At 46.7% G+C, this 144179-nt stretch overlaps 2 protein-coding genes and 1 long non-coding RNA gene across 4 annotated transcripts in view; 2 read left to right on the top strand and 1 right to left on the bottom strand.

Annotated features, from left to right (window-relative positions):
• LOC144172253 (uncharacterized) overlaps nucleotides 1-14176 on the top strand; it is a 227772-nt gene extending 213596 nt beyond the window's left edge. The window contains exons 2-3 of the long non-coding RNA XR_013322975.1: nucleotides 5575-5784; nucleotides 13600-14176. This is a non-coding gene — a long non-coding RNA (uncharacterized LOC144172253). The remainder of the gene's footprint in view (nucleotides 1-5574; nucleotides 5785-13599) is intronic.
• Nucleotides 14177-42523: 28347 nt separating this feature from the next.
• Nucleotides 42524-46637, bottom strand: LOC144155307 (transmembrane protein 70 homolog, mitochondrial). Its single transcript, XM_077686655.1, has 3 exons — nucleotides 46383-46637; nucleotides 45854-46152; nucleotides 42524-43005 (listed from the first exon to the last, which is right to left on the bottom strand). Exons 1-3 carry the CDS (start codon nucleotides 46497-46499, stop codon nucleotides 42708-42710), a joined length of 714 nt encoding a protein of 237 aa, XP_077542781.1. The 5' UTR covers nucleotides 46500-46637; the 3' UTR covers nucleotides 42524-42707.
• Nucleotides 46638-46986: 349 nt separating this feature from the next.
• Nucleotides 46987-92014, top strand: Cog4 (conserved oligomeric Golgi complex subunit 4). 2 transcript variants are annotated; one of them, XM_077686654.1, is made up of 22 exons: nucleotides 46987-47134; nucleotides 47674-47756; nucleotides 51791-51905; nucleotides 53134-53235; nucleotides 53328-53403; nucleotides 54740-54933; nucleotides 55200-55356; nucleotides 56479-56585; nucleotides 57633-57679; nucleotides 60670-60766; nucleotides 62154-62196; nucleotides 62782-62900; nucleotides 63257-63342; nucleotides 67846-68074; nucleotides 69059-69121; nucleotides 77452-77508; nucleotides 78147-78293; nucleotides 78372-78464; nucleotides 83025-83126; nucleotides 84593-84721; nucleotides 85972-86063; nucleotides 91478-92014. In XM_077686654.1, the coding sequence occupies exons 1-22, from the start codon at nucleotides 47015-47017 to the stop codon at nucleotides 91518-91520; spliced, it is 2301 nt and encodes a 766-aa protein (XP_077542780.1). In that variant the 5' UTR covers nucleotides 46987-47014; the 3' UTR covers nucleotides 91521-92014. The 2 variants fall into 2 exon arrangements, with proteins under 2 accessions (XP_077542780.1, XP_077542778.1); XM_077686652.1 differs by having other exon boundaries at nucleotides 46999-47134; nucleotides 47602-47756.
• Nucleotides 92015-144179: the final 52165 nt, after the last annotated feature.

Below are 144179 nucleotides of genomic sequence, written 5' to 3'. Positions count from 1 at the left end.
CAAGCAAAGCGAGAGAGCCGAAGCGAGTTTCGACCATTTCGGCAACCTTATAGACATAGTAATGCATAGTGAAAAAAGCAAACCCAATAAAACTCTTAACAATCCGATAGACATGCCAAGCCAGAAGAACTGATCTTCCCATAACCCCTCACACCGACGCGGATTCCCAGGCGATGTTTCTTCTATAGTCTTGCTGCTTAATCAGCCCGGCTTACCAACAAGAACGGGAACCAGCACAGTGAGGGACACTTCTCCAGACCTCTCTTTCCTCAAGGGCACCTTGGATGTACTATGGTCATCAACTCAGGAGAACTTTGGATCTGACCATGACATTATCCAACTCACCATTCGTAATCATAATTACAATGTCAAGACAGGGGTCATCCGCCTCACCAACTGGGATGCTTTTCGCAAGGCCAATTCGTCGCGCCCCATAGACCCGGACCAACCTTTGGCCGACTGGATTGATGACATAATTCAAACAGTCCGACTGAACACAAAAACCACAGCCATTTCTTTCCAGACCCCTAGCGTGGATTCTAAACTTTTACATCTCTGGGAGGCCCGTCGAAGCTTAACAAAACGATGGAAATGGCAAAGACATAACCGCAAACTCCGCCTCAGAATTGCAGCACTTAACAAAGAAGCCACTGAATACGCCAAATACCTCTCCAAAGAGAATTGGCTTCAGTTATGCGACAGCCTCCAAGGTACCCTCACCACTCGCCGAACATGGCATTTGCTAACGTATCTTATGGACCCGCTTTCCAGCAAGAATGAAACTCAGCGCTCTATTACCCGCACCCTACACTCATTCAACGGATCGGCCCACGACCTCATACAAGCGCTCACGGCTAAATACCTCAACACCTCCCGCCACTTCACCCTACCCCCCTACACGGGGTCGACAAACAATGACCTGGATAAGGACTTCCAACTGTACGAACTAGAAGCAGCTCTTTTCGAGTGCAACAAAAATAGCGCTCCCGGTCCAGACCAAGCCACTTACCGGCTTCTTGCCAATCTGGATGGCGACTCTCTCGACCATCTGCTCCACCACATCAATTTATGCTGGGGCTCAGGCCAACTCCCTCCCCAGTGGAAGACAGCTGAGATCCGGTTCGTACCCAAGCCTAATAAGTCCCCTCACCTAGATAACCTTCGGCCCATTTCTCTAACCTCCTGTGTGGGTAAATTGGTTGAACGATTATTATTGAAGCGCCTTCAAACCTTCCTTGAAAACAAGGGTCTCATTCCCAACATCATGTATGGGTTCAGGAAGCATCTGAGTACCCAGGATATTCTCCTTCGAATTAAAGAAGAGGTCCTTGCCCCGGCTACCCGTCACTCCCCGCGAGCCATTCTTGCCTTAGATTTGAAAGGCGCATTCGACAATGTGTCACATTCATCCATACTATCCCGTCTAAATCAAACAGGCTGCGGCCACCGCACGTACTCATACATTGCTGACTTCTTAACTCAACGCCACGCTATTATACGGGTAGGAGACGTTCAATCTCAGCCTATTGCACTTGGTGATCGGGGCACGCCTCAAGGTTCCGTCCTCTCTCCACTACTTTTCAATCTGGCCCTCCTGGACTTACCCCATCAACTCGACGCCATCCCGCACATTCATCACGCGCTTTACGCTGATGACATCACAATATGGACAGACACTGACTCCATAGGAAAAATTCAAGACTCCCATCAACAGGCTACGGATGTCGTTAACAAATATGCCTCATCAGTCGGGCTTCAATGCTCGCCACAAAAATCGGAACTTATCGTCGTACGCAAACATCCCCCTGCTTCACACATTGAACCGATTTGTATCCACCTTGACGGCCATACCATACGACCCAGCTCCTCACTTAGAATTTTAGGCCTTATCATCCAGGCCAACACGCGTAATGATCAAACTTTATTAAAGCTCTCCAAGGCGTTTCAGCAAGTCTCCAACATGCTTCGACGCGTTTCGAACCGCTGCCGGGGCATGAAGGAGAAAGATCTCATTCGACTGGTTCAAGCTCTCCTGATTTCGCGAGTAACCTATGTAACACCTTACCTTACCCTCACCAAAAGTGACACAGAAAGCATTGATCGATTAATCCGCAAAGCTTTTAAGCAAGTATTAAATCTACCTATGAACACTTCGACGGCCCGGCTCCTACAACTTGGCCTCCACAATGCGGTATCCGAGCTTATTGAAGGCCACCTATCAAGCCAACGGCTCCGTTTAACACAAACACCTGCAGGGCTAGCCCTCCTAAACAGCCTTCATATCCCATGCCCGCAATCTACTGTCTGTCAGCCCCTCCCTGACCATTGCAGAAGTAGTAACATCCAAATTCGCCCTTTACCCAAAAATATGCACCCTGACCTCCATCCCGGCCGCCGACAAGCCCGAAGCCAAGCACATGAGAATATTTATGGAAAAAGAACTGATGTCGCCTATACGGATGCTAGTACCTACCCTAATGGTCAACTCAAAGTAGCCGCAGTCACCACAAAGGGCGCCCTCATTACCTGTGCATCAATCAAGACATCATCAACCTGGGTTGCCGAGGAGCTAGCTATCGCCTTAGCCCTCATACACACGAAGTACCCAATCATTATCACGGATTCCCAAGCTGCCTGCCGAAGCTTCTTAGCCGGGAGGGTGGCCCCTTCTACTTTAAAGCTACTTTTACCACACCAACCCAGCCGGAAAGTTAATATCATCTGGACTCCTGGCCATTCCTCCCTGACGGGCAACAACTTTGCTCATCAGCAAGCCTGCGCCCTTTCTCTCCAGGCTTCCGAGGAGACCACATCGTCAATCCCGCTCGTAACGTATCAGGACATCACGCAATATTACCGGTCCGACAGACAACACTTCCCTCCTCCTCACCCTGCACTATCCAAGGAAGAAGAATCGCTGCTCCGCAGACTACAAACCAATACCTTTCCTCACCCAGTTCGCCTGCATCGTATATTTCCAACTCAATACTCTGCTGTATGCCAGTTTTGTTCACAACCCGGAACTCTAGCTCATATTATAATACAGTGTGTGTGCGATCCCAAACTTCCACCTCTCCGATCCCCTCTTCCCACTCCTGAAATGTGGGATAACCTGGTGACCAGCGACCATCTGGCCGTCCAGCAGCTCCTGGCATCCAGAGCGAAGGCTCTCTGCTCACTTGATGGATTCCCGGACTAGGGAACCACTCCCACTTTAGAAAGCTCAAATAAACGTTTTCTCTCTCTCTCTCTCTCTCTCTCTCTCTCTCTCTCTCTCTCTCTCTCTCTCTCTCTCTCTCTCTCTCTCTCTCTCTCTCTCTCTACTTAACTCTATGGCCGGAGGGTCGTCGCAATTCATTTTTTTTTTTTTAGTTGAAACTAAGCCACGACACCATTTGCGCCCGGAAGAATGTGCCTTTCGTTTGTCAGTTGCTAGACTGTATCAAGCTGAGTAAAGCTTACGAAGTCAAAGTAGCTCCACCCAAGCGCACATGCAACGCTCCGCTGACTCGTATACAAAAGGAGAAAATCTAAGGCCAATTAAAGGTGGGAGAATAGCTAGCGAAGTCAATATAGGTAATAAGGAATTAAAATCAACTGAAATATCTATCGAAAAACGTAAAACCAAGGTATGGGGAAGCACTTTAATCGCCAGAATTTTGGATTCAAAGAACGTAAGCAGACTTAAGTGCCCCAGAACTTGTTTTCTTCCTGACACCACTTTTACACTGTAACGTTTTTCTGTTGTTCTTTTATTGCATTATTATCATTAAAACTAAGCTAAGTAGCAACCTAATTTTTTGAAGGCAGCTTCTTGGCCAGTCGTCGGCGTGGGTATGTGCCATGCTCTGAGGAAACCAACCAACGAAAGAGTCACTTCATGGTTCCTCCCCACTTAAGAGAAATCCGCCTGATATGGGTGCCTGGTCATAAGGGATTATGGATGAACGAAGAAGCATATTCTTTAGCGCGGTCATCGTTGGACGGCCCTCCGATTGACGTCTGCCCGTTTCCATGTATACTGGCCGGAGAACGGATACGTCAATATCAACGTATGGCGAGGTTGGAGGAGGGTGCTGTAACCTCCTTTGACGAATATGCCCATTTGGAATATACGCGGAACTCCCGCTTTTGTGAATCTCGCCAAGCGAGATTACTTGAACTAGCTTACATTGTAGAATTCAACAGCTCAACTTCTATATGCACCGGTTTGGCCTCACCCCCTCCGGTAGTTGTGCTCTTTGTCATGAACTTGAGACCATAGAGCCTTGTTTTCTTACAATGTCGCGGTTTTTCATTAATGAGAAGAAGGTAACTCGCTGAGCCAATTCACCGACTTGGACTTACCATTTCAACGTCGGTCTTACTTTCGTTTGTTGCCATTTCGCTTGGGTTCACTCACAAGTATTTGATTGCAGCCTTCCACGCATACGTCTCGGAGACCAGGCGCACCGCTCCTCCCGAGTTACTTCGCGCTGTCCACACAGAAAAGAAGAGCTTCTTCTTCCAACTTTCTCGCATAGTGGGCACTTTTATTCTACCAATTCCCATATGTGTTGTGCGCTTATTCCGCGTCCAAAATTTTTCTACAGACATTAGTTTCCTAAAGCGGGCACAGTAGCCCCAAAAAAGCTGCCGATCCTGGCAGTTCCCCCAAGTGGGTATGCGCCATATATAAAGGAACAACAATCTCTCACGTGATCACCGGCTCCAGCGACGCGTGGGATCTTGTGTTCTCGCACGCCATCGGCGTGGCGATGGAGATGGCTCGGGATTTTTTTGCCTGCTCTTAACAGTGGCGGCCATTTTCTTCACCGGACAACTATAACAACGATAATCTTTCGCCCTATGGGACATTTAGGTTTTCGTCTTAAAATATCACACGACCAAAGGGAGGCCACAGGCGAACCAAAGCATGCCAGCCTTGTATAAAAGATGATTAATGATTGCCAAATTTAACAGTGATTGATTAGTGATTCATAGTAATGAATATTAAGGCGGATTGAGATGAATTATTACGTATTAGGTTGATAAAATTTATTATTGAATAGTGATTTATAGTAATGATTATTAAAGTGGGATTAAGGCGGATTAAACGTACTGCTGCTATATTGACAGGCAGACGTGCATATAAAGGGTACTCGTCACAACAGTACAGCCATAACCGGAACCGTCCCGTGGACGACGGGACGGAATAATTACCGCCAGAATTTCACATTCAAAGCACGTTAGCAGACTTAAGTGCCCCGAAAATTTGTTTTCTTCCTGACACCACTTTTACACTGTAAAGTTTTCCTTATGGTTATGTTTTTTTTTTCCTTATTTCGTTATCATCTAAAGTAACCTACGTAACAAGCTATTTTTGGAGGCAGCTTCTTGTCCAATCTTCGGAGTGGGTATGCGCCACGCTTTGAGGAAACCAACCAACCAACGAAAACGACTTCTCGCACGTGGTCACCGACTGCACGGCGGCGCGTGGGATCTTGTGCTCTCGCACGGCGCCGGCGTGGCAGAACATTATTCGAGCGGCGCCTCCGAAGTTATTTCTTTTTTTTATTTATTTACTCTCAACAGTCCATATAGCTCTCCCTTCGAGCGCAATCTTCGCAAGCACCGCTGACGGCGTCGTTCTCAAGGCGCCGAGTATAGGCCTAGCAAAGACCACGCCAACCGTGGAACACTGACGGCCTGCTCGAGCACCCGCCGGTGCCCTCACCGGGCACTTTCAAGAGCCACGGCCGGGAGGAGAACGGCAGGGACCACTAAGGACGGCGACAGGAACGGGTGAGATGCTAGCTCACGAACTTTTTTGAAACCACAGGGTTTGGGGAAAACACCAGCACGGTGAATGTCTTTCCAATAACACGCTTTGAAACCTGCCCTGATTTTGTTGCTTCGAAGTACCCTACCCGAAACCAGGTCACAATGACTCGCCTGGAATGAGAGATGTGCAGCAGGGAAAAGCCACGTTGTTTCTTGTTAACTGCATGGTGCCCTTTACAAGCTTAATTTTGAGAAGGATCCAGAAGCCTTGACTCAATTTTAAATTATTCAATTTTTTAATTCTATGATTTGCTTTTGTTGCGATATTTTAAAAGACGATAGTCTTTCTTGGGGTACTTAAACGCAGAAATTTTGATCTGTCTGTCTGTCTGTCTGTCTGTCTGTCTGTCTGTCTGTCTGTCTGTCTGTCTGTCGGTCTGTCTGTCTGTCTGTCTGTCTGTCTGTCTGTCTGTCTGTCTGTCTGTGACTCGATTCAGCCACCCGGCCAAAGTGAAACAGGAGCTGAAACAGCCTGAAACAGTCAAATTTGGCTGAAACAGCCAAATCTAAACGTCTAAGTCCGGTGTCAATGTTCATACCTGTCAACACTTGTGAACAAGAACAAGACATTACGCGAATATAAAGCAGGAAATAGAAATTTGCAGTGTTCCTTCATTTAAAAAATCATGTATGCTTGGTTTTTGCGATAGCGAATGAAATACTACAACTGCAGAAAACGTCGCCTGCTGTTGCCAGCGCTACTATAGCTTCTGGCGGCGTTAGAAAAACAAACGGCAAACGCAACGAAAGGTTCCACTAGATAGCCTCCACATTCCGCTTGCACGCTCGTGGAGTAGGACAACGTGGTTCTATAAAAGTTGTAGTAGGGTGACTCGATTCACGCGCGTCTCCGCCGTACGACAGCGCTGGCATCGAGGCACCCGACTTGGGGCAGTGGAACACGGTAAATTTAAATTGACTTGAGCATACCTATAGCGTGTTATCTTGGGAGTAACGAGCCGGGAGACGAACAGCATGAGAAGTGAGCGGGAAAGAGAAGGAAGGCATTTACTTGGCAAAGGCGCGAGTCGCCTATCTTCTTTCGTCGACATTTGCAACAAGAGGAGCAGATACGCGGCCATTTTTTTTAACAAAAAGAATATCGAATGCTTTTAGAGCCACAACTGAAAGGAAGCTGGTCGGTAGGGGTGGTATTACTCGTGCAACGTCAAATTAGCTTGATTTCATGATTGTGGGGTGTAACGCACCGACGCAACGAGGGCGATGAGGCGCGCCGTAGTGGAGGGCTCCGGATTAATTTCGACCACCTGGGTATCTTTAACGTGCGCCGAAGTCTCGAACAGACGGGCGCTTTCACTGTTCGCCTCCTTGAGAAGAGCGGCGGCCGCGGCAGGGAATCGTAGCCGCATCGTTGGGTAACGTGAAGTTAGCTCTTAAAGAAGGTTAAGGAGTTGAAGAACGCGGGAAAAATAGAAAAAGAATCTTTTTTGGCGGTTGTCTAATTTGCCTATTGTTCGCAGAGGAGTAATATTGGTCTCGTGTAATTTCTTACCAACTAATCTAAGAACTGGACGTGCTTACTGACCATGTTCTATAAGCATTTGAAAGGTTGAAAAAGTGTTCCAGGGCAACTTTAGGTATAAGGCTTCTCTCATCTTCCTCACGGCTGCGAAGCGCTTATGCTATTTTTGCGCGCAATACATATTTGCTGGTTTTGCGCTCGTAGCTTTGTGTGCTTTATACCCCCGCCCCCAAAATTGGGTGTTTTACGCGGCGAAGCTACACTTGGACTATGTAAAAGCGCACCGTATTAGAAAGTTCCGGGTTCATTTCGTCCACCTGAGCATCTTTAATGTGCTCTTAAGCTACGGCACACGGGCGTTTTCATTTTTCTCCTCCATTAGTAGAACGGCCGCCGCGGCCGTGTTCAAACACACACCCATGGGCTTTGCAGCACAAGAGCTTAATACCCAGCCCGAGCGAATGAATGAGCAACTATAGTCAAGAGTACGCGAGATCGGGACAGAAAGAACTTCGATCAGCGGGAGCAATCAGCAGTCCCGGGTGCCCGTACGTGTTGGAAACACGTAATGATTACACTCCTTTTGAGTAGAACACAGAATCCTGGGCAGTGGCGCCGCTAAGGGGGGACCGGGTGGGCCCTGGGCCCCGGGTACCAGCCCCTCGGTAAAGGGGGAGGGGGGGGGGGGGTGCCACTTGTTCCCCTACAATGTGTAATGCCGACGTGGAAAACTGAAAGACGAGTGTAACGAGACCACAGTTTTGACCTGTTCAATTTACGTCCGCACCAGTCTATTCAAATTTGTTTCCTGGTACAATGGAAGAAAGCGAGTAGAATTTTGGCATCCAGGCATGCGGCAGTAGAGGATGGGCGCGGCTTGAGGAGTTAATTGGCTGCAGGGTGAGCGGAGGCGAACAAGGAACGATTCCTGGAGAGGGGGTGCTGTCGCTATGACTACGACGCTCGGAGGGGTGTAGCGAGCGAGCTTGTTTTTCAATGGTACGACAGGGGGCTAACAAAGCCAGGACCCCCGTTGGTGAGGCCGATGGGGGAGGTGAGAAGTGAAGGGGGAGGCATCAGCGCCAACGAGACTTTGGTCATGTGTCCTCGGCGATTTTCCACGTGGCTTTTTTTACCCATATGAGATCTTGTGTACGGGCTCATGGTGAATGTTTGGCATTTTTTGGAGTCTTCGCGGTGACGCGTCGGAGACCGTGTACCCCGGTCCGCTTGTCATATTTCCAGAAGGAAACCAAGGTGAAAATGACTTGGGAAGATTGCATCTTGAGGAAGCTGGGACGACGAATTAAAACGAAATGAAAGTAAGTGTGAAAAATGCAGTGAAGGTTGGTACGGAGGAGCTAACTGTACAAATTAAGCCTGTGTTGGGAGGAGGGGCGCAAGTGGAAGGGGGGGGGGGGGGGGAGCTCAGGTGTCCGACGTTGGGCGAGACAAATGGGTTGTCGCAATTTCCCTTGGTTGCACCAGATTCCTTCAGTGCTTGCACTAACCAGCCAATTTGCCATTCAAGCAATCGCGAAGGATCTGAAATCGGGTGCTGATAGCTCATATTTATTAAGTCGTTGACTTTCCTTCATCGTGTCAAGCGACGCAGCCAGCACATGGCGATTGCACGAAGATGGCGATATATGGAAAGGGCCTATCCGATGCGGCCCTGTGTAATTAAACTAAAAGAACAGCGGAAGAGTAGCTTGTCGAACAAATTATGCAAGAAATATAACAGTTATTTAGGCATTTATTTTATTTACCCAACTGTTAATCAGGTAAATCTACGTTTTTTTATTTCATTCTCGTGTAAGTTAAAAACAATATAAATGAGTATTTGCGTTGCGCACATAAATAAAGCCGATAGTCTTGTGTTCATTTTCTTTCTATTTTATCATGGTTTTCGTGTGGACGTCCCACGGAGTTCTAAGTAAAAAAAAAATATTTGAAGCTGATGACCTAAATATTTTGCTTTGGTTGGTTCATCTTTCAAGGTGGTGGATGAGTTAAATAAAGGACAGGGCAACAAAATTAACTGCATAACAAAAAGATAAACACCAGGTACGTCATCCACTTTCTATCATTAGGCATTCGATCCGCTTAGTGCGTTCATTTCGGAAGATGGTCTGGGGACCATACGATAATTGAGGTGAGAGAGAGGGGCAGTTTCTGTGCAAGTGAAAGTGTTCTGCTGAGTGCTTTGTGAACATTGCGACAAAGTAGATAACGCCCGCTGTCGTATACAAGATTTTTGAGCTGAGTGCCCCTCCCCATGCATTTGGGTGAGGAAAAATCTACTGGAATGAGTCAGGCAGCGCAACAACGACGCCCGGCTGCGAAACCGTCGCCCAGTAGTGCGAAGCATTAGACCGCAAAAGAGACTACGGTGAAGCGTTCCCGAAGCGTGACCATCTGGAGAAAGAGATGCAAAGAATATAAACCCTTCCCTCCGAACCCTCCCACATCTGTACACGCGGACACATCGCTCCACAGCGAGGCGCTTTGTGAGTGACCGGCGCTACAACTTGATGATTGATTGATTGATTGATTGTAGGGTTTAACGCGCCGACGCAACGCAGACGATGAGGCGCGCCGTAGTGGAGGGCTCCGGATTAATTTTGACCACCTGGGGATCTTTATCGTGCGCCGAAATCTCGTACACACGGGCGTTTTTGCTTTTCGCCTCCATCAGAAAAGCGGCCGCCGCGGCCGGGAATCGAACCCGCGACCTCGTGCTCAGCAGCGCAACGCCTTAGCCACTGAGCCACCGCGGCGGGTCGCTACAACTTGACCCCAGTCACCCCTGAACAGGGAATCGAGCTGGTTCCCTCGGCTGCTAACGGTGTTTTCGTGCTCACAACCGACACACCACGATGCTCCTTACTGTTAGGATTTTCATCGATGCCTAATTCACTGAAAAGGTCGGTGTATTCTAGATCTGCACCCGAGTCGGCGTCTGGGGTTCTCTTAACCAATCTCTGTGATGTATTGTCAGTTCTTTATAAATAACTACACATCAGTTATGCTGTGGCTTCATTTCGCATCGAATGTTGCATATTATGCATGCTTTCATTGACATTTCGAAGCCCACGCATTCAGTATCTGTGAAAAGTTTTTTTACATTGGTATCTCAATGAAAGCTACAAAATTTGTCGAGACCAATCGCTCTTGTCGCGCGACGTGAGCGATGCCGAGCCCTTTTGGTAGCTCCAGTCGCAAGTGTGAAACAGCCTTAATATGGTAACAATGGATGACATTAAAATTTTGATAATAACAATAACACTAGTTTTATTATTAATAATTGTTTCGTATATGTGAGGGGGGTGACAATTTTTCTGGGCCCCGGGTGCAAGTTTACCCAGCAACGCCACTGATCCTGGGTCAGTCACTGGTCCCGTCATGGTGACAGGTTCCGAGTGTGCTCCTTCCTCACGCCAGCAGGACTGCGTAGCTTTCCTTCACTCCGGGCACAACCCTCTATATATAGATTACCAGGCTCACTCACCTCCTTACAGGAGAGCCTGGGAAGCTTTGACAGAAGAGACTGCAAAACAACAGCTAATGAAAGAAACTGGAGGTTAGGAAACGTTGGTGCGACCATATTGCGGCGTCGCCATGGGGTAATGTGCTTCGCAATAGCGCTGTCGCAAGGCTGAAAAGATATTTCGCCATGGCGTTTGAGGTTCAGATGTCCTAAACCCGGCATCATGTCTCAGCGGCGACAGGGGCTCAAGGGTCCCGTTCTCTATGCACCTGTTGTTAGCAAGAGCATTAGCTAGTGCGGGAATCTATTTACGCGCCACGCATACAAGTAAGAACGGTTCCCTTAATAGCAAAAAAAAAAAAAAAAGAAAGCTGATAAGAGAGGTGGCAAGTTTACATTGCGTCATACAGCTTCTGATACCCCGCGGCGGTACGAAAAAAGCTTTCACTTATCGCATTAGTCAACGCGCGTTCTCCAACTCGATACACGAAAGAGAAAATCAACACCAGTCGTGGGGGTCGCGACCGGGGCGCAGCTGGGCCATTTCTACGACGTCAATATCGACGATCTCAAATAGGATCCGCGTGAACCTTCTTTTCACATCATTAATCCCCAGGCAGCACAGCCTCGCAACGCGTGGGTTCGGAAGATCTGCGTCTCTGGATGAATGCAAAAGTTGCACCATGTCCCGCGTTGGGTTTCAGGCTGCGGGTGGACGTATTTCGGATGAAAAGCGAAATATAAAACCGGCATCCCATACGTTCCTGTGGCTAGCGAAGCTCTAAGCCGTATCTTTGCAAGGTATGACCTCCGCGTTGCGCACATGCCGTCCAACAAGCTAATCAGCTTGTGAACGTAAAAAAATCGTTGGACAGCAAGAGATACCCCGGCGTTGTCTACAAGATACCATGCGCAGACTGTAGCTGCAGTTACATTGGCGAAACTTGCAACTTCATCAGGAAATAAAAGGAACATTTAAAGGACGTGGGCAGCAACAAGAAAGCGTTGAACGCCCTGGCTGAGCACGCCGATAATCACGGTCATTCCATCGATTGGGATAACGCCGCTATAATTGCCAAGGAAAAGAATTCAACCACGAGATTACTTTTGGAATCCGTGTTTATTCAGACGACCGAGGACACTATCGATAGGACAGATGGCAATCTGCCGGCAAGCTACTTACGTTCGTTACGTCACATTTTAGAATAAGAAGCGGCTTACGGCTCTTGCCTGCCTAGTGTGATCAAGGAACCCGTACGGGTTCCAAAACGTTTGTGTATTCACCTTGACTTGGTCAGTGACCGCATCTTCGTCCTCATCATGATACCTGACCAGACGAACTTTCGTCGAACTCTTGATTACATGAAATACAAAACCCCCGTGTACACGAGAATGCGGATTGATGTGAAGGGTTCCGTAGTCTACATATTTTTACAGCCCTCAGGTATAAAAAACCATGGTTTACTTGTTTCGCTAAGTCCCGAACTTCAGCATTGGCCATTAAGAAACTAATTGATAAATACGACGATATTTTTTTTAACCTTCAGATTGTTCGGGACGGGTGGGAGGGGAGGGGCCTGTTTAGACTTTTAAAATTTACAGACTCCATTACCGGTATCCATGGAAGCCATGGCACTCCGAATTGCCATGGAAGCCATGTCACTAAGGAAGAATAATAGTAAGCTGCATTTATTTTTACTTGATTATGTAATTAATCGGATTCGATGAACGGCCACTAGAATGCGAATGGGTGTCATTCAAAAGCAAGATCATTGACCTGGCACAGGGCTTCATACCCACTCGGGAAACCTCATGTAGTCCAAGTGCTCCCTGGCATAACCCTAACCCAAACCTTTATCAATCTGCAGGGGAAAAAAACGGTTCTACCGTCTAGCCAAACATTTAGCAGTATTTACGGGTGGTTCTTCTACCGATCAGAAGCAGTGAATATAATGCCACTGTAACAACTGTCAAGTAAAACTTTCTGAAAAATAAATACGTTGCGTAACTTTTTGCGTAACCCCTGGACATTCTGGCGCATTGTTAACACCGCTGAAGGCCCCAGGAAGATGCTGACACAAACGGCGAGCCAATACCCGATAATGAATTTGCTAGTGCGCTAAAGCGGGAGTTTGCGGATCCATCCTTTAACATTTCCTCTTCTCGTGTACTCAACTTTAAAGGGTGCGGCTTTTTACCCGTGTATCCTGCGCAGATTTACCTTATGGATTAGTTAAGATGATTGCCATATGGGGTATCAAGCTCCGCCGTCTGTGGGGCTAACCTGTTCAATATTGATTAAAGCTTTCCCCGTCTCCCTCAATTAAAATATCTTCATCTGTGGCGCTCGTTTACCCGCTGTTCTACAATAAACGTTATTTTAGCGTCATCATCATCTGCTGGCGTTGACAGCATTAATCTGAAATTCCCAAACAGCACTAAACGAAGATACCGTGTCATCCTTAGCGAACATTTTCAGCAATCTTTACAACAAAGCAACATCCCTGCCGACTGGAGAAAAGGAAAAGTGATACCAGTCTTTCAATCTGGAGATAAAGTCACCTCCTAATTACAGCCCAACATCTATTACTAGCATCCCGTGCAAAATATTAGAACATATCATTTACTCTTATGTTGCCAACTCTCTCAAATCCAATTCACTTTTAACCCCGCACAGCACGGTTTTCAGGAGTATTTTTTTTCTTTTGTGAAACACAGTTAAAACTGTTTACTTATAAGCTTCACACCATTCTTGACAACCGTTCATTCTCTGACCACATTTTTTTCGATGCTCACCCAACAGAACAAGACCCTGGCCCTCCAACCAGCGCGGAATAAGGAGCGTACGGAGGTCGTACGAGCCTAGACCTTTACAGAGGGGGTACAGCAGTTCCCCGGACGTGTCGCCGCCGCCGCCGACACCTCGGCATGTCCTGCAGCCTACCGAGGCTACATGCAGCCGCAGCGCAACCCGCTGCCCTTTCTGGGGGACGCCGAGTGGGACGGTGCGCGCCGTTCCCTGCTCGCGCTCTTCCGGCCCTACAACATGCACATGGCGGCCGACAGCGATCTCGGTGACGATGAGAATGGGCTACCGCTCAGGGTCTACAGAAAGGACACCTACAAGACACGCGAAGAGCACGATGGGGAGGTGCAACGCACTCTCCTCCCTCCCTTGACCGGACCTGCGTCATCCGCATCTCTTCCCTAGTTACCAGCATGAACGCCAGCAGCACATGCAACTGCGCATCCAGCTGCATCTACAGCTGCATAGCCTGTCACAACTGTCGCTGCCCAACCACAGCAGAAGCAGCAGACTCTCACGAATAATCACCATCACCATCACCACCACCATTGCCACCACCCCCAGCACCAGCTTTAAGGAGGATATATTTAATTGAATGTTTCATATTAATAAATTAGCATGATTGTTTTTCCAAAGTTGTGTTTCCTATTCTTTCTTTCAGACTGAGTGAGTGAGTGAGAGTGAGTGAGTGAGTGAGTGAGTGAGTGAGTGAGTGAGTGAGTGAGTGAGTGAGTGAGTGAGTGAGTGAGTGAGTGAGAGTGAGTGAGTGAGTGAGTGAGTGAGTGAGTGAGTGAGTGAGTGAGTGAGTGAGTGAGTGAGTGAGTGAGTGAGTGAGTGAGTGAGTGAGTGAGTGAGTGAGTGAGTGAGTGAGTGAGTGAGTGAGTGAGTGAGTGAGTGAGTGAGTGAGTGAGTGAGTGAGTGAGTGAGCCATGCGTCCATTGGATGGACCTAGCCTTCAAATATTTGCATGCCGGCCCCTTATTCGTAATTAGCTAACCCTGTTCCATTCGACGTAGGGTGCTGTTCGGAGATCCTATGCTGCTCCGATAGCTGAGCTTTGGAGCCATTTTCAGGTACCTCTGTAACCAAGCGCACCGTCGGTATATACAGAGGACGATCAGCTAACATGGGCTTCCGTAGACAGATAAACATGTGCTATGCGTGTGCCAGTTTTACGCCAAATGGCGAAAAGGACTAGCTGTTATTTTTTTCTGTTTTAACAAGCGTGCTTTCTGTGGGGCGGTCACCTTGGGTCCATATCCAGACTCGGACTGAGTAAAGTTCGGGCAAGGGTGCCCATTACGCCTCACCGAAGTATGGCAGCAAGTGTATGCACACTCCAACGCTCTCCTCCTTCTTCGGTAGCCATCACGCTCCTTGAACATCAGGAGCTTTGAACATCTTGAACATCAGGAGTTTTGGACATCAGTTTTGAACATCAGGAGTTTTGAACATCAGGTGAAGCGACTTTTGTCGGCTGGCTACCCTCTGTCGGTCGTGAATGCGGTGGCCGAAACCCTCCTTCAAAAAGTGATGGGTAGTAAGCCAAGAACGAAAGCGCAGCTAAGAAATGACAAGCGGCCTGAAGTGGTTCCGTACCTACACAAGCTGTCGCATAACCTAAAAAAGGTTGCGACGTGGTACGGCGTCCCTGTCGTTTTTTCTGCTCCGAGTAAGCTCGGCCAACTTTGCTCTCGCATTGCTACTACTAGCAAAAAGAGAGCCTGCGAAAAACGACATGAGAAGCCGTTCGTTGATTGCGCTGTAGGGGTGGTTTACGAAATCCCCCTCACCTGTGGAAAGTCCTACATCGGCCAAACTGAAAGATGTTTGAACGACCACCAAAGGGAGCATGCGCAAAATTTAAAATCTAATAATGGCGCACATTTAACAGCGCATTGTGATTCCTGCACAAAGTGTGAGCCACGATTTTCTGAGGCAAAGATACTGGGAAAGAGCAGATATCAGAAGGCCCGAGAATTGCTCAAGGCGCATCGTGTTAGATTGAAGGGAAGTGACTGCGTCAGTGACACTTCGGTGGTATTGTACAAAGCCGAGGGGCGGTTTTTAGATAAATTCTTGCGTTGACGCTGTGGGCATCTCTATTGCGCATGTCGGGATGTGTGTATATATGTACGTTGCGGTCGTTGCTATTAAACTGTTGGAAGTGTAGCGCCTGTCCGTGTCTTCTTTCTTGTGTGTTGTGTATTTGCGCCACTCAATATGTTTGTAGACCTCAACCAACACGCCCAGCAACACGTTCTCTTGACGCTCCTTTCGCTACACCTCGCTTCCAGTTTCTCAGCCCCTTATTCTCACCCATGTTGCATGAAGTCGCTGTGGCGACCGAGCTTTTTGCAGCAGACATACCTTATTCCCCACCTCCACCTCTTTCATCTCTCTCTCTCTCTCTCTCTCTCTCTCTCTCTCTCTCTCTCTCTCTCTCTCTCTCTCTCTCTCTCTCTCTCTCTCTCTCTCTCTCTCTCTCTCTCTCTCTCTCTCGTATTCCTTTGTCACCGAAGTTAGGACATGAATCTCAAACAGATTTTTTAAATGGCAATCTGAGCTTCAAGAAGTGTTAACTTTGGCACTAAATTGCAGCCAAACATCCAAGTGTTCGGGCAGGCTTTTCCTTGTAAGGGTATACAACAGCACTTGGGAATTTTTACTTAGGCTCACCTGGGAAAGCTAAGAAATCTGTGCACGGAATGATCTTGCTTTATTTAATTTCAACTTGAATTATCTCCGCTCGAGCCGGTGTGCTTTGTTTGTATTTAATTTTAGAGGAACAATTGCGACAATTATCAAGCAATATATTTTCATCCGTGTTGGTTTTCATTACGCCTTATTCACCAACGAGCGAAGTTCGGCCGTCAATTTTCAATTCGGAAATAAAACTGAACAATGGTAAGCTCATTGCAAGAAAAAACGACATTTTACAAATGTACAAACAGTACGCGCTCACTTTTATGCATTCGATATAATTTAACACAATAGTGCGCATCACTCGGAGAAACCCGACGGGTTTGCTTTGCCGTGATGCAGCTGAATGAATGACCAAACAGTTCGAGTGACGCAGCAAGTTTGGTGAATGACGAATCTCGCTGCAATTCTACAAAGGACTGTGGCCTCGCTGAGGTAGAACATCACACAATGGCAGCACGACGTGTTGTGCCGAGTAATGTCACAGCGCAATCCAACCATTCTTAAGTGAAGTTGTCCCGATATCTGCAATGATTGGTCATTTGGAGGTGGTGTTCACCGCAAGGCAACCAAATACATTTCTAAATATATCCATCTAGGTTCCCATGCACCACTTTGCACAAAACAGGTGAAGAAACGACTGTTTGTATAAGCAAAGAACTTCTTAAATGGTACGAATAATAGACTTATTTAACTAATTTTTGTGGGCGTCATAGAACCGGTTCTATATTTTAAACCGTGTATCTCAAACCGTTTGTGTATGTCGGGTGCTTTGTCCGCACGCTTTGTCTCAACTTTCCGAATTATGCTGCATCTGAAATTGTGTTTTTGTGCTACCAGATAACGACCCAGCTTTACACTAATGAAGGCTCAATCCAACCAAGTGCCTACATTCTAAGGAAGTATTAGCCTTAGGTTGGATCAGCTCTTCGCTAAACTTCCCGCGGGTTTTGAGATATGTCACACACCCGATTTAGCATTTCTGGTTTGTCAAACGAACGACATTGTTTTAACAACTTTTCTTTCTCTTTACCCTCTCTTTTTGCCCTTAGATTTTTGTCTTAAATGATGGGTGGGCGATTGATCGATTAACTTTCCGATTAATCGAATAATGCTTTAGTGGCGATTAATTTTTTTAACCAGTTGATCGGTTGAAATCATGTGAGCAAACTAAAACAAGAGTACCGTGTTGAAATTGTGCGCAAGCATGTCGTGGATCATAATCTGGTTCAAATAACCCTCGCGTCGCAACAGAAAACGATGCAAGCATGCTCAGAGATGATAGTGAATAAAATCGAAAGCCTATAGCTAAGACAGAGAAGGTAACGGCTACCGTTAATACTACTTTACAAGGTACAAAAATTGGCGAGTGGATATTCGCACCGTTTGGCCGTTCTGTAAACTATCTATGGCGTATGTAAACCACGATTAGTCAGTGTCCCCTGCAATTGCGGCGAGTGCATATGATCGTGATTCAATAAACAGTGTGAATGGCGAACGCGATACAAAGCGCCTCGCCCGCATCAGCGCCATAATGAAGGTCTGCCCACCTCACTTGAAATATGTGGGACCAGGCCAACGAGCATACTGATCTTATTTTTGATATTATATCCTTATGAATGTTAATAAACGATTATCGTTAGTCATTTTCATCCTAAACAAACGCAACCGATTAATCTACCAATTAACCGATTACATCCAGCCGGTTAGTAGGATTAAAATTTTTAACCGACGCCCAACCCAACTTAAAATGCAAGTGTACCTCCGCATCCTTCGCGCCATTGTCCTCAAAGTAGAGAGATGGGTAACAGCGCCTCCGTGTACGTAAGTAAACAGGCATTTAGGCGCCATTTTGCTATCGAATCACCGCGGTTGCGGTCGAGGACCAAGTAACGATCTCGTGATGGGCTGCATATCGACTTGCCGTTATTTTTTTGACCCAAGCGCGAGGGAGCGTGTGGAAGGTTTTTGTTCAGATAAAGCGCGACGGCGTTCTGGAAGCCAACCGAGTAAGTTTCTACGAGAACGATGCCAACATTACGACACATAGTCGTTAATTAAAGCAATTTCTTTCATAAAAAAATTTAACAAGGACAAACACCGTCCCACGCGGGGTTAATTATGGGTGGAAGCAAAGGTGAATAAAAATCATTTTGCACACAGACTTCTTCGCAGCTTTCCCACGTGAGCCTACGAAACAACTCACATAAGCTGTTTAGTGGCACGACGAGGAAGCGTTGGCGCCAACATCTGGACGGCTCGCCGCAACTTAATGCCAAAGATTGGTACTCCTTCAAGCTGAGAACACATCTCAAAATAACTGCAGAGAACCATGTCCTAACTTCGGTGGGTGTGTGTGCGTGTGTTAGAGAGAGAGAGAGAGAAAGATCAAAGAGGGGAAGGGCTTGAAGAGGTCGGTTTGAAATCAAAGGCTCTACCGCCCAGAGACTTTATCCAAAAAGGGTGACGGTGTAAGGCGGAGGAACTGGAAACCAAGTTAAAAAAAAAAAAAACAGCGTGGGGGGATGCCGCAGGTGGAAGAGAGTGAGGCGATGTGTATGCGCTTATAATTCAATGGGGCGGAATAGGCCCCATTGCGCACACTTCACTTATATGTCGGCTTACACAGAAGCCTCATCGCCGAGTCGCTATTCCGCAAGAGCACGAGTGAGCCCTTTAACGCGCATGGAACCCGCTGCGAGTCTAGATGACCTCAACACATAAAGCACGCTCGGCAAAACGGCCCAAGAAAACGGCTAGTGTCTTTCCTCCGCTATCGTAACACTCACGGCTGATTACGAATTCAAGTACAAAAGACCGCGTAATTTACATCCAGCTGATCGACCGCTACATGCACCGGAGGTATGCTTGATTAAATCGGTGCCTAGAAACGAGAAACAAACCAGCGACCGGCAAGCCGTTGCAAGGCTCACTCATGTACTCACTTTGAGACAATCAGAGTGGGTACTGGGTAAAATAAAATAAGAGCAGTGCCCAGAAACACTCATATTTACTTGATTCGACTTTAATTACGATTTAATTATAATTTATTTTAAGGATATAGTTTCCTGAGTGAATCATATTGATATCACTTAAACTCGAGCACCTAACCTAAAACTCAACCTAGAACCACCCAGTGTGAATTCTGCTGAAACAGCGGAGGTATGGGTTGTCTTTTCGTAGATTCCGTTTAGCTTCGGCTCCTTTCTTGTGCGTAGTATTAGGGTCGTCTTAGCGGCTAATTGTCATATAACTTGTTTCCAGATACATCCGGTAAAACAACAGTTACAGCCGTTTTCTGTAACCTCACTCCCTCCGGAAATGGCCATGTACTGACAGCAGACAGTAATCCTGTAACGTTTACAACTTCACTGTGAACTAACTAATTATAACAACTAAATGAAACTCGGCACAATGGTACATCGTCCTAGCGGTTAATCCTCATATAATTTGTGTCTGTATACTTTTGATAGCACAGGAGTTGGAGCCGTTTTGTTTTTTTGTAATCATACTCCCCCTGTAGGTGGCCATGCTTCACTGCGTAACGGAAAATGTGGGAAAGCCAGCTGACAAAAACCAAGCTTACGCCGACTTTTTTGAAGTCGGCTTCACCTCTGAACACAAATGCATTGCTGAGAAAACATTTTTTATTGGCAGTATAAGCCGTCTGATATCATAATATGAAGGCCACAGGATCTTTTTTTTTATTTTTATGATTTTCTTTTCTCTACCGGAAACGGGCGTGTGCGCGGCGAAGAAACCTGCTCCGGAGAGAGCGCGACACGATACCAGCAGAGACTGTCCTCAAGGCCAACCCTAGAACAGCTCGTCTGTTAAAACTTTCTCACTCACGTACTTGCGACCCAACGTTAACACAATAACGTCCCCCACATCCTAGACAACCAATTTCCTCAGATATCGCCAACTCCCCACCAGCCTTTACAGTAGTAACATTGCGAAGTAAGCCACACAAGCGATCATGCGGACGTACACGTGATCTGAAAGTTTACCCTTTTCGGTGCGCCTCATCGCTGTGAACCAGCATATATAGAAAGAACGCTACTCTCGACAATATTTTTTTTTCGTTTTAAACATTATAAGCCAGTCGCTCGTAGGCGTTACCGAAAAAAGTAACTAAATACGTTACTCGTTACTTGCAAATGAAAGTAACGCGTTACCGACCTACGTTACCTCAAAATAGAGAGTTATAGCAGAGCGGAGAACCGGTCCCGGTACGGTACCCGGTAAACCTGCGCATGCGCACAACCAGTTTTTCCGCCTCTGCGCACGCGCAGTAGCGCCGGTCACCTACCGGGTAACGTACCGGGACCGGTTCTCCGCTCTGCTATAACTCTCTAATAAAAGGAACGCGTTACCGTTACCGTTAGTGATAAAAAGTAACGCACGTTACTGTTGCGTTACTTTTCATTCACGAACTAAAACATTTGCTGTTTCCTGTTTCGACGTTTGATATGTGCGCAAGCGCCATAGCTAAAATATGTCCATGCGGAAACTTAATTACCCTCTCTTTTTTAGGGTTTCACCCGAATAGTTACAAGAAAAAACGCGGAAGTATATATGAAGCTGATTTATAACATGTTGGCACGGAACTTAACAGAAGAACCGGCCTCCCTCATTAGCACGAAATTAAGACCAGCCCAGATTGAAACTTTGAATATATTTTATTCACAACATGTCGAAGTACAAATAGTTGCTGTGAACAAGTTCCTCCATTACCCGAAGCACACTCCGCTGTTGTACTTCAGCAACAGCTGAATTTCGAAGTTCGCATCTGACATTCTACCTCGCTTCTTGGTAAACACGTCCGCGCCTACGCTCAATAGGCGTTCAACGGATGCGCTCGATGGTACTGCCGTGTTTACTTTGAGAAACAGCTTGTGCACCAGAGGGAAGCTGTTTTTTTAGCTCCGTCAGTGCAAAGCTGCGCGGCACCAGAAAGTACCGCGAAAGCTCATCATCCCCGGACACGGAGGTGCATTCATTTCCAAACGGGTTTGCAAAGAAATCTTCTTCTGCTGCGTTCGCTTTTAGTGGGGAAGCAGGGCTCTCGACAAGCCGCGAAGAGACTGTCAGCTCGCTCTTGACGGCCGCGAGGGCCGCGTTTCGCTTGACTTCATCCGAAATCCACGACAGCTTGAATCTCGGGAGCAGTGTAGCGGCAACCAGCAGGTCCTTCTGATTCATCACATTGTCGAACCTGCAGCAGCGAAATGTATACTGTGCACGAGGTCGCGGGTTCGATTCCACTCCGCGGCGGCCGCTTTTCTGATGGAGGCGGAAAGCAAAAACGCCCGTGTGTACGAGATTTCGACGCACGTTAAAGATCGTTAAAGAACCTGTACTATCATGCCGCTTTTTTTTAAAAAAAGCGACACGATAGTACAGATAATTATAGAGCAAAGGGAACAGAATTTGCTTACTTAACGAAGTTCGAAATAAGAAGTGTATTGGCAAAAATATATTAATTAAGACACGCTTATATAGATATAAATGAAACCTTTCCAACTCGCCGTGGTGGCTAAGGCGTTGCGACACTGAGTACGGTTTCACGGGATCAAGCCCTGGCCGCGCCAGCTGCTTCTCAGGTAGGGGCCCGTGTGTACGACGTTTTGGCGCACATTGAAGATCCCCAGGATGTCCAAATCACCCCGCAGCCCCCCACTATACGGTGTGCCTCATTGTCCAGGTGTGTAGCTTCGGAGCGACCCCAACGAGAAGAAAACATGTCGACCTATCGGATCAATAAATGCGTGTTACCACCACCATGAAATTTATTACCCAGCAGTGGGAAGTGCAAAAAATTGAGGCGTACCGCACACCATGCTAAAAAAATGCCCTTTTAACCGTAATTAGTGCTACAAGTGAAGTACGTTTCACATATATTTTCCGCGACGTTGATTTTGCATACCTAGGTGATACCAGCATTCCAGCGTGAGAGCGCTATGAGCGGCCCGCCTCCTAAAATTTTCGTCTGTGACAGAGCGAAAGAATGCCGAGCGAAGAAGAAAGCGAAAGAAGAAGAAAAAAAATGCTGTAGCGGGTGAATCAGTGACAATTCTATAGACACAGCAAGCCTGTGGTATGTGCCGATGGAGAGAGCGCATTAGATACACAGGATGCACTGAGGACGATAGTATGGAAGCTTGAAGCTAGCGTAGCCGCATTCCGACTTACCAGACGTCGTATTCTCGTTTTTGCACAGGGTATCGCCTCTATCGTCTCGCAATAGTTTCAGGGAACGAACCTGCTGCAGGCACTTCGACCAATATCGATGCTCAGGGTCGCACTCGTCGAGGTGAACAACCGTGTAAACGACGCCGAGCGCAACGTGCGTCTGTTGACCCCGAAGTGCACGTGCATGGCTAAACCGACCCCGCTCGAGCGCTACCACTCGCATCCACCTTAGTGAAACGGCTTTAATTTTTTTTTTCTGCAGCAGACAGCGAAAAAACTTTATTGACGAAAAGACCTCGTGGTTGTAAAACACTTTCGGAGATTCCTTGTGGGTACAGACCACAGCAGCCGCCTGCCACAGCCCCCGCGACACTGCGACTACTGAAGCAACATCCGCCAGCCCACCGGGTTGACATCGCGTGGACTCTCGCCCACTCTGCATTGACGGGCGATAATTTTGCTCATCAACGGGCTCGAGGTCTCTCTCGCCCAGCCGCTGAGACCGGGAGCGTTTCCGCATCTCTCCTCACCTGCCAAGAAATCACTTTCCAACCCCAAGACGGACTTTTCCCAGTCCTCACACATCTCTAAATAAAAGCCGCGAAGTCATACTCAGACAGACTCAAAGAGACACTTTTTCCCACCAAATTCTTATGCATTTACTCCTCCCCACACATTATTCAGCTAAAAGTAAATTCTACCAGGAACTTGTAACCCTGAAACACACAGTATTCGTCTGCGCAGAAAGCCCAGACCTTCCGCCCCCCAACAGATTATTTCCCCAGTTGTGGGAGATGCTGCCGCCCAGCTGCCGACCTGAGGACGAAATTCCGCTTGTGGCCAGGACTGAGGAAGCATGACGACACATGGGTCACTGAGAATGGGGAACCACTTACTTTTTTTAACACGAAAGTGTTTTATTCCTGGATGCACCAAGATTTCACCAAGATTTCACCGAATAGTTTCCCTAATACAACAGTAACAGACGTTTTCTGTAACCATACTCCCTCCGTAGAGTGCCACGTATTGACAGCAGACAGTAATTCTGCAACTTTTACAACTACACTGTGAACTAGCTAATTATGGCAAGTAAATGAAACTCGGCATAATGGTACAGTCGTCTTAGCGGCTAATTGTTATATAATTTGTTTTGGGACACTTTCGATAACACAAGAGTTGCAGCCGTTTTACAGCGCAGCTGTTAGCCTGGAGTTGGTCGGAAAATTTTCTGTCGTAAACAAAAACCCAGGCACGACCCAGCAGTTCTCACAAGACACCGAGCGAATGCGTCCGGCTAATAAAGCATACAGCATACAGCTACTATTCCTTAAAAAAACACACACAAAGCAATCATCGAAACCAACCGCATTATGGATGATAAGGTGCCTCTGAACAATGGGCCCCCTTCCCCACCCGCCACCATGTGTTCCTGGTAAATATTATGTTTTCAGATTATGTTTGAAGCGTAGACAGGAGAAGTGTCACTAAATAGAGCAGTTCTTGCCCAAGACGCCTATCGCATGCGTCAGGCTAGGTAGTACCCAGCATTTGCCGCCAGTGAAACCGAGCGAAAGCTACAAGCTCGTCGAGACGACGAGAAACATTTCATGCCCTCCCCCATGGGCATTTGTAGTGGTTTACGACAGCTTCGCTAGACATGCACTTCTGCAGTGCGGGATGGCGATCATTTTTAACACGAAAGTGGCTTATTCCGGGATTCACGAAGATTTTACTTACGTCATATCCGTCACGGAAGTGACGCCAGTACAACGAATCAAGCGGCCTGTAAAAAGTGCACCCCTGCACACAAGGTGTTCTTGCGGGGAAGCAACCTTTCGTACTAAAGAGTACGTTGTACTTAGGGTTGTTCGTTTTCGAAAGTGTTTTATGCCGGGATACACCAAGATTTCATTGACATCGTATCCGTCACGGAAAGGGCGGCAGTACACCTTTGCCGAAGCGACCCGCCAGCAGGACGTCGCTCGCCAAGCACACCCACAAGACAGCCGCCGACCCGGTGGCATATTTCACTTTCGTGTTTTACCGATTCCTATGAGAGAGGAATCAACCACAGCGTTTTCTCTCTCTCCCTCTCCGTTGCTGGGCTGCGCCTGTTCTCCTCGCGTGCCGTCACGTGCACCTTATACCCATTGCCTTCGCTGTCGCGTGCCGAATCGCGCACGCACCACGCACACGTTTATAAGTCAGAACCGCGGGGAAGCCGTGCCGTCGGGGTGGCGTGCTCTTCTCGCACTTAGGAGGCCCGTGTTCTATTCCCAACCTGACCGAAATGTACGAAGTTTTCTTTTGAAAGCCAGTACATTTCAATTAGTTTCCATGTACCTCCATGTAACTTTTTTTGACCTTTTTTCACTTTTTGCGCCTTCTGACAACAACGACACCATATTTTTCCACTCATGAGCCATAAAATGCTACTGCATTATACATTTCCTGCTGCGTACAGCTCCACAGCAAGCGAACATACATACACGTAGCCAGTAAAAGATGCTGATGTATATTCCTTCAAGAGGTGGCTTCAGCATCATGTTTTCATTTTCTATTCCATTCAAATTGGGGTCTTACTCCACGAAGCTAAACCTGGTTTAGATGCGCGCCATCCTGGAGGGCTACGGATTAATTCAGACCACTATTATATGTTCAACATGCTGTGAAATCGTTAGCCGTGGCTGTTTTCGTTTTCGGCGTCCACCTGAATAACGTCTGCCGCGGCCAGGATCGGCGTGTTTATAGTGAGTAAGCATGAGTTAACGCAGTAGGTTCAAAATCCGCTGTAGTGGTCAAAAATGATAGACAAGGGCAATAAATAGCCCACAAAATGATCGACGGCTCAAAAAGTGAAAAAGGAAAAGGTCAAAGAATAGGATTGGCCGCCTAATTCCGCAGGGTAGCTGCAGTAAGCTACGTTGTTATTCAACGAAGTTCAGAATCAAGTATATTTACAGAAAATACATTACAATAGATGTGTTTTTCGATATTAAAAACCCTTTCCAACTCGCCGTGGTCGCTCAGAGGCTAACGTGTCGCTGTACTCAGCACGGGTAAGCGGGATCGATCCTACCCTGTCGCTACGGCAGCTCTTCCGCAGGTGGAGGGATTCGAGCCCAGGGCCAACACTACCACAGCTCAACTGCTTTAACCGACTAAAGGTGGACTCGTGAACGCGTTGTGGCCTTCGACATCTAAACGTCTATTAAAGACACGTACTTGCCACCAGAGTAATTTAAACACGCTAAGTACAGATGCAGCACTCAATCAAGTAACAAAGTTCGCTCCCACTAAACATTCTCTCTGCTTGGCGATGCGAATGCGGGTATACGCCCAGTCATAGCGGCGGGAAATATATTAAAAAAAATCAGTGCCCTTCTACTCTGTGAAGAAGGATGAACAGCGCAGCAGGACGCAGACCAAGGAGTGCACGAAACAAAACTCGTTTGTTTGGGATTTGCAATTGAGCATGCTTCCTAGATAATTAGCTGAATGAAACTCGAAAGGGCTAAAGTTTTATTCTAGCCGACAAACATGAGGCTGACCGCTTCCATCCCACGTCATAGGCACATCTTACTGCCCATTTAGTTCACTGTACCCAAATGCTCTACCACGGAGGACAGCAGTCAGGCCGCATCGGGCCGTGATATGTCCACGTTGAAATCTCCCCCCAGCTGAACAGGCATGCCATCGGCGAGCGCATAAAGCCTGGCTCTCCCCCCCCCCCCCCTCCCCCCCTCCACCCGTGCACGCATAACCGGTAACCAGTAATGTGCTCCTGCTTAGACGTGGAAGACACTGGCCAAAGTGTCGCTCCAGAAGCCCTTCAAGCTGAAAGCGGAAAACACCAGCCAAATCGTCACACCAGGAGCACTTCAAGAAGGAAACACAGCACTAGCTTTTAGGTACGAAAAATTTCCGGTCTACGCCGATCTATCCACGCACGCTGTATGTAAAGACCGAGGCATATACAGCTTCGCTGTAAAAGACACAAGGGAAAAGGATGATGATAATAACGAGAGGACACGTTCGGCAATTGAACACTAACGCTTTCTCAATCATTACATCGTATACGGAGTGCTTAGCTGCCCTCGTAGTTCTTTTATTTTTCCCGCAAGATACAGGCGAAGAATTTCTCCCCATCATTACTGACTTCCAAGCCGTCTGCAGAAACGCCCTAAATGAACGCACATCGCAGCCCGCCTTGACGATGCTACAACAAGCGAAACCGCTCCCAGAACTCCAACTAATTTGGCCTTCAGGCCACGAATCCTTTAACGAGGCGGCAAACACCGCTGCCCGCGCTCATTCACACCGGACTGTTACCCACGAGGGGAAGGAGCCCCCATGGGCCCCATCTGAAGCATTTAAGCCCACTCCAGTTCAAACATACGCCGAAATTCTGGCACACTTCTCCCGAGACGAAGCCACCGCCTTCCGGAAACTCCGAACTAATTCTTACCCACATAAAACCGTACAACCCGCCACATTAGTTCTGCCCCCAACCAGGCACCATGCTCTACCTGGTATAGGAGTACCAGAGTACCAGCAATCCCCAACCATCACCCATAAGCAGTGGGTGGAGCTGCTGACCAGCGCCCACCTCTCAAACCAGCGACGACTGGGCGAGGGGGCACGGATGGCCAGCACGATCCAAGGCATCCCGGACTAAGGACGCCTCCCCCCGGGCGGGTGCCCCAATACCATCACGTCGACTCCGGCCAATAAAGTTTATTCATCATCATCATCGTCATCATCATCATCATCATCCCGTACGATAATTAGCAGCCTCCCTCACTGTCCTTCAAATAAAACAATTACTCATATTACAGCATAGCCCTTTCTATACCAACCTTATCTGCGATCTTTGCTGTACGCAATCATTATCAGCAGCAGCAGCAGCAGAAGCATGTCTACGCCCACTGCAGGACAATGGCCTCTCCCATAGATCTTCAGTTATACGGGTCATCTGCTAACTGCGACAAATTAGCACAGCAATTTTTTAAATGCAGAGCATTTCTTTAACTCAAATGTAGCGTCCGCCGTGCGTCCGCAACAGCTCAGCGCGCAGGTGCGCCCTCTCCCCCACTCCTCCTCTCCCGCATCACGCTACCCTCCTCGCTCTCAACAACAGGTCCGCACCCCTCCCCCTACACTATATAAAAAAAATAATACTTACCGGCGCCTGGTTTCGATCCCACGACCCTGCGGGCGGAACGCAAGGTACATGGTGCTCTTCCCACTGCGCCACAAAGCCGACACAGAATCTAAGGCTACGAACGCGCCTTATATCCTTGACTCATTCAAACTACGTCAAGAAGCTGCTGATACAACGCATTCACTACCTGTGGGCGGAATGCGAGGTACATGGTGCTCTTCCCACTGCGCCACAAAACCGACACAGAATCAAAGGCTACGAATGCGCCTTATATCCTTGACTCATTCAAACTACGTCAAGAAGCTGCTGATACAACGCATTCACTACCACCAACTCCCCAAACACTAAACGTTAACACAATACACCCACCCCCTATGCGACGCATTTACTCGAGTACCCCTCGCGGGGAGATGGGCCCTTTTTTTCTCATCTGTCCACCTAACTTTCCGCCGCCCCCTGCCACTATTTTCTTCTCTCGGGGTCCGCTCTGTTAGCCTTAATGACCAACGGTCATCTTGCCTTCGCATTACATGTTCTGCCCACGCCCATTTCTTCTTCTTAATTTCAACTAATATATCCTTAACACGCGTTTTAGATGCGACTGCATCTCATTCACTCGCCTTGTCTCTCCATACGGCGTTGTCCGCACCTCCCCCTACACTATAAAAAAAATAATAGTTAGCGGCGCCCGGTTTCGATCCCACGACCCCGTGGGCGGAACGCGAGGTACGTGGTGCACTTCCCACTGCGCCACAAAACCGAGACAGAATCAAATGCTACGAACGCGCCTTATATGCTTGACTCATTCAAACTACGTCAAGATGCTACTGATACAACGCACGATGGGGCAATGATTAACACTTTCAATAAAAGAAAAGAAGCTCCCACTTAGAGCAACAATGATGGAGTAAAGGTCGTTGCGACAGCGAAGCCCCAAGCATACCACTTAGAGAGATTGACCAAGATTGGCCAATAAAACATAATAATAATCATAAAACATAATAATCATACGCGTTCCCGACACGTTTCACGCGATTTCAGAATCAATCCGACGGAAACACCAAGTGAACCCCACGATGCGTCGCATCTACACAGGGTTCCCCTCTTGGGGAGGCGGGCGCAATTTTCTCCCTGACCCCCTCTGCTCTCTTCTTGTCCCTTAACGTTACATCTATCATCTTCCGTCCCATTGCTCACTGAGTCGTCCTTACTGAGTCGCCCTCAACCTTTTCAGTGAGCCTCCAAGTTTCTGCCCCGTATGTGAGCCTCTGTCATGCACTTTCTTCTACAGGGACAATGGTAGGCTGCCATTCATTATCTGAGAATGCCTGCCGAACGCATTTCACTCCATTCTTATCCTTCTAATTATCTCTGCATCATAGTTGAAATCTGGGGTCACTACTTGACTTAAGTAGATATATTCGCTTACCACTTCCACTGCCTCGCCACCTATCTCAAACCGCTCTGCTCTCCCGAGGCTATTGAGCATTACTTTATTTTTCTGCATATTAATTTTAACGCCCACGATTCTACTCTGCTTGTCCAGTGCGGTAATCGTGCTTTGAAACCGTCCCCCAAGTTACTTAGCAAGGCAACGCCATCAGCAAATCTGAGGTAACTCAGGTATTCTCCCGTAACCCTTACGCCCACCTGTTCCCAATCCAATGTTCTGAATGCCTCTTGTAAACATGCTGTGAATAACATTGGATAGTTTGTGTTTACTTGTCTGACGCACTTCCTTATGGGTATTTTACTGCTCTCCTTATGGAGGACTATGGTAGCTGTGCACCCATTGTAGATATCTAGTATTCTCACGTAATGCTCGTCTACCCTGATTCCGCAATGCCTGCATGACTGCTGAGGTTTTGACCGAATCAAATGCTGTCTCATTATCTCTGAAGGCTATATATAGAGGTTGAGTATACTCCGCGAATTTCTCTATCACCTGATTGATCGTGTGAACATGGTCTTTTGTTGAATAGCCTTTACGAAACCCTGCTTGTTCATTAGGTTCACTGAAATCTAAGATGGCAGAAATTCTGTTAGTGATTACCTTGGTAAGTACCTTGTAGACGATTGATAGTAAGCTGATCGGCCTGTAATTTTTCAAGTCCTTCATGGCACCTTCCTTAGAGATTAGGATGATGTTCACGTTCTTCCAAGATTCCGGTACACTCGCGGCCATTAGGCATTGCGTATACAGGCTTGCCAGTTTTTATAGTACAATTTGCCCGCCATCCTTCAAGAGGTCTGCTATTTTCTGATCCTCGCCAGGTGCTTTGCCTCCTTGAATTTTTTTCGAGGCCTTTTATACTTATGTTGTTACTGGTGAGATGCCTACCTCCTCTGAACTACCTAGTTCGGTATTATCCTGGATGTCGCGGCTACTGTACAGATCTCTATAGAACTCCCCGGCTACTACATAACTATTTTATCCCTAGTTGTGATGACATTGTCTTGCTTGTCTTTAAGTGCATAAATCTGATTTTTCTTTATGCCTAGACGCCTGAATTCACTGCTTTTAAACTGCCTCTGTTCTTTACACCATGCTCAATCATCTCCATATTGTGCTTCGTGTGTCAGTTGTCTTACGCTTATTGATTAACTTCGAAAGCTCCGCTAGTTCTATTCTGTCAGCTGGGGTGGAGACGCTCATGTTTTGCGGTTTCCTAATTAAATCTTTCGCCTCCTGGAAAAGTTTACCAGTATCCTGTCTAGCGATCTCACCTCCGACTTCTATTGCACACTCCGTGATAATGCGTGTAAGGTTGTCGCTCGCTGCCTGTGTCGGAAACTCTGCTTCCTCGGTTAGAGCTGAATATCGGTTCTGCAGAGCGATTCTGAATTCTGCAACTTTCCGTCTTGCTGTTTCGTACTAGCTTGTTACGGCTCCTCCTCAAATCTAGCCTAATTCGAAAAGCTTACCATCCTGTGGTCACTACACCACAGCACGATTAGGCATTGAAATTTGCGATCAGGAACGCGCCGAAGGTTACACCTCGCCTACGAAGTTTACAAGGTAACAGGGCAATAAGCTATTGAGAAGAGGGGTGGAATGGTGGCTAACAGCAGAACTGTTTAGGCCGACACAAATCCGTCTGGCGTAGACAGAACACCCCGAGCTGACGTGAGCGCGTGCCTCGCGGGGGACGCTCTGTCCGGCCAACAACAGATCGAGGTCGTGACGTCACAGTTGAAAGTCACGTGGCAAAGGCGTTTTCGTCACTTCCTGGGCCGTGGGCTTTTTTTGTTTTTACTTTTATCACAAAGGCATGTGCATAGCATCAAGAAGCCATGCACCGCGGTCAGAAGTTTCACCCAAGGCTTCAGCCAAAGCATTTGGAGGCGATTGCCAAAGGCACTGTGTGTGAGCTACGGTCGCTTCGCCGCTTTTTTTATTGTTGTTATTGCGTCATTTTGCCCCTGGGAATTAGTTCCGTGCCCGAGTTGGCTTCTTTCCACGTAGATGATACCCGCGTGATACGTTGTCATGGCCGGTTACTTAAATCAAGTAAGTATCGTCGAAGTGTCCCTCGACATCGCGTTGTCTGTTTCTCTGAGCCAGTTCACGAATGAAGCCGTCACCTTGAGCCTTCGCCGGTGAAACGGCGACAACACGACGACACCGATCTTTTCCCTAACACTCGAGGACAAAATGTGACACCACTAATTGTGCGCCCCCATATCCTACAAGAAAACAAGTCACGTTGCCGTCAGCAACAACATGCAGCAAAAGAGTTCACCAAGCGAGGATATGCCGTGCTGTGATGCAGCGAATTCAGTGATGTGGAAATGATTGTGTGCATTGGGGTGCCACGCTGGACGTACCACATTCGGCTTGTTATTGCGGTGACAGGTAAATGCGCAAACGAGGCGTGGTCGAGCTCACCGTGTTCCGGTACATCTATGAATTCCACGGTGACAGAGAGAGAGAGAGAAAGCCTTTAATGAAAGCTGAAGAGGTCAGTCCCATTAACGGAGAATTTGTTTTATGGTAAAGGCGAGATTAGCCATTGCACTTAGCTTGCTATCGCCCTTGATGTCTGCGCTCTTGATGGCTGAGTGCGATGCTTGCACGGGCAGAAATTTTTTGCAGGCAGCTGTATGATGCGGGCTTCCAAATACAAGTGCCTTACATACATGTTATTACATATTGCATGCATACTATTTTACATTGCCTAAATAGTGAAAAGAGCAACCTTTAAATCGTAAATCAGCGGGAAGCTGAAGGCATGTAAAGTTTGATAACTGCACGTCCCAGGCCTTATAGCTACAGCAAGTGGTGAGCCTGTCTTATGCACCTCCTGCAGTTGTAACTGCCCTAATTGCACCCAGTGATGGTACAGGACGAGAATATTGACAGATAAGCCATTTGCAGTGTTGTGGTATTTTATTGTCCCTCTGTTTTCTTAGAACACACCCAGCTCAGTATCATCACAAACTTAATCAGAGCAAAGCGAAGTTCATCCAGCTGTGAGTGGTCATAGCGCTGTATTCTTATTTTTATGGCGAGCCTTCCCTGACCAGAACACCTGTTCCCATGGCGTTATACACCCATGACTACTATTTCCGATACCCACTTTGGGTTGCCCATAGAAGCAGCCATTCCACTGAGAGAAGGAAGAGTCACCTATGCAAGCCTTCCCCATCGAGATGTCAATAGTCACCTGTACTCATGCTATTGTCACTCCAATTGCCTTTGAAACTCTCAGCTGTGCATTATACTGTCAAAGCTGCAAATGCTCAATGCAGGAACACACATGTACACTAGCTTAATCAGCGCAGTAAAGCACTGGGACAGGAAGATGCTTTGAGTCCTCCAGCATATTCATGGTCACTATTCAATATTTCTATCCGGTGATTGCAAAGACACAGCCTGAATGCTTCTAACCACTTTGCCGACCACATTTTCCCCTCACCATACCAAACTCGTTGCCAAATTACTGCCTCCAGGTCCTTCTGCTTTCTTAAGACTAAAAAATCTCTGCCCTCAAAGTTGCCTCTACATCTGCTCCCTGCCTTGCACTGTTTCCGATAGGAGGAAGTTTCTCTCCAAAGACTTCTAGTTGGAGTGGCCCTCACACTTTTTCAATCTGGACACATGTAATCCCCTGTCCACTGAAATCCATATGCATGAGTCACTAAGTTGTGAATTTTTAATGTCCTTGCACATTGATAGCAGGTATAGGTTCTGAAGAGTTGACTCTGTTGGTATGTTTTGGGGCAACACGTTACGTAAAATGGACTCAGCAAGCCTAAAAAGGCATTTTTAGGGCAACAAAAAGCCAATATAGACACGAATCTAAAAATAGGCCCTTATAGGCACTATCAACAGTTGATTAATTTAATTCCTGTAGTTCGTGCTTATATGTTGAACAAAGTTTACAGGGACTCCAGGAAAAAAATGGGAATTTTGCCTAAAGTTCCGATCTAAAGTGAGAATTTTATTGCGTTGTACATCGGATACGTTCGTATTTTCTTTATGGATAATTAGCGCGTATATAGAAGTTGTATTACGTTGCCATGGTACGATTTACCACTACGTCAAATTAATATTGCTATGTATACTGTTTATTTCTCTTGCTTATTATTGTTCCATGTGCCCATGACTTTTGTTTGCATGACTATGTATAATGTATTAACTGCTATTTTTGGATTGTTATTTTGTATACTGCATATTGAAAAGTTGATTTCGTTTTATTTTTTTTTGTTATTGTTGTTGTTGTCAGTGCTATGCCAATCGCTGTAGCCAGGAGGGGGGATAGGGCTTGTCAAGCTGTTCGCACGGCTTTTTCCTTCCCTCTCCTCCTCCATCGCCGATGGAAATTGACCCAATAAAAAAAAATCTCGTTATACTTTGTACATCAGGGCATGAGCTGCGTCATAAATATTATTATGTGCCGGTGCATAACTGTTTTGTGTGCTGGAATTTGCTTTTTTTGGTGATGTTCGCACGGTTTCTGTATATACACGATTGTACTTTACCAGTAATACTTAGTTGCCCTTGTTCCGGTCATCCCTTGTCTCTTGTCAAAATTTTGCCTGTATATATGCGAGTGTATCTTACCAATAAATCCTAGTTGGAAGTAGCACTTGGTCATGTCATCCTTCTTTGTCTCATCCAAATTTTGCACTTTACACGTGTGAAGCCGCCCAAAAGTTCCCGTCGGTTAGCTACATGAGACATCCAGTACATCACCCACTAAAAGTCTGCATGGCTTCACCTAATAATTAGTCCGTAAGCTACAAGTGAGACTAACACTATCCATCAAGAGTTAACATCTATGGAGAAAAAGCAAGTAGTATAATGCACAAAAGAAATTGGAAAAGATACGAGGCTGTTTGGGCACAGCTTTTTATTGCAATTGAATTTCCTGGAAAAAAGTCGGTGTTAGGTGCAACAGGGCCTCAGAACACAAGTTGGCTTCAATGCTTGTTTCAGTGAAGTTTCTTCTGAGCCGACGTCACAAGCACAGAGTTAGGTAACGGCACTGTAATCAAAACTATCATGCATGGTGGTGTGGCTCCTATACTCAATAAAGTGCACAGGATTCATTAGAAGAGAAAAACCACATGCAGTGCTCTTAGAAAAAGTAAATATCTTCATTCAATGGCTTGATTGATTGATTGTAGGGTTTAACGCGCCGACGCAACGCAGGCGATGAGGCGCGCCGTAGTGGAGGGCTCCGGATTAATTTCGACCACCTGGGGATCTTTTACGTGCACCGAAATCTCGTACACACGGGCGTTTTTGCTTTTCGCCTCCATCAGAAAAGCGGCCGCCGCGGCCGGGAATCGAACCCGCGACCTCGTGCTCAGCAGCGCAACGCCTTACCCACTGAGCCACCGCGGCGGGTTCATTCAATGGCTTCTGCTTCACCTAATGGGAATGCACTGTCCCCTTATAACTGCTGAAGGTGGTGCAAAAACGGTTCAGCTATTACCAACACACCCACTGAAAAGAAAGTGCTGGTGATCCCTTTTACATTCCTATGTCTGAGGTGTTTGCAGCACATTGTGGCAAATTTTAATTTTTGTCCCCAGTGCAAATTACAAAAGGCACAAATTGCGGCTCGGTAAACGTTATGTGGTGCTTTTGAATGGACTATGTATTAGGGGTGGGCAATTGATCGATCAACTTTCCGATTAATGCTTTAGTTGCGATTTATTTTTTAGTCGGTCGAAGTCATGTGAGCAAACCGAAACAGGAGTACCGCGTTGAAATTGTGTGCATGCCGAGGACCATATTTGTGTTCAAATAGCCTGCGTGACGTTACAACAGAAAACAATGCAAGTATGCTCAGAGATGATAGCAATTAAAACTGTTGGGACGGAGAAGCATTTTATTATTATCATCGGTGTATGGATTCCATTAAATATTATTTTTGGTCATTTTTCTTTCAAAACCAACACTACCGATTAATTGATTAATTACCAGATTAAAGCTAATCGGATTAAAACGGTCAGACAGATTAATCGGATTAAAACTTTTAACCGACACCCAGCCCTACAATGTATGCAACCTACATCTTGGCTTTATTCAAAAGGTGAGACAGTGTACATCATTACTACAACATTGTTCTATGAGGAACAACACTACCACCACACAGGAATTAGAATACCCACGGGTAGATTTCACAAACAGGCAGCCAGAATGCAAAGGAAGCCAAGTAAACCAGAAGAGGCCACCCACTTATTAAACAGCCATCGCTTCCGTTCTTGTGCAAGATGGATAAAGCCTGCCACTTGACCTTACTTCAACTGTGGTATCAAAACAGCTTGTCCGGGTTACTGCTGCTGCTTCCTTTTTTTTCTGCCATGCTATAGGTACTCGGTACGAGATGAAATATTTGCTACCACTACAAAATGTCTTAACTAAAAGCCCGCAACCCTTCTAGTTATATATCTTATAGGAGCTTCTGTAGAGACCAGGGCTGCGAGGATATGAAATTCTGCTTTTAAAGCTGTTTTATTGAACTAGCTTTTAATAGGAACAAATATTTTCGAATTAAAGTGCTCTCCTAAAGCACCTTTCTCTTCGAAACGTGTTTTGGTTGAATTGGTCTATGATATTGACAAAATAAAATAAAAAAAATTATGAGCGCTAAATACCAGCGTATGAAAAGAACGGACGACAATACGACAGCTGCTTGCCTTTCTCGTCCGTTGTTCTTGTAGCGCTCGTATTTTTCAACTCCTTCCGCCTGTCCTTTAGCCGCACGTCACAGGTGCATTGCGGTAAAGCCTGTCGGCGCTAGCGGTGAAAGCGGCGCTAGTTAGCGGTGGCCGATCGGTCATCCAAACTTTTTATGGGCCTGGTACTGGTACTACAGCGGAGTTATGGTGGAGTCAGTGACTCGAACAGGCAACATGAACAGCACGCTTAAAGCAGATACGCGGCGCGTTCATCAACCAACAGCTGGACGACGCTACACTTGACAATCATGTAAGCAACCGTCCACGACGTTGACCCGCGGCTACGTTGACACAAACTCGGGCATCAAACAAACACCAAAGCGAACCTACCGCTGCAGAAGGGCGTATGTACCTGCGCAATAGTGATAAAAAAACACCTTACCGCAGTGCATAGCTTCTTGATGCTATGCGCAGTGCCTTTGCGATAAAAGTAAAAAAAAAAGAAAAGCCCACGGTCCAGGAAGTGACGAAAATGCCTTTATCACGTGACTTTTGGCTGTGACGTCACGACCTCGATCTGTTGTTGGCCGGACAGAGCGTCCCCCGGCGACCGCCCGGCGTCGATCAGGCTTGCGCGTCGGCTTACGCCACATGAGCAGCCCCCGCTTTCGTCGCCGTCATCGTGTAACGACCAACGAATCTGTTAAGCCACCCCTTCACAATCCACACATCGAGACAGCCACCGGACGAGCTGGCGAAGAAGTATAGGTCTACAGAGGCGAGGACGCGCTACAAGAGGATTTGCCCTACGCGGCTGTGCCGTCGGAAGATGACGATGAAAGGGATTACGACGATTGCTACTGTATAAAAGACTCTATATACTTTAATGGTCTTTGCTTTACAGTGACGTACAAAACGGTTTTGCACTGCTGGGGTCCGGCTATTCCCTCTTTCCTGGGATCCGCTGTCAGTGTGGGGAGAAGCTATAGGTCGACTCCCAAATCTGCGGTTTCTCCAGCCTTGCACCACTGGTGCAAGCTGCTCAATTTTTTTTATGAAAGAATTGTGCAGATCTACGTTTCCGCTCTCTCCTCTCCCACGAAGAAAAAGCTATCGAAGCAGACAATCTAACCCAGTAACTTACGTCGTCCCTGCTGCCTCCCGCTAGAGACCTTCAATGCTTTTCCTCTGCTACCGCGCAACCGCATCGGCATGACGTCAAACTTCGCCGTACATTCCTACAACCGCCGCCGACCTCATAATATTCCCGCAATGCACGGCAGCAGCCATTTAAAATCGCAACACCATAACCATGGGTTCATCATCCTATGAATGTTTTTTTTTTTTTTTTCGATTTCGCTACCAAAATGGCATGCGCAAAGCTGAGACAACCAATCCCGCCCTTCGCGCGCATCACGGGACTGAACGCCACGCCTTCGTGCGGAACTTGTCGGACTGTCAGCATTAGAGGCCGCAGCGTAGTGAGAACGGGGAGTGGCACTTAATTGACAAACATTTGGCTGTCCATTTTCCTCCCCCGTCGTAGGCATTTGTGTAACACCCCAACCCATACCCAAACCGCTCCCCAAGCAACCGCGGATGTTCGTGGAACGTCCGTAAACCAGCCGAACAACCAATGCCAAGTTTGGACGTCCACTGTACGTCCAGTGTACGTCCATGTCTGGATGTACATTTGCGGATGTACAGTGGACATCAAGCAACGGATGTACAAGGGATATACAATTCCGTACGTCCGAAAGACATCTGCCCGTGGACGTACAAGGTTACAACGAAGCATCAAAAAAGGGCGTAAACTGAACATAAAAGCAAAAACGGGAAAGCTACTCTGCTTTTCAATTAAAAAGATTTTCTAATTTTGTAACTTCTTTGGAGCACCTCACCGACTCCAACGATGACCTCTTTGGGGAAGAGATAAGAATTGAGACCGCTAACAACGCGTGTGAAGCAAGTTTACCGTACGTGTTCGTGTATACTTGTCCGTCCGGCAGTGCGTTGGTGTTGTGCGGTGTGGAATTCTCAGGAACATGTTTCTCGTTGATGAACCATTTGTGATTCTCTAAATATTTTTACTGAACATCCAAAATACATCCAATTTCGGACGTCCGAATGGCCGTACGCAAGTGTTAAATCCGGACGTCTAACAGACGTACATGGGACGTCCATGGAATGGACGTATGTTGGACGACCGACGGAGGTCCGGTGGCTGCTTGGGTCGGTTATGGAGGATAGCTGATACAGCGAATTGAGCCGACTTCCACATTTAAATCTCCCACCAGCACAACGGGCATGCCAACGGTAGCGGCATGACGTCCAGCTCTGCGTGCCTGGATTGAGCGTGTCTAAGAATATAAGCTGCTTGGTCGTCTATTACTGCGAAGCAGTATATGTCTAAACCCCTCCCCCCTAAACTCTAAACTCCACCGCCAACCTGTGCACGCATAAACCGGCAACCGGTGATGGGCACATACTTAGGCGTGAAAGTATACACCGCGAAAATGTCGCTCGGAAAGCCTTTCAAGCTGAAGAATTATTGGCTCACGCCGGCGTTCCAACCGGGATGGATTCGCACCTACTCGGTGAGGAAGAATTTGAGGCGGCCACGGCGGCGGTTTTCGGTTGTTTCTACGCCCATTCGCGCTTCTGTTGATTCTCCGCAATTATCTGATAACGGCGCTACCGGCGTTGTCAGCCGATTGCACTTATGAAAGAGGCTTCGATGGTGGCGAGGGGAATAAGTTGTGAAAAAATTACACCATCTCCCCGAAGGGAACCATGTGGTGATGCAAAGCATCTTGGAGTTCCCTTTATTTTCACTTGTGTTGGTTACCCACATCGCGTGAACGTTGTTGGAACTCCGAGATGTTTTGCATCACCACATAGTTACTTTCGGCGAGATGGTGTAATTTATTTGGTTGTTAAAGACGTGTAGTAGCGTGTTAAATGTCTTCTTTATTTATTACGTAGTGGGTAGCGTTTTGCCTTCAGTATAACGGCTTTATGGTCAGTAAAGTGCAGCGTCAATGGCTGTCGTATTAACTGTTCAATCTTGAAATTACTGAACACGAGGTCTATGCACGTTCCCCGTATAGTCGTCGGTTCTTCGAAGGACATGCAGTGTAGCAAGCCAGTTAGCTGACAGAATTGTTGGCGTCCATTCAGCTCATCGGACGGCGCAGCGTCTCTCAACCGAAGCAGCAACGGAGGGAAAGGCGCGCGGACCGGGTTTATTATATAGATCAGATGGAGTGGAGAGGAGGAGATGAGAGAGGAGACGCGCATGCGCGCTTATCACGCAGCTGGCCTGGAGAGGGGGAGAGGAGGAGCAGCGCGCGCGCTATCGCACAGCTGGTGGGAAGAGGGGGAGAGGTGCGGACAACGGACGGACGCAGGACATAGCCCCGAGCAAGAAGAGATGCTTTGCATCTAAAAAGGGTCGGCGGTGACGAGGAGGAGCCCCGCAGCGGCGCCGAGTAGAGCGGCTTCACCGGAAATTGAAAGCTGGGGTGGTTTGGACATATACTGCTTCGCAATAATAGTAGACGAAGCAGTTGAGTGCAGACATGTCTGCACAAAAAAATCAGACGAGGTTGGCCAGCATTTGTATGCACGTAAATTCCCCCAACCCTGCAGAGGCGTTGTGGCTTTCGTCGAGTCTGAGCGGCGTTCGTTGAGTCTGAGAGAGGGGAAGAGGTCTCGGCTGCGGCGACGGCGCCGCGCCGGGGAGAGGTCTCTACATAAAGATACGGTGGCTGTCGCTGCAACGGCGTGAGTCACCGACAGCGAGGCGCCCACGCGCCGGCCGTTCACCGGAAAGCTGCAACTTGTCCAAGGAGGCTTTCTTGCACAGCACCGGAGCGCTGCGCAACTTGCAGCACGCGCGAAAATAGTAGCGGCGCGCTGAATCAAAGCTCAACACGCCGGACGGCCGTGCAGAGTGTGCGCACCGCACCGGTGCTTCTATGTTTACATGTGCGTTCGTAATTTCCATTGTTTAACACACCATGATTACTGTTATAACAAGAATATGCATTAAATTTAAGCGCAAATAGCTCATTCTGCAGGCTTATAACCCCTGTTCAATTTGTGTTGGGGTTTGTTGCCGGCGACAGCCAATCACACAGCTGCCTACAATACGTCATAGGTTCTACGGCGGGAAATGAGCTAAAGGGTCACATTGGCCATTCTCATTTTCTTAATTATATAGCTTAGTTGAGTGATGTCTTCGTTAAAAGTGGTGCCAGTCTTATTCTAACCAGGCTAACTTCCGAATGAACCAAACTTGGATGTTGCCTACATGGCCCCTTCAGGAGGCAGATTGTTGCACAAGTTGCTTGAGAATTACACACAACATAGGCCTGAGAGTTTCTTTTTTGTCATACTCATTACATTCTGTCATCTAATTGTGATGCAAATATCTTTTATTCAGCTGAACAAATATGAAACGTGCATACTGAAACGGCCAGCACGACGCAAACAAAAAAACCCCCAAAAGATAAGCTTTTTGTCTCAACCCAATTTGATTTCTTGCGTATTCCCTTACACTTATAAAATAATGCAACATGCATTATACAGAAAACCTCCTCTCACAGAGATAAAAAGTACTTCGGAGATAGTGGCTTGCCGTGTGGGCCCTTATATATCCGTGTGCAAGTTCGGCATCTTTTTGCACAACCCTAGCAGCTGCTGTTATGCAGCGACACATGTACTTTCTCATATCATCCACAGTTTATCATTTTCTTGACTGGACATAAATCTGGTGTTGTTTTTCCTGCTGATAAATTCCAAAACACATTAGTACCTGGATGTTACGTATCCAGTAGCTCTGCGAGACACGAGGATTGAATGAGAGGGAAGCAGCAATCTTGGTTATCGTTTCTGGTGCACTGCTCTGTCCTCCCTTCAATCAATCAACTGTTTGCTACATGATGAGAATAATGCACCGTAATGAGTGAAACAATTTAAAATTTATTATGCTACAATCAGTTGTCACCAGAAATCGATTTCGTCTTTGCTGCAAAGCTGCTACACAATGCAAATGTTTGGTAGTTTCATCTAGTCTTTATTCAAACTTTGCAACACGATGCCCCTACCACCTCACACCATTAACCCGCAAATCTTAATGAAGTGATGTTCCCTGTCTCTCTCTCTCCCTTCCTGACAGCTCAATATCAAATGACACCAAGTACCTGTAAAGCCAAATTCCACGAGTTTCATTAGTAAACTACCAAAAATAGCCCCCTAACTAAACTTGCGAATAAACAAGCCATTGCATAGAAAGAGCAAGGCACGTACAGAACCAACTGTAGCTTTATTTGCCCGTGCACGTGGAAGCTCTCATTTGTTACCTTTTGCACTGTACTCGCTGCAGCTGTACTTGTGGCAAACAGCTGGTTTCTACTGCTACCTTGCACTTGAACCTACACTAGAACTTGCATAAAGCTCAGCCACAACACACGCGAAGTTCTGGGCAGTGGCAATGTTTCAGTTGCATCATCTGCTAGTGACCAGAACAGCAACAGAGCCTTGTGCCTCACCTGAACACAACGAGACTGCAAAGTCTAACTTTTCACAAGTTTACTGACCAACTAGTCAACTTTCATTGCCTTTTGCCTACATCTGCATCCTTTGAAACATACACATCATGAAATTACAAAATTTTATTCAACATACACACTAATGCACTTCCACTGGCCAACATGCTTTACAAATGCATTATTAAAAGTGAAATACTATTTTTCAAATGGATCAGGAAGGTGAGAGTATAACAACAAACAAGGGAAACGCCGCATTGCGGGCAGCCAAAGCCTACACAAAGCAGTAAACAAGCCGATCACCATGTTTCTGCCATATTATAAGAATAACAAACATGGTTCAGTTATTGCCCTGTTTAAGATCCGCCACTTCTATCGCAATGCGGGTCACAGAAACGCTTCTCTTTGTATCCGGGATCCACATGGAGTGGCGAAGGTTCCACTACAGCTGGTAGGGCAGGCGGAGCAAACAAAAGTCGGGAGGACCAAACAGCATGGTTAAGCCAGTGTCGTATGTCTCATTTTTGGCCCAAATACACAATTTTTCATCAAAGTTTGCCATAGATGGTCAACTGCTTATCTATCAAAGTGCTGCACAACACCCCAAGCATGGGGTGCAACTTTGGATGAATTTCTTCCTTCCTACTATACATTCGAAATTCTGCTTAGTGCACCTGCTTGCGTTACAGGTTTAACAAAGCCCTTCCTGCAGAATAAAGGAAGGAAAGAACTTTTTCCATAAGCTGTGGGGCTGCAAAAAGTGCAACAGGGAGGATACAGTGATGACCTGCTTTCTTCCACACAACACTACTGACATACGAGTTCCAAAAACATCACACTTGTCTTGCTAAACAGCTCAGGTTAAGCATCATGCACTGGTTAGAACACAACAAATGCTTACTTGTAAACATGACCTCAGAACTTCTACGAAAGAAGGAAATATCATGTAAAATGTGCATCATTGCTCTTTCTAAAAAGGTAAAACCATTTGCAATGCCTTCTAGACAGAATATCTTGAGCCTTTTTCACAAGTTATTCACACAGAAATCTACAGACACGCAACTATAAATGTAAATATCTTGTCACGAACTTTGTAGACCTGAGAACACTTAAGATCTAAACAATGTAATCAAATGGTACAGTTACCCCCAAAATTAACAAGACAGACGTCACATACATTACGTATGTAAAAAAGCACTAACTTTTTGTCTGGTATAAAGCACTGCCTCTCCCTGCGTTACATGCGAAAGGTCACACTAACAGAAGAATTGGTAATAACTCTTTCAGCTTTGAACATCTATGAAATAAGATATGTTACTATCTAATTGACATGTTTGATTAGGGTTACACTGGGTTCACTGTTTTTTTTGTGACGATTCCTGTGCACATTCTTGAGTCTGCGGCTCCTTCATTTGCCAGTCAATAGGCTTGTCATATCCCATCAAGTGTTCCAAGGCATCAGCATCTTCAAAGTTTTGTACTTCTACAAACAATGGGCGGCCTTTAGCCAGAAGGGTTGTGAAAGGACCGGGGACTGTAGGCACTTTCACATCATCAGCAACAAAGCTAATGTTCTTCTTGCGATTCAACAGGCTCAGCGTCGTCGCACTAAACTCCTTGGTATCCCGGTCATATGTGAGTTCAGTCACGTATCTGCCGGGGAAAAAAAAGGAAGAAGAACCATTTTGCAATGTCGCTCAACTTCACCAAGCACAACTTGCATTGTTTTGTAATTTATAATGAAGCTTTTCAATCCCAGATATATCATCCACATAAACAGTACCAATAAGCTCTTTCAGTGCATCAACCTGGTATGTTAGGTTTATTGGCAGTATGTAAGACATTGGTTTTGCAAGCATGACTCTAATTACAAAATATTTGCAAGTACCTTTAGCTACCTTGTGCATACATATTATTTAAATATACAGAATCTGTGTGGTATTCTGGCGTAGAATCACTCACCACTGTACTGGAGGCAGGTTAAAATCACTCATATTGCTTCACACTTCTGAATTTCTTTGAATGTCAATTGTCACCGCAATAAAGACAACTTTATCTTTACTACTACTCGAACATTGCAGGCAAATATCCCATTAGTGCTTATTTCCAAAAATATACCAACAATTTCATTCTTAAGGATAGGTTTCTAACCAGTCCATCGTGCATGGCAGCACGCTGACCACTGACTAAGTAGGCATTCCACTGTGTCATACAGTGTTTTCATGGTTCATTCATACCCAGCACCTCTCTCTGTTAGCTGGAATCAATTTCCACTTCCTGTAACAAAAAACCTTGGATTTTTCAGTCTAGTGTCTCTGTGTGAAGAGGTGCTCAAAATTATATTCTTGTTTGCTCTATAAAGTGTATTCCTATTAAGGCGAACTCGGTTAAGAACAACAACATTTTTGCTCCCTTGTAACGTCCCCAATGCAAAAAACCTCCACTTAAGACGAATTTCTGATAACACGAACAAATTTTTACAGTCCCTTCGAGTTGGTCTTAACGGGAGTCTACTGTATTTTCAAATAATGCTTTGTAACCACCCACCTCCCTCCGTCACTGCCCTTGGACTCTGATGGTATGTAAGCAAATATATATTTACAAAGAATTGATTGATTGTAGGGTTTAACACGCCGACGCAACGCAGGCAATGAGGCGCGCCGTAGTGGAGGGCTCCGGATTAATTTTGAACACCTGGGGATCTTTAATGCGCGCCGAAACCTTGTACACACGGGCGTTTTTGCTTTTCGCCTCCATCACAAAAGCGGCCACCGCAGCCGGGAATCGCACCCCCGTCCTCGTGCTCAGCAGCACAACGCCTTAGCCACTGAGCCACCACGGCGGGTATCTTTACAAAGAACCTGTAGCTAAATAGGGACAAGAATGATATGATAGCAGGCTTTTAACACGTACTGCAACGTTCAGCAATGATGCATGAACAGCGCTGTAGGCATCATATCATGAACACTGCTACCATTCTACAATTTTAACTGCAGTGCAACGAGAATCATAATACAACAAGCACAGAACAGCAATAATAAATGCGAGAATGAAACCACATTTCAAAAAAGTACACCTTGCACTACAATGACAAGGTCATTATCGTGAACAAGTGCATCAAGGACGTCGAGGTGGCTTTCAAAAGCAGCAGCACCAATTTGACACTCTAAAGATGCACTTGCTAAATGACTATACACGTTAAAATTGGGGTTTAACATGCTAAAGCTGCACCTGGGCAATAAGGAGCAGTATAGTGAAGGGCTGCGGAATAAATTAGATCCCCTGAAAATCTTTAAAGGGTGCCTAAATCTTGACACACAGGCCTACTTGTTTTATCCTTCTCAAGAAAATGGACGCCACAAGAGGGAATTGAACCCGTGATCTCATGCTAAGTATAGCACAACGCCTTAGCCACTGAGCCCCGTGCTGGCTGTCAATATGCATGGAACCATATTAAAATGGAACGATAAAGGTAAGTACTAAAAGACTAATTACAGTAAAAGCTCGTTAATTCGACACCCGTTAATTCGGAAATTCGGACGGCTCTATTGGTCCCGGCCAAAGCGCATGTTAGTCTATAAGACCAAACCTTCGTTAATTCGTCAGAATTCGGCCCCACACCGCTTAATTCGGACAAATGCTGGTCTCCTGAACAATGAAGAAATTACTAATGATGTCACGGGCGCCCAGGAAGACCACGATTCTGACGAAGAGTCATGCGAGGAGGTGCAGCCGCGACTTCATCGCACTTCACGAGAAGTCTGTGAGGCGCTTTTGATATTGGAGGACGTTTGCCTGAGCCGTTCAGACAGTTTGCGTGCTGTTGTCACTTGAAAGAGTTAAGAAAAATTGTAATGTCAGCCGGAATAGGCGCGAAAAAGTAGACGGCTATTACAAAATACTTCAGCAAATAAAGTTATGCTTCTCCAACGTGATTTTAGCGTTTTTTCCTGTTCATTCATTAATTCGGCATTCGGATAATTCGGAAATTTTTCCCGGTCCCGTGAGATCCGAATTAACGAGCTTTTACTGTAAATGGTGTTTTTCTGACTGTCTAAGTTAAAACCAATAGGTTGAAGGAATTGTGCGAAAGGGGGCAGACAAATAAGGAAGAAGACAAAAGCTGTTCCGCTGTTGGGCCTATTTTCATCATAAAAGAGTCGCGTCGCAGTCTAGTTCGTAGCCTTACTAGCTGTGCAAAGCAGTTTAAACAAGAAACGAGTCATACCTTAATGATAAAATGTAACTGAACACAAAGGTCAGAAACCAAAGTGTCTGGCTTTCCTGATGTCATGACAATAGCTGCACGTTTATATTAGACTCCGAAGGGTAAATTGTGCTCATGGCCAAGATGAGAGACGGGAAGTGACTTGAAAAAGCTCGCATTGGAAAATATTCGCAGAGAGCATCACAGAATGGAATCCTTCACAAACACAGGTAGCAGGAAGCAAGCATGCACGAACACGACACGGGTGAGTCGGTATAAAAACGCAGACCATACCTCCTGGTGATTAGATGCAGCATCAGAGGGGTGACAAAGATGAAGAACGACGCAAACGAGACCACAACCACAGTGGCTGCCAATGACGACCCACTTAGCTTCTGAAGCAGGATTGGCTGTGCCAGTATGCCAAGAAAGCTGGTGGTTAAGGACAGGCCTTTCACCATTTTTACTGTGGAACGAATTGAGCCGAGGTAGACCAACGTTTTGCTCGGACTTCTTTCATCGTCATTGTTTCGCTTCCTCGCTGCTGATGCTGATAGGCACCTTCTTTGCAATACGCTCACGTCGAATGGTTGCTGGAAACAAGAAAAAAACATACGGCATGCACGTGAATTGATTTGCAGCTTTGTAAGCTTCATAAGAAATTCAACTTGCTGTACGTCCACCTCCTACTAGGGAGTGTACGGCACGCTCAGCAACACATACCAGGAGTTGGTGAGCACAAATACGAAACATAATTATTTACAGATATCACAACTACTTATCAAGGGTGATGCCAAAACCAATGCCGCTATTAGAAACTTACATGCTTGCAGCGTATTCGGTCACATCTGAGGTTACGTAGTATCGCGGGTCCCGCAAGACAATTCTTGGACGAAAGCTTTCGAAGTATTTGCACAATGGCCATTGCGTTCACAGACATTAATTCACTATTTATACGCAAACGTAGTCCAGACGATACCAGCCTAAACCTTAATGTTTTAACGCTTTTTCGCTGTGCAAACCACAAGAGCACAGTTTTACACTAGGTTCATAGGTGTACGGTGTACCATGGGTGAAACCGGCGAAACCATAGAGAAATAAAAAAATTGGCGAAACTGAAACAGCTGGTTAGTTACTAGCCGCAGTAGAATATGAGCATAAGATGACTGAAAATGTAATTCAGTAGTTTGCCAGGGCTGTGTAAAAACTATTAATAAATAATAACATAAAAGAAACAATATTATGAACTAACACGGCTTTCTGTTAAAACTTTATTTGTGACAATCCAAACCTAAACCTCAATATTTTAAACGTAATAATAAAACAGGAAAAACTAACTTCCCTAAATACACAATTTTTACATTTTGTGTAGTTACAAAGTATTTTTATGGCAATTTATTCATTTATGTAGGCTGTTGACGTGAACTTGGATATCCATTGGCAACAGCGCGTGGCATGTCACGTGTCGCTATGGCGATTTCTGTGGATGGATTAGGAATGAGCGGTGATCGCATTTACAATGTATCGTCCGTTGAAGAAGCGGAAACTATGTACAAACAACTTTCCCTTGAAGAGGTAAATATAAATCGATGCTTCGGGTCTTTTCTTGATATAGGTGTCTGCATGTTCTATAAACGTTGCTCTGGTCTTCACAGGAATTCGCGTATGTAAACACCCTTTACGCGGTTTCGTTGTCCGAACTTGTTTTCAGACCCAAGTCTTGTCTCATAATTTTCGTCTCTTAGTTTCATCCTTCGATTGACGCGAGTTTTTCTTTTTTTTTTATGTGGGTTTTGTTGCACTGGATCTTCTTTTCGCTGGGAAAATAGGTGTCAAGGTAGTGTTGAATCGCGGTGCCTCAATTTTATTGTTTCAACTGTATAATCATATATTGGGGGGCGCAAAATGTAAGCTCTTTGAGCGGAGTGTAATCATATATTGGGATGGTAGCGGACTGTAAACGCCGTGAGCAAAGCATTAATGCTCTCGTTATAAAAATCTCCATGCATTTTTTTGTTTATAGACTTCTCTTCGAACCATAGGTCGCTGCTTTAATTTTGCCTGAGCACCGGTGTCGTTTCATTCGTCATGCGGAAGAGAATTTTCTGTCACAGGAACAAGCAACCAAGGCTCTGGATGGCTTGGTTTCTCGAGGGACCGAGTTGGAAGCAAAGATCACCAACATTCACAAGATCTTGTAAGCCACCTTACGATCATTTATAGCAGGTTGTCATACGGGGTCTCCATGCTAGGGTTGCAGGGTTCAAGACCAAAAAATTATCTACAACTGTCATCACTCAGCTGAGTTGTCGTCTGCTTAAATCTAAGAGCTTCATGTGCCCCGCCCCCTTCGAACGCCTGCTATATTTTGGTTGCCAAGCGGACGTATGTTGTTATTTTATTTCCAATTTCTTGTGAATTTGAACATTGGGTATGCTGATACATCCGATGGGGATAAAACGTGTTAAATAAATAAAACCAAAAGCATGAATATTTAAATTACGCAAGCATCACCACATTGCTTTTGCTGAAGTCCTAGAGATACAATTGAGTTTCCGCTCTAGATGGTGTTCCCATAAGAGTTTAACGGACGATTTGTTCTCTTGGCAATACCGAAAACCGCCATGACAGTGCCCACCGTGTCTGCACATGCGTCTGCATCTCGCAGAAAAAAAAAAAAAGCTAGTCGTGGCGTTCGTCGTATGTGCTGTTACCCACCGATTCTCAGCTGTGGTGTCAGCAGACATGAATAATAGCAGTGGCATTGTGTGGTGATGCTCGACTTGCCCTAGAGAACTCCGCATCGTCACCAGAGAATGGAGCCGCGGTTGCAAATACAGGCGCGGCACATGAAATTCCTACGGTGCAGCAAGTACGGATATAGACACAGGTGTGCCCGCACCTTGGCCATGGCAGAATCACTCGGTACAAAAGCCAAATAATGTTTCGGAAGAAATTGTGAGGTTCACGCGCGTGCCGATTAAATACAGCAAGAACAAAAGCTTGATTACTCGGCGCTAAAACAGGGATGAAGAAGAAACACAAACACAAAAGTTACTCACAAAAAGAAGAAACACAAAAATTACTTGGCGCTAAAACAGGGATAAAGAAGCAGTGCGTGCATAGTAAGCTGGAAGACTAGCGACATCTATCTGCAAGTGGCCGAACGGCCGAAGTGGAAGTGTTCGCCGAGAGCTGAGCAATCCGTAGCCGATACCAAAACACGGCAGCTGGCAATCAGCTAATCTGTGCCGACGACTTCACTCGTGTCTTGACAGGTAGGCTAAGGACCCTGTGCGAAACAGCAGTTAACTTTGAGGCAGTGCTTTTGAGCTCATTGGGACGGCTTCATGCATGCGCTGCCATACTGGAGCCTGCGCGTCCCCGTTGCTAAGGCGACACACATGGTTGCCGGCATGCACGCCCCGCCAGTGAATACAACTTATAAGATATTTGTGTTCATATGGCACTTTACCTGTGTTATGATATCAATGATTTTCGCATTTACACTGGTTTTCACATTTCGCACTTAGCCTGAATGTTTGCAGGTGCCTGCTAGCAGGGAACAGAATGCGATTTGAACCAACCTGTCTTATCTACTTGTAATGGGCTTGTAAGCACAGCAGTAGAACCATGAAATGCTGAAAACTTAACGGCCTTTTAAATATGTTTTATAATGCTATGCACTCATGTTGTCATTTAAAACTGTGAGTGTACCGGCTAGTCGGTATACTGGAATGCTCACCGTACAAAAAGACTGACCACGGACAGAGAGAGGGACAACAAACAAGCACTTGTTCATTGCCCCTCTCTTTTCCCATGCTCCTTACTTATCCAAAATTCAGGTGAACCAAAGAGACCAAAATATTTTGATGTGTGGTTTTAGGTTTACTTTTGTAAATAAAAAAAAAGTCTTAGATAGTTTCACGGTGGAGCAATATTTAAAAAAGATATTTATTGGGATTGTTAAAGAAATAAAAATTAAAAAAAAAAACTTCCTTTTTTAAATGTGCCACAAGTGAAGAAAATCATTCATTGTGTTCTTCCCAATTCTGATACATCAGTTGACACTGCTGTAATGTCTGAGAAAGTATTTCGCATGTCTAGTACCAATTCTTGCACAGTATGTGTAACACTCGCCATGGCCAGCCTATGTGGGCACCATTAACTCAAAATTCCTTCGTGATCAGAAAAATTAAAAGTTTACCTGCAGTCAGTTTATCTGGCTAACAATCTCTCTCCATATGCCACCTGTAGAGGTATGCAGCTTCACATTCTGCAGCTCTTTTTGTTTTAGTTATATGCAGGTTTTCATGACAGCACTGAAATTTGTGTTAACCCTAAAATGGGAAATTTTCTGTTGGGTAATGAACCGGGCCTTGTGAAGTTTTATTTTTTCCCCTTTATCTGTCTGAAAATGACAAAATTATGTCTATTACCGGCAATTTAACGGCAGAAACATTGTTAACACCATGTGTGCTCTCCAGTGATGTCCAGACTGACATTTACATGTGCCGTCAAAATTAAGTGGAACACTGGAGCTGTGGCTGAACCACATAGGAGCGCCGTGTAGCTGCACCGGCGGTAAACGAAAGGAGCTGAACACGCATGCGCGCCTGTCGATGGTGATAAGCCATCTATACCTCTCAATCCACTTCTTTTAACACGGCCAAGGGAATTCTTCGCAGCGTAATGGTATGAGCAATGGCGCTGATAGCAGAGATGCACCTGGCAGCGTCTCTCGCACACTACCAGCTCGTGTGAGCTGCTGCAGAAGCAGTGCAATCACATGGATCTGGAGTGACAGTTCTTCTTTTCTAATATTTTTAGGTGTGTCTGCTGTCGGCACCATTGCCGAGACCAATACGGTACGGACAGTTCTCTTGGCCTCGTTGAAAGAAGTGGGTTTTAAAGGTACAGATGGAGTATCATCGTCGGCAGGCTCGCATGCTTGTTCTGCTACTTTCATTTCTGCCGGTGCAGCTATATGGTGCTCCTGTGCGGTTCGGCCACAGCTCCCATGTTGATTCGTAGCAATGTGTGGAAACAAATGCACTGGTGAACCTCTTTGCACCTGCTGAATAGCAGGGCCTTAGCGTCACAAGCACGAGTAAACCTGTCTCCTCAGGTAAAGCTTGGTGTCGAGCTAGTTGGTGCAACATAATTGAGTGTGTGCTTGGGACGTATTACGGAAACGGATACAAAAAATGTACACTTTGTGAACACAGCTCACATGAAAGTGTGTTTTTTAGGGCCTGTTTCTGTAATATGTCGTAGTGCAACCCCTCAAGGATCTCTCTTCCTTAAGCCTTCAGTTGTCTTCACAAGCTGCCAAGAGAACCAAATGCCTACACAGAGAAAGTATGTAGCCTCTTGTAAGAAGGAGCACTATGCAACTTTTCACTTCCTGGAGCTCAAAGTTTGACATTTGAATGATGTATGGGCTGCTGTCCTGCTGGGTGCATATTCCTCCTTCAAAATTACTCTAAAAATTGGATCGTTTCATATTATGTACAATCATAGTTAATCAGTTCGACACTGCTCAAATGGCTCAGTGGCTAAGGCGCAGTGCTGCTGATCCCAAGGATGCAGGCTTGATTCCCGGCCTCGGTGGCCACTTTTCTGAAGGAAGCAAAAAGCAAAAATGCCAATGTGTCGAGATTTCGGCGCGCGTTAAAGATCCCCAGGTGGTCCAAATTAATCCGGAACCCTCCACTACGGCGTGTCTCATAGACCAGGTGTTTCTTCGGGTCACTAAACCCCATAACCTGAATCTGAAAGTTGAATTTGAATACAGTGTCAAATTGATAGACTATAAAATCTGTTGGGAAACTTGGACCAAATATCAGATTGTTCAAGCCATTACAAACCACAATGGCAGTAAGGAAAAATGTAGGGGGAAGGGGGCTATCAAAGAAAACACTGTGCTCATGAAAGGAAGAGTTTTTTATTGTGTTTTTATGGAAACAACTGATGTCCAGGTGGCATGTTCAGCGTACCCGAGAATTTGGCATTATTCAGTTTGTCTTAGCAGTAGTTTACTGTAACAGTGCCTCTTTCAGCTCGTAATTAATTTTGCCTGTTGTGATGTTTCTTGTTCGGATGTCAGCAGTAAACCACGTAATTTATTGTTTTTGCACTGTGTGTAAATTTCAGTGTCCCCTCTCTTGGAACAAAGCTGGCGTGCAACTCTGAATGGTCTTGTTTTTTCTTTCTTTTTTTTTTTGCCAGACCAACATTTCAGCTAGTCTACGGAGATGCAGAGCAGCTTGCCAACATGATATCGTTTACTTCCACACTGGCTGAAAACATCAGCAGTAAGGTTCGACAGTTAGATGTGGCAAAGGTGAGAAGCTTTGGCATCTAGTAACATAATCTGTGAGCTCTCGGGGAAAGGACTCCGCTCATAACTGATGGCAGTTTTTGGACCACTGCTGTAGTGCAAGTTGCCTTAATAAGAATCGCAAAATTTGGTGTGAAGGTTAGTTATGCAGGGTCTATAAAGGTTAGTTGTGCAGGGTTAGTTATGCATGAAGGTTAGTTATGCAGGGTCTGCAGGGTCTGTTTATGACCACTTAGGCTGTAAATCAATGCTTTTTCGCGGTCTTTTTTAGCGCTGCAGAGAGTTGTTTCGTGATTTATTTGTTTTATCCATTCCCCTCGGTTATGCCTTGGTCCTTTAGGGCAAATAAGTAAATGTTGCCCTCCCTTCAGACTCACTCATTGGACATCTAGTCTCTGTGAGCAATGATGTCCACTAGCTGTGTACTGAAGGTTCATAATAAAAATAGTGTTATTTGACTATCTTGAATGAAATGGAAATCAAATATTTCTTGTAAATGTTTATGCAATTCTAAAAGCTGGTTTCTATGAATTATTGCCTGTCATGTTCATTTCGCTCTGATGGGTCCCTTCTTGCTCATAAACTACAACGCAAAAATTAAGACAGGTCAACGGGCTGCTGATTATGGATTATAAGGCAATTCATGGCATCAATTGTTATTCAGCAGCTGAGAGCCTATGGGAGCAGGTGTGGGGTGGTTTAAGGCAAGTTGTCATCACGTTTTTTCTGCCCAAGCAAGCTGCCAGCCTTGTTGTTGGCTTCAAAAGCAACCAAGGCATCCCACTTCTTCCCCAGATCAAATTAAAATTAGTCCCTCTACATTCAGCTGATTGAAACTGCCCCTGTTTTGGGCCGGCCAACAGGGCGAAATGGGACAAAAGAAAAGATGCCACAAACCAACCAGATTTTTGCTTAGTGCTGTTATTTTTGCCATGCATGCACTTGTCGACTTCTTTTTGTGACTAAAAAGGAGGTCGCTGAGAGGAAAGGGACAGAGTCTGACCGGCTGGAAGCTTCCATCTCACACACCTCCCTAAGTTAGTTTGATGTCACAGAGCGGCTTAGCCAGGCCGTTTCTGGGCCTTTAAACACTGTGGCAGTAATATTGGTTTAAAATTGGTTATAAGCAACACTTGGAAGTGAACAATGTCAGTTTTTAGAAACCAAACTTTTGTGTCGGTGCTTTTTCAAGTTGTGCACTGATTTCATTTACTACTTGCCGTATGCATAGAGCCGAGTGACGGAATGTGTCCAAAGAGTTGAAGATATTTTAGACTTGAAGTTCTGCACTGACGGTGTCCAGACTGCATTACAGAATGAAGACTATGAACAGGTATGCCACTCAAATTTAGTCAGTGAAGCTCCTGGCTGCTTTTGTAGCTTTAGTTTTGTTTTGTCACTGTCTTGTGTTTATGCTAACTGCAGGCAGCAGCACACATTCATCGATTTCTGAGCCTGGATGAGTCTGTCCTGAAAAGATCAACAGCTGACATCCAAGAAGGTTTGTGCACACTTTTCAAGCTCAAATTTCATAGACAGTTTTTTTTTTCTCCTGGGCCACTCTGGCTGGGCCACTTCATAGCACGACGGCGGCTTGGTGAAAGCTTGCTGGGCACGATTCTAGCGCATTGTACCTTATTCCTGCAAGCAGGGCTATCATAGTGAGTCAGAACATGATAATAAACCGCAAAATAAAGTTCTGACTGATAAGTGATGTTCAGAATGTCAATAAGCATCCACCACAGAGTTTGGTTTTCAACTCCAAGCGGATTTTTTCGCATCACTTGCTTGCCTTCAATATTGTGCTGGTCATAATCATTGACAAGGTGTTTTTTACATCACGTGGAGGCTAACTGGGGCTTTTAATGATGTCAAACCACCAGATTTATTCCAGAGAACCATCCAAAACAGCAAAATTTGAAATAGAGGTTGGGCTTCACCGCAAGACCCGGGCACCACGCATGCTAAAATTTTCTTTTATATCTGACAAATTGTATCGCGCAACTCAATTTTTTTTCTAGGACAGGTTTTTGAAATGTTTCCTACAAAATGTGTATTCTAAATTTTTTCTACTGCTGGTGGGTTATTATACAGAACTTCTTATTTTTTATTTTCTCCGACGCCTGAACAAAAATTTCGAATTTGATAATTTTTTTTGCAATCGTAATTTATGAAAACATTATTAAAACTGGTGTTGTTTGAAAGCGCATGGAATCATCTGCATTTAATATCACTGCAATGTGTGCCTAACCAGTATGTATTGCACAGAAAAAATGTTTTGTTAGACCCCTCAAAATTGGCCAATTTCCTGTGGTAATGAAAGAGTTAAATACCAACCTGTTTCTGTTGTAATTAAATTTTGAAAAATGACCGGCATACTTTCTTTTTCTTTCAGTTTTGTTTCTTAGTAGTTGACAAGACGGAACTCTTGTTATAGCAGACCCCATCCATGATTCTATCAAAGTTTGTAGTAACATTATTTGAATTGTTCATACTTCTTTTACGGAAGACTGAAATCGTGATCACTTTCCTGGTCTGTTGTAACGAGGTAATACTGTAACCCAACGGGTCGCAGCTACGATGGCACCCTGCACATTTTGTCCTCATTGCACAAACATGCTTCAGCTTTCACTGTTGACACTTCGCACAGCAAGAGCTAAAAGTCCACAGTTTTTTAATGGCTTGTTACAAAGCGTAACATCGTTTCTTATAGGAAGTATTTCTATAACGTAAATGCGTTGGAAGGAATTTTGTTTGCAATCAAAGCATTTGTATGAATGTCTGTGTGGCCATAACAATCATATTTGCTAAGGTTATGTGGCTTATCTTCCTCCTAGGAAGCAGCTTGGAAGAGGCCTTTTCTTCCCTCCGCGAAGCTGAGAATCGGCTGCGTCACATAGTCATGAAAAAGTTCAAGGAGGCTGTCAATGAAGGGGACATTGCTTCTGTGGAGCGCTTCTTTAAAATTTTCCCACTGCTCAACCAACATGACGAAGGCCTGCACAAGTTTTCCCTCTACTTGAGCTCGCAGGTAATCCCCTTTCAGTAGATGCTGCGCTACCTGGGATTGTGTTTCAGTGAAACCAGCCTTGACTGATTGCAACACACCTTAGTCCAACATTGGAGCCACATCATGAAAAGTGACAAAATGATACAGGAAAAAAGAAGCGAGTATCCTAAATGTCCCATATTATTTTTCAATCTAGCGCTTCACCCATTTTGATTGACACCAAAATTTCCGAGGTGTAAATTTCGAGGCAGTCGTCAACATTACAGTTCTGTTTGTCCTTCCTGCAGATCTCTGAAGCAGCGCACAAGAACCTGAAGCAAGCTCAGGCAACAAGTTCCACGGACAAGAGGGCCAATATTATTTATGCCGACACGGTCACACTGCTTTTCGAAGGGATTGCCAGGACCATCGAAATTCATCAGCCTTTAGTAGAAACTTACTATGGTAATTATTTTTCTCATCATGTTACTTTTAATGTGGGAGTGTTGAGTTACGTAAAAGCCTATTTCTCAATGAGTGTTCTTAAAAATTTTTTTCGTACACCACAATTCTGTACCTAGCTAACATGCCTGTCAGTGTACTCGACATGCACTAGCATAGGTTTGTTAAAGGGGCTCTGAAGACAAAATGCAAGTTTGGCTCATTTGAAAGATTGCCTTGAAAGATTTGAAATAACACCGCCTTTAACGCAAACTTCACTCAAATAAGCTGTATAATAAGGAAAACAGAGGATAGGTATGCGGCACCCTCGGGCAGCTTGTTGTGATTGGCTGAGGCCAACAAAATCTGACGCAAATTAAGCAGGGATTATAAGCTTGCAGAATGAGCTATTTCGGCTTAAATTTACTGCACATATTTTTAGTTTTAAGAGTCGGGGAGTAAGCAATGCAAGTTACGTACGAACATGTACACTTGAAAGCACCGGGACGTGCTGCTCACATTATGCTATCATAGCTGCACAGCTGTCTGGAGCATTGGACTTGTGTGACTTGACACTGGCCAGTTGGTGTAAGCGACGTTTCCTTACGTGACCCTGTTTGTCGAACATACCCAATGCATCACAAAATGATTACTACCAACCATAACAAAAACAAGCCAGGTACAAATCCGGTGAAAAGCGAAAGGAATGCCAACAGTGGTCCTGAGCAGTATTGTAGTGCCACCTCGAAGTACGGACGGTAAACAAGGCAGCAAAGGATGTTTCGCTGTTTGCTGCAGCCTTAGTTAACATACTAACATTCATTTTAAATACTTTCCCTGGATATGGTATTGCTGATGTCACTAAACACACGATGCAGCAGGAGAGAGAGAGAGAGACGAAACATTTAATAGAGCAGAATTAAAATTTTGGCTTACATTGTTTTATTTCTCAGTGGATAAAGCATCGTTGGCTGCTGGACAAGCGCTGGGTACACTGTAAAACACCAAATTGTTCGAATTTTGTCTTTATGGCTTCTTTAAATGCGCGTGCACAATTTTAATATTTTACATGTTTCTGAATGTGAAGCCACCTGTGCTGTCATGCTGGGCTACTACTAATGTATTTCATATCTTCTCGCATGGAAGGTCACGGCAGGCTCCACACCATTGTAGAAATGTTGCAAAAGGAATGTGACTGTCAAGTGAAGAAAATCTTGGAAGATTTCAAGAAAAATAAGCAGTTCAAGAAGAAGGTAAGGGCACCATGCAGCATTCTTTTTGTACAGTTGTGGGCAAATGAAAAGGGGAACACAAAAATAGGAACCAGGACACACAATCGAAGAATATGATTTATGGAGATCATATGACGCGGTTGCGGTATATATTCGAAAAGTCACATTTCTAAGCTTTCTCACTGTTATGGAGCTATGCCACAATTTGGCTTGCACGGAAAGAAATTGTGCTATTTGTGTGTTCATCTTCCTATTTGTGCGTTCTCATTTCATTTGTCCATGGCTGTACATCCTGTAATTGTGATAGGAGAAAATCATTGGGAAAGCATGTTGCATCACCATGTTTCTTGCATTTGGGGAAGAACAAGCAGCTTGTTGCTTCCAGTCATGAAATGGGGTGGTCTTCTTTTTCTTTTTACCTGGCCCTAGCCAGAAAGCATGTTAGCAGCAGCCTTCAAAGAATTCAGATTAGAGATGGTGTGCTTGGTAAAATTAGAAGCTACTGTATTTGCACGATTCGAAGGCACACCTTTTCCCGCTATAAGGAGCCTTGAAATTTTCGTGCACGTTACAATGGGACTCAAAACCGAAATTGGCTTTTAGTGTTGCCGCTTTAGTTTTAATGTCACCAGGAGCAGGATAAGCAATTTTATGATTCACAAGGGATTTTGCTACCACAGTTGCGTGCATCAAATAAAATGTCTTCTTCCAGGTACGTAGTGTTGTCTTTTAGTGTGTGCACGGTAGAACCGGCTTCAAATTATTTTCTCGAACTGCCACAGGCAACTTACCTGTGCGGTTTACAATCGGGGGCGCGTTAGAATCGTGCACATAGGGTAAGTCATCTTTTATGTTAGTGTTTTTATCACCACTGTTACAAACAGGAATTTCATGCAAAGATTGCTCAGTGCTGGTTGCATGCTGTGATCAGCATTGGTTGCTGTGAGTTTCCAGGGCATGCTGTGGTACAAAAGAAGACCGAGCTGTCCGAGCTGTTAAATCCTTAATGTTGCATGTTGAGTAATGGGATTGCGGAGAAATATTATTGAGCGCTATTGTTTCCACCAGGCGCAGCAAGTGCAAACTCTCCTACGGAGTTCTAAGCAAGTTGACAAGTAAGTTGTATTTTTTCATTTGGCTGTCATCAGTTTAGAGAGCTGGTGCTGGAATTTCGGGGTGCAGAAACTGGCCACTGTCAGCTTTCCCTGAATCTGGTCAGGCTGCAAGAGGTACTGTCTCTGAGGGTAATGAAGCGCAGAAAAGAGCCTATTAATTTTTGCGAGTGCAATAGATGAAACTACAGAACGAAACTATGAGACTACTACTGATAGTGCCATTTCAGGGGCATTTTGGGGTTTAACTTTTGAACTGACCATCGTGGAAGGGGAGGAGTGAATATAAAGGGAACAATTCCTCGAGGCATGGCAAGGAATGACATGCACTGCAGGCTTGATAGGGCTTGTTCAGCAGGTGTTTTGGCTGTGGCAGGTGATTCAATCAATTCAACACCCCCACTGTTCCTTTTGAGCTCATGCTCTTAGGACAAAAAGCAGTATTGCATCAAGATTTCACTTTGACTGACTATTTATATATTGACTGCTACTAGGGAAGAGAAACTTTCGGTTTCAGAAAATTGTAGAGGCATTTTTTTTTTTTTATGCGTCTAAACTTACATTTTCCGTTTTTTCTACAAACTTGTGTGCCCGTTTCTTCTTGACTATATGTTGTATAAGAGCGCTGGTTCAGGCTTGTAAGGAGCATCCTTGGTTAAAATTTTAACATTCTAACTTTGCACGTTATTTGCCTGCAAAGTTCGAAAAAGGATTCATCTCTGAGCAAGATTTGGCCTTTTATTACAAAGAATGTATAATTTTTTCTAAGCAGCACAATTATTTTAGAGAAATGTATGCCATGTGTAGGCTAAGGATAAAAATTACCAACCACTCACTCTTGTGAATATATTCTTAAATCAGGGGTGAGACAGCTGCGCATATTGCGCACTTTTGATACAAATCTGCTTTCCTGCGCCAGGCTGCTCCAAAAGCTCGAAAATTGCAAAAATTGCGCCAAACTGCTCCAAAACAGTCTGACAGCCAAGGATTTTAACACTCCCGCCAGTTTCAGTGGGGAAAAATGCTTACTGACGGCATAATTTTCCAGCACCGCCAAGGTGATCCTATTGGTAAAGGTTTAATCGATTGATCATTCAATAAAACCCGCATAAAATTGTCCCCAAGATAGTTTTTTCGAAGGTCACCATGTCGGGTTGCACATGTTATAATTCTGGGAGATTTTTAAAGTTTTCCCATGGAAAACAATTGCAAAGTCCTGTAGAAAAAATACGTATGTGTACTCAGGCGACAAACTACTGGTGAAAATTGATGAAAAGACGGCAATTTTCGGAGCGCCGTATCTCCGGAATGACATTACTGGGTGCCGCCGTCTTGGTGTGTTGAATATTGGAAAACATGGCCGTCGGGCGAAGGAGTTGCTCGTGGTTCAGGCAGAGTAGAGTGCTCTTCTCTGATTTCTACTGTGGTTTTGGTTATGGGGGTGGTTGGGTTTATTTAGTCGTTTGATCTGTTGAGGGAAGTTGCGCGACTCGAAGAACGGGAGTTCATCAAAAACAACGTGGGGCCCGTGAATTCGCCGTGTTTCGGCCTCGAGTGACAGGCGCGGTGTGTGCTTGAAGTGAAATTTCGGACTCATTGCGGTGTTATAATAAAACGCTGAATTATTGCTGCCTTTGACAGCGAACTTGCGAGTGGCGGAAATGGGACGATCGACACTGCAGAAGTGGCGGCCAAGGCTACATCGCCGCAAAACGTTCAAGTAGTGGCCGATAGCGGGACGGGCTATTATTGCACGCTAGTAATAATGGTTTATCTATCTGAAGTTAAATTTAATGCCAAGAGGGAGGTGGATAAACATACGGACGTTATTCAAATTGCGATCGTAGTGAATGCGCACCTTGGGGATTGAAATGGCAGGGCTGGTGGGGTGCGAAAATTTTCAGCTCGCTTTGCGCAACTTTTGCCATGCCTCTACAATTGTGTGTAAAGCCAAGTCAGATTACAAAAATAATAATTTCAGCATTCACATGACAATGAAAATGCCTTAGGATTGCTTAGTTTTTCGATTCAATGTTTTCAACGGCACTCCATGTTATCTATGCATAGCGCCTAAGAATTTATAAATGGCATGTAAAAAGGTATGCAGTTTGTGCCTTGTAATACTCTAGTTGAAAAAACTTCATTGAATGGCTGTTTATGTGTTGTGTACGTTGAAAACCCATTGAAAATTGCACTCCCCCCTTCCCCCCGAGTTGCCAAAAATTTGATTTTTAGGCTTCTAAGGTGACATAATAAATCTCAACACCTGCTCCAAATCAAGGTCCTTCTGCTCCAAAATCGAGATTTCGCTGCTCCGAAAACTGCTCCCAAATCTGGTTCAGCTGTCTCACCCCTGTTAAATAGATGTCACTAAAGTTGGCTGAGGCACGGTCAAGTAGCTGCTTGGGCCTGCCTTGTTGCATTCTGAGATTTTTTACAGCTGGACAACGTATTTTCTTGCTAAAATATTTCTGCATCTATAAATAACATTTATGAGGGAATGATATAAAAAAATTCAAGCAAATTAAAAATGTTGACCAGCCACACTTTGTTTGATCTTATCTGAAATCACTATTGAAGTGAGCACCACACATACAAAAAGAAAATCGCTGTAAAGTATTAATTCTTTGTATATCAGGGTGGATGTTCTTAAACAACCTTTTTTGGTAAGCCACTGTTTTTTTGCGCATTGAATTCTTTACGTCTCACATAATGTGTTTTTACAGGAGAAAGCGTACGAAAGGCAGTACCATCACGAACAATGGAGTATGTGAACTGTTATGCTCTCTTTTGCTCTGGCAGCTCAGCTGGGCAGGTTTCATTTCGAAACTGTTTGACCCGGCCCCTAGCTTCTGTGCCCAGTTCTGCCCTAGTGGCCGGACCACGCAGTAGGCATTTTGTCCTGGTTCTCAAGCCTCATTTTAGCCACCTCTGTTTGAACTGCTTGCTTTTTTTTTTTCTGTTAATTGTTGCTTTTTACTTTGTTTTTGCAGGCTGGACCCGCGAGATTTGGACGTTCTGCTCGCTGAAGTGGCCCTGTTGAACAGTCGAGCAGAACTCTACATCCGATTTATTCGGAGGAGAGTGGCAGTAAGTCTACTGAGTGTGTTGGGATACCCTGATGTGGTATATTTTAAAACTGCAAATTCTGCATTGCTGATCTGCGTTAACTCATGTGATGTCTTTCTTTTCTTTCTTTAATTTCATTGTGTTGCCTTTTCACTACTGCAAATTCTGCATTTCTGATGTTCATTTACTCATGTGATGTTTTTCTTTTCTTTCTTTAATTTCATTGTGTTGCCTTTTCACTACTCATTTTTGATTGGGCTTTCTAAAATTTTGTAATTTTAAAGTCTAGTACCTTGAAGACTCATTCCATTGGGCATACTTCGGTTGTTTATTCAAAAGTTCATTCTGCACCTAGCTTTTCTCAACCGCGCCTTTTTAGCATGCATGGCTTGCATTGTAAGTGCCACAAGCTTGCTTCGTAAAGGTAATAAAAAGCTTCAGTGCGCTGACGCACCCAGCAGTGAAGGATTTCCAGTAGATTGTTCTGTGCTGAGTTTACTCCTGCCAGCGTGCACACTATGGGACCATCAGTGTATACCCCCGGTCCAGGCAACATAATACTATCATTCTTGCTGTGTGTTTATTTATGCAAGATGTTTACAAAGTGCGAGTGGTAAAAAATAATTTGTGGTTTGCACTGGCACTCATTGGCCTTTGCTGCCCTTGCACTACAAAACAAGCACATATAGTAGATAATTTGTGAATGGCAGAAACAAGTTCAGGTGGCTTCGGCAACCACATCGGTGGCAGTTACTAGTCATCACTTTTTTAACCCTGAAAGGCATCCAGTAACAGGAATACCGTATTCAAAGCAACAAAAGTGCTAAGCTCGCACCAAAAAGTTTAGATAAATGTATCTGCCAAAACTGCTTTCAGAACAAGAAAAGGGGAAGAAAAAAAAAAACAGGCGAAAACAAGGACAGATAAAAGCGTCGCAACACCATGTGTGTGCAGCCAAAATGCAACTGAAAATGAGTGTAAAAGACATGCAGTATACTCAGCATTATTCTACAAACACAGCTGGCACGATTTTACATCTCACTGTTCATTGCACTGGTAGTTCTGCCTGTTGGAGTTTATTGTCTGAACCGCTGAGAGTAATATGACTTAATTGTATTATGGACAGTAAAACAACCAGTGAAATGAGGAAAACGGAAGTAATTGAGCCATAAAGATGAGAAATTTATTACAGGACATTTTCAAGAATAAGCATTAACAGAAATAATTAAGGCACTGTTGTGCAAGGCCTTGCAATATTTGCATTCACTAATGCACTGAAAGCATTATTGCTTAAGTTGTTTAGCTGCTGACACTGTTCATTGTTGGCTGTACAATTATTCAGCATTTAATTTCTCTGCAGTATGGGTGTAATTTCATTCTAACGCTTTCTTTTTTATCTCTTCATTAGAGCGACTTTGATGTTGCGTACCAAGATCCCACTGTGAAATCTGGTATGTGGTTTTTTGTGCTGTTTTGGCCTGCTTGAGGGTGAACTTTAGTAGATGAGCAAGCTCGTGGGCTGCCTGTTCCAGTAGCTAACAGTACTGTCAGCAACATCATGTACACATGCCTTTTAGTTCTTCTACAAACAATATATTAAGAGCATATTTTACTGTCATGCTTCTGTGGCACAGTCACTCGAAAAAGATGTACTAACAACTAGCAGCACACTTTTTATTCAGTTCTTTCTGACACCGGGGGAAGTACACTTCCCAAGCCCTCGCTCCTGAATCCACAGGAAGCAAGGAGGTATTGCCATGTCATGAAACCCTTCAGACACAAAGAGGGTGGGGGAGGCTTCTATCAAAAGCTTTCCAAAACTAAACTTGCGGGGAGTGGGAGTTAAGATTTTAGTGCGGGTAGTAGTTTCACTTTCTAGGGGCTAAAATTTTGTAGAATCAAACCAGTTCGAGTCCGTGTAAGAAGACATTCTTTTGTGTATTACTCTCTGGTCTTTAAGATCTTTAGAAGCTGTATTTGCAAGAACGTTTTGCAAAAACTCATCAGGTGCAATGCTTTCTCATGTCTACTTACAGAAAAAATCCAGCAGTTTGACAGAAAGATCAAAGACAGTGAACTGTCTAAATGTATGCAAGAAATTGTGAGCACGTACATTATAATGGAAGAATATTTTCTTATCGAATCCGTTAGAAAGGTGAGAATGAGTTCATGTTATCTGTTTGTATGTTTTTTTATGATGTGGCAGTGCCTTCTCTGTTTTTTAGCATCCTGCAATAGTATTTTTACCTGCAGGACATGGAATGGAAATAAATCCGGAATTTCTAAAAAATTTAAGCATAAGCCAAGAATAGGCTGAAAATGTATTTCAGGGCTTTTTTGCTCCGTGAAAAATATGGAGTTTCTCACGCATTTATCAAGTTTAACTAAAGCTGCTTTGCCCCCTAGCCCCTCCCCTTTCCCCCTGCAGCTGCCCATATATCTTTGTCTCCTGTTCCTACGTCCCTCATTTTGCAAAAAATAAACAGCGTGACTTTACTTTTATTTCAACAGGCCATTGAAGTTGACACCATAGAAGAAAATTCCCAGTGTTCGAGCATGCTGGATGACGTCTTCTTCATACTGAAAAAGTGTCTCAAGTAAGTCCTGCTTGTTGCGTTGGCTCCTGGTGCACTTGTATATTGCATCAACTACTTGATTATTAAAGTCGCACAGTAAAACGTCAGAGGTGCATTAAGCCATAGTTTGATTTGAAAAGTAGGCATGTTGATTTGCTGCACCTCTGAGGGGTGTTTGCATTTTTAATGTAGTTGGTAGAGCAGACTACCATACCATGCATATATTTCTGACTTCTGGCAAGGTACTGCTAGGCGGGTCGACTGATAAACTTTGATGATCCAGCAGGGCTGGTCCCCATCTTTAGTCTTTCATTTTTGTTTCTTAAAATGCCTGTCTGGAGAGTTTCCCTGTGACCAACTTCTGGTCAGTATATGGTATTGTAAACCGTGGACAGAAACAGAAGCGTTTGGTGTAACCAGAGTTCTTCAATGCTTTTGTGGTCATGAAACTCCCGCCCAAGTTTCGTTTGGGGACAAAGGCTACTGCGAGGGGTGCCACCGCAGATCGGAGGGCATCGGGCGGCCGCCACTGCTCCATGCATGTAGCCGCGCGGCAGCGCCTTTGGCGGCACTTTCTCAATACAAACGCGGTGTTGGTAATTATACCCTCCATTGTTGCTACAAAATAAAGCCGACAGGAAAGTCTTGTAATTGCAACCCTTACCGGAATCTGCTTCAGGCAGAACACTCGCTCAAAACTGTCGACTGATGTCTGGGTTTGATTCTGAGAAATTTCTAAGTGCCCAGGGGTGGTAGACTTTAGGGGGAGTTGGGTTCCGAGATGGTCAAAATTCTTTCCCTACTTTTGACAGCGCTCCTCGTAGCCCTTCCCAGCTGCAGCACTCAACCGTGAAAATCGATTTCACAGCATGGCGATGGAACCTCTGGAAATGCTGCTGTTCGCTTCTAGGGAAAATTCGCGTGCATGGAAATCCTAAATAGCTTGGCCATGGTGCTCTGTGCTTGCATGCCGTCGGCACTGAGTTTCGAGTTATTTTCTTTTAACTCGCAATGAGGTGGATAAATTGAGTGGCATGCAAAACTAATTTCTGACACCTCCTAGGACTGAAGCCTATGCAGAAAGCAGGGGAGACATATTGACGTGGTGCGAAAGAAACAGTTTGCACGGATAGATATTTATTTCCAGCTCCCTTCGGACTCAGCTTCTTCAATGTTTTCCCTTGACGTATCCTTAAAGTGCAGTGTGGTGTCATAGTGTGCTTTTGCGCACGAAGCTCTCCATAGCGTTACAGCGGAATTGCACGACCAGAAAAGCATTGAAGGGCTCAGGTGTAACCTATGGCCGCAGCCATTACTTTCATTCTTAGCATAAACAGGTTATGCATGATTATTAAGGCCAGGTTGCACGCGACAAATTTGTTGAGTGCATTGGCCTGATATGCAAGCTTCGTAAATGTGTAGCATGCTGAGCAACTCGCTAGGGCTTGCTTGTACAGGGCTATAACTTCTGGCTGTGAATGCAGAAGAGGGCAGTGCAATAGTTGGCTGAATTGGCAATAATTGGCTTAATTGACAAAGATCTTGTACGTAAAGTACGGAATTACATTTAGCAGCGAGTTTTAATGAAGGGAATGAAGCCAGCTGCAAATCTGGACAAGTTAAATTGTTTTTAGAAAATAGTGTAAGTTAAACTATACGTAATATTCGATCCTCCAGGTGCGGAAAACACGACAAGAAATTAAGCGCTTGCTTACCACACTCTCGACTTATTGCGCAATAATGAAGCACAGTGGCGGCAGCAAGGTTATAAGTGTAGACCATTTATAACGTAACCGCTTATAGTGCGGGACCGGATATAACGCGGGTTTTCGTGACCACCGGTTTGCCTCCCATAGAACTCAATGCATAAGCATACCGCTTAAGATGCGGTTGGCCGAAGCACAATACCGTTTATAGTGCGGTTTTTCGGCGGGTCTGCTCATCGACCGACGCAGCTGGGGCATCGTTTTAGGGTAGCAAAAGAAAAAAAGAAATGATGAAATCGGCCATCTGACGCAGCGCGCACCCCTTGCTCTCCTCTAACTTCGACACAGAAGCAAAAAATAGGCACCCTTTAGTTCGCGCGTACGTGATAACCACAGCTGCCCTTGCTTGATGCACCTCGGAAGATAGCGACCGGCTCCCCGTCCGCGCGTGGCAAGTTGTTTCTATTAATCGTGAACCGCATGGCCCGTTTTCGCACACGAATTGTGCACGTCGGCGTTGCGCGTGCGTTTTTTTCATGCTCGCGTCTACGATTCCGCGCTCGCGGTGGCTTCTTCGCGTGGCAGTGGGAGGAGCCTGACGACTTGCACCAATGGAAAGACGCGCACCTAATGGCGGGAGATTCGAAGCGCTCCGAGCCGGCTAGCCGCGCCAGAGGTGTTTAGGCTAAAGTCCCTCGATCAGATGAAGGGACTTTAGTTTAGGCTTACCGCCGCGGTATTTTTTGATGGGCGCTTTCACAAGCAGCATGGATGGCAGTTTATATTCCACTTTGCGGTCACATTATCAGCTCTTTTCTTGCATGAGCATCTTCGCTTGCGCCTCGTGCGGCATTTCAGCGAGCGGTTGGATGTGGTCTCTGGAGCTGCCTGCACCGCTTCACGGCCAGTGCCGACGCCATGTTGCCGCCTCTTACCGCGCCGTACACATTACGTCAGTTGTATCCACGCCGGCGTCGCCGCGCCTGCGGCGTGCGCTGCACGTTTTCGCGAGAAATCGCTCCATGCGGTTCACGCTTTAGAACGTTGTGCAGATAAGCCACCGCTCTCCCCAAACGAGCGAGCCGCGCGAAGATTTCCACCACTAGTACGTTGCGCTGATAAGCAGCCGCCTTCCGCATCGTGAACGCAAGGTGGGGTAAAAAAAAAATCCCACTGGCCTTTCTTATCATGTCCTGCGGTACCTTCATAGACGCAAAAAACGCAGCCATGGTCTTTCAAAACACAAACACAACGGAAGTTAAAGCCGCACTCGCCGTTTGTAAGACCGCGCTTTTGCAATATGTGAGACCCGGCAGCAGCGGCTGATGTTAAAAATAATACGAAATAAAGACCCTTCCTTCGTTTTTAGGCGCTGTGCGTTTGGGTGATAAAAAATTTAGGATGACTTGAGAGGTACGTGGTGATTTGGTTGAACCATTACTAAACAGCGCAACAAAAACACGGACTATAGCTGAGGTACACAGGACGAGCTGCTCGTCCTGTGTACCTCACAGGACGAGCAGCGTACCTCAGCTATAGTCCGTGTTTTTGTTGCGCTGTTTAGTAATGATGGATAACCAACTCGCCCAATACTGCACTTTGATTTGGTTGAATTCGCGTACGTTTTGGTTATAGTGCGGTACCGCTTATAGTGCGGATTTTCGCGGCTCCCGCGACATACGTTATAAGCGGTCTACACTAATAATAATAATAATAATGAGTGATAAGGCCTCACTACCGGCAAACAGTTGTGCAAAGTTTCTCCCGGCCGAGTGAGGGAGCACTTAGTTCACATCTCTCGTGCTGTGAAAACTTGGAACTGGCGGAGCCTTAGCTCTAAAGATTTTTTTTATTTTGCAATCCATGGGAGTTGTCTACATTAAGAGATGATCTTCATCCCTTCAATGAACGTGTTATAGTCATGGTAATTAAAGGCCAGCGAGTACACCTTAGCTGTTATTTCAGCATGCTGTCTAGGTGGCTGAGGCATTCTGCTACCTGAGCATACGGTTGTAGTTGTGACCTGCCACAGTGGCTCAGAGGCTAAAGCGTTGTGCTGCTGAGCATGGGTACACAGGTTTGATGGAGGCTGTTTTTCTGATGGAGGCGAAAAACAGAAATACCCATAGACGAAGATATTGAGGGTGGTTAATGATCCCCGGGTGGTCTAAATTAATCTGTAGCCCTCCACTAGAGTGCGCCTCTTAGCCAGTGTACAGTTTTGACACGTAAAATGCCAAATTTTTTTTTTTTTTGAGTTTGTAGCTTTGATTCCTGGCAGGGGTGGCTGTTTTTCTTGTGGCGGCAAAGAGTAACATTGTTGCGCACTTTAAATGATGCTAGTTGGCATAAATTCCCCTTTACTACAATATGCCTTATAGGCCAGGGGTTTGATGTTGCTACACCAAGTCCCAAATTCAGATGTTGACATGTCACGCTACCTGCAGGCAGAAACTGTGATTGGACGGGGTTGTTTTGCACATTTGTTTTAGGCAGAGTGCATTCCCTGCAAAGGCACCTTCTCTTATTGGCTTGAAGTTAGGCTTGAGGCAGATTGCAATAAATAGTTGCAGTACTGACTATTGCTGAGTACCCCCTCCCGAACCATATACAGTAACACATTGAGTCAGTGTTTGTTTGATCAGACATTCAGGTAACTCGAATGGTCTCCACAATCCCTGTAGACTGTTTTCATTTGTCTCTTCATTTAATTCATTGTATGGGCAACTCAAATGAAGTTGGAAATGTTTTTAGTGCAAATTGTTTTAAACAACTCACGTGTATTTTCTTCAACGTGTGTTTTTTGTTTCTTTTCCAGGCGGGCCTTTTCGAGTGGTAGCGTGGATGGCGCATGTGCCATGCTGAACCACAGTTGTGCCCTGTTGGAAACGGACTTTGCAGATGAGCTCTCGGAGCGCCTAAAGATGGGCTTTCCCCCATCAGGAATCTTGGACCTGAGTCAGGCATACTCAATGATTCAGAGCAGCTTTCAGCAAGGAAGGCTGCAGCCAGCGGAAACTGTGGAAAAAGCCAGGGCTGTCTTTGTGGTAAGTGGGGTGGCAACCTGTTTCTACTTTCCATCTCCTCGCCCCAGTGAAGCTAGAATGTTTTGAGTAGCGCAAGCTGTGCCCACACTCGTGGGAGTTTTCACACTTCTTTCCTGCGGAGTTCTCGTGCCCTCAGTGTGTGGGCCCAGTTAAAGTTGCGCTCTTGCTGCTTTCAAGAACAAGCTACATATGTAGCAACTGTAGTGCAGGTGCTGCACATTGCAAGAGAGCGTGAAGTTAGCATCAGTTCGTAGCCAGTTGCTGCCTAAAAAGTGAGATTTTTATTACAATGTGTTTTGATAAATGTGCGCTGCGAACATGAGGGGGCAGAGCAAGCCATCACCTGCATGGTGGTGAGCGGCACAAAAAGACTACTTTGCAAATAGTGTTTGCTGTTCAGTTAAATGTGGAACTTAACCTTACGGTTAACTGGTGAATATAACTTAATGCACAAAAACTTTGCACATGAAAAGCGGGTGTGTGCTAATTCTGGCGTGCTTGCTTAGGTGCAATGCGGTTTGCACGTAACATTCAGGAACAAAAAAATGTCTGCAATCAAGGAGTGGTGTGATGAGGAGCCATGAATTAGAATAACCTGTTGGTTAGACCTGCAGTGTGATAGCTGGTCATACCAGCGACTAGCTTTCCCAGGAAGCTCCCCTGTTACAGTATCTGGAGGGGTTGCAGCTGACAGCTTTGCAAAGACATGTTAGAGAAACTTGCATTTCTTTGGGACAATGTCTCCGAAATTTTTTTATTCAACTGACTTGCTATCGTGCCATAACCTTATATTTCTAACCTAATTTTTTGTGCCTTTTTTAATTGAGCAGAACGGATTGTAAATTCTGGACCATACAAATTTTCTTTTCTTTTGCATTCGTAGCAGTTGCATTTAACTTGTATTTAGGGATTTGTGTTTAGCAATTTTGTGTTTAATTGAGTGCTAAAGCTTTCTCTCCCTCTTTTTGTTTTTATTTGCCTTAGACAACCTTGAACAATGTAGAAATGGCCCGGGAATATACAAAGACACTTGCCAGCTCTCTCCAGGTAAGTGTGGTTTTTTAGGCCATTTATTGACAGCATCCAATTTTTAAGTAATGTGCAAGTGCTTGAAAGGACATTGAGTTGGAAGATTTCAAATAATTTTGTTTTCAAGTAAAATTTGCAGTTCTTGGCTTCTCATAAATTTGGCGTTTGGCTATGAAAACGCCAAGTTTTTGAGCACGTGAAATGCACGTCAGTTTTTGCTATGCTAACTAAAACAGGGTGCACAACTCCTAACAAATAATTATGGAATACCATTTTGGTCTCATCAAGAACTCCAAGGAGGGCATTGGCATTTTTCATAGGAAATTCAATTTTGAAATAGTATCTTTAAACAACAACAACAACAACAAACAGGAGAAAAACATGTGCCCCATGTGGGACCCGAACTTGACTGCTGGCTTTTCTTTCTGTGTCCATTTAGTGTGCCCCACATTCCCAATTCTGATAAGTAGGTGCATATCAAGGGCTTCAGTTCTTCCTGCATGGGGTACCTTGAGTAATTATGGGGACGATGAGTGGCAACACCGCAGATTCCGAGCCCCTACTCTCAAGCTGTGACCAACCATGGCTAGGAGTTTTAAGGGGAAGAGACAAAGCCTCAAACAATTGCCCGCGGAGCCTTGGCTGAGCTCCTGTTGATGGAATTCCTTGTCTGACTGTACAAGTCAGGGGGCTTTGGGGCCGTACTTGGTGAAAACCCCAATAGATTCTGCACTACCCATTCCCCTTTTTTTTGGGTTCTATATGGTATGTTCTGAGCACTCTCTTGTGGGCCCCAAAAAGGGCTCACGCCAATGTCATCATCCAACCCTTGCTTAACGTAAACTTCAGTAGCTCTGATAACTTCCCCCTTTTCCTTGTCATAGAATCATGCAAGAAAGAATTGCCAATGACCATCATATCTGTATTTGTAATGGTGAAGTTTATTAGTAGTGTTGTTGGTCCAAATTACAAAGCAAAGGAGCAAAGTTTTCACAAGCAAACAATCCACCAGCCTACTGAACCTGACCTGCAGGACTTTAAAATATCCATGACACCACACCACAGCCTCTACAGATCACAGGGCATGTTTTGGAAACAGACATGACAACAATATGGACTGTGACCTCCTTGATAGCATGCGTCACCAGGGCATAGCCACTATCAAGAGAATAACAATCAAGCGCAATATTCAAAAACTAGAAATGCAACACTATCAAACTTTTGACTGAAGCACTCTACCTAAGTCTGTCGCTGCTGATGTGCTTCACTGCAATGTTCAACCATACATTCCGAAATCACGCCGCTGCTTCAAATGTCAGTGCTATGGACACAGTACTGCTACCTGCTGGGGAAATGTGCCAAGGGCACAGGACATTACCACCCATCCGAAAGCTGTTCTTCTAGCCAATTGTAATGTGCAAACTGTGAACAACCTTATCTTGCATACTCCTGGTCACGGGAAAAATTCAAAACAGAAAAACAGATTGTCAATCTAAAGGCCACACAAACTATCACCCATCAACCTATCAAGAAGTGAGGCAAGTGCAGTCTACGTTTTCACAAAGGTATGCTGGCGCAGCTCACCAGGCTGGCGTCTGGTCTCAGTGGTGACCAAGGTCGGTGAACTGATTTTGTCCCACGCCTGCCTCTGAAAGAGCTGCCAGCAGCAGCTCAAACAGCCGTCGCACCACCTAAAGTGGTCGCAGGCGCTTAGTCGCAACATTGGAACGTGTTGATATGTGTGTCTTCTGCCAATACACTTTTTGCAACTGCCGGAACCACGGTGGCAATACATAGACCACTTGCACATCTAGCACACCACAAAAGATGGCCACCACTTCAAATATGGTGTGGGGTGGGGGCCTTAACTCTTTCGTTACCACGCCTATTCAAATCGATCACCGGTGATTGATGATTTATATTGCCTATTTCAACATGTTGTAGTTGTTTCTCGTACACTTAATGCGGCCTGTGGTTAGTCTGGGCACTGCCCTTTTAGAATCAGTTTAAATTTTCCCGCTCCGGCGACATTGGGATTTTTGACGGCGTTTTTTGCGAGCTTAGCTGCGTGCGTTTTTGAGGAAGGGGGCGTGGCTGCTGCACTTGAGAAAAAAGGATGCAGATCGTGGTTAGGCTGCATTACCATAATATTTTTTTTGTCAAAAGGCTCCTGGCAAGTCAAATACCAAATAATGCGGTCAACTTTGTAATCCGACAGTGTTGAGAGGTGATAATTACTTGAAAATAGCCCCAGCTATTCACTTATGATCTTTGGTTCGGTCAAAGGGCAGCTTTATTCTCCCAAAGCTTATTTCTGATGGTCCCCCGCATGTCTAGCAAGTGTGCCTGCCATTTTCAACCAGTTTCCAGCAGTTTCGGTTTCGTTTTTACATTGCGAAATTCATATTTGGCGCTACTACGCAGTTACCCAACTACAAGCTCATTTGCCATGGCGCCTCCGTTCCCCGCTACTGCTCCTCAAAACAAGCATGCCGCTCGCGCTTCCACTTTATCTACGCCTTGCTTTTGCGATAAGAGCTTCCGCTGAAAGTCAAACGATAACACCAAGTCGTCGGGTATCAGTTCAGACGAGGAGAACGCTTCCAATTGGCCTTGAACACCACCAGCTGTTCACCGGCCAGTTTCGGTTTCATATGAGGTATTTCCGGAGGTCTAGTGTCGCTTCTTAGTAGTACTATCTATTCTGACGAAGTCTCCAACAGCCTTGTATTTGTTTCTTTTCAAAATTGTTAGGTGGCGCTGCAATGTAGTAGGCTCTAAAGCCCCTCTATTTTTGAAAGTAGCGACACTCTCCTCCCTTCGGCCGCTTTCCTCCTCGGATTTCACTCTCGCACCGGCCGGCGCGCTGCACACGGCACGCTTTGTCGCCCTGCGCTCTCGAGACGCTGCGGTAGGGTCAATGGGATCGCGTGTTGCTCCGGCGTTTTTACGTGTTGTTATTAAAACTGTCGCATGCAGACGTCACGATGGCTATGCAAAGGCCAGACGATTGTGATGTACAGGTTTTAACCTCTTCACGAAGAAGTGGCGACGAGAAAAGCGACGACAAACACAGAATCCTGTTATTTTATTGCCAGGTACATTGCCACTCCGTTTGTTGCGTTTGTTTTTGTTTCGCTCTAGCTAACATTTTATACACTGAATCATGCTTAAAGTGCTTTTATTTACTATGAAGTTTCTTAGCGAACAATACATAATTAGGAATCACTATCTTCAGCAGCCTTTTGGTACTTTTTTATGTTTCTGTACCCACTCCCCTCTGTAATGTCAATTCGCCCGTGACGGTATTATTTATAAAAACAAATAAATACACGCTGATTAGAGCACTCTACGAAAACTCTTTATTTGTACTTCGTCTGTAATATAATTAGGACACCGTGCTGCATCCCCAAAATACTGGACATATAAATACATTTTTCGAAGACATATGCTCACGCGAAAGAAAGGCGCGTACATTACATTTTAGGATATATACATGCAGTTCAAGAAGACAATCAGAAAAGAACACGAACAAGAATGAACATATCTCTCTAACAAATTATGCACAAAATAACTTCACCGCACTGTCACCGAACCTCGCAACAGCCGCACGCATGCCAACACTTTTACTGCCGCATTTGCTACTTTTCATCGTAGCTACTTTTGCATCTTCATTCGTGACAAGCATTTGAACTCGAACCTTTAACAACACACGCAAAATGTCTTTCAGGGCCTTGCTGCAAGTGTGTGCGAATTTCGCATCTTTTGGCGGGAGGTTTTCGTTTCTTTGGAGCCGGCCGGTGGGAAAGCAAAGTTGGAACGGCGTTTGGTTTTAGCCTCTTTTTCCCATACTTCTTCAGTATGAATGGTTCGAATTGATCTTCAATAAAATGGAGGTGCAAAACAATAATACGATTATTGGAAACTGTGGCATCACCAACACTTCTCTGGTATTGGTTTTAAAACCTTCCGATCGGCGAAAAAGAAGAAAGGAACTGAATCATAGCCTCAATGTCCTCCTGTTGTGATGTGGAAGTTCATATATGAGCTCTAACCAGTACCTCACGAATGGACAACCCGTGTAAATATACAAAATACAAATTTAAATACCGAAATTCAAATATTGAAAAAAAATACGTGTTGCTGAACATGACTAACATATTAAAGTAAGCGGCTTTTTGTTTACTATCAAAAACAATTAACTTCTTTACAGCATGTCTAAAACAAAATACAGCTGTACAGCAATTTTTAAAGACACGTGGGAAAAATTCTACCGAAATAGCACATCGTTACAGACCAATAGAGAGGGGACAATAAATGCATACATTTTTAATAAAAGTATCGTAAATCCGCTTTAGAGTTTCAATCGATGCAGAGGCGCGCATTTTACTGGACCTCACTTTGCGGTGTCCCGACCCGCTTCTCCATAAAAAAAGGGAAGCCTTGTTTAGCAAAAATTAAGAATAGCTGTGAAAGTGAAAGAGTGAGTTCACCAGATTCTGTCAACTCCTCGTGCACGCGCGGAAATACCGAAAATCGTAGCTACGTCGCACAAAGAAGTCCTTCTGGTATGCGCAAAGTCTTTCCTTCCGATGTTGTGCAGCCACTGCTTCTTGCGCTGGACACCTCTTTTGACACTCAGAATGGTAAACAGCGAGATTCCTTTTTCACTTTTACTATTATATTTGTAGGCGCAGCAGAACGGCATTGCGATTATGAACAAGCGCGAAGAAGCGCAAGCGCTCTGAAAGTCGCCGTGGCCACAGGGCGGCAAATGGCGTCTGGCGGAAAAAAAATAAAAATGTAAACAAGTTCGACACCCGCTTGACGGGCTGCGGAGATGTCACGGTGACGTTTGTTGACGTTTCCGCTCCCCGCAGCCAATTACGGCCCACGGAAGCCCCGTCGTCTCCCCTCCTGAGAGGGTGTGCGAGGAGGGCAGTGGCGGGTAAGGGAAACGGCGGCAAAGATCCAAGAAAGTCGCTACTTTCCCAAATAAAGGGGCTTTAGTAGGCTCGAGGTGCTGAACTTGCTTCACAGCCTGACGGCGGCTTGGTGAAAGCTTGCTGGGCATGATTCTAGCGCATCGTGCCTTATTCCTGCAAGCAGGGCTACCATAGTGAGTCAGAACATGACAATAAACCGCAAATGAAAGTTCTGACTTATAAGTGATCATCAGAACGTCAACAAGCATCCACCAAAGAGTTTGGTTCTCAACTCCAAGCCGATTTTTTTCACATCGCTTGCTTGCCTTCAATATTGTGCCGGTCATAATCATTGACAAGGTGTTTTTACATCACGTGGAGGCTAATTTGGGCCTTTAATAATGTCAAACTACCAAATTTCTTCCAGAGAACCATCTAAAATAGGAAAATTTGAAATAGTGGTTGGGCTTCACCACATGGCACGGGCACCACGCGGGCTAACATTTTTTTTTTATATCTCACAAATTGCACTGCGCAACTCAATTTTTCTTCTAGGACGGGTTTTTGAAATGTCTACCTACAAAATGTATATTCTAAATTTTTTATAGTACTGGTCGTTTATTACACACAACTTACTTTTTCCTATTTTCTTCGACGCGTGGACAAAATTTTCGAATTCGATATTTTTTTTCGCAATCATTATTTAGGAAAACATTATTAAAACTGGTATCATTGGAAAGCGCGTGGAATAATCTGCATTTTATGTCACTGCAATGTGTGCCTAACCAATATGTATAGCACAAAAAAAATGTTTTGTTAGACCCTTCAAAATTGGTGAATTTTGCGCGGTAACGAAAGAGTTAAGGCCTCCATCTCGGGCGTGCATGCTTGCAGAAATAACAGATGCAGCATGCTTTTATTGCAATTAGGCATGGGGAACACCTTTTGAGTGTTTAGCCAGTAGCAGGTTCCTCTGCTTCTTCTACATGCCAAGGCACATCCCAAACAACAGTCTATCCACTTCCTGTAGCAAGTACAGGGGCCTTTGTTCACTGGCCAACATAGCAGTTTCCCTCAGAGCAGACAAGAAGCAACAAGCGAGTTAACTATATAATGACTATCGGAGGTGAGCTGAGCTACATGCATCTTGGGTCTTGCGGGATTGATGCTGATGGGCGGTAACTTAGGCTATAACATAGTTCACTTCACTGAGATGAGACAGCATGACCAAGGGACTGGATTAGGTGGGAAAAAATTGCTGATACTGGCTCCGCTGGTAAAACCAGGGTTCACAACTAAATGAGTTCACTCTTTTTGTGGGTGGCTGGTGAATGACAGTGATCAAACTGTGTTTCGGATCAAACTTAGAAGCTTAGTAGGCGCAGTTGAGCCAGTCATCAGACCTGCTTGGCAAGGCGTTAGGTGTTAGTGAGCAACCAATCTTGATGGGAGGACGAGGGAAGTGTGCTGTGCTGGAGGCTTAGCAAAAGGCAGATGTAGAAAAAGAAGAACCCAGAATAGCCAGTGACGTCATGCTTTGCGGTGTTGTAATTGCTGGTGACGAAAGGTGGCACTATGCGCCAGTTTGTTTGATCTGATGCAAGGTACATTAACAGGAAGTTGCTTAGCATGCGATTTGTACGTTCTGTGGGCCCATCAGTTTGAGAGTAGTTGAAGGTGTAATCCTGATATTGGGGGCCACAAGGCCAAAGCTCTTCTACATTGGCCATAAATTGGCAACCCCCAGTCACTGATAGCAGCTTTAGGAGCTCCGGGGAGAATAACATGATGCAACAGGAAGAATGCGACATCTGCGGCTGTTGCCGTACAAAAAAGAGCAGTTTTGACTTATTGTGTCAAAAAATTTTATAGAAATAATAAAGAAATGGAAGAGGTGAAAGATAGAAAAAAAGCGGGGAGAGATGAGGTGTGTGAATGGAGAGCCCACCTGCTGTGAGAAAAAAAAAAATGTTCTTTTGAAAGGAAACGGGAACAAATGTGCCTTGAGCTATTCAAAATGGCCATGAAACAGATCGGTGTTCCCAAGACATGGAGTGTTAAGAAAAAAGGAAGCCATTTTTCGTCGCCGGTAATATTGTGGCGGGCCAATAGCGCTAACCACATGGAGCGATTTTGCAAGCGACTTGGGGAGCGACGCGACTATACTCAGTTACAACTCAAGAACGGCACCACCTCATGTAGGGTATCACTCCGCCAAAGCGCCGGACCCGTGACGTCAGTGCGCGCGCGTTTTGAACGGGGTTTGCTATGAATGCGTGATATCGTCTGCTTTGTCTCACGCAGTTTGTTTGTCGTCACTGGAGTCGTTTATAAGCATATTAAGTCCAAAAAATTACAGGAACGGCTCACGCTATGTTCAAAATAGTCCCAGTAACGCCCTACTTGCGCTGCGCGGAGAAACATCCGGCTACGGTGATAAGGCACAGCGGCAACTTCCGGTGCCGTTCTTAAGTTGTCACCGAGTATAGCGACGAACTACTTTTCGCCGCGGACCAAGTCGCTCATCGAATCGCTCGGTTCTGGGTCGCCAGAAACAGTCGCTCGCCTCCCGGAAGTGGCCTCAGCGACTAGCCAATAGGAGAGCCGCTCCGTAAGCACGCAACCTCCGGTTTTCGAAGAGAACGGGAGGGAGATTTGGCGCGCGCGCAAAATCCGCACAGACTGCGTTTGCGATGCAGCGGCGAAGAAAGCTTTGCATGGCAAAGCTTGTGTACATGCTGAAACAGAAGCAAGAAGGCTCCCGCACACACTGGGTGAGACCCGTGTGGCAAAAACGACGTCAAGAAAGCGAATTCTTCACGCCGTTCTGTTGGAGCCGAGACACGAGGCGCAGAAGGAAAAGCGCGCGCTATCGCTAACCCAAACCAGTTTTAGAGATGCAATGAAGTGCAAAAAGCAAGGTAGAAGGGCGTAATACTTTTTAGTCATGCTTTTTATGACAAATGAACAAAAAATGTTTGTAAACAACCAGCGTACCAAGCGCGTTACTATGCGGCAGCATTGAAATCGCCGTCCACAGTCGCTCGAGCGGTCGCTGTCATGTGGTTGCCTCGGCGAGCGACTTCGGATCAGCGACTGCGGATCCTAGTCGCGTCGCTCGTTGCGGCGCTGTAAAAATCGCTTCATGTGGTTAGCGCTAATGGGAAAAAAAGAAAAAAAGAAAAAAGGAAAGCCGATTACAAAGAACGTTCAGCAATACCTCTTTGCGGGAAAATGTAGAAATATTTTTGCTTATTACTGGTTGGGGTGTTCTTGGTATTAAATTCAATATTCAATTTAATATTCATTTGTGAACTACTATTCATTATCTGCACACCCTTAAAAAAATGTTGTGTGATGCTACTTATTATTATTGCCTTTGAAAAACAGCAGTTAAATGCCCTTGTTTTGTCTTTAATACAGGAAGACCTATCCAAATCTTTTTCTTCAGCCACTGAACAAGAGACAGCAAAACTAGAGGTGAGCTTTAATTGTATTACTAAAGACCTTTCTTTTTGTTTGCAGTTACTGCAATACAAATTCGTATTTTTGTGTGACTCCAGCCTTAACTTTGTTTTCTGGAGATTTGCATCTAATGTAGAAAGTCCCTGTTGTCAGAATTCTAGGTTAAGCGCGTTTCTTTTTACCGCGGTTGCATATGCAGTGACGTCTTCGTTCTTAAGACTGCTTCTTTGGTTTATTTGTCAAATAATGGGTTGGGAATAATAGCCACACTAGAATGAGCATTTGGTGCCTGTAATCAGGCATCTAAACATTTGCAAAAAAGCATTTTTACATCAATATTTTATTCAACATTCTGTTTAGTGCATTGCCCGTATGCCTTAAGCAAGGTGGAGACTGGCAGATGTCGCACTAATTTTGCGAACGTTGGGGCCAGATTTGGCCGCGCATCCTTGTTTGGCTTTCAGCCTTATGCTTGTGTCTGGAGAGGGTCTAGGAAGTAAAATAATACACAGTATAACTCTTATCTGGCTGCAGGAAGGGGTCAGCAGCATACTTATACGCAAAAGCTGAAAGTTACAATTTCTTCTTACTAACACCCAAATTGTTCCATTCATTTTTGCACTATTTTGCACCGACACCGTTCATTTTTGCAGAGCTGCCTGACTGACCTGAGCAACTCGTCAATGAAGTTTCAGTCCCTCCTAAGCCACGGCGTGGCAGAGCTTTGCAATGCGGCAATCAAGCCACACATCAAGTCATGGGCCGATACATTCCAGTCAACTGACCACTCACTGACAGAGGTGAGGGCGTTCAAGATTGGGGGAGGCACGATGTCTGGCTTTGGACATCGGAGCATGACTGCACACTCTTACTTCTAGGACGACTTTACCTCGTACGAAGCCAATGATGGAATTAGGCCATTTTTACAAACATTCATTGTTACACTTGATGGAGCTCTGAAGACGTTCAAGGTACGTTCACTACTACATTGACTCATGTTTTACATATCGGGGCATAAAAAAACCAGGCAATTAAACTAGAAAGTACTGCTCTGTGTAGGTGTTTTCATTATTCATTAGTCATTAGTTGAGTCATTAGTATTAATCAACAGCCATTAGTTGAGCCACCAAATGGTATCCTGTGGGCACTCTGACAGTGAAGACTGCCTCCTGTACACAAGCCAGCAGTGCATTTTACCAGATGTATTAATTGTGCTATTCGTAGCGGTGCTGCTATTATACTATCGAGACCATTGGTGCACTTGCTCTGGCATTAACACTGACGTTAACGCGGAAGTATGTGAAAATGTGGGCCAATTACGGGAAGTCACGTGGCTTGATAGATGGAGCTTTCATCAAAAACAATGTGGTGCCTGCGATTTTGCTGTGGTTCGTCCTTGAGTGTGAAACGCGGCGTGTGTGTTTATGACCGCGGTCTGTAAGAAAACTTTTAAATTAAATTAAAAACTCATTGTCATCTTATAAAACTCATTGGGATGTTATAAAACTCTTAGTATATCTATGGTTGACAGCGGGCTCGTGAGCCTCAGGAATGGGATAGTAGACTTGCCAAAAGCAGTGGCGTGCGCTGCATCGCTGCGATTGTTCAGGCAGTGCCCGATAATAGGACTGGTTACTGTTGCATGTGAGTAATAATAAGTAATGTATGTGAAGTGAAATTAAATGTCAGAGGGGAGGTGACTAAGCATAGAAACATTACTCAAACTACAATCGTAGTGAAAGTGCGCCTTGGGGGTTGAAAGGGAGGGCTGGTAAGGTGAAAGGAGCAGTCACCTTGCTTTGCGCAACTTTTGCCGTGGCCCTATACTTGTTCGTATAACGCAGCCTGGGATTTTTTTAGTGTTCAAATGGTAAAACACACCTTGTAATTGCAGCGTTTTTCAATGTGATCTTTTTAATGGCACTTTAGGTTGATGCATACAACCCCAATACAATATGAGAAGGTAGTGCAGTTCATATCTTGTCATATTCTGTCAAAATACTTTCTCCAAAGGCTATTTCAGTAATTTGTGAAGCTCTTAAGAAGACACATTAAATGCCGTTAACTGCTCCAAATCAAGGTTTTTCTGCTCCAAAATTAGGATTTTGCTGCTCCAGAAACTGCTCCCAATTCTGTTTCAGCCATCTCACCCTGGTGTCCCCAAAGGCATCAGTTATTCAGGGGAGTAGAAATATAAAAAATGCACAGACGAGTGTTCTGCCCAAAAATGTAAAGTCAGTGGTTACCATAGCATGAGATCATTAGAGTGTAAACTGTGCCCCTCTAAAACATACAGAATATGAAAGTGACATTTCTTAATTGATATTGAAGAATGTACAGCCAGCACAGACAAGGTTGCTTATTTTTATGTCCTGCAAGACACAATTTTGACAAATGCTTGTCTTGAGAAAAAAGATTGTTAATCATGCATTCTGCAACTTCGACTTGGAAGGATATTTTTGGGGGAACAAAGGGGGTGAAGACTCGTGTTGATGTTAGATATAATGGCAACTATGCACATGCCGTTAACTGCTTACCTGTTTACCCATTCATCTCAACTTAAATTCATCGATTAACACTTGTTCCTCACATCAACTTGTTATATATTAGCTCTCATGCTAATGTCTAGCCTCCTGGTCAGCCGAGTTGGTAGAGTGACTTCCCTATACTCGAGTACAAGTTAGGTAGGCAATAGCTCATGTAGTGTATCACTCCACCAAGTGACGGACCCGGATTTAAAACGAGATTGCGCTTTATGTGTAATGTCATCGTCTTTTTCACACTTAGTCTTTCTGCAGTCACTGCAGGAATTTAAATGCAGATTAAATGTGAGAAAGCACGGAGACTACTCGTGTAACGTTAAAAATACTCGCAGTAAGGCACTTATGCACCGCGCGGAGTAACAGCCGGCTGCGGTGATGAGGCACAGGGGCAACTTCCGTTGCCGTTCTTAAGTTGTCTCCGAGTATACATAAGTGGTGGTCCGGGTTCGAATCCTAGAGCGGGACAAATATTTTGCACGCTGCAATGTTTTTGAGAAAGCTGCACGGCGTTCCTTTGTAGCCGTACAGCTGTGTTTTAAACAGTGGATGTCAAATTTTCCTTTTGCAGTAGTTTGATTGTAAGCACAGTGCTGTCAAATAAGCAGTAGAAGCTTCTTGAATTATTATGAGGTTATAAAATGTGCACACTGCACTTGTACGCCTTAACTCTTTCGTTACCGCGGGAAATTGACCAATTTTGGGGGGTCTAACCAAACATTTTTTCTGTGCTATACATATTAGTTAGGCACACATTGCAGTGACATAAAATGCAGATGATTCCACGCGTTTTCCAACGACACCAGTTTTAATAATGTTCTCATGAATAATGATTCCGAAAAAAATGATCGAATTCGTAATTTTTGTCCAGGCGTCGAAGCAAATGAAAAATAGTAAGTTGTGTATAATAAACCACCGGTAGTAGAAAAAATTTAGAATAGACATTTTCTAGGTAAACATTTTAAAAACCTGTCCTAGAAAGAAAATTGAGTTGCACGGTACAATTTGTCAGATATAAAAAAAATGTTAGCCCACGTGGTGCCCGTGCCTTGTGGTGAAGCCCAACCACTATTTCAAATTTTGCTGTTTTGGATAGTTTTCTAGAAGAAATCTGGTGGTTTGACATTATTAAATCCCCCAATTAGCCTCCAAATGATGTAAAAACGCCTTGTCAATGATTATGACCAGCACAATATTGAAGGAAATCAAGTGATGCGAAAAAAATCTGCTTGGAGTTGAAAATTAAACTGTTTGGTGGGAGCTTGTTGATGTTCTGATGATCACTTATCAGTCAGAACTTTCATTTGCAGTTTATTATCATGTTCTGACTCGCTATGGTAGCCCTGCTTGCAGGAATAAGATACAATGCGCTAGAATCGTGCCCACCAAGCTTTCACCAAGCTGCCGTCCTGCTATGAAACGAGTTCAGAACTACGAGCCTACTGCGTTGCAGCGCCACCTAACAATTTCGGAAAGAAACAAATACAAGGCTGTTGGAGATTTCGTCAGAATAGACAGTTCTAAGCAGCAACACTAGAACTCCGGAAATACCCTCGTATGAAACCAAAATTGGCCGGTGAACAGCTGACGGTGTTCAAGGCCAATTGGAAGCGTTCTCCTCGTCTGAACTAATACCTGATGACTTGGCGTTATCTTTTGACGTTCAGCGGGAGCTGTTATCGCAGAAGTAAGACGTAAATAAAGTGGAAGCATGATCGGCATGCTTGGTGCGAGGAACAGCAGCGGGCAACGAAGGCACCATGGCAAATGAGCTCGTAGTTGTGTAACTGCGTAGTAGCGCCAAATAAGATTTTCGCAACGCAAAAACAAAACCGAAACTGCTGGAAACTGGCTGAAAATGCCAGGCACACTTGCTAGATATGCGGGGGACCATCAGAAATAAGCTTTGGCAGAATAAAGCTGCCCTTTTTCCGAAGCAAAGATCACTATAGTGAATCGCTGGTGTCATTTTGAAGTAATTATCACCTCTCAACGCTGTCGGATTACAAAGCTGACCACATTATTAGGTACTTGACTTGCCAGGAACCTGTGGACAAAAAACTATTATGGTAATGCAGCGTAACCACGATCTGCATCTTTTGTTTTGTCAAGTGCAGCAGCCATGCCCCCTTCCTCAAAAACACACGCACCTCAACTCGCAAAAAATGTCGTCAAAAATCCCAATGTCGCCGGGGCGGGAAAATTTAAATGGATTCTAAAAGTGCAAAGCCTAGACTAACACTGGCCGCAATAGGTGTACGAGAAACGACTACACCATGTCAAAATAGGCAATATAAATCATCAATCACCGGTGATCGATTTGAATAGGCGTAGTAACGAAAGAGTTGACATAGCGAGGACACGGTTGTGCATCTGACCCGTAAGTGTCAGTCGGAGTCATGTAGTGGCGCTTCTGTCAAATTAAGGGAAACAGCATGCATGAAGTGACCATTGAGTGGTAAAGCTTTTACATTTTTTCCCAAGTTTAACGTGACTTTTTCTTTGCCAAACTCACAACAGCAAAGTTTCCACAAGAATGAAGTTTCTACACGCTCTACAAACTTTGTTGTAGTGGGGTTGAACTGTAATGTCTTGCATGTGTGCCTGTAAAGTTGATAAATGGGGATGTCTATTGAGCAAATGATTGTAATGCTGTACAGTGCTGTATTGTGGTCACTGTTTGTTAATGTTTTAGTACGACCTAAAAATAGAAAGGGGATTGGCACATTAGCTGAAAGCAATGGGATGTGCCCTGGCACGGCACATCTTTGCCTTCGTCACACGCCATTGTTCCCATCTTTCCTTTCTTTTTTTTCCCTTCTTTCTGCTAGTCAGATATGGCAGGCAGACGTTTCATTTCTTTGTTGTACTTTTGTTTTCTAGCTGTGCTGAGTTCTACTTCATGAACTATGGCTGTGGGTTAAGCAGGCTTAGAACAAGCAACCACAACTTCTTTCCTTGTGTGTTCTTATTTTTTGTTTTTGATTGAAGGCTGACCTCATTCCTGCCAACTATGACAGCTTGGTGAACCTCACAGCAGCAGAGACTACATTTCAACTTGAGAAAGCGATTTTCAAGTGTTCCTTTAACAGGGTGAGAGTAACTCTAAATACCATCTGTTTAATGTTATAAGCTTGTATTTTTTTTTTTTTCATGAGGTTGAAAGTTAAGCATGCAGCTCAAACTGTTCGCTAGACTCTGTTAACACACTCAACTTATCTGTAATGCCAGCTAAGTGCTATGAAAATATAATTATATTGCTACATTGTGAGCTTCGTTAGGTAACTGCACTCTAGTTCATCACCAAATATTCTCCAAAGCACCCAGTAACTTTGAACATAACCAGCAAAACCTGGCAGAATAAATGTTAATTTTTTGAACTATGCAAGAAGGAACCCTGGGGTCGAATGTACAATCCACAGCTATGCCCCTGAAATGACATCTGCCAATGTTATTTCTGATCAAGGAGAAGACACGAATGGGTGCCCCTCTTATGCCATAGAATTGCTCTTAACTGCATCACACAGGAAAACCAATTCTTGTACTAAAGCACAGCCATAGTGTAAAGAAGACGTCACCCATGAGCAAAAGAAAATAGCGTAGATGTTCTTGTTTTATGACATGGCATTTTAATCTTTGGTACAATGTAGACTGCTTATAGCATATGTCTCAAGAGCCACGAAGATCCGTTTCCATAAGCAGCATCGCACTGTAACCAAGACGTAAGCAAGGCAAACCAATTCACATCTGCAACCTACCTTTCAGACATTCTTTATTGTTCTTTACTCAAACAAACACCATGTAAAAGCAGAGCGCTGATGTTTATTTCATCTTTTATTTTTACACCTGCTGCTGCTGCACTGGTTTTCAATGTTGTGGATGCTGCTTGAACCATATTGTTTTGTTTTGAGGTAGCGCATTTGCGATTTCTTGGTGTTTGGAAGAACGAATGCCGTAGCAGTTGAAGTCCAGCCAATATTGCCACTGTAATGGGATAAGAACGCAAGCCTTTATTACTGTTTTCCACGCAACCTCATTTTCTGGCGATGTGAAAGGCAGTTGTTTATTGGTGCAACATTCCGGTAGTGACACGTCGCGGCACAGCAACTTTGCCGCCTTTACTGGTGTAGAAAGGAATAGGGTGGTTGTTAATGGGCAGAGCTTTATGGTAGACACAACTTGTGGCAGTGGTTCTCCAAAGGTACCAAGCGAAATGGCATCTGTAGTTGGGGTATCTAACGGCCAAACAAAAGGGCACTTTTTTTTTTTTTTCCCCGCAGCTTAGTTGAAGTGGGACGGTGATTCCATTATTTTTTTTATTCTGACCCTGAAACACGCCAGCTGCTCTGGTCGATCAGCGGGTCCCCGAGAAACTGTTTTATAGTCGATATTGAGCTTTGGTCATCCACGTCTTAAGCGGTACTCCCGTGCGTCGAGTTCTATTGGAGATGAACCCTGCATTATATCCGGTTTCACACTGAAAACAGGTGCTTTGCTATTAATGGTCTGTGGTACAGTGCGATGCAAACTAATGTTCCCATGTTCCCAACTGTTTGCAGCTTGGTGGCCTTCAGTTTGATAAGGAACTGCGGTACCTTATCAGCTATGTGACCTCGGTCACGACATGGTCCATTAGAGACAAGTTTTCCAGGGTGTCGCAAATTTCCACTCTTCTCAACATGGAAATGGTAAGTGACGACTTCCTGAATGGTTTCTTCCTTGTTCCAAAAGCGTAATTTTCTGCTTAAACTTTTTTTGTTACTCTAAACTTTGCATTATTCTTAGTAAAATTAAACACAGTACTGGTCGTTAGAAACACGTTTCAAAAAGAATTCAACAGTGCAGAAGGGACGAAGTCAATATGATACTTTTCACGGCTGGTGGTGACTGTGGACTGTGCACCTTCCAGATTGTCAGGCTTATTTTATCAAAAGCCACCTCTGTAGGGCACCGCTACCTTTCTGTGTGCTGCGGTGGCCAGTATTTTGGCCATCATGGCATACAGAAAGGCAAGCGTCTGGCTGAAATTTTGGTGTCTGTATACAGAATTTGAAGATGGCAGTGGACAACTAATGCGTACTATTGACACAAATGAGAAAATATTTTCTTCAACTTGCAGATACTCAGCAAGCACCCACCTAAAAGTTAGGGTACAGTCAAACCACGCCTCTACTGCTACGAAGCACTGCTACAAAAGCGCTGGTGTCGGCCGGGGTCGCAAACTGTAGTTTTCTAAATGAGTTATTGCTACTGGCTTCTGCAAATGGCTGAAGAAGAATTAGCCCCCAGTAACCTATAAATATATGCACAACTAATGCTAGGAAAGTGTTGGAAAATTTAATTATTATGTATTAGTGGAAATTATTTGAAAGCATTAAGAGAGATCAATAACCACAGTTATTGGCATGCATGTGTAATGCATAGGCCGAAATGTGTTTAACGTTATTTACACTTTAACTTCAATTTAGTAAACTAATGTTTAAAGTCTATGGGGTACAAATGATGTCTTTTCCTGCTGAGCCCAAAGACGTGGGTTTGATCTCAGTTGCGGCAACTGTTTTTCTGATGGAGGAAACGCCAATGTGTCAAGATCTCTGCTCATACTCGGCATGAGGTATGCTAAGGCTGTCAAGATTAATCCAGCGCCCTCCACTACGGTACGCCTAACAGCCCAAGTGTAGTTTTGGCATATAAAACTCCAAGAATTTTAATGTATTACTTTTTTCACACTCCTCGCTGGCTTACCTAGATTCACACTACAGGGAGCAGTGTTTTTAGTTTCCCATAACAAGACTAAAAAGTAAGCTGAATTTTTAATTCAGTTTATGTAAAAAGTCAGGACAACCTTTTTACATCCTTTAATGTAAATGCAAAATTAATATGCAAAGATCTTATCGGTTGCATGTTTTTTGGGGGCGGGGGTTTTACATGCACCCAGGTCTCTGAGATTCTTGACATCTGGGGAACCAATGCTGGACCCATGACCTGGAGACTTACGCCCACAGAAGTGAGACAAGTCTTAAGCTTGAGGTAAGTAGAGCACCTTTCCAGAGTAATATGGAATAAAATTAGCATGAAACAAAACTTGGCCAGCACCACAGGTTATCACCACATTGTTGAGGTTCTGTGGGTGGACTATGCCTACAGGAAACAGCCGTGATGTACTTTCTAGTAATATTAGTGCGAAAATTGAATAAGGTTTGTCCACTAAGCCAAATTTAGAACCATGTAAGATTTTATTGGGTTAGTATCATAGCAGTTCCTCACATCAAAGTTTGAAATATGGGAAAAAGTTTTATTCGAACAACCATCTTCGCAGCAGGCTGCACCCTAACGCACAATAATCGCTTCAGCTGTCGTAATTAGTTCTACCGCTTCTTGCTTCCTTTGTCTCTCTACACCTATATTGGATAACATGTTACCCAAGATTGGTTGGGGCCTGTAGCAAGAGCAAAACCTTGTTATGTGTGTCATAACAAGGTCAAAACATAACGAGACCGACAATGTGACGCTGCATGTTGTGTGGTAGCAGGCAACAACTCCAATTCTGGAAGGTAGGAAACTATGGGCATTCAAGCAGCAAATGCCTCTTCTACAGTGGAACCCTGGTAATACGACTTTCAAGGGACTACGCGGAAGCGTTGTATAAGCGGGGTGTCGTATGATCGGAGTTTGGGTAAATGCCGGCCTATAAGATGGTCTGACAGGTGGGCTAAGAACTTATTTAAACGACTATATTGAGCGTGTTCTCAAGTAATTTGCAAACCTTCAGGTAAAATCCCAAGTTAAAAAAAAATGAAACGCCTATTTTGTGCCCCCCTCCCTCCACGGTGTCTGCGCTAACCCGCCAGCCATTTGTCGCATGCCACACGACCCCCATGCCGTCTGGCACTAGCCCTCCTCTCTGTGCTTGGCGTGTGTGAGATAAGGTGGGAAAGCTGGCACGGCCGAGCAAATTGAGAGGAGAAAGGGCGAGTGTGAAACTGCTGGGGCTAACTGAAACAAATGATAGTACGAGGTGGCAATGGAGAAAAGGCATCAAAGAAAGGAACGGAGCGACAACACGGCTTTGAAAGACACTGTAAGCAGAGAGCAGAGAGAGGGGGAGAGGGAGGGGTGTCGTGAAAGGAAAAAAGCTTGGACCAAGCGAGCGAGAAAAGCGGGTGTTCAGTCATCACAGTGGGGTTGCGTCATATCGGTTTTCGCATTCATCGGCTGGATGGGAGCTTAAAATTCAGGGTCCACTGGCCGCTTGGACTTTGGGTTCATTCGATTCACCTGCACCACGTGAACCAGTTCAAGCGGTGCAACGCTTCACCATTCATTTCAGTTGTGTGCTCGGGGCACGTGAACTGCGCCGTTCGATTCACCAGTGGTGTGGACGGGTGCAGGATGAGTTCATGGCTTCACCTGCACTCCCTGCCAAGGAGGTGCAGAAGTAGATGAAAAGAGTGCAGTTCTGATTCTGCTGTATGTACTGGATGGCGGACTGCACTGCTGTGAACCAGTTCAAGAGGTGCAGGGTGAATCGAACAGACCCCTTGACTTCACACGGTTGGCACGTTGGCGTTCTGCTGCCACATGGGGCCGTTGAAGGTTAACTCCCACCCGCCAATACCTGCCTGCTTGCTTGCGTCTGTCCAGCAAGTGGTCTGGTCCATCTACAGTCCTTTGCTCATCGAGCAGCATCATACGGGGTTACAAATAAAGAAAGGCCAGGATGAGGCATTCAAGCACTGTAAAAGATTGGAAAAATGCTGGTTTATCCCCGCCAGGGTCCGTCGTATGAAGCGGACCACATGCACCTGAGCATTGTATAATTGGGGATTTTAATGCATTGTTTCTATGGGGAGTTTGCCGGTGCTTTGACCATCCATTGCAAGACCGGGGGGCATATCATCGGGGTTCCACTGTACCCAATCTGCAGGCACAAGGTAGGCCTGTGAAACAGTAGCCACTGCCTCGCATCGTTCTCCCTCTGTTTGCTGCCACAAGAGCCTCACTTCAGATGGCTCCAATTATAGCTACCCAAGGAAAACAAGGGGGCAAATATTTCTGGCCCATCAGGTTTATGCAGTCCTCATCTTTTGTGGCGATTGAGTAGGGCAAACAAAATATTGGGAGATCCTGAACGACTTCTGTTCAGGTGAAACCACTTCGGGGCACAATTTTCCTCATTTAGTGTGATGCAGGATCAATATGCTTCACACATTTGAGCCTTTCTTTTCTTAGGTTGGGGTCATGAAAGTTATGCAGTAGATATTACGCTTTGAGGTGTTAGGCACAGTGGTGCCACAAGGGGGCAGCAGGTGTAAATTTGAGCATGCTATCTGAGTGATGACGTGCAACATTAGTGACTTAGGTGTTCACTGCCGATTCCATTTTCTAGTGGCTTCCATTTTTTGCTTAATTTTACTCCATTCCAATACTTCGTGCTCATTCTACATCGGGCTTACTTTTGCTTAATAAGCGATTTTTTGTTCCCTAAGCGTTACGCGATATGGGCATTCTCAGCAACCTTTTTTTACATAAAGTATGCATGTAAAGGCTGCATACGTGTTGTCTAGTTAATCATGCATAGTCTCATATGGGGAAGACATTCATCATGAGGATAGTAGAATGCGCTGCGGCATTAGTTTGAGGCACCTCTGCGTAATGGTTGAAGAAAGTTAAAGCAGTAGCTTGCACTCTTGTATATTTTTTTTTACCGCTCTTGGTTCCTGTCACTTCTTTGTTACTAATAGTCTGCTCAGACTACAGTCATGGGATTGAATATAGATACATAGATGCAGAGTGTCTTTTGGGTTATGTTTCGTCTGAATTCAGTAGTCGTTATAGGAAGCATATATGCGAAGGAAGGAAAGCATGTGTAAGTAATGAGGCATTGGCTAAATTGAAGCACACTTAGTTTTCCTTTGAGCTATTGAACAGCCCAGCCACCTGGAGCTGCCTGCCCGTTACAGTGGCTGAGGTGCTACTGTGTTGCAAAACATGAGGTTTGGTGTTCGATTTCTCCCTGCCATCATTGTAGCTCGTGTAGGGGCTAAGCACAAAAAGGCCCCTGTGAAGTGCTGTTTTATGGCAACTTCGTGACCTAGATGGACTGGTTGCAGTGCTTTGAGACCCAAATTTAAAATCTTGATGCAGCGGCATTTGTGCTTCTCAGTTAAGAATATTCAGTGGCTGTGCCTAACTCGCAAAGCCATCGCATGTCAGCCATGAAGTTTTGTTTTTCCTGAAGTGCCAAGTTTCCGGGAAAGTTATGTTTTCTCCTTTTTTTCAGCACTGTGGCTGTGAGCTGCACAATGCTTATTATTCTATGACATGAAATTAGCCGGCCTTAAGTAGCCCCTAATATTTCGTCTAATGAAACCAGAATGTACAAAGAATTAACTGATGGCCTTTTGTGTCTTTGTTAATATATCTACCTTTAGTTGTAGTAACTCCTGATTTAAACGCGTCTTGTTTGATTATGTTGGCCTTTTGTGTCTTTGTTAATATATCTACCTTTAGTTGTAGTAACTCCTGATTAAACGCGTCTTGTTTGATTATTATTATTATGCCTATTTATTTGGCTACCACTGCAGGGCAGAGTACGGGGGCTTTTGAGAAGGCTTTGCCATATTAGCCTCCATGTGTGTGGTCAGGGAAGCATGTTCAGCTTTGTCAGTGGCTGAGCTCATTGAATTTCGAACTGAAGCAAGAGCCATGTGTTTTAGTATTTATTAGGAGCATATCAGTATAGTCATAGACAGTATAAGCTAAAATGATGAAATGGTGGCTGAAAGACACTGGGGGCGTGGCCTGTCTGCAGGGATGGAAAGCAGCGACAAGGTAAAGCATGCATTCGAGAGTAGCCTTCGCTGCTGCCATGTGAATCAGCCTGTTTTATCTGCCAGGTAAGGCAGGTTGCGACAGTGCACGGGTGAAAGCTGCCCTGTCACGTAGCATATGAATCCACTGGATACGAGAAAGAACACCGAAAGGTACTCGGAGACGCATCTTTTGTCTTATCAAGGCTTGTCGGTCTCGCGACTGGGCAGCGTTGTTATGTCGTTGCAGTTAGGCTTTCCATGACCGTACATGAAGAAATTCTTAGAGGGTTCATCAACCGTCCGAGTATGCGCACGTACACTTTCTAATGGTTTTGAAGATATCCTACAACCAAAAAACAACTGATTCTGCTGCACAGTGGAAACAAAGAGTGTTAACGGGACACTGAAATGAATTTGTCAAACTTCTGTTTTTGTTTGCAATGCATAGACTGACTCAAATAAACACACTTTTCATCGTTTATCCGGTCAATAAAGCAGTATTTAATTAATAAGGCCTGAAAGAAAAAAAATACTATGCGACATTTGTGGCAGCCACAACAATTAACAGCAGGGATGCGTATTCGTCTTGCGATGTCCAAGATTGGAGTTCAAACAAGTTTTGGTTTTGGTTCCATGCAACATAACGCTTGGCAATTGACGTTATCGTTGGTTGGTCATTCGTGATATCTCAGATATCGGCATACCGCGCTTCTGCCATGTTGTCGGCTGTAGAGCAGGTCAGATGAGCGTGCCAGTATAGCGTTTCAGTATAGTAACTTCACTGACTCTTCTCCCGCCTTTAATTGGCCCTAAACTTTCTACTAACTTACCTGTCGCACTGACGTATGCAGCAGCTTACAGCTCTAGTGAAGCGCAGTCAGCAAAGCATCACATGTGCGATGCTTTGCGGGATGTGAGAGACTTTACTAAGCTTGATACAGTCTACAAGCTAACAAAAAGTTGCATTCTTCCGGGCACAAACCTTGTCGTGGTTTGTTTAACTGGGACAACCGCCGGTGGCCAGCCGACTGACTCTTCAGAGGGTTAGCGAGCCGCACAGTCAAGCCAAGCCTGCTGGAGTAAGCATCACACGAAACGCCATAGTAAATTGGCGAGGAGGATGCAGAGAGGGGGAAAGAACTTTCGAATTGATTTTCATACTAAATAAAGTTGCGTAAATGCACCCAGAGTTGTCGAAACATGGCTTAGGCACTCCAGACTTCAATTTGCGCAAGTAATCCCACAATGTTTACAAATCACTTCAGTGTCCCTTTAAGTAGAAGCTCACGAACATGAAGCACGTAGAAAGTAGGATGCTTGGCAGTGCCTCATTGGCCTGTGATGCATTTGGCAGTTTGGTGGGGTTTGGAAGCACCGCTGCATTCACTGTCCATGTCAGCAAGTTCGCTGACATGGACAGTGTTCAGTGTTCAACAATGCTCGCGGCAAGATTCTGGTAACTTTGGCCGATTAATGTGCTTTTTCCTCTATAGCAAGTAAATCTGTTTTATGTGCAATTTTTTTCTGCTCCATTGCTTGTTATGCTCACTCATTGCTTTGTCTGGGGTTATTTTTTTTCTGCTGCTATGTAGCAATAATGGGGCTCTTTGTTGCACTTGTTTTTTACAGGAATGACTTCCGTCAAGAGGATATAAGAAGACTGAAGCTCTAGTTTTATATCACACCTTGTATAGAGTTGTAAATATGACTAAGGCCAAGCTATATGTTGGCTTCTCATGTGTAAAGCAGAAGGGTGCGCTGAGAAACCCGTAGCTTTTGTTATTTAAATAGGAATAAAATAAAGCTCGCCTGAAGTTGTTGGCTGAATGCACAGTACCTTTTCCTGCATGTGGGAGGAATTTATGCAAATAAATGACTGAAAAGGGGAATTTAACTACTTTCCAAAGAAATTTTAATGCCTAACAATAGTAATCTATTTTTATAATGGGTATTTTTTTAAGGGTGTCGTAGTCCGGATGTTTCATGTGTCGCAAATCAGCTTGTGAAGCACTGCTCCAAATGAGAAGCACTGCTCCACTCTACTGGCAGTAATGCATTGTTTTTGCTCAGGGCCGTAGTATGTCTTGGTTTGTTTCTATACCGCGGATAATTCCTTGATTTGTTATGTTTTTTTATCTTCAATAAAGTAAACGGTGTTGAAAATAATGTGTACACTGCATTTAGATGAAGCAGCTTGCCATTAAGGTTCTGAATATACATGTCTTACAAGCATGATTACCGGGTGCACGAGGTATTTGAGAACAGAACGTTGGCGTCAGGCACAACAGAATATCTCCAGCAAAAGCAGACAAAAGCAGACATATTTTCACCAAACTTTGCGAAGTACTTCTGTTGTGCTTTAATTCCATAACTACAGTAAAGCCCGCTTATATCGAACTGCACGAGGATTGTAAAATAGTTCGATATAGCAAAAATTCGATATAGAAAGTGAAGCAAAAAAAAAACTTATATGAGAGTAATCTTGCCGACGGAGTCACAAGCTAACGCTGAGCTCTTACCACCCTGCAGCTCACTATTGATACGACATTTTCTCGGAAAGAAAACAATAATTTATTGGGGCAGAAGAACTGCGTGCGTGTAGCCTGCTTCTTGGAGCGCAATGCGTTGCTGGTGACTGCTTGCTCCACGGTATCTAAACAGTCGACAAGCACAAGACTGCTGCCATCAATGGCACTGCAGTATTGCCGTAGCAGGGCCACAGCAGCGACGGCTTCACTCTTGCTCGTAAGGGGTACGGAGTCCTCGGCGTCTTCGACAGAGCGGAGACAAGCTCGGATACAAGCGAATAACGGCGAACCCAGCGAACCGAGCAAGTGCGCGCTGCGAGTGGCGCTTCGCCCCCACCTTTGGAACTTGCCCTGCTCGTCCCTGTGTCGTAGGGGGCGTGTCCGCACGACAGTCGGCTGATTTGTTGATGCTGTACCCGCAAGCAATCGGTGCTTATGTCAAAATAAAGCTTGCCTGAAGTTGTTGGCTGAATGCACAGTACGTTTTCCTGTATGTGGAAGGAATTTATGCAAATAAATGACTGAAAAGGTGAATTTAACTACCTTCCAAAGAAGTTCTAATGCCTAACAATAGTATTCTATTTTTATAATGGGTATTTTTTTAAGGGTGTCGTAGTGTGGATGTTTCATGTGTCGCAAATCAGGAAGTTCGGTGACACCGCAGCCCGCAGTGCCCAATGTGGCGCTTTCGGCTCCAACGGCATGCATGCGTGGAGCTGGTCCACTCTGCCACGTCCGGTTTGGACGCGCCCAAGTTCACGCTGGAGTCGCAAGCGACACCCGCGCCACCACTGCGCGCCTATGTATTGCGGGAAAGCCTGCCGCATGCCTAAGGAGAGCGAAAAATCCCACGCGGGAGAGTTCAATATATCCATTGCGAGCAAATTCGCGTTCGATATGAAAGTTTTAAATGCATGTAATTTTTACCATAAATATACAAGGGTTTGATACAGGCAATAATTCGATATATCCATGTTCGATATAAGCGGGCTTTACTGTACTCAATGGGTTACCGGTAAAAAGCGCAAAGGCTCATGGGTACGTCGTCTGCTCCAGCCACTTCCGGTTCGAGATCGCGCGCCTGGCCTCCCAAACTCCGGCGGCTTTCACGCGCGTGTGTGCGTGTTGTTTATTTGTCACAGGGTGCTTACCTTTCAGAGGAGTACCTAGTAGGATTCATCGTTGTTATTCATTGAATGTGCGATGCGCGAGCGTTTTTTCCCCGGTGGAAACAGACAAACAACAAGCACACGTGCGCATGAAAGCCGCCGGCCTACGGGAGGCCAGGAGAGCTCTCGAACCGGAAGTGGCTGGGCTCCGCGGGAGCAAACAATGTACCCATGAGCCTTTGCGCTTTTTACCAGTCACCTATGAATGCGCCATCGGCAGCAATAAGGGATTCGATTCGGCTTCGCGAACGGCTGCAAGCATGGATCTGGTGTTCCTTAGAGATGTTGGCCATTGAGTTTGAAGTGGCGGCCCTCAGCCAGTATTTTGTATTATACGGTCCTTTGTTGGCCTCTCTCTCAACGACGCCCCCGACATGTAGTAAAGATGATTTAAATCTGGAGAGCTAGGAGGCCACAAGCTGGGAGTGAAGGGGTCGTAGACGTTGCAAGCCGGGCACTATTGGGTGATGCAGGCGGTGTGGGAAGGAGCCGAATCTTGCTGGAAGACATATGATCTTTCTTTCGAAACACTTCTATCCATAGCTTTACAACGGTAGCAAGCACATCCACATTACCCGCAGCATTTACACGGAGTCCTGGAAAAAAGTGTGCCAGCATGCCGTCACCCTGATTGCGGACAACGGATAACACCACCGCCGGAGAAATTGAGGGGTTCTGACGATGTCTGACTGCTGACTGTGCTTTTTCCTTTTCGCTACACAGGCCATGTCACCGCCACAACACATCACATCCGTCTGCACTTTGTAAACGAAAGACTTCGCTCCTTTCGGAAAGGTAGCAATTTCCAAGTCGCTGTGGTGCGCGACCAGGGCGACGAGGACTGCATGGCGTTTTATTTCCTGCTTCAACTTGGACTCTTCCACCTCTGAACAAACTGCGCAGTATGAAGCATAAGGGGTCGACGAATAAGAAGCCATATGCCTAAATATATATGATGAGCCTGCTGGTGCCTATGGCGATAAGGAATAGCGTCCTAAAATACCTCGCGCATCCGGTATTTTGTCTTTCAGAACGCTTGCATATCAGCCAAAGAATATGTCTGAATGTCCAGAAGCCTGAGGTCACCTAATGTTCATTATTTTTTAGATGCGAACGCATCTCATTCACTCGCCTTGTCCCTGCATCCCTCCGGCGTTGTCGGCGTCCACCCCTCCCCCATTCTCCTCGCCGCGCCAGCTGCGCTCTCCGCCGCTCACCCCCTCTCCTCTCCGATAGCGAACACATCGTTCCAGCGCCGTTCCTCCGCTGTCCAACGCTGCAACGTGAACCCCCTATGCGTCGCATCTACACAGGGGTTCCCGCGAGGGGAGGTGGGAGTTTTTTACGTGGTGGATTCTTGCTTATTCTGCTTTATCTGGAATTGTTTTGAATGTATTTTTTTTCTAAGGCACCTAATATTTTTCGAATCAGTAGTACAAGTTAAAATGACACTGGACCTCCCCCATACCTCACGGCCTTGAGCGATATCGCAGCGCCACAGTATGTTGCAACACTGGCACTTCAGCTAAGGTCCCTAATTTTAGGGACCTTAACTTCAGCGATATTGCAGCGCCATCTATGAAAGTGGGCAATAAACTAGATAACCAAACGACCGTCTGTGAGATGGTAGCAGCCCTGGTCAGCATGCTCTCTTTAGTTTTAAGGCCCTGCTCTGGATGTGTCATTGTCGACATCACGAAAACACACGATTTAGCTGGAGAATTGAAATTTTGGCTTAAAATGTTTAATTTCTCAGTGAATAAACCATCGTTTGCTGCCAGACAAGCGCTGAGGGCACTATAAAACTAAATCATTCGATAAAACAAACGTATTTTGTCTGTATGGCCCCTTTAAGTGCTACAGGGAAAAAACTGCGCATATACTGCGCTTATATGAAAAGGGGCAAATTTAGCTGGGGTTCCAAGAGCTTAGGCCCGGTCAGTTTATTGTAATCGGTATCTTGGTCTTCTCGAGGGACTCGTTCAAAGCTGCTTTGGCCTCGTCCTCGAGCTTCTGCCGCAAAGTGTCGGCCTGGTCCTTCAGTATCCCATTCATGATGACGACTCCGAGCCAGTTCAGTGCAGGTGGCAAACCTGTCATCCGAGTAACTTGCACATCGCCCATGTCGCTGAACTGCGCATAAACATTTGGAGGATGCTTAAGGTTTGCCTTCAAGCGTGGAATGCAATAGCGTTATCGGGCCCCATTCGCATTGCATCCGAGCAGGGAGAACTTTCCACTCCTGCCCGGCCGTCATCTGCGGGGACAGCGCCTTACGATCCCAAGGGGAGGGGGGGGGGGGGGGGTTCAGTGGGTGCCGCAAGGTGGTGCTACAGAAATTTTTTAGAAATTTTTTGTTCGCGCTGATTTTTCGCTAATCGCCAACGCCACGGATGGCGCCGACTTTTCTGCGACATGGGGCCTTCAACGCTGCATCAATACGTGCTTATACGTCAAGGCAAGCTTGGCTCAGAAGTTTGGTGAGTAGGCCTGTAAAAGAATGAGCAGAAAAGGACTAGTGACCCATATGGGTTTAAAAGCAAAACGTCCGAATATACCTGTGCACAGGACAAAGTATGAATTGTCTGCCCACGCAAGCGAACCCCACTTGTGGGTAGCAGACGACATCCACTGAAGCACGTGTAAGCTTGTATAACCAGTCGTAAAAACACTCTGATTAGGCACTAAACAGCACTGAACAGGAGCGCTGGCTAATGAAAAATGCCAGCGATGTTGTACTAACAGCTTTTTATATGTCTTCTCGGTGCTTCGTTATGGGTCGCCCAGCTAATAAGTTAACAAATATTCAAAAAATTGTGCATGTTCAAAATGTCCGGCTGCTTCTAAATGGCACAGTATGGTGCAGTGTAAGCATAATAAATATTGCTATCCTCCTGAACAGCATAGCTATGCGATGCAGGGATGTATGAATGTCAAGTGTGGGCTGGAGGAGATGATCCCAGTCTTCATTTGCCACCTGATTGGGATCCACATGAGACGATTCACTCCCCATTTTGCTGGGAAGGAGCAAAGACCACAGTACACGCTTTGGGACAATTTTCGTCTAGCCTCATGAGCGCATTGTGTGTCTGAGGAGGGACACGTTTGAATGCCTAAGCATTCCAAGGCTTCTTCCCTCGGATATCTGTATTGCGTGGCGCAATGCGCTTCATACGTAGATGCGAGCTCGTATTTGGGGCATTTAATAAAAGACCTAGAGCCTTTATGTTCTGGTACAAGACTGCTAAAATTGCCCCGAAGAATGCCTTCTTAGTAATGCATTTGCGTATAGTAGTGAAGCTGACTTTAAAGAGGCTTGGTGTATAGCAGTCAAGCCCACTATACCGTGCCTTGGTCTTTGTAGAAGTGGCTTTCCCACTTTAGTGACGTTTTGCGGCAGAAACGACCCAGGTAATAAACTTAGGGGGGACTCTGCATAAGTGCGACGGATGCGGCTGGCATTCTTTCCAGCCTCCAAAGCAAAAAAGACGCGTCGGATACGTCGAGGTGTACGTGCGGAAATGACACTATATTTTTATTTGGGAGTTTCTTCAAATGTTCTTGTTGCGCTCTGGATTTTTGACACTAGACATAAACATGCACTTTAAAAAGGTAAACAAACCCCGAATTCATGCTTTTAACCTGTAAACACAATTATCTGGCTGTTAAAAAATTAAGGCTTTGAGTGAAATGTCCAACATTTTCTCCCTCCTATGAAACATATATATATACAAGGAGCCGCATAAAAGCTTGGGAAATGTTATATTGTACGTTACTCGGGGACTGGGCTGCTCTCTCGCTAAGGAGCGCTCTTCCTTGACGGTTCGATCAGGTTACGTAATATATGTCCCATTGAGATAGTGACCTTAGTTTTGCAACTTCGGTTTCAATTTTTCAGCAGAAAAGTTGCCGGTGATAGTTCTTAAAGAGCATTATTCCATTTGTTGTTACATTCTGATTTATTGAAGGATTCGCCAAGAAAATGGCCTTTCTGCTGAGTGAAGATTACTGCAGTTATGAGCGGCGCATCAGACTCGCCGGGACAGACACACACGCACACAGACCACGTATATTTAGGAAGCCCAGTCGTGCTGTCAGCCTTCTTCTACTGAGCATAAATAGGCGCTCTGCGATGTGAGAGCAGCTGACTGCGGGCATGGGTGCGGAACAGTGCTGCTGAGCGGCACGGCACGTGCGCGTATACCTTGAACACGTCCATGACGGCCCTGGCTCGAGCCACATCAATGGCGAGTTGCACGCGAGCAGTGGTGTTTCGGATGCGGGAGTCGATGTCCCCGGCAACCTGAAAGGGCTCTCGCGGGCTGACGCTGTAGCGACTCTGCACGAGGAGCTCGTCCAGGCCAAGGCCTCCGGACACGGCAAACACGCCGGCCTCCAGGGACGCAGACACGTCTCCGCGACGCTCCAGGGCTGGCAGCTTCATCACCCGCACGTCGTGGACGCGGCCTCCCGGGAAGCGCAGCTCGCCCGGAATGCGCAGCGGCGTCAGACGTTCCATGAGCACCGTGTTCAGGCGGAAGATGCGGAGCATCTCGTCCACGAAGGCGTTCGCTAGGCGCGTCGTGTCCAGCAGGCGGTGCTGCACCTGGGGGTCTTGCGCTGCGTGCCGCAGCGGGGAGGCTTCGCAAGCAAGCATCCAATTTTGCGGCATTTTGAGTTGTAGCTAAAGCCAGCTTGGGCCATACGCGGTCCAGACTGTATTGTCACTCCTTTTATTGGACGCGTGCGTTGTAATCTTGTCATCCCTTTTCATTAGTGCATGGACAATGAAAGGATTATGAAGTTCTAATTAGGATTTTACGCGCCGAAGCTACACGTGGTCTATGGGCGCGAAATAGGGGAGACCTGCGGGTTAATTTATTAGATCACCCGGGGATCTTTCAGTGGTGCTAAAATCTCGAACCACGTGCATTTTTTTGTTCTACGCCTCTACCCGAAAAGAAAATCTTAAATGAGGTTTCAGAGGTCTACCGCTCGTATGCAAACACATTTTCATTCCTTCTCGCCTCTCTTCAGCAAGCTCGTTCTTTCATCTCATACTAGCAGGCAAAATGGCGTTGACAAGTACTGTCAAACAAGCACAGTGCAGGGGCGGTAGACAAACGAAACATTTTAGTAAATGCGAGAAGCGGCTCTCGCGCCAAGAAACGTGGTTCCTAGCTACCTCCACGGGCTGGTTAAAAAAAAGTATCTAGATAAGGAGTTTCACAGCAGCCTATTCACACGCACGCTAACATCGTTGTTAGCAAGTATTTTTGACAACCGTACGAAAAGGAACGTTGAGTGAGAAAATTACCAACTTGAAAGGGGAAGATTGTGTCATCTTATTTTATGGACAGGAAAAAACTAAACAAATAGAACAATTTGCTAAATTAAGTCCGATTCCAAGCACCCATCCGTAGATTTAACAAAAATATTACGGGTTGGTAGTTTGCTAATAGCCAGCCTTAGAAATAGGGCACTACTGCGCTCACGGCTACATTCAGATGGTAGCCCACAAACCTTCTGGTCGAAATTATTACATGGGGGTACAATTATCCCCAGCAATGCACTGAATCAGTTGGATTTTTTTTAAAGGATTCTGAAGGGGCTTAACGCAATGCCTGCCACGTAAGGCATGGAGTCACCCATGGAATGACCTAAAGGTACCAGCCCGAAAGGGATAAGCAAAAGAAAAAAATTGTGGCACTGTGGCAATCTTGAAGTCTTTATCAATGGTTAAGCATGTACAGGATTGGTGCACTAGTCACGGTCCTCTTTCGGAGGGGAGCAGTTAACGAGGCATTGCTTATCCTCCCGTCTTCGTGGCCCGTGTCCCGCGCCGCAAGCTGCACTGTTTCTGGGAGACATACAATAATGGTGCTGCTCGTCCTCTCCAGTGTACATGTGCGTTCAGAACTCTCGTCGTCATTGTCGTGGAAAGGACGTCGTTGTCGTTGGTGGTGTGGATGTTCCAAGGCCGGATGAGCGGCAGCGGGGCACGGTGCACCGTCCCACTCAACGTCCCCCAGGAAGGCGCTGCGTTGCGCCTATTAACGTTCCGGAGGTTTCTGGTCCCGCGTAGGCGGCCGCGGCGGCGACAAGTGGCGGGAGCTGTCGCCACCCCGAAAAGCGGTCCTGGCCCGTTCGAGCTCCCTGCGTTCCCTGTTGAGGGCCAGTCGTAGCTCCAGGTTTTCGTCTCCCTGGGCGAGAAGCTCGTTTCGGAGCCTGCAGCGGTGGGCGGTCATCCGGGAGTCGACGTCAAGAAGCTCGGTGAGCCGATCGGACAACGACAGGATCCTGTCGGCCCACTCCCCGTGTGGTCGCTCGGCCTCCCTGCCGCTGTTCCCGGGCGCTGCCGAGGGGCCTGCAGCGGAGTCGGCGCTCCCAATATTCACCGTGCTGCTGCTCTCCCCAGCAGCGGCAGCAGCGGCTCCGGGGTCTCCTTGCGCGGGTGGTGGTTCGCTCAGCAGGAGATGCTCATGCTGCCGCACCAACTGCCGCAGCGCTTCTAAAATGTCCATCTCCTTCAACTGGCTTGGAAGTGTATGGTTTCGCGCGCTGCTCCAAGATTCCCCAGCACCGAATTAATGAAGCTTGCCCTAAGTTCTAGCGAGGTCCGGCTGTCTCGTGAGTCCGAACGAGCTCTGGAGTGCGCGCGCAGGTCTCGCGAAGAAGCACTGTCGATGGGGCTGCCGCTCTCTGCCTCTGCGTCTAACACATACCCACTGTGGAATTGAGGCAATTTGAAAAGCCAGCATTTGTTTCAGCTGAGCGTACGCCAGTTTGGAGAGACTGGTGCTTTTACGGAAGGTCGCTATCTTCGGTACTGTACATGCGGGTAAACGCATCGTTGAAGTGAGAGCCTGAGCGTTACCGGAACATCTTTTACGGCCACTATGTGACTGCTCGACTGCTCTTCTGAGGGGTCTGATGATGATGATGTGATGATGACAACTTCATTTTGCACTGTTGTGAAGGACGATATATATGTATAGGCAATTTGTGGCCGGATAAACCAATGGGCATCCTCGATTTACCTGTCCTGGACGATCCGTGGGCAGTCCGAGGACTGCGTTCCGACCAGAAGCCCCATAGGAATACATGGGAAAATCGAGCGTCGGATCGCGTCTCGGGCAGTCCGCGGACGATCCAGGACTGATAATCGAGGAGACCCAATGAGGCGTTTTTTTTTTTTTTTTTTTCGAAATGAGCCAGATCCAGAAACCGAAACTAAGTCGGATAAAACTGCACCGACGTAAAAAACTTGGCTAGTTGAGATAACGCCCTAGAAAAATTATATCCTTTCCACTCAACGTGAAAGCTGTTAGAAGTGCAGAGCAGTGATTCGCCACAATGGGCTGTAGCGCCGTTATCCGCTCACTTCTACCACCCAATGCAATTCAAATTTCCCACCTTCGTAGTGCTCGCGTGCCCCCTGCCTGAAACTGCACCAGCGGGAGTTCTGTTCGTTTTGTGCTTGCTTTTCCTCCCTCACTGCCACTGCACTGCCACGGCGTTGCACTGCCACTTTTGTTCGCTTACTTTCGTAAAAACCAACCCAACGAGCGTTCCTGACTAAATGAACGCGGGCCCTGCCGGTTAATTACGTATATTTTGCCTCAAATGTACCTAAAGTTTTCTGTGCGCTAAACAACTGGGAGATGTATGACAAGCGCCAGCGGTTGACGAGTTTTGAACGCTTATGACTATATAAACCGCTTGGTTTTCGAAGCCTCTGGGTTACGCCTCCACGACAGCCGCTACAACGGAACGCCGTGTGGCTCTACTTGGGTCCAGCGAGCGAGCTAACGTGCACACAGATCGTAGTCCGTGTCTAAAATGAGCCAGATCCTGCGGTTTCACGGGTCAAAATCAGCCAAATCCATTTGCCCAATGGGAGTTTGCTTTTGGCTTGACTGTTCAGACTGGTGTTTCCGGCATTTTTTTTTTTTTTCTTTTCGGAGCTGGCTTATTATATATTCAGACAGCAATTAGGAGATCGGCAAAATATCTGTCCCCAGACGTCAATGGTGAAGTGAACGGAAGAAAAAGTGAACGGAATGAAACTGAGAGATGCCAAACTGATTTCATTTCGTCTCACCCGCCCCTACGAAATAACTATGGTTGTATTAGTTTGTTTACTCCCATATTTACCATTTTAGTACCTAACTACTAAATAATTTAGCCCCCGCTTACAAGCACTTGCAAATCCCCCCCCCCCTCCCCCTTATTCAAGAGTACGAACCACCTCATTAAGGCGAAGGAGATATGAGCGGCCTTCTTGTGGGGCGTTTTGGAAATTCATGGCAACGCAATGACGAGCTTGCGCTCTTCATGAGTGCCTTAGGCGTGCCCAAGGGAAAAATATGAAAACATCTGCTAATAGTGCCAAGAGGACTCACCTGCTCTCCTGGTATAGTTTTACGGTTCTTGAGGCCCTATTGCATATTTGTAATGCCTTTTCACCAAAACTCAATCGCACCATGTTTGAAAGTCAATTTAAATAAAGTTTTCATAGGAATGCCGCATCAACTTGTTTCAATTCAATATGAGCCATATCGAAACTTATCACCCCAGTATTGCTCAAATTCACTGCATAATTTTTATTTAGTTGTGGCCATAAACTTCCCTTAGAGGACGTGTAAAATATATCATATAATAGCTTTGGCAGCGTTGCATTTTGGTTGCAAACAAACTTCAGCTTGTTTCTCAAATTCGCGTTAGGTGGATCTGGCGCATTGCGAAAAAAAATGCCTCAAATAAAGAAGTATTTCTGCCAAAATTCTCTATCTGTTGCTGGTGAAAAAAAAAAGAAAAAGCACTGACGATTACTATGCTCCTAATGCGAAATGTGGGCCCGGCGCGCACTGCAGTCTTCTCGGTCACGACGCATATCTGCTGCGTCTCGGGAAGTGAGCGCGTGATCAGCGAACGCAAGGCGGCGTGCGCTACTCTTGCGTTATCTCGCAGATAGATAGATAGATAGATAGAACTTTATTTGAGCCCTTGAGGTCACCGTTGAGGCGGCCTCCGACGGGGTGGTCCCTTATTCACAGGGCCCATAAACGGCCAGCACCTCCAGGCCCCGGGCCACAAGGGCCGCGTGGGTCGTTGCGGTGGGGCTGGACCGTAGGATCTCCCATCGCTCTTTGGGGGAAGGGGGTAGGGGGGTGGTTTGGGGATGGGATTTGTGGGATGGGGGCTTTGAGTGACGTACACTCTGCGATGACGTGTCGCAAGGTGCCTTTTTCTTGGCGACAGAAGGGGCATGTGTCTTCATATTGTTGTGGAAACATGGTGTGTAGTAATTTTGGGTGGGCCAGCGACTCCGCTTGAATTCTTCTTAATATTGTCTGTTCTTTCCGTGTAAGTGTACAATGGGGTGCCGGCAGTGTGCGCCTGTCCTCCCTGTACATCTCTGTTATCGCTTTGAAGCTAGTGACGGGAGTCGGGTCGTCTTCTCCTCCACTCGCCTCCTCTTGTGCCCGGCGTGCCATCTCTCGGGCGTAGTAGTCGGCAATTGTGTTGCCGATTAATGAGGAGTGAGCGGGTGTCCATACGATCTCGACTACCCTTTCTGGTGGCTCTCTCTTATTCATAATGTGTGCTGCCAAGGAGGAGATCGTACCCTTCCGGTAGCTGCTGTAGGCCTTCTTGCTGTCAGTGACAACGACCTCGACGCCGGGTTGAAGCAGCGCTAGTGCCATGGCCACTTCTTCCGCTGTGGTTGGGTCTCGTGTCCTCGTAGATGCCGTGGTAATTAGTCTGTTTCGAGACGTTACGGCCACTGTTGCTCTGTCGCTTCCCTGTAGTAGGGATGCGTCCGTGTACAAGACGTGAGGATTGTCGCCGAATCTCCTCTCCAGAGATGCTGTTCGCGCCTTTCTTCTTCCCTCGTCCTCTCCCGGCGTCATATTACGTGGAAGGGGCTTCGACGTGATTTTTGCTCGCCAGTGTTCTGGTATGAGGCCCGGTGTTGGCATCAGCTCGATCTTCCATCCGATCTTCTGGAGGACCCTTCTGCCGTGTTCGGTGCAGCTGAGTCGCATCCTCTGGTTGGACAGGTGGGCTTCCACAAGCTCGTCCACGGTGTTGTGGACTCCCATTTCATGCAGCCGTTTGGTGGACGTGTAGATGGGGAGTCCCAGGGCTTGCTTCGTTGCCTTTCTTATGAGTATGTCCAGTCCTTCCCTCTGTGTCTTCGTTAGTTGCAGGTACGGTGCTGAATAGGTGATTCGCGAGATGACGAAAGCCTGGACAAGGCGGATTGCGTCGTCTTCTTTGATGCCTCGATTCCTGTTGGCTACCCGTCTCAGCATACCCAGTACCTGTTCCGTGGTGGTTCTGATCTTGGCAAGGGCTGCGTCCGCTTTACCGTCGGTCCTCAGTATGAGCCCCAGTATACGGCATTGTTGGGTGGGCTTTATCTCGATTCCGTCTATTTGAACAGTGATTTGACTCCTGGTCTTCTTGTTAGCACCCGGCTGAACTACTAAGAGCTCGGATTTTTGGGGGGGGCGCAGCTCAGGCCGCACGACTTAGCGTACTCATGCACCGTCTTCGCTGCTTGCTGCAATGTTTCTTCTATCCACACCTCAGACCCTGCTCTGTTCGTCCATACCGTGATATCGTCAGCTAAAATGCATGGTCGATTCCTTCAATCTGTTCCAATAGTCGTGGCAAGGGCAGGAGAGCGAGATTGAACAGTAGAGGTGACATCACCGATCCCTGGGGTGTACCGCGCTCGCCCAGTCTTATGGGGTCCGATTTGGTTCCTCCTATCGCCAATGTTGCCGTTCTGCCCGTTAGAAAGTTTCTGACATACTGGAAGGTCCTGCCTCCGCATCTCGTTGTGTTAAGGTTCCGTAACACGCTGGCATGGGTTACGTTATCAAACGCTCCCTTGAGATCTAAGGCTAGGATGGCCCTTGGTCCGGTTCTCGTAGCCTGTTTGACCACCAGCTCGTGCAGCTGGGTCATGATGTCTTGTGTTCCTACATGTTTTCGAAACCCGTACATGGTGGCCGGCATTTGTCTCGTGGCCTCGAGATGTTGTTGGAGTCGTCGCAAGACCATGCGTTCCATTACCTTGCCGACGCAGGATGTCAGCGATATCGGCCTAAGGTTGTTAACCGACGGGGGTTTCCCAGGTTTCGGTATAAATCTAACTTCAGCTTCTTTCCATTCGTCCGGCAAAGTCGAGGTCTTCTAGGCAGTATTGATATACTGTAAGAGTTCGTTTGCTGTTTTACCACACATGTTAGCTAGGAGCTTATACGTAATGTTGTCCGTGCCGGGGGCGCTTTTCTTGTTGCTGTCATCGATAGCCGCCCATAACTCTGCGATAGTGAATGGGCGATCTAACTCTTCGTTTTCGGGTCCCTCGTATTCCTCGGGTGGGGGGTGAATTCCTTTCTCGGTTTGCAAGTACTTCTTTTTAAGTGCGTTCAGGAGTTTATGTTCCCTGCCTTTATACGTGTTTAGTACCTTGGTCAAGTTTCGATTCGTTGTTGTTTTACTTTGCGTTGGGTCAATTAGATGTTTGAGTAGCTTCCACGTTTTACCGGTAGATAATTGTCCTTGAAGGCCCTCGCACATCTTGTGCCAGCGGCCGTGCCGCTAGTGCCGCTGCCGGGAAGGGAGGAGGAGGAGGGAAAGCGTTTATTTATATTTTTTAGTGGTTGGGCGGTACTCCACTGGGGTCTTGTGCCACGTGCTACAGTTCCCGACGGGATCAGCAGGGGTTATACCTTTGGTCCAGGGCTCCAACGGCTCCAATCTGGTCTTCACAGCAGTCGCTGGCCAGCAGTGCCTTCCATTGCTCCGCATTAGGATTTCTGATTTTGGGGACACCCATTGTGCTTTGGCATTCCCATGTGGTGTGGTAGAGGGTGGGTTTTTGCTTCATGGCAGAATGGGCATGCGTCTGCATATCGAGTCGGATAAATTTTGCTCAGCACGTTTAGGTCATGGGAACGTGACTGTCTGCAGCTGTCTCCATTCGGTGGCTTCTGCCCACGTCAGGGATTCGTGTGGCGGAGGGTACCTTTTCCTGATACCCCTGTAGTATGCCAATGTGGCCGAGTATTAGGGGGTACTGGCGTGAGTTCTTCGAGGTCGGAATCATCGGGCGCTCGGTTGATAGTATAGCCTCGAGCTACCCTGTCCGCCTCTATGTTCCCCTCTATTCCAGAGTGCGCGGAGCCCACAGGATCCTGTGTTGAATCTTAGGTGGAAGCTCAGGGTGTTGGGGTGCGACGCCGCCTTTAGCCTGGAGGAGTACACGGAGTGCGCAGTGGCTTATTCGTCCCTTCAAAAAGTGCCGACAGGCCTCTTGCGAGTCGGAAATTATTGAAAATGACCAGCCCGTCCGGAAGCCTTCCGCCGCTGCCAGAGCGACAGCTAGCTCCTCGGCGTCTGTCACGGTACAATGACGTTGATTGATTAATTGTAGGGTTTAACGCGCCGACGCAACGCAGGCGATGAGGCGCGCCGTAGTGGAGGGCTCCGGATTAATTTTGACCACCTGGGGATCTTTAACGTGCGCCGAAATCTCGTACACACGGGCGTTTTTGCTTTTCGCCTCCATCAGAAAAGCGGGGTACGATGACGTAGCGAGCCACAGACGATCATATGGAGGTCTGAGTATATGACTACAGCCACTTTGCGTCCTTTCCTGGGATCTTGTGTGGCTGCGTCCACGTATACACTGTGTTATTCTTTGGGGAGCACGTGTGGCGTATGAAATCCGCTCGTTCTTGGCGTCTGTCTTGATGGAGGTTGGGGTTCATGTTTTTAGGTACGGAGGCCTCGTGGAACCTCGGGCGGATGTCATCAGGAATGTCTGTTGTCTTGGACATTTCTTTCATTTGTTCCGCGTAACCGAGCTGGCGCAGGAGCGTCCTACCCGTCGGGGTCTGCATCAGCCTCTCAGTCTGGGCCTTGAGTTGGGGCTTCTTTATCTTCTTGAAATGTGTTATGGACCCCTAAAGCCAGTAGCTGTTCTGTTGACGTGCATATCGGTAGCCTTAGCGCCGTCTTGTACGCTTATAATTATTTCGGCCTGTTGCTCTTCGGAAAGGTTCATGTTCTGGTAGGGCAGGCTGTATGTCACCCTATGTAAGCTGCTGCAAATCGTGTTTAAACCTCCCGTGCAAATGTCACCTGGTTCGGATAAGCCACGAACTCAAAAGGAGCGTTTGGCGAAAGTGTGAGGGGGAGGCGGTGAGAGATGACGCCATAACAGCGCGTGCCGCCCTCACCCTCACATTTTAGCCAACACTCCGACGAGCGTCTCGTGCGTGCTCATCATACTTCCCTCCCCCTCCCACTTTCGCCACACTTTTCTCCTCCAGTTTCTTTTGCCTTCGCTCGTTCGGTTACAACGCCGTTGCTTTCACTGTCGCCGCTGCCACACCACGTCGCCAAAGTGCTGCGCACTAAACTAAAATGAAGAGTTTGAGAACAGTCACGCTGTGTTAGACTTCCGACATTTTTAAGCATATAAAGGTATCGCCCAAATTTCCGTGTAGTAGGTGACCACAGTTCAGACTCTTGAAAGTCATTAAAGTCGATAGACCGCTTGAGATGAGTCAACCCTGACGTAGCACGTGTACTGATGGCTGTCGCTGGCTGACGAGCCGGCGCGTGACAGGTTTTGTAGCGTAAGCTACACTGGCCGAGGTTGAACAGTTTCGCGTGGACCTTGAAGGGCCGTGCTACGCAAGCGCGAGGAGCATTGGATTGGCTTGGATTGGATTGAATTGGAAATCCAATCCAATTGGAGTACGGGTGTGTAGAGAATTGGGTCTGCACATTCGCCGGTCTGCGCATTCCAGAGGAGTGACGTCATAGCCGCGGCAGACGCACTGGCGCCGACGCGTGCCCAGCTGTGCGTCTCCGTTGCGCAGTAGCTAAGTCTGACGTTGCGCCGGAGCCGTTTGGTAGCCGTTTTGCGTGGCTTCTGGTGAGCCGTGCTGCGCATTCTCGAGGAGCAGTGACTGGACTAGATTGGACTGGATTGGATTGGATTGGAAATCGTTTTAGCAGCAGTAAGCATTATAATCAGCTAATCCTAGACAAACAGGAAACCCAAGAATAACCAGCTGAACCTTAGCTCGCGCTACGTATATCCTGGCATAGCCGAGCTAAGCCAGTGTTAATTTTTTGTATTGCGCACAGAACAACAGTAAAAACAAACAAGTTATATTCATCAACCAACATAACGCTGGACGGGGGGCCCGGTACCTTTGCGGGACCCGCAGAGGTCTCCTCTCCACTCTCCAGTCCATGTCTGAATCCAGGCTTTCCAATGACATGTAGTTATTGACGATGTTAGTGGAAATTTAGTTCCTAACGCTCGAGCGTTTCTTGTCTAAGATGGTGAAAAGGCGCACCCGGCTGCCGTTCGCAAAAGACGTCTTCAAAAGCCGTGCCCTGGAATTCCCGTTGGCTGCGACCATGGGCGTCGGCAGGATTTTGTCTTGAGGGGGGAAAACTCGTTGCATTGCCGGAGGAGATGGAGCTGGCGGGGGGTAGGGGCAAGTGGTGGTGTGTCTTCGGGGGAGCAAATGCCCCTTTTGCACCCCCTGCCGACGCCCATGGCTGTGACGCGTTACGTTGTGCTTGCATCAAACTTGGTTGCCTTCGGCTTCTGTGGAGGCAGCGTGCCTCGGAAGTAAAACAGAGAAAAGCGCGTACTCCAAAAACTCAATTGGCCTTCACCTTCTGAAGAGCTAGGTAGTGTCGCAGCAGCATAGATAGGGATCCTGCAACAAGTATACGTGAGGTGAGTCCGATGTTGAGGTTGTAAGTTTAGCGTCGACATCGTCTGGATAATCCTGGACGAACCTTCGCCTTTCGCATTCGCCTTTCTCATATCAAAAGAATGTGCTTAGTGGTCCACTACAACAATTTTGTTGGATGGTACAGACCCTTGCATATTTCTTTCTTTGTCTCGCTCTGCATGAGTTTCCGTGTTCACTCACCTGAAGAAAGTGTGCACGTTGCTAGAAGCAGTAGACAGTGCATCCTGTAGTGGATACTGGCTGCAGAAAGTGTTCTATTCTGTCGCTACGAGCGAGCAGCCCGCAGGCCGCTCCTGCACCCGCATCTACAAGAAGGCCTGTCAGTTGAAAAATGTCGACAAGCCCCAGTGGCCGTCCTCTGTCTTCGGCACCGGGTTGACGAGCTTGAACCGGGTCAAGCTGCTCTGTCAAGCTGCTATAGTGGTACGGTGCAGTAGCAGCTCTTTGGCAGTTCCATCTCGGTGGCACTAGTTGTACGGGAGGATTGGGGTTTCCCGATTTGTGATCGCATTGGATTAAGTTTGTTCTGATTGGTTGTGTTCAGGGCGATCACTCCGATCACTCCGAGGCAAGCTTGTTTTGTTCTTCCTGCCAGGCACGCTCTCCAGAAAATGAAAGCGACGTATCACAACGTACAAAACGTTGCAGGGACGCATAGGCAAGGGTTACCTCTTACCCAAATGTTCACGAACTCCCATAGAAAATCCTGACAACGCCAGTGGTTCGGAAGGAACAATCATAAATGCTACTGATGTGTGTGCGTGAGTGCGTGCACATGTGTGTGTTGGAAAAATGCCTCGTGGCACTTAAGTTTGCTTGCGTGCTTTGAAGGCGAAAGCCTGGCGACGCCTACCAAAAAATTCCTAAGTGCTACATTGTATTTGCTTGCCTTTCTTCGCTTTCGTTTTCTCGTGTTTTGGCGCGAATTAATTCAACTAGCAGCTGGTAACACATGCCACATCATCTCTAAAATCAGAATTATCCGTGGTTGGTCCTCACGCCCCGTCACGTTCACATTTCACGCGTCACGCATTATGCTAGCTTTCATTTCACCACTGCCAACGTGCGAAGGTAGCGCACGTTGGCATAGAATCCCTTTAAAAATTCATGGCGTAGAATCCCACAGAAAAAAATTGGCATAAAGTCCCATGGGAACATGTGTTTTCATTCACTCTTTTCAGCGGTGGCCATTGCAGGATAATCACCTTAAAATAGAAAACAATTTCCTTGACTGTACTAGGAGACCCAGAGGGCGCTTTGAACAGGTGCGGATGGCTCCCACATCGGCGTCGCCTTTCGACCTCACTAAGTGCAGTTCTTTTACCGCCAGTGACCCGCGAGTTGCATCATCGTGTTTGTGAAGTGCTGAGTTACACCCTGGTGTAAGTCCGACCTTAATAGGCCGCCTGGGGAACTTCTTGTGAGCGACGAAATTTCTCGGGTGAACTAAGCCTAACTAGCACCACGCCGTTGCTTCATCCTCCGCTGCTGCGCCCCGCCATGTTGGGGCTGCAGCAGGGATCACAGCAAGAGGCGGCCGCTACAATGTCCCTTCAAGCTCCCGCACCTGTGCCTCAATGCACCCTCGAAGCGCCGCAAATCGGTTCACAAGCAATAACCACAGACTTCGGCAACCAATCATCCAGAGAACCCTCTACCACGGATCGGAGCAAAGACTCTCTACCAGGCCTTGGACATGAAACCATGATGGACTACGACCAGCACGACGTGCATACCACATCAAATGGACAACCAGACGGTGACCCCCTTCCAACGTGGCAACGGAATCAAACAGCGGCAGCAGCAACGATCACCAAGACAGACCGGGTAAGTCGGCCTCGTTCGGTGCTCACGCTCAGACCACTTACTAAAATTAACATCCGCGACATACCAAAAAGCTCGTTCGCACATCTCATTGGCATCACGGCACCCCAAACATACCTCTCAGAAATAGCTTCCCACAGATATGACGTAGCAGGCAACTGCATACACATCACGGTATACGACAACGAACATGCTAAGCGAATAGCTCAAACAACAACCATACAAGCAAGGCAAAACGGCAACGTAACCACGATTCCTGTCGAGATCAAGAGTTCCTATCACCGTCCCAACACGACACGTGGAGTCATTGATGTTGAACCCAATGAGTCGAATGAAGAAATCCGGAAATGGCTGCGCTGCGAACAGGCTGAAGTCCTCAATGTGCAGAGAATTGGAAAGACAAACAGGGCGGTCGTTACCTTTGACTCCCCAACACTCCCAAAGGTTGTCAAATATTATATGGCAATAGTAAAAGTAGCTGACTATCACCCAAAACGCATGGTGTGCTACAACTGCCACAACATTGGCCACATGGCAAAATACTGTCCGCACAACACCGTATGTCGCAAATGCGGCAGAATCCATGACGAAACACAGGAATGTGGCCCAACAGTCTACTGTGCTGCATGTAAGGAGATTGGCCACATAGCAGTTAGCCCGCAATGCCCCAGTCGCATTCCAACGCCTTCCAACACTCCGAGTAAGGACGCGGCTCAGGGCGTTTCATGGGCCGACAGAGTGGCGCACGTAGCAAACTATGCCAGCGAGACTCGCATAACAACACCCAACGGAACCCCTAAACAAGATCGCCAACCATTGACGTCAGCCGAACCAGTCAACGCGAGCATTCTCGCCCAGTTGGCTTCTATGCGCAAGGAACTTGAAAATTTGAGAAAAGAGAATCAAGAACTCAAGAAGGCACTCACAGAGAAAACACAACCAACACACCCACCCCAGACGCAGTCCACCAGACCCAACAACTCGACTAGGCGCTGCCGTAGCCCAAGCATCAAGCGTACGCCCACGTCCCAAACCAAACTTGACCCGGAACTCGTGCAACTGCTTTCAGTTATTCGATCTGACATCCAAAAGGAACGTGTAGCCCGTCAAGAAGACATAGGCAAAATTCGCGCTCTTCTTGAAAGCCATACATCACAGACAGCGGCCATGATGCAACGAATCACTAACCAATTACCCCAACAGGACCCAATTCAAGAACCACCACGCAAAGTACCACCACGCAGCAATTCCCGAAATTAATGATGCGAAACACCATGATACTACAATGGAACTGCCGGAGCTATTTACAAAATTCGCCCATACTGCTACAAAAGATTCAGCTGCTGAAGCCACTTTTCATCCTCCTACAAGAACCACGCACCATACCTTCGATTAGTGGGTATGTAACATACTCGGACCCCGCAATCACATGCAAACCAAGCCAACCTGGTCACTCCGCGACCAGGACACCTGGGTACTCAGTAATCCTCGTCAAGAAAGGAATTGGGTGCCATCAAATAAAACTTCCAGGACTCACGTCCCAGCACCATGAGACAATAGTGGTTCGAAGCAGGCTCCCAGAGGGAAAGCAAATAATTGTTGCCTCGGCTTATTACAGACCTAAAACCGGCTCCGCTCGCAATTCATCGTTCCTATGGGTCACCCAACTAATTCATCAATATCCAAACATACCAGTCATAATTGGAGGTGATTTCAATGCAAAAAGCACAACGTGGGGATACGCAATGACGGACATCAGAGGAAAACTTCTGGAAGACGTGATGGAAATGAATAACCTCACGCTCGCGAACGATCTCAGCGTAACCACAAGAATAGGGCTGCACGCCTCCCAAAAAGATACCACACCGGATCTCACATTTGCCTCTCTTGGTCTCTTAAACGCGTGGAAAATTTCTGACACAACTTGGGGTAGCGACCACTTCCCCATAACATATTTCCTTCGTGGGAAACGACTAAGAACGACCAAAACTCTGAAATTAACGAACTGGATGACCTTTCGTGACAGCCTCAACCAAATCTCTGACCCATCCACCGATTTTCATACTCTTGTTGAACGCATCCAAAATGCTTCGCGAGCCTCGAATGAAGAGGTCACCTGCTCGACTGACACACCGACCATGGACAACCATTTGGCCAATCTGTGGCAGCGCGCCAAACACCTCACGCGCAAATACAGACAAATGGGAAAACGCCATTGCGATCTCATGAGGTTAAGAAGGCAATACAAGCTAATTCAAGAGTACCAACGACAGCTTGCTAACGACCACTGGCAAGAGCTATGTTCGAGTCTAGGAAATGAACGCGGCCTGTCGAAACTTTGGAAAATTTACAGAGGAATGGCGGGAAAAGGAAAGCAGCACATGCCGTTATTCTCAACGCTTACACTACACAAGGATCCCGAGAAGGTGGAACGAGAGATTATCTCGACGCTTTTCCCAACTGCTAGTAGACAACCTAGCGACTACCTCCCCATCATTGACATCGATAACGAAGATTCATCACTGGACTGCCCATTCACGATGGCAGAGCTCCGCACTGCAATCAGACAGGGTAAGGCGAGATCGGCCCCGGGACACGACGGGATTACCTGGCAGCACATACGAAACCTCGATGAAGCTCACTTGGAACAACTACTGGTGCTCGTAAACCACTCGTGGAACACAGGCGAAGTTCCCGAAGACTTTAAGCTATCCCTGATCAACTTAATCCCGAAGCCTGGAAAAGACCCATCAGTAGTTTCCAACCTAAGACCCATATCACTCACACCTACTTTGTGCAAGTTAATCGAACGCCTTATTAACAACCGAATACAATACCACTTGGAATATGTCAAGCATTGGCTTCACCCTTCCCAAACTGGATTCCGGCCGCATTTGGGAACGCAGGACTGCCTTTGGCTGCTGCGCCGCGTCATCAACAGATCCCCGTACGACCGCGGACTTCCCGACTACGTCTTAACTGTGGACCTTAGAAAGGCATTCGACAGAGTAAATCAGACCACAATTCTGAGTGAACTAGCTCAAGCCTTTCCCAGCAAAAAAGCACAAATATGGGTCCGAAACTTCCTTCACAACCGCCCCTTACAACTCAACAGCAAGCTCCCCGGATGGACACCTAACACCTATTACAACGACAAGGGAGTGCCACAGGGATCCATCCTTGCACCGGTCCTCTTCAACATAGTCATGGCGAAATTGGCTAAGAGTCTTGAAAAAGGAACGTCGGCCAGATTTGCTATATACGCCGATGACGTCACAATATGGTGCGAGGGTAGAGACTACTCAACGACAACAGACATGCTCACCGAACTACAGGCAGCATTAAACACCATAGAGGCGTGCCTACCACAACTAGGTCTTGAACTCGCCGCTGAAAAGACTGAGCTGCTCATGGTTTCAAGCACGAACAAAGCTCAGCCCACAGGAGATGACCTGCTGTATATAGGTGACACTGAGATACAAATGAAACGAGGGCACGTACGGCTACTCGGCCTCCCGCTAGCCAGCTGCAACAGCCCCAAGATATGGATCGCAGAGCTGAGACGAAAATGGAAGCCAATGCTGAAATTGATAGAACGCCTCTCCAACAAACACGGAGGGGCGAATCAAAAAGCCTGCCTAACGATGGCACGTGCGGTCGCAATTGGCACTCTAGCTTACGGAGCCCCTGTCTATGAGTTGAATAAGACCAACACCAAACACATTCAGGTGCTCCACAGGGCCACATTGCGTACCATAACGGGCCTCCCAATACACACAAAAAAGGCAGCCCTTGAGCAGGCAGCGGCACTTCCTCCCATCGTTACTGTGATGAAAGAAACAAAAGACCAAGCAGACCGCAAACGAGGTCTCACCCGCCAAGGATTGCTCCTCACGGCATGGGACGAACAAAAACCCGCACCACCAATTGAGCTACCCATCCCCCTTGCACCCTGGTCGATATCAAACAACATCGAAAGCCACCTCAGCAAGCCAATCCCACGGGCTCTTCCAGCAACCCGATCTCAACGTATTCGCTACCTGATGGCGTCTAAACTGCCAAATGAAATTGATATCTTCACGGATGCAAGCGTGACTCCCACACATATCGGTGCAGCATGGACATGCCCCGAAAATTCATCTTTTAACGGGCAGATATCTTTCAACCAAAACGATGGAACCGCATTAGAAGGAGAACTACACGCCATAAACAGCGCGATTAACCACATCTGCTACGAAATCGACTTTAAACCACCGCACAACGTGCGCATTTTGACAGATTCATTCGCAGCAATCCGAGAACTACGAAAACCCCTTTCACTCAACCCACTTGTTAACTCCATATTACTGCTTAAGGAACTACTAAAGAGCCAGAAAGTGAACATCCGAATCGACTGGACACCGGGTCATGAAGAGGCCAGCCCAGGAAACCAGGCCGCTCACGCAGCGGCGCAGGAGAGTCTTAACGTTACCCCTCCGCTGGTTTATACCCCGGCTACTTCACCTGCCCTACTCATCCAGCGACTCAAGAGGCGCAAGAAATGTCAGTACGAACAAGTGACACCATCTGGTTACCTTGCTAACATGCCCTCATTAACAAGAGCCGAAGAAGTATTCATCAACAAGATTTGCGCCAATGCAGCTTACACCCCACATATCATTCAGAAGTGGACAAAGGGCCCCACAACACCCTCACCCCCACATTGTCCCTACTGTAACACGAACACCAAAGCAGACCTTCACCACTTAGTATGTGTATGCCCATTCTTTGATGCACATCGTTCAGACAACATTCGACACATTGATCTAAACACCATACACCAAGAAGCACATACCGCACTAGATAAGTCTTTATTACACGAAATAGGCAAATTTGCAACCAAAAGTGGTCTGTCGCGAGTAGTCTGACGAAGGACGACCCCGGCGAAGCCTCCGAACAGTCAGTGAATAGAAGAAAAAGTGCTTGGAACTGAAGAAACCTGTGTAATCCCCTCCTTCATATCCCATTTTCCCCACCAAGTGGCTTTAGCCCTCCCTTCCCCAAATAAAAGCTTTACTACTACTACTGACTGTACTATTAGCGAAGAAATGCACGTGTCGGGTATTTCTCTGTCACTCTGGTACCCTCGGTCCCCTTGTAACATCCTCACATCCTCCCACACACGTTGTGCTGACTATGTGGGTATGCTGGTGCCAAAGTTGTGACTCCTCGTTTTGAATGTGATGGGTTTTACCGGACTTCATCATCGATTTTTTTATGACTACATCGGTCCGCTTACATATTTAAAGGGGCCATGATGACAAAATACAACTTTGTTCAATTTGGAAGAACGAGCCTTTGGTAACTCACTGAGCCCCATTTCAGCACGAGATATGTTAACGCACGAAAAATGGCAAAACTTTCAAATTTCGCGCTACAGTGACGTGCTTTGGGAAGGAGTGATGCAATATGGGCCAGCCATAAAAACACTGTTATCAGTGTGTTAACTCACGTTAGCACTCAAGTGATACGATCAAACGAAACTAGCAACTCCACTGCAATCAGCCGGCAGTGTACCTTCGCGGTGACTTAGTTCAGCGGCCCCCAATTACACAAACAAGATTCCGTGACGTCATACAGAAGTTGCCCTAAAGTGGCGGGGGAGTCGCCACTGCTTCACTTATTTCCCGTAATATCTCCGCTATTTCTTTCAGGTTCGCGATAAAATTGGCATCACATGTTATCGGGACAAAGCGCGGTTTTTCTAATGAACCAAACTCGCTTGAATGTCAAATCTCCGTCTTGAAGGTTGTGATTGCTTGTTTTCTACCTGTAGCTGCTCTACCGTCACAACCAAGCCGGCCAGTCAATTGTTGGCTGGTCGGTTTAGCTCACGGCCACTTTTCACGCGCACGAACCTGCGTCGCAGAATAAGATGAACCTGAATTTTGTTTTTACTTTAACCTGATTGCCTTTGTAACAGGAACTAACCCTCGATTTGTGTCAAGTTTACGGGAAGTGAATTTCACTTGACGTAATTATTGGAGACCGGAGTTCACACGGGTGATTTTCAGACCATCAGCCCCGACCTCTTTATTTTTCGCTTGCCTCCAGAACGACCGCGCTACTTTTATTCAGTGTTTTGAAGGCAGCTCTGCAACTCTGCGAATGGAAGATTATATGAAGACACCCTTTATTCTTTCAGTCAGTGACAAGGGCAGTGGCTAAGGCAATGTTCTGCTGCTTCCAATGACGCAGGCTCGATCCCGGGCGCGGCGCCCGTTTTTTCCGTAAAGGCAAAAGACTAAAAACGCCCACAAGTAGAGTTGTCGGTCCACGTTAAACGTCCCCAGGTCGGCATAATTTATCCCCCTCCAATTAATGCGGCGCGCCTTATAGTCCGTGTGTAGCTTCGGCGTGTAAAACCTGTCAAATTTTGTGTAATTTGTAGTTTATGTGGTGGCAAGAAAAGATAATTTCCTTGGCAGGGAAACGATACTACAGATTTGTCAGTCACGTGTCGCTACTTGGAAAAGGCGTATCTAGGGTACTGAGATCGCACAACTGCGGGGCAGAGACATGTTGACGCCTTCAAGTTCCCCTGTCGACAGATAGTGAGCAGTTGCGCGTGAATAGGCGTATTTGGTGCGGAGCACCTTAGGACCGCACAATGTCCATCCGCGTCCGTGCGCATAGCATTTACAATCGCAAAAAATCACACAGGCACCGGCAGGATTCGAGCTTGTGTCTGGTAGACGAGACAGAGTTAGTGTCAGTCGCCTTACCCATTGGGCTACGACCGTGAGTTAGTACACGAGAGTAAGACGACTTACTCCCTCTCCTGTAACGCTGCGGAGTACCTTAGGACCTCCCAATGTCCGTTCGCGTCCATCCGTGCGCACACCACCATCAAGCGAAATTTGATTTGAGCCGTGAGTTGCAGTTTCATTTAATAATCAAGGTGCAACTCACGGCTCAAATCGAATGACGGTCGGGGCGCAAATCGGATGTCGCTTGGGGCGCAACTTGGATTTCATTTCGAGTCGCCGTACTCCGCACCCTCGCCATCATCCACGGAGTGGAGATGCGGCCATTTTTCTCTCTGTAAATTTGTATATATTTGCCTTGTAGAATGAAACAAAACTGCCCAAAGTGCGAAAGAAACGATGTAAGTGACTGCAAGAATGGCTGAAGTAACGGTGGAGAAATAAATTACGCGAGCGCGCTGTAACCGCGTGCAGCGCTCGCATTGTGCAGCTGCGTGCATGGCTTGTGGTAAAGCGAAATCCGGCTCGAGAGCTGCAGCTGTTGCATTGATTCAATTCGGCAGTCACCTGCATTTGGCACGATTTTGAGAGGCATGCAAACAGTATACGTAAACTGGGGTCTTTACGTGCCGAAGCATACCGGGGCTATGAGGAGCGCGGTACTATCGCACAAGGGAGTTCTCGTTTTCTGCTTCCATCAGAAAAACAGCTGCGGCTGGGGAGAATCGAACCCGCAACCTTCAGTAGCACAACGCTTTGGAAAAACTGCTTCGTTCGGTATCGCTTCGGGTGTCTTGTGATTCTGAAATAGCAAAATGTCTTATAGTTCCTCGGCAAAAATGTAATGAATTCAAGTTTGAAAACTAACTTATTAAAACCGGAGGTCGGCAGCCCTTCCCAGGGAGGAATTAGTGGTATGGGGTAAAACACAGCAGAAAATCAAGGGAGGATCTATTGGTGTATGTTAAAGAATTCGTGAGCATCTCATCCATCTCCCTCGCGAACATGGGGCTGTGCCCTTGCGCACGCCTTGCTACGGCTTTAGAAGATCGCAGCACGGCGCTTATCGCACGCCACTCGCACTCGCACACCGTGCCAACCGCGCTTTCCGTTCTAACCACTGTATCAGTGGTCCCTTTTGCTCACTTCAGCATTGAGTGAAATGGTATAAGTACCTACCGGTACTACCTGACTATAACCAGTCGCTCACTTTAGCAGCGTCCTCCTAGCACTTCTGAGGGCAGCGCCGTCACGGTCAATGCCGCTCGGGGCCCGGCTTATCGTCCCCCTCTCCACACGCCTTACCTGTCGTTATCTGTTCTTATCTGTCGTTATCGATGACGAAAATTTTGCCGACATGCCCATGTATAGGCATAGAGTTTCATACTAATATATTAGTATGAAACCCTATCTGTATAGGCACGTTGCGCTGACGTTTGCCTCGCAAGTAGCAGCGCCGTTTTCTATATCCTGGTGGTTCGGGGGGTCATTTCTTGTAGGAAAGATGCCACGCATATCCCGGTCTCGGTTCGTAGCATTCATATTACGTAAGTGTCGGCGCTCTGTCCTAGACAGCAACAGCCGGGATTATCACGAGTCACACACTGGCGCCCACACAAAGAAGGCATCTAACGTCACGTCATGATAACAAGGCTGAGAAGAACGAACAGTTTAAGTGGCGAGACGAAGATACCTTAGCTTTTGATATTGTAGCCGACCAGTCAGATTGCAGATAATACAAATGGCAGGGAGGAACCTATGCATTCATCACGGCCGTCTTTCTTTACACCGTGTCTCAGGGCCAACCCCATAGATCGTTGGCACGGCATGCTGCAGGCAGTGGGTGATAACTGCTCAAGAAATCTCAACTCCTTTATCGTTGCCCTAGCGTGCTCTGCAGACAACTTCAGTAGGAAAAGGGCTGCGCTCACAGCGGCCTCTGTGCGGTGCAACGTGCCTATTGCTCAAGCAATGAAAAATGTTTGAAAGCAACTGGGTTTGATTTACGAATCAACAGTGCTAAGCTAAGTCAGGTGTATGACATGTCTCAAAACCAGCGTGCATTTCAACGAGCAGCCGAACTATCTTGAATTTAATCCTTCCTTAATGTTGGTTGGATCGAGGCTCCATTTGTTGATGGCCGCGCCTTTACTACTTAATACAGAAAACGCGTTTTCAAATGAAGCGTGGTTACGAACATTTAGAGAAGACGTGTAGAGAAAGCACGCAACATACAGGAACGGTGATACGTGGTTTGGAGGGCAGGACCGGTTCTCTGAAACCCACGAAAGTCCGTTAAATAAGATTATAGATGCTTTTTTGGAAATTATTTGCTTAATACACACGGTCGTTTTTTAGCCTGTTTTAAATGAGAACCTGAATAAAGATAGTTATTTGGCAGCGTTGCGGCGAAACAACGCCGCCAAACGACTAATCACTGGAGAATGTGACCTCCCCACATAAAGCCCGCTTGTCAAAACGGACCAAGTAAACGGCTAGTGTCTTTCGCCCACTAGCTATAACGAGAGTACGCGCAGCTGCTTGATGAATGGTCTCCTGAGACTTAAGATACCAACCATGCGCTTGTCTACAGCGGTGCAGCTGAAAACTGTACCAAACCTCAGCTAGTGGAGCAGCGTACTCTCTCCGAACAAGGCTCCTGTATACGTTGAATGGTGAATGACTAGCGAATATCTAAAACAGTGACCGGCAAGCCGTTACAAGGCTAGGTCCGTCTTAGCATCGCTCACTCACTCACTCACTCACTCACTCACTCACTCACTCACTCACTCACTCACTCACTCACTCATTCAGTCAGTCCGAAAGAAAGAATAGGAAACAGAACTCTGGAACAACAATCATACTAATTGATTATTAACACGAATTAATATGAAATAATTAATTAAATATTTCCCATTAAACGCTGGTGCTTGAGGTGGTGGTAATGGTAGTGGTGATGGTGGTGGTGATTATTCGCGAGAGTCTGCTGCTTCTGCTGCAGTTGGGCAGCGAGATATGTGACTGGCCATGCAGCTGTAGGTGCAGGTGGATGGATGTGCGGTTGCATGTGCTGCTGGCGTTGCACCTCCGCACCATGCTCTTCACGTGGCTTGCGCGGGTGTCGTTTCTGTGGGCCCTGAGTGGTAGCCCATCCTCATCGTCATCGAGGTCGCTGTCGGTCGCCGCGTGGATGTTGTAGGGCTGGAAGAGCGCGGGCAGGGAACGGCGCGCACCGCCCCACTCGGCGTCCCCCCGCAAGAGCAACGGGTTGCGCTGCGTCGTCATGTAGCCTCGGTAGGCTGCAGGACATGCCGAGGTGGCGGCGGCGGCGGCGGCGGCGGCGGCGACACGTCCCGGGAACTACTGGCCCCCTCTGGAAAGGTCGTACGACCTCCGTACGCTCCTTGTTCAGCGCTGGTTGGTGGGCCAGGTTCTTGTTCTGTTGGGTGAGCATCGAAAAAAATGCGGTCAGAGAATGAACGGTTGTCAAGAATGGTGTGCAGCTTATGAGTAAACAATTTTAAATGTGTTTCACACACACACACACACACACACACAAAATACCCCCGAAAACCGTGCTGTGCAGGGTTAAACGTGAATTGGATTCGAGAGAGTTGGCAACATAAGAGCAAATGATATGTTCTAATATTTTGTACGGCATGCTAGTAATAGATATTAGGCTGTAATTAGGAGGTGACTTTATTTGCAGATTGAAAGACTGGTACCACTTTTCCTTTTCTCCAGTCGGCAGGGATGTTGCTTTGTTGTAAAGATTGCTGAAAATTTTCGCTAAGGATGACACGGTATCTTCGTTTAGTGCTTTTTGGGAATTTCAGATTACTGCTGTCAACTACAGATGATGATGATGATGACGATGATGATGATGATAAAAACGTTTATTATAGAACAAACAAGTAAGGAAACGCCAGCGGATGAAGATATTTAAATTGAGATACAGAGCGAAAGAGTGAATAATGAAGAGTTTTTAGTGAATAATGAAGAGGTTAGCCCCACAGACGGCGGAGCTCGCTACTTCAGATGGCAATCATCTTAAGTAATCCATTAGGTTTCGCCGCGGTGGCTCAGTGGCTATGGCATGGCGTTGTGCTGCTGACCCCAAGGACGCGGGTTCGATTCGCGGCCGCTTTTCTGATGAAGGCGAAAAGCTAAAACGCCCGTTTGTTCGAGGTTTGGGCGCACGTTAAAGTTCCCCAGGTAGCCAAAATTAATCCGGAACCCTCCACTACGGCGTGCCTCATCTCCTGTGTAGCGTCGGCGCGTTAAAAATCAATCAATCAACTAATCCTTTAGGGTCAATCTGCAGAGGATACATCTGTGAATAGTCGTAGTCTTCAAAGTTTAGCGCCCGAGAAGTGGAAATGTTAGAGAATGTATTCGAAAACACCCGGTTTAGCGCACTAGCACTTTCATTGTAGAGTGCTGGCTCGCAGTTTGTGTTAGCATTATTCTGGAGCTGTCAGCAGGGTTAACAATGCGGGAAAATGTCCTGGGGTCATGCAAGAAGTTACGAAATGTGTTTATTTTTCAGTACGTTTTATTTGACAGTTTTTACAGTGGCATTATATTGACTTCTGCTGATTAGTACAAGTATACCATAGAAGAGGAGGAGGAATAAACGTTTATTGTGCACACCACGATGTGCTCAGCCTCCCAAGTCCAGAAGGCCGCGAGCTTTTTTTTTTTTTTTCAGTTTGATAGGTGCTTAGGTTAATGTTATACCAGGGAGCGTTTGGATTACATGAGATTTCCTGATTCGCTATGAATTCCTGTGTCAGGTCAATGATCTTGTTTTTGAATAACGCCCATTCGCATTCTAGCGATCATTCATCTAATCCGATTAATTGCACAATCAAGTAAAAATAAACGCGGCGTGCTATTAATTTTTCTGAAGTGTCATGCCTTCGTGATGATTTCTGGTGGGTTTTGTTTTATTAGCACATTTTTGTTCTTGTAATGTTACTGTTAAATTGAAGAAAGGCATTATTATCGAGTTGAAGCATATATAATTGCATGGGGCCTCGTTATTCGCTGAACTTGCTGCGTCGGTCGCACTGTTTACTCACTCAATCAAGCAAACCCGCCGGTCATGGTTTTGCAGCGCTTCGATGGGAGCCAATTCATTTTAGAAGTCTAAACAGGCCCTTCCCCTACCGCCTCCCCCTAATAATATGAAGGTGAGCGAAAAAAAATGCCGCATTTATCTCTTCGCTTCCCAATGGCCAGTGCTCAAGTACGGGACCTGGCGAAGTGAAGTAAAACATGGTTTTTACAAACGCATACCTGAGGGCTGTATATTAATTTATACTACGGCATCCTTCACTACAAACCGAATTCTCGTGTACACGGGGGTTTTATAATTCGCTTTTCATCAGAAAAACGTACACCGCAGTCTGAAATCAAACGCGGGGCATCGTGCATCTTTTGCATTCATCGAGAGGCTTGGATCTTCCGAATACAGGCGTTGCGAGGCTGCGCTGTCTGAGGATTAGTGATGCGAAAAGAAGGTTCACGTGGATCCTGTTTGAGATCGTCGATATTGACGTCGTAGAAATTGCCCAGCTGCGTTCCCGTCGCGACCCCTGCGGCTGGTATTGATTTTCTCTTTCGTGTATCGAGGTGGAGAACGCGCGTTGACTAATGCGATAAACGAAAGCTTTTTTTCGTACCACCGCGGGGTATCAGAAGCTGTATGGTATGACGAAATGTAAATTCGCGCCACCCATCTTTTCAGCCCTTTCTTTTCTTTTTTTCTGTAAGGCAAGCGTTCGTATTTGTATACGCGTTGCGCGTAAATACACTCTCGCACTAGCTAATGCGCATGCTACCCACCGCGGTGGCTAAGTGGCTGAGCCCAAGGGCGCGGTTTCAATTCGCGGCCGCGGCGGCCGCTTTTCTGATGGAGCAGAAAAGCGAAAACGCCCGTGTCTTCGAGATTTCCGCGCACGTTAAAGATCCCCGGGTCAAAATTAATCAGGAGCCCTCCACCCCGGCGCGCCTCATCGCCTGTGTAGCGACGGTGCGTTAAACCTCATAATCAATCATTAATGCGCTTGCTAACGGGTGCATAGTGAACGGGGACCTTGAGCCCCTGTCGCCGCTGAGACATGATGACGATTTTAGGGTATCTGAACCTCAAACGCCATGGCGAAATATCTTTTCAGCCTTGTGACGGTGCTATTGCGAAGCACACTACCCCATGGCATCTGTCCATGGCGACGCCGCAATATGGTCGCACCAACGTTTCCTATCCTCCAGTTTCTTTCAATAGCTGTTGTTTTGCAGATTTGCTTCGAGTCTCTTCTGTCAAAGCTTCCCAGGCTCTTCTGCTAGGTGGTGAGGGAGTCTGGTATTCTATATATAGACGGTTCTGTCTAGAGTTACGCTGTGATCGTCATTTCTGGCTACGGAAAGCACACTGAAGGAAAGGCACACGCAGTCTTTCTGGCGTGAGTAAGAAGCACACTTGGACCTGAACTTCGACCTGAGACTAGTAGCTTACACAGGATTCTGTATTCTACTCAAAAGAAATGCAATTTTTGTGCGTTTCCCACGCGTTTTCCACCCGTGACTACTGACTACTCCCGCGAGTCGCTGGGATTTCTTTTCCTGTCTCGTGGACTCTTGACTACTCGCTGAATAATCCGCTCGAATTATACGGCCAAGCCCACATGTGTGTTATCGAACACGGCCATGGTGACCGTTTTTCTAATGGAAGCAAAAAATGAAAACGACCGTGTGCCGATGTTCCGGAGCACGTTCAAGATCCCCACGAAACTAATCCGGAACTCTCCACTACGGCGCGCCTCATATATAGCCCAGAAGTAGCTACGCTGCGTAAAACACCAAATTTTGGGGGCGGGGGTATTAAGCACACAAAGCTACGTGCGAAAAAGCAGCAAATATTGAGCGTAAAAATGGCACAAGGAATTCACACCCGTGCTGCAGATGAAAAAAAAAAAAAGCATTATATCTAAAGGCCCCCTGCAACTCTTTTTCAACCTTTTTCAACATTTCAAGTGCTTTTAGAACATGGTCGGTAAGCAAGTCCAGTTCTTAGATTAGTTGGTCACGAATTACACGAGACCATTTATGCAAATTAGACAGCCGCCAAAAAGCATTGTTTTTCCTTTTTTTTTTTCCGCGTTCTTCAACTCCTGAGCCTTCTTTGTGGGCTTATGAGACGTTTCAGGAGCAACACCACCGCTACTGGCCAGCTTCCTTTCAGCTGTAGGTCTAAAAGAATTCTATACTGTTACGATTCTGCGCGCCGCTACCATGTTCGCGCGTCTCGCAAGTTGCGGAGTGCTCCCGTGCTTTGTGGCCGAGCTTACCACTACGTGCGCCTTACGCGTGGGCGCCTCGCTGTCGGTGATTCGAGCCGTTGATTGATTGATTGATTGATTGATTGATTGATTGATTGATCGATTGATCGATTGATTGATTGATTGATTGATTGATTGATTGATTGATTGATTGATTGATTGATTGATTGATTGATTGATTGATTGTGGGGTTTAACCCTGAGGCCTTAGCTTAAGGCCTGAACGCTTAGCCGATGAGACGCGCCGTAGTGGAGGGCTCTGGATTAATTTTGACCACCAGGGGATCTCTACGTGCGGCGAAATCATTCGAGCCGTTGCAGTGACAGCCAATGGTTCAAGTTGAAATTTGCCCCGGGCGGGGCGGACGCCGCAGCCGAGATCTCCTCTCCCGTCCCTCTAGTAGGGGACTCTGCTATCACTGAGGGAGCGGCGCTGCTGCCGGCCCCCTGTTGGCTGCCGGCCCCTGCCCTGCCGATGCTGACGGGCGGAGCGCAGCGGCGGTACCGACGACGAAAGCGGATAATTGTTGGAATTTTGTTATACCGCTTTTAAATTAGTAATGCGTTAGAGAGGACAGATGTAATTTTAGTCACCAGGGTTATGTGGAAAGGAGAAGGAGCGGTTATCGTAGGGAAGCGCTCGAATCAAATGTGACACGTGGTTGTTACACGTGAGTGTTTAAACGCGTGGTAGTTTTTAAGACTGATTAGCAGTTAGAGAGGAATTGATGCTGTAGGAAAGCATCGCACGGTATTTTTTTTTTTTTCGCTTCTTGGCTAACGTGGACTGCGCGGGAGAACGTAGCAGCAGTGAATAGATTAGAGTTGGGCGCGCCCGGGCACGTGCAGTGCCGTTCCACCAAAGAAGCCGGGTGCGGTGTGCATGGGGTGTGAGCGAGAATATCCGCTCGAAGAGACGAGGTTCGAGTCGGTCGAAGAAGCGGAAGGGCAGTATTTTGTGCAGAGTGTGTGTGCTAGCGTCGCGCCTCGACCGGCTCGAGGAAGAAAAAACAGCAGCTCCGGGTGCAAGTTGAAGGGTTACAGGAGGAGCTGAAAGGTGAAGGAAGCAGCGGGAGGCACTCGAAGAGAAGGTGGCGCAGATAGAGGGAAAGCTAGGGACGAGGGACGACCGAATGGCGTACGCCGCGATGAAGGCACGCCGAGAGTGCTTGGCCTCGAAGAAAACGATGGCGGATCTGCAGGGCAGCTCTGGTCACCGCGTGAGTACCAGTGCGGACGTGGCAAAGGAGTGCAGCGAAGCCGGAGGACCGGTCGAAGAGGATCCGAGCGATAAGGAGGTCAGGCTGACTCAGCAGAAGCAGCGGGAGCAGGTGGCTGCGCCGGGGGACGGGCAAAAGAACGGCTGCATCATGGTGATCGTGCACGGGGGACGGGTGCACGGTGATCGTGGCAGGGACTCGAACATGCGCTACTCCGAGCGGGAGATAGTAGGGTGGGTGATGGGGGACGGGGAAGTGCAGGTTGGCGTGTTCCCTGGACAGACGGTCGGGGTAGTTTTGGAAAGGGAAGGACAAAATGTGGCATAACGTGCAGGGGCAGAGACTCGGGGTTATAGCCGCAGGAACCAATGACGTTCTGCAGGGAAGTGGCGCTGGAGTGCGAAGCCATTAGAAAAGGGGGTGAGGGAGCTTCGGACGCTGTGCCCGAATGTGCAGATCGTCGTGAGCACGGTACCCGAGATTATTGGGCGAGGGGTGCATGTGGACAGGGAGGTGCTGGCAGTGAACAGAGAGATGCGAGAGCTCAGCTGGGCAGGGCGATGAGTTTCGCAGTCGTCGACATCAACAGTTATGTCCGACGGGTGGGCTGGAAAAGGGTTTTCCAGCGGGACAGAGTCCACTTCAGCGGGCAGGCGAGTGAGAGCAGTGAGTTTTTAGGAGTGGGGGGAACGGGGGGAGCAGGCCTTTGCGAGGATGGAGTAAGCGGGGAGCAAAGGGAGATAGCTAGGTCGGTACATGTGGGTGATGGTAGGCAAAAGGGGCGACGCCGGCGTGTAAATAAGAGAGGGCGAGAACTGAAGGTCGTGTACATAAACATGCAGGGTGGCAGGAAACAAGAGAAATGGATGGACAAACAGCTAGAAGAGGAAGATATCCGGGTATATGCCGTGACCAAGGCGCACCATAGGGACCTGGAAGAACCTCCGGTAATCGGAGAGTACGTATGCGAAAGTTGCAATAGGACGGCTGGACCGAGAAAAGGTGGAGGAGTAGGTATGCTTATACTACAGGGGGCAAATTGTAAAAGAGTGAAAGAAGACTGCAAAGAACATGTGTGGGTGAAAGGGATGATACGGGGTAGGGAGGTGTCTTTAGGAGTGTCGTACCTGTGAACGGGTAAGGAGAGTAGGCAACAAAATGAAAAATTGGTGGCGTGCCTCAAAATGGACATCGAGGGTTAGAAACCGTCCGGCGAGGTACTGTTAGTAGAGACATGAACGCCAACATTGAGACAGACTTCTACGGAAATCTAATGCTATATATGTGTGAGGAACAGAACCTGATCGTAGTAAATAGGGAACAAAAATGCCAGGGTCAAATCACGTGGGAATGTGGTAGGAGACAGTCGAGTATCGACTACTGCCTCCTCTCGGAGGGACTTTATGACTGATTGAATGGAATGAGCATAGATGAGGAAGGGGGTCACAGTCTGGGCAGTCACCACAAGAGCAGAATTTTGGGAAACTGGGGGGCGCGAAACCGGACTGAGCGGGGCAGTACACAATATTTAAAAGTAAACAAATTACGGCTATAGCCAAAAGTATAGAAGTTGACATAAAAAGAAATCCAGAATAAATATGGGAATATGACAGGCTCATCAAAACTATGCAGGAAGAAATAGTCAAGACAGAAAGGGCAAATAAATGTAAAGGAAAGAAAGCGTCAAGAAGCTGGTGTAACGCAAAAACCAAGGAGGCTATAGGGAGGCGTAAAAAGGCGTCTAGATGCACAGGCAGGCCAAGAGGGTAGGGAGGCAGCAGGAAGAGGTGGACCTAAAGTAGGAGCAATATAAGCAAAGAAAAGTGGAAGTGCAACTGTTGGTGCAGGCGATATAAAGGGTGACAGCAAGCGATGGTTGGCGCAAATACGAGGGAAGGGTAGAGACGCGCCGAAAAAGTTTTGGAACCATATGCAGGCATTGGGGAAACGCATGGTACCCACAGAAGGTGGTACTATAAAAAAACGAAGAGGGGCAGATGCTCAAGGGAGAGCAGGCATTGGCATACTTCAAGAAATTATCACGGAGAAATTCTTTAGGGTGGATGAAGCGGCCCCGCAGCGTCAGAGGGATGTCATGACGGGGAGGCCGGATGGTCTGGAGATAGATGGGGGGAAGCTCAAGCGGAAAAAAGCAGAGGAAAAAGTTCCGAAAAATACAGCAGTAGGCACGGATGGGATACTGATAGAGTTGATCAACCAATTAGGGTCGAAGAGCAAGGCAAAGCTTCTACAAGCCATCAGCACAGGTATAGAAAAAAAGGCAATACCGTACACGTGCCAAACGAGCAGGATGAACCTATGTACAAGGGCAAAGGAGTACAACCTATGTACAAGGCCAAAGAGCAAAGGACTAAACCAAGCTCGTACAGGCCAGTCAACGTCACGTCAGTGCTGTACAGGTTAGGAATGGAGGCAGTGAAATTCTACCTAGAGCAGTGGGTAGAACAAAATAGGATACTAGGGCAGACTTAAAAATGGGTTTCGAAAGGACAGAAGCCTAGATGACAACCTATTTGTAGCAAGCCAATGCATGGAGGTGGCGAAGATGCAAAACCGACCTTTGTGGTTAACCTTTCTGGACTTTAAAGCGGCGTATGATAACGTAGACAGGAGCGGCTATGGGATATAATGGAGGACGAGGGAGTGCGGGCAGAATTCATTAACTTACTCGGGGAGCTATACGGGGAGAACCAAGTGCAAATAGTGCGGGAGGTGGTAACATACAATAGGCCGGTATACACCTACAAGGGTTTGAAAAAAGGATGTCGTCTTTATGATCTACATGGCGGGGTTAGAAAGGAAGCTAGAGGGCAGTCCGCAGGGGGTTCGACTTATCATACATGAAAAACGGGCAGGTGATGGAACAATGGGTTCCAGGATTAATGTATGCTGACGACATACTGTTGATGGCGGGCAATTAGATAGGCATGCAGGGCCTGATGGACATATGCGGTGAAGAAGCGACGCACCTAGGACTAGCCTTTAGCAGAGAAAAATCGGGCATCGTGGTCTGTAACGATGACACGGAGCTCAACACAGTATCAGTGCAACAAGTAGAAATCCCACGGTAAAAGAGTACAGATATTAAAGGAGCCATGAAGAGAAAACACAAGTTTGGTTCATTCAAAAGATTGCATCGTTAGAATCATACTGTCATCACTTTTAACGTAAACTTCGCTCAAATAAGCCACATAATTAGGAAAAAAGGGAATGGCCATGCGACCCACCAGCTCATTTCCCGCAACAGAACCTATGATGTCATTCGAGCCAGCTCTGCGATTGGCGGAGGCCGGCAGAAGCAGACGCAAATTAGGTAGAGCTTACAAAATAGTGGAACGAGCCATTTGCGCTTAAATTTAGGGCCCATTCTTTACAAAGCAATAAGAATGATGGGACAAACAGTGGAATTTACGAAAGCACATGTAAACATAGAAGTACTGATGCGTACTGCTGTTCGTACTGCGCACAGCATGCTTGGTTTAGCTGCACAGCACTACGAGGCTTGGGGTTGTCTCAGACGACACTGGCCGATTGACGCAAGCAACGGTGTCTTACGTGACCACATTTGTCGATCAAGCACTGCTTCAGGGAACGAATATTTTCTCCCAGAACAAAAACAAGCCAGGTTTAAATACGGGCAAAAACAAACCAAACGCTTGCCTCGGTATGGTGGCGCCATCTAGGTTCGGGTAACGTAAAGAAACGCGAGAACAAACCAACACCGCTGTACAGGCTGGAAACAACCTTTGAACGGTCCCGTTCCGCCGCAATTGGGCCAACGTGCTCAACGCGTTGTTCTTTTCGTTTCCCACGAGACTTAGCAACGCGAAACAGACAATATGATTCAAACTTCTTCAGTAAACCGCGTTGCGGCGATAATTTTAGCGCGGTTTTGACACAATGACTTGCTTCGGCGGCGAGCGAGCGACCCAAAATGGCTGCGCCAGCGTATACGTGTCTCTACCCTGTACGGCGGATGCGTGAATGAAGGTATTCTAGGCCGCAGAGCGGTCGATTCCTGTGATGTCATTGCAGACCCCGAAAACAAACGATTTAGCGGGAAAATAAAAATTTTAACCTAAATTGTTTAATTTCTCAGTGAATAAAGCATCGTTTGTATCCGGACAAGCGCTGGGGGCACTATAAAACACGAAATATTTCGAATAAAACCAACTTGCATTTTCTCTTCATGGCTCCTTTAACGACGGCGGAGACAGACTGCATGCATGCGCATGAGGCTCACCTTAAGACGAAAGGAAAGCATAGAGCACTGTGGGGCTACAACATATACAAGGTGGTTAGGGTAGTCTGGAAAGGTGTCATGGTACCAGGATTGACTTTCATGAAACCGGAAAGCCAAGCGGGCCTGGAGGTAAATCAGAGGGCGGTAGGCAGACTTGTCTTAGGGGCCCACAGCAAAACTACGAACGAAGCGGTATAGAGGGCTATGGGCTGGTCGTCCTTCGAGGCAAGGGAAGCGCAAAGCAAGATCAAGTTTGAAGAGCGACTTCGTGGCATGGGGGACGAAAAATAGGCCGCGAGGGTGTTTAAGTACCTGTATATGAGGAGCATGGGCACGCGGCGGAGACGGAGGACCCGACAGCTGACCAAGCGGTACGGAGAGTCGGCAGGGGAAAGTGGGATTTACAGAACAGTTAAAAAGCAGGTAAAGGAAGGAGAGACAACAAAGTGGGCACAGAGAATGTAAGCGAAAAAAAAAAACCCTGGTGACTTATAGGACACAGAAACTAACAATCAGGAAAGAAGGATTCCATGGCGATACGAGAGGCAGTGCATTGCGCTTTGAAGCACGGGCGTGGTGCCTGGGGACCCGGGCTTACGCGGGTTTCTACAGGCAGCAGGATGAAACGTGTATGCTGCGGCAGAGATCGGGAAACCATAGATCATATTGTCAGGGACTGCACAGAGATACGACTGCCGCGGGTCGATGGGGAAACGACGTTGGCAGAGGCTTTGGGATTTCGGGTGAGGGGTGCTTCAACTTCAGGGCCATAGAGGTGACGAAGAGGTGGCTGAAATGGTGGTGGGGGAAAAGTAGGGAAGAGATCAGTACGCAGGAGGAGTAATCATTCGTATGAGAATTTCGAACAGCGGGGGTTGGGGGGGGGGGGGGGGAGAAAAAAGGGGAGGGAGCGATGGTAGTTTAAAACAGGGATGGGGGGAGCTGGGGGGAAGCAAATTTACTAAATCAGCGAAGAGTAGGGCAAGCAAGTAGAATAAAATAGGCAAGTCGGTTGCAGAAAGCACTAGGAGAACTGTGATCGTTAGCGCATCCGGCATAAATACGAGGTGCCTCCGTGTGCAGAGTTCATTCGTTTTGGAGCAGCGACCCTATGCTGCCGCTCTGCTCGAATCCTGTAACCTTGCCCGTGAGGGTATTGTTCCTGTACTGCTTCGGCTCATCTCTCGACATGCAGTAAACCAGTTAAGTTTGCCTTGGGCTTCTTGTCGTCCGCACCAAGGCAAGCAACCTTTTGTTGGCACCACGCTACCACACGCATGACGAAGGCGACGGAGCCCGGTTCGGGGACGCCTGCCAATACTCTGTCTTTAAAAAAAATCGCAACAAAAGCAAAGCAGAGAATTAAAAAGATCTAGCATTTAAAATTCAGTCAAGGCTTCTTCCTTCTCAAAACTACGCTGGTAAAGGGCACCATGGAGTTAACAAGAAGCAAACGTGGACTTTCCTTGCATGCTGCACATCTCCCATTCTAGGCGAGTCATTGTGACCTGGTTTTTTGCAGGGTACTTCGAAACGACCAACCAGGGCAAGTTTCAAAGCTTGGTATTGGAAAGGCATTCACCGAGGGTTTTTTTTTTTCAAACCCTGCGGTATCGAAAAAGTCGAAAAAGTTCGTGAGCGCAGTCACTTACCAGTTCCTGTCGCCGTCCTTGGTGGTCTCTGTCGTTCTTCTCCCGGCCATGGCTCTTGAAAGTGCCCGGTGGGGGCACCGGCGGGTGCTCGAGCAGGCCGTCAGTGTTCCACGGTTGGCGTGGTCTTTGCTAGGCCTATACTCGGCGCCTTGAAAACGACGCCGTCATCGGTGCTTGCGAGGGTGGTGCTCGAGGGTAGAGCTATACGGACTGTTGAGAGTAAATGAAAAAATAACCTCGGAGGCGCTGCTCTAATAATGTTCTGCCACGCCGGCGCCGTGCGAGAGCACCAAGATCCCACGCGCCGCCGTGCAGTCGGTGACCGCGTGAGAGAAGATGACGTTGGTTGGTTGGTTGGTTGGATCCGGAACATGAATGGCACGTACCCACTCTGGGGGATTGGCCAAGTCTTATTGTGATATCACTGCTGAAGAAGCTTAGTAATTAGTTTCAAACGAAGGGAAAATAGGGTACAGTGATGCTAACAATTTTGGAACCAAAAGAAATTCAATACTACTGTACCAACAGGTATTTCAATAAACGATTAAAAATGGGTTGATGCTAATGATTAACAAGGCAAGCGACCTGTTTCGGTAATAAATGAGTGAAGAGTGCGAAAAACATCCCCGTTGCACCGACCAAGCCCGGCTGCCCCAAATGACAATAAATTAGGCACCGACAAGGCGAGACCCAGGCGCCAGAGGAGAACCTCCAGGTGACGATTTCGGAGGGAGGAGAACCGCCGGCAAGACAACAGGAAGTGGTCAAGTGTTTCCTCCTCTTGACAGAAGCTGCAGATGGCCGATGGCGCTATGCGTGCACGGTGTAGATAAAAATTCAAATTAGGTGTTCGACATCGAAAGCAAGTCAGTGTGACCTCGCACAGCCGAGACTGCGCAAAGTCACACTTCCAAGAGTACCAGAGATGCTCAATGTCAGGGCAGCCAGCGATGCTGTCTGGTGGGAAGCTGTCCAGTGAACTGTACCTTCGAAACCTAGTTCCAACAACATAGGCTATCGGGGGCACAGTATCAACGAGAGGGCCATTCAGTGCTACTCCTGCCAGGTAATCAGCGGTTTCGTTAAGTTCAACTGCTCTGTGCCCTGGGACCCAGACCAGACGGATTTCCCTGACATGTGCCGGTATAAGCATCGACAGCGATCGGCGAAGTGGAGAAACGGTTGGTGAAGATAAAGCGGAGCAAACCGAAGATGACGTTTTCGTTGGTTGGTTGGTTGGTTTCCTCAAAGCGTGGCGCATACCCACGCCGAAGATTGGACAAGAAGCTGCCTCCAAAAATTAGCTTGTTACGTAGGTTACTTTAGATGATAGCGAAATAAGGAATGAAAAAAAAACATAAACATAAACGAAAACTTCACAGTGTGAAAGTGGTGTCAGGAAAAAAATTTCCGAGGCACTTAAGTCTGCTAACGTGCTTTGAATGCGAAATCCTGGCGGTAATTATTCAGTCCCGTCGTCCACGGGATGGTTCCGGTTATGGCTGTACTGTTGTGACGAGTACCCTTTATATGCACGTCTGCCCGTCGATACAGCAGCCGTACGCTTTAATCCACCTTAATCCCACTTAGCTAACCATTACTACCAGTCGCTATTCAATATTAAATTTTATCAACCTAATACATATTAAATAATCGTAATCCACCTTAATATTCATTACCATGAATCACTAATCAATCATTTTTCAATTTGGCAACCATTTTTTATACACGGCTGGCATGCTTTGGTTCGCTTCTGGCCTTCCTTGGATCGTGTGATATTTTAAGGAGAAAACCTAAATGCCCCATAGGGCGAAAAGCTATCGTCGTTGTTATAGTTGTTGTCCGGGGAAGAAAATGGCCGAGCGAACAAAAAAAAAATTTGGAGATGACATCAATGTTCTGGTCTTTAAGGTGTAAGACGCAATAGCGCTATTTCGACGTCGAGGGGGCGTTTTGAAACGGAGTTTTAACATTTGCCATTTATGCTTTCCAAAAAGAGGAAGACTAGCCGCGACGGTTTTTCATCGCGGCGGCACAGGAGAGACAGAAGCCATCTACGCTCGCGCGTTTAAAATAGCCATGAAGAGGATACACAAGTTTGGTTCATTCAAAAGATTGTCTCGTTAGAATCATACTGACACCACTTTTAACGTAAACTTCGCTCAAATAAGCTACATAATTAGGAAAAACGGGAATGGTCATGCGACCCACCAGCTCATTTCCCGCAACAGAACCTATGATGTCACATGAGCTAAGCTCTGCGATTGGCGGAGGCTGGCAGAAGCAGACGCAAATTAGGTAGAGCTTACAAACTAGACGAACGAGCGATTTGCGCTTAAATTTAGGGCACATTCTTTACAAAGCAATAAGAATGATGGAACAAACAGTGGAAGTTACGAAAGCACTTGTAAACATAGAAGTACTGATGCGTTCTGCTGTTCGTACTGCGCACAGCATGCTTGGTTTAGCTGCACAGCGCTACAGGGCTTGGGGTTGCCTCAGACGACACTGGCCGATTGACGCAAGCAACGGTGTCTTACGTGACCCCATTTGTCGAGCGAGCACTGTTTCAGGGAACGAATATTTTCACCCAGAACAAAAACAAGCCAGGTTTAAATGCGGGCAAAAACAAACCAAACGCTTGCCACGGTATGGTGGCACCATCTAGGTTACGGAACGTAAAGAAACGCGGGAACAAACCAACACCGCTGTACAGGGTGGAGACAACCTTTGAACGGTCCCGTGCCGCCGCAATTGGGCCAACGGGCTCAACGCGTTATTCTTTTCGTTTCCCACGAGACCTAGCAACGCGAAACAGACAATATGATTCAAACTTCTTCAGTAAACCGCGTTGCGGCGATAATTTTAGCGCGGTTTTGACACAATGACTTGCTTCGGCGGCGAGCGAGCAACCGAAAATGGCGGCGCCAGCGTATACGTGTCTCTACCCTGTACGGCGGATGCGTGAATGAAGGTACTCTAGGCTGCAGAGCGGTCGGTTCCTGTGATGTCATTTGGGACCACGAAAACGCACGATTGAGCGGGAAAATCAAAATTTTAACCTAAATTGTTTAATTTCTCAGTGAATAAAGCACAGTTTGTATCCGGACAAGCGCTGGGGGCACTATAAAACACGAAATCTTTCGAATAAAACCAACTTGCATTTTCTCTTCATGACTCCTTTAAGATGTGGGCGTTGAAGGTTGCGGCTACAAGATGTTGGTCAGTTGCGAGAACACGAAAGTCAGTGTTTCAAAGTACCGAGTGCCCAGTACCTAGCCAAAGTACCCAGCCGAAGTTCAAGCTAAGTTCGCAGCATAGCTTACATACGTTTTTGTCCACGTGGTTAAAAAGTGCCGCCGAAGTCGCTAAAGACTGCTCGTACGCAATGCCGCCTGGAAGCAGCCCCTCTCCCCGTCCTCGCAGTACTTAGAGGAGAACCTGGTTAGGGGTGCAACGGATGATGCCAGCAGCCGGTTGAAATAGAAGCGTGCTACGAAAGCAGGGCGACGTATTGGCTGACGGGTAGAGCATCACAAGTCATTATGCTGTGTCAACATCTTCGTAACTTTCACAGCATTGCGAACAACTCGAGGGCGAAGGAAATAGAAAACGTTCTTTTGATATACGATAACTAATTCGTTAATATTCATTGTTTCAACAAAATGCTTGCAAACGGAGACTACTCGAACTGCGCTGAGCGGGGCGCTATGTGCTCTGTAACGTCGGTGGAGACCGTGGAAGCTGCTTTAAAACCATTTTAAAGGCGACAGTCTTTCTTGGGATACTTAAGCGCGAAAATATTTGGTATGGCTGTAGTAGCTAGGTTTATCTGTTTGTTTGTCTGTCCTTCAATTAAACCGCCCGGCCAAGATAGATAGATAGGCAGGAACGTTTTTAGTTATCGGATAGTGGGGACGAATCAGCCACCTCGGTCCAGGCAGCCGCTGAGGGCTCTGATGATGTGGGTCGCCAGATTTCGTTGTTCCTTGATATTTACTGCAGCAGCCAGCCACTCCCTGGTGTAATTGTGCGGTTGTGTAGGGTTGTGGGGGCACTCCCACAGAACGTGGTCCTGGGAAGGTTGAATAAGGCAGTGGGGACACAGTGGGGCAGGGGCGTCTGGCGTGCGTTTGAATAAATGGAGCCGAATGGGTGTGTGCAGTGTATATGTCTGCTCCTGCCGAATGACTACTTGCTCGTGACGGGTAATCCTGGCATGGAGAGGAAGGAACATGCGACGGGTGCTTAGAAGGTCTGATAAAGTAGGGAGGAGAAGGGGAGGACAAGTATTTGTGTCGCGGGCGTCGACAGGGGCCCGAAGGAGAGCTTCACGGGCAAGCTGATGAGCGCGTTCGTTCCCTGAAACGCCTGCGTGACCAGGGAACCAGTGCACGTGAAAAGGCCCTTTAACGTTGTTGAGGAGGAAGAGTGGGGAGGGGAAGGCGGGGCCCTGAGCCAGGTGGTAGCATGCAGACTTGGAATCGGTGTAGATACGGGGCGTGCGGACGGGGGGTTTGTCAGCAGCGGCAAAATCAATGACGATAAGTTCGGCTTCTTCCGCGGAAAGGTGCAACGTCGAAAGATGGAGTAGCGAGTACCCCTGAAGTGATGAAGGCGACCGCACCGAGGCTATCTTGAAATACCGCGTCTGTGAATACGTGAAGGCTGTCGGTAGCGCGGCTTATTACTACGAAGCAGTATACGTCTACCCCCCAAGCAAATTTTCGTGGGGATGTCAGCAGAAAACTATCATCCTTAAGAAGCGTCACAGACCTCCCCAGGGGGACTGGCCATACCGGTAAAGATTACGGTTGCTCCGAGTGCAAAAGTACCCAACAGCATAGAAGTCGCGTAGTGACATCACCACGCTTTCATATATAAAAAGGGAGATCGGTATAGCACCTTCTTCATTCCATTCCAGGCTACCTTGGGTAGACCACGGAAAGTAAGAATGCCAGAGAACAGCCAGAAAAAGAAGAACATACCACCCAAGCAAATTTAATACCTGTTGTTACATCAGTATTGAATTTTTTTAGGTTCTCAAATTGTTAGCATCACTTTACCCATATCATCCCGCTTATATTTTCCCTTAGTTTGAATTCGTAAGCTTCTTCAACAATGCGACTATAATCAGTCTTGGTCTATCCCCCAGAATGGGTACGTGACATTCTTGCTATGGCTCCAACCAACCAAGGTGGTGGTGAAAAACGTTCTTTACTGAGCTCAATGGGTAGGGAAAGGGGTGTGGTCAGCCTCCTTCGTCCAGGAGGCCGCGGGCCTGCGCTGCATCCGTGGCTCGTTGCACCAGCGCGAGTTGACGCTCCGGCGCCGAGCTGGTCAGCGCAGACTCCCACTGCTCAGGGGATGGGGATGGGATGGGGTGAGGGTGGTGGGGACAGGAGTATACTAGGTGGTAAGTTGAGAGTGGGATGTCACACTGTGGGCAATTGTAGGGGAACAGAGATGGGGAGATGTGGGACAGGATGGTGTGGTTGTAGTATGTCTCGGTTTGCAGTCGCCGGTAGATATACGCTTGATGGTTGGAAAGAGTGTGATGAGGAGGTGGGTATATCCTTCTTGTGTGTGTGTAATGAGAGAGAATGGAGCTGTATGTGAGGTCGAGTGGGGTCAGTGCCTGTGGGACAGGTGGGGCTTGTCCGGTTCTTCCTGGCCTTGCTGTTGGGAGTGCCCGGTTGAGGAGGTCGCGGGCTACGGCGTGGGCCGCCTCATTCCCTGCAAGGCCGGTGTGGCCTGGTGTCCAGATGATAGAGATGTCGATGTCTTCGGGGAGGTGTTGTAGGATCTGGATGGCTTTAGGGGGTGCGAGGCCGGCTTGGTATAGGCGGCAGGCTTGTTGGGAATCCGATATGATGGTCAAGTAGGGTTTTTGTTGGTGGGTAGTGGTGGCGTGAGCGATGGCTAGCGCTTCGGCCGTTGCTACAGGTAGGTTCCGATAGGTGGCTGCAGTTGCTAATTTACCAGTTGAGTCGAGGACTACCAGCGTTGTGTGCTTGTGGTCTGTAGATCGAGCAATGTCTGTGTACCGTGTGTGAGGGTCTGAGCTGTGTCGTTTTTCAAGGAGCCTCACCCTGGCCTCTCGGCGTCCCCGGTTGTAGGTAGGATGCATGTGTTTTGGAACAGGATGGACCTTGAGGCGTTGACGGATGGTAAGAGGAATACGTTGCGGTGCTTGCTGTGAAGAAGGGGTAGTGCGTCCGATGTCCTGGAGAACTTTTCTTCCTGCTGGTGTCAATATGAGTCTCTGGAGGTGTGATGCGCGCTGTGCTTCCAACAGTTCACTTAGGGTATTATGCAGGCCGAGTTTGAGGAGACGATCGTTAGATGTGTAGGTTGGGAGGCCGAGGGCTGCTTTGTAGGCTTTTCTGATGAGGGTGTCCAGTTTGTTGATTTCCTGCGGTTTCAGGTTGACAAATGGGGTGCCATAGGTGATGCGGCTGACTATCAGCGCTTGGATTAGCTTGCAGGTATCGTGTTCTTTAAGTCCGTATGTAGAGCCTCGTATTCTTCGGATGAGGTGTGTTAGCTGTGTGACTGTTTTTTGGAGTTGTGGTAGAAGGGCCGCTCCGGAGCCATCGTAGTGGAAAGGTACGCCGAGCACGCGGAGCGTGGTAACTTGTGGGATGGGGGATCCTTGAATGACGACTTGGGGATCTGGGGTAGTGGGAGGGGGTCGGCCTCTTGTGCGGGAACGTAGAATCAACAGGGCCGATTTGTTAGGTTCTGCTGTGAGGCCCCTGGGTTGGAGATAAGCAATGGTGGTGTCGATGGCTTGCTGGAGTGCGTCTTCTTGTTCTCCGCTCGAGCCATGTGTCGTCCAAATGGTTAAATCGTCCGCGTATAGGGCATGACGAATGCCGGGGATATTGTCTAGTTCGCTTGGTAATTGGAGGAGTGCGATGTTAAATAGCAGGGGTGAAATTACGGACCCTTGCGGGGTGCCTTTGGCCGGTGTTTCGAAAGTTGGGGATTGTATGGGTCCGAGTCGCAACGTGGCTGTGCGGTTTCCCAGGAACGCCTTCACGAAGTAAAAGATTCGGTGGCCGCATTCGGTATGGTTGAGGTTTTCGAGAATGGCTTGGTGTGTTACGTTATCAAAGGCGCCCTTAACATCTAATGTGAGTAGGGCCTTTGGAGTGTCACGGCTGAGGTGGTCTAGTATTTGCTCTTTGATTTGTATAAGGATGTCCTGCGTAGAGAGGTGCTGGCGAAAGCCGAACATTGTTAGGGGGTACAGGTGTTTTTCTTCTAGGTGGGTAGTTAGGCGTTGATGTGCTAAATGTTCGTAGATTTTTCCGAGACATGATGTCAGGGAGATAGGTCGGAGGGTGGTGGGTGATAGAGGCTTGTTAGGTTTCGGGATTAGCGTGATGTCGGAATGCCGCCACTGTTCTGGATAGGTGCCCTGTTGCCAGTGATGATTGTAGTAGTCAAGGAGAACTTGGAGGGTATCTTCGCTTAGGTTGCGGATGGTGCGATAAGTGATGCGGTCCTTACCCGGTGTGGTGTTGCTGGTTAGCCGGGCCAGGATGGCTCTGAGTTCGGCCAGGGTGAAGGGAGTGTCAAGGGCTTCGTTAGTTGGTCCGGTGTATTGAATGTCCGGTGTGGAGAGGTAAGTTGCAGGATCTCCGAAGAGGTGTAGCTGTATGGATTGCAGGAGGTCTCTTGGGGGGAGGGCACTATTTCGTATGAGTTGTTGTATCCGGTGATTCGTTTGTTTGTGAGTCGAGCTATTGTCCAGGAGAGATCGCAGTAAGTGCCACGTTTTCTTAGTGTGTAGGGTTCCTTGCAGTTGGTTACAAAAATCGTGCCAGTTCTGGGTTTGGAGTTGGGCTGCATATGTCTGGGCTTTCTGGGTCAAAATGGCAATGCGCTTTTTTAGGGTTCGATTGTGTTTTTGGCGTTTCCACCGCTTTGTGAGGCTCCGCCGAGCATCCCAAATATGCATAAGGTGGGGGTCTACCGCAGGTATGTCTTCCGTGAGGGCAATGAGTTGGGTGTGTTTCCCGACCCGTTGCTCAAGGGCTTGGGTCCAATCTTCCAGGTTTTCGCCGATGGGTGGGAGGTCTGAGTCGTCCTTGCGAAAGGCTGGCCAGTTGGTAAGATGGGCAGTGCCTTTTCTGCGTGGTTTTCTTTCGAAGGGTATGCTCGTCGATATTATATGGTGATCACTGCCAAGTGTTTCGCTTAGGCAGAGCCAGGTGGTGTTGGGGCAGTTTTTTGAGAAAGTGAGGTCCGGTATAGTGTCGCGGGCAACGCTATTTCCGATTCTCGTAGGGGTAGTAAGGTCGTTTTGGAGGACCAGTTGATTGTTTTGGGCAGCATGGAGTAGGGCAGTGCCCTTTTTTGATGCGAAATGATAACCCCATGCTGGGTGGGGGGCATTGAAGTCGCCAAGGATAAGTAATGGATTATTGCAGGCCTTCCGTGTGGCTTCATGTATGAGGTTGTCTATGGTTTTCAGGTTTTCGGATGGCGGGCTGTAGATGTTCAGGATGTAAACGCTTGGGCTTGACGGGCGGGTCGGGATGAGTTCTACAAAGGTGTGCGGGATGGTCTGGTTGAGGTTGTGGGGCTGGGCTGGGTGGGTGTTATGTACTAGTATGGCGGTGTGGTATTGAGGGTCCTGCGTGAATGCAGTATACTGAGGCAGACGGGGGGTGGAGGTGTTAGTTTCTTGCAGGGCTATTACGTCCGGGGGCTCAGTCTGTATGAAGAGAGATAGTTCGTGTCGTTTGCTGTTGAAAGAGCGGCAATTCCACTGGTACACTATGATGGTGTCGGCCATGGCTTTAGTCATAGTATGGGTGGTGCTTGGTTTTTTTGGGGGGATGGGCATTCGATAGGGTTTCCTTTATTCCTTGCATGGCCAGTTCAATCTTGTTTTGACGATCCGTGAGTGTTTGAAGATTTCTGCATAGAGTGTTGAGATTTTCAGCTTGTGTGTCGATGAGTTGCTTAAGGGCTTGCGCTAGTTTTGTTTCGATTATTTGTGTGAACGTAGTTTCGATGAGGGCAGAAATTTGTTCCGGAGGGGTAGTTGGTTGTGAAAGGGTTGAGGGGAGTGGGGTTTGCACCAGCTTTTCTATTTTGTTTGTGAGGTCGTCCAGCTGTTTCTGGAATCGTTGTTGCTGCTGTCTGAACTCTTCAAGCATGACAGTGAAAGTGTAGTTGTGCTGAGGGGGTAGGGGGTGGGTAGGGGATAAAGGGATTTGAGCAGTGGGAGCATTCGTGAGTTTGGCTGACCAGCTCACCTTTGTTGGGGTAGCTTTTGGTGTCTCCTTGCTGATGACCGTTGTTGGAGGGGAGAGAGGCGGGTAGTCTTCAGCTGGTACCTGAAGCTTGCCGTGGTTGTTAGTCTGGTTGTTAGGGCGCGTCTCATATGGTGTCGGGGTTGGGCGGAAGCGTTTAGGGCAGTCCCGGTTGGCAGTGGGATGGGGTCCGTTGCACAGTTGGCAATGGGGGACACAGTCGTGGTCTTGTGTAGGGTTGGAGAATCCGCAATCCGGGCAGCGTGGTTTGTCGGGTTGGGGGCATACGTCTTGGCGATGCCCAACATCTCCGCAGCACTTGCAGGTCTGGAGCGTGCGACGGTACGGTCGGCAACGGAGCATTTCGCAGTCAAACTTGATGTAATAGGGGACCCGGGTTCCCCCGAAAGTCAGAAGGGCTGACCGCGTTTTGCCCATTATACGTGCGTGGATCAGATATGGGCGGTTTGTGGCTGTTAGTTCCAGAAGTTGGGCTTGCGTGATATTATCTGGAATGCCGTGTATCACTCCTCTTGAGGTGCCGGGGGGAGGCTTCATGTAGGCCGTTATGTGGTAGGTAGAGTTTCGGAGAGTGAGGGACGTTAGTTGTGAAAGCCGGTCTGCAACGTGTAGATCGGGTGTGCCGGCAACGATAAGGTTGGTCGTCGGTTGTGCCTGGATCGTGATGAGAGTCCGAAATTGTTGTTCAGGGATGTGGCTGGCGGCAGCGATGCTTCGGGCCAATTCGTGAGTTTGCCATTCGCTTATACGTAGACCGTCATGTGGGCGAATAACGGTGATGTAATGGCTTGGCGGGAAACGTGGTGGGGGGATAGTACGCACCGCGGCGGGGGTTGTGTCAGCAGCCTGGGGCTTCCCTTGGGCTGTGTCAAGTTGTTTCTTGCGTCGGGCGTAGATGGCTTCAATCCACGGGTTAGCGGGCGGAATGGTCCGTCCACTGAGGGGATCGTACTCCATTTGGTTGGCTGTGGTGTTGGTGGTTGGGGCGGCGGGGCTTTCAGGGTGAGTTTCCATGGTCGTGACTGAGGCGCCTACGAGCGTAGGCGCGCCACTGGGTTCGGAGCTCGTTTCCATGTCATCGGAGGCAGCGGTTGTCAGTGGCGAGTGGTCGGGCTTCGCGCTGGCCGTCGCGCCCAGGTGTGCGTCCTGCTGCGCCATGGCTGGAGAGCCGCCGCTCGCGCTTGGCCAGGGGAGTAGGCCTAGCTGCGGCGCCGGCGTGGTCGGACTTTCAAGTTGACGTGTTGTCGCTGCCGTTGGTCCGAGAAGGTTGAACGAGATGTCAGGCGGTTCCTTGGGTGCTCAGGAAGCGTTTGGTGGTGCGGGGTGTCTCGTTCGCATCGAGGAATCGCACGTTGGAGGCAAAAAACGGGAGTCGAAACGGGGCGCGGGCGCCGGTGTCGGCCCCCTGGCGGCGAAAACCCTCCAACCAAAATTTTTTGTGGCTATGTCCGCATAAAACTGTCATCATTAAGAAGGCGTCCACATACTCACTGACAGCAGGCACATACCTACCCAGGGGGACTGGCCATACCGGTAAAGATTACGGTTGCGTAAGATACTCCAAGTGCAAAAGTACCCAACAGCATATAAATTACCTAGTGACGTCACCACGCTAAAAAGGGAGACCGGTATAGCACGTCCTTCAGTTCATTCCAGGCTACCTTGGGTAGACCACGGAAAGTAAAGACGTCAGAAGAACAACCAGAAGAACAAGGCGTCCACATACTCACTGACAGCAGGCACATACCTACCTAGGGGCACTGTCCATACCGGTAAAGATTACGGTTGCGTAAGCTACTTCAAGTGCAAAAGTAGGGTGTATACCAACCTGGAAAACCGAGAAAACCTGGAATTCTCAGGGATTTTGAATAGTCTGAAAAAACTCAGGGAAAACTCATGAAATATGTGCTTCTATCGGGGAAGTTAGCTGTACTTTATAAAGGAAGCGAAATTCGCGGTAATGCTGGCTCAAGTAATAGCAAGTCAAAAGTGGACAGCCCTCCGGAGCCGTCGCTGATGGCGCCGTCTGAAGTCACTCGTTCCAATTAGAACTCGCTTCATACATCTTGCATACACCCCCCCCTCCCTACCCCCTCCTGTACGTTCCCCTTGTGCTCTGGCGTGTTTCCCGGACTCCTGAAAGGCGGAAGAAAATGTTGCGAATCGCGATAGCTTGTTGTAAGGGAGTCTACAGGGGCAGGGGCAGTAGTAGCTTTCAATCTATATGCTCGAACACCTGGCACCAACTACTGTGTTTCTAGTTAGTTGACGCAAGTTGCGAATGTTTGAGTTGGGAATCTGGCGTAATAATAAAAACACATTTCTCTTAATTCTCAACTTTAAAAGTTCGCAGCTGTGTTCAAAATACGTCTCAAGTATCGAATATAGACATTGTACCCCGTTTTAAGAGTTCCTTTAACTGCAGGCTGGCACTATATTCCGCGGCGTAAAAAGACAGAACATGTTTCGGCTCCGTAACTTTCGCTGCGCGCCAAAACAACTTTATGTGGAGTCACCATAGCGGGACGTAGTTGAGGGGTTTCTGATTTCCGCTGTGAATCCCACATAAACTCTTCCCGCTCATCCTGCGCAGCGCTTTGATGCTAAAAGTATGGCGGCGTTTAAGGGCACCTAACGTGACGGTGTTTAAAGTTCAGGTGTCCCTCATCCAAACCAAAATAAACTCTTTGAAGCAGTGAAATGCAGCAGTGAGGCATTGAGTGCGAGCTGAGAACATGGCAGTACGGTTGGTACGGTTTTACCATTTCTTTTTTGATATTTCATTCACTGTGAATTTTACTACCACTCTGCTATGTTTTCTTTTTGAATGAGATAAAAGTTACTGGTTAGCATTCAAACTTTATTACGTCATATTTTATTTTATAAGGTGCTTTTTAGAGGGTTACAGCAACTGGTGAAGTGGTGTCAGCCTGTGTTGACGTAAAACAGAGCTCTGTGTCACTCAGGAAATTTATCAAAAAGACACTGGGAAAACCTGGAAAACTCAGGGAATTTGAAATAGTAAACTTGGTAGACACCATGAAAACTATCCAACGGCATAGAAATCACGCCACTACGCCTTCATATATAAAAAGGGAGGCCGCTAGAGCACCTCCTTCAGTATCCAACGGCATAGAAATCACGTAGTGACGCCACTACGCCTTCATATATAAAAAGGGAGGCCGCTAGAGCACCTCCTTCAGTTCATTCCAGGCTATCTGGGGTAGACCACGGAAAGCAAAGACGCCAGAAGAACAGCCAGAACAAGAAGAACATAAAGCAGTCGTGAATGTTGTTGCGCAGTAATAGAAAGTGTGGTTATGTACACTTCACTTGTCCCTAGTTTCACTCTTTGTAGAGTCACGTGGGAAATTCAAGTGACATCTCATGGGTAATCGTTGCTGGTGTCGTTTACAGCTTCGCAGTCCAACCACCTTCACAGCGTGGATCGGAGCCACTTGCGGCCGCCGCGGCCGGGAATTG

The sequence above is a fragment of the Haemaphysalis longicornis genome, unplaced genomic scaffold (genome assembly GCF_048455015.1).
Source record: "Haemaphysalis longicornis isolate Haplotype H1 unplaced genomic scaffold, Haemaphysalis longicornis Haplotype H1 scaffold_1, whole genome shotgun sequence".
In the NCBI taxonomy this organism is placed as follows: domain Eukaryota; kingdom Metazoa; phylum Arthropoda; class Arachnida; order Ixodida; family Ixodidae; genus Haemaphysalis; species Haemaphysalis longicornis.
Note: the sequence above shows the minus strand (reverse complement) of the source record. Positions and strands in the feature narration are given on the sequence as shown.

Bases quoted from the DNA above. Each gene is read 5' to 3' on its own strand.
- Cog4 (XM_077686652.1), top strand. From the start codon at position 47,015: ATGTCACGTGTCGCTATGGCGATTTCTGTGGATGGATTAGGAATGAGC. The intron at 54,934-55,199 runs GTAATCCCCTTT...TCCTTCCTGCAG, and splicing joins CCCTCTACTTGAGCTCGCAG to ATCTCTGAAGCAGCGCACAA. The intron at 84,722-85,971 runs GTAAGTGACGAC...ACATGCACCCAG, and splicing joins CTCTTCTCAACATGGAAATG to GTCTCTGAGATTCTTGACAT.
- LOC144155307 (XM_077686655.1), bottom strand. From the start codon at position 46,499: ATGTCTGTGAACGCAATGGCCATTGTGCAAATACTTCGAAAGCTTTCG. The intron at 46,153-46,382 runs GTAAGTTTCTAA...TCTTGTTTCCAG, and splicing joins ACCGAATACGCTGCAAGCAT to CAACCATTCGACGTGAGCGT. The intron at 43,006-45,853 runs GTATGGTCTGCG...TTTCCCCGGCAG, and splicing joins CTGCATCTAATCACCAGGAG to ATACGTGACTGAACTCACAT.